This window comes from Zootoca vivipara, chromosome 1, assembly GCF_963506605.1.
Source record: "Zootoca vivipara chromosome 1, rZooViv1.1, whole genome shotgun sequence".
NCBI lineage: Eukaryota > Metazoa > Chordata > Lepidosauria > Squamata > Lacertidae > Zootoca > Zootoca vivipara.
The window spans coordinates 84,715,687-84,837,582 of record NC_083276.1 but is presented as its reverse complement, the minus strand read 5'-3'; the positions used below and the strand labels follow the sequence as shown (position 1 = coordinate 84,837,582).

The 121,896-nt window shown below is 47.3% G+C and overlaps 7 protein-coding genes across 12 annotated transcripts; 3 read left to right on the top strand and 4 right to left on the bottom strand.

The window, feature by feature from the left end:
* Positions 1 to 319: 319 nt before the first annotated feature.
* LOC118090808 (uncharacterized) lies at positions 320 to 8,542 on the top strand. Its single transcript, XM_035127040.2, has 6 exons — positions 320 to 521; positions 1,141 to 1,311; positions 2,251 to 2,382; positions 3,541 to 3,713; positions 5,621 to 5,881; positions 7,742 to 8,542. Exons 1-6 carry the CDS (start codon positions 470 to 472, stop codon positions 7,937 to 7,939), a joined length of 987 nt encoding a protein of 328 aa, XP_034982931.1. The 5' UTR covers positions 320 to 469; the 3' UTR covers positions 7,940 to 8,542.
* A 712-nt stretch (positions 8,543 to 9,254) lies between these two features.
* Positions 9,255 to 37,543, bottom strand: ABCB6 (ATP binding cassette subfamily B member 6 (Langereis blood group)). Of its 2 annotated transcripts, none has more exons than XM_035126995.2 (20): positions 37,420 to 37,543; positions 34,652 to 35,183; positions 32,894 to 33,031; positions 30,167 to 30,356; positions 25,037 to 25,129; positions 24,177 to 24,369; positions 23,893 to 24,014; positions 22,664 to 22,773; positions 22,346 to 22,411; positions 21,948 to 22,073; positions 19,809 to 19,885; positions 16,985 to 17,048; positions 16,390 to 16,475; positions 16,132 to 16,189; positions 15,838 to 15,942; positions 13,279 to 13,453; positions 11,942 to 12,054; positions 10,766 to 10,860; positions 10,438 to 10,506; positions 9,255 to 10,142 (listed from the first exon to the last, which is right to left on the bottom strand). In XM_035126995.2, the coding sequence occupies exons 2-20, from the start codon at positions 35,165 to 35,167 to the stop codon at positions 9,854 to 9,856; spliced, it is 2,685 nt and encodes an 894-aa protein (XP_034982886.1). In that variant the 5' UTR covers positions 35,168 to 35,183; positions 37,420 to 37,543; the 3' UTR covers positions 9,255 to 9,853. The 2 variants fall into 2 exon arrangements, with proteins under 2 accessions (XP_034982886.1, XP_034982896.1); XM_035127005.2 differs by lacking the exon at positions 37,420 to 37,543 and adding an exon at positions 36,318 to 37,293.
* Positions 37,544 to 39,587: 2,044 nt separating this feature from the next.
* On the bottom strand, positions 39,588 to 58,000 carry ATG9A (autophagy related 9A). The gene is made up of 16 exons (XM_035127017.2): positions 57,867 to 58,000; positions 56,971 to 57,070; positions 53,913 to 54,055; positions 53,418 to 53,461; positions 52,924 to 52,988; positions 52,447 to 52,608; positions 51,733 to 51,874; positions 49,545 to 50,293; positions 48,219 to 48,372; positions 47,762 to 47,941; positions 47,168 to 47,413; positions 45,924 to 46,138; positions 45,226 to 45,343; positions 44,133 to 44,358; positions 43,056 to 43,198; positions 39,588 to 42,256 (listed from the first exon to the last, which is right to left on the bottom strand). Exons 3-16 carry the CDS (start codon positions 54,013 to 54,015, stop codon positions 42,251 to 42,253), a joined length of 2,553 nt encoding a protein of 850 aa, XP_034982908.1. The 5' UTR covers positions 54,016 to 54,055; positions 56,971 to 57,070; positions 57,867 to 58,000; the 3' UTR covers positions 39,588 to 42,250.
* Positions 58,001 to 58,130: 130 nt separating this feature from the next.
* ANKZF1 (ankyrin repeat and zinc finger peptidyl tRNA hydrolase 1) lies at positions 58,131 to 72,821 on the top strand. Of its 2 annotated transcripts, none has more exons than XM_035126963.2 (16): positions 58,131 to 58,232; positions 60,007 to 60,124; positions 60,800 to 60,897; positions 62,760 to 62,862; positions 63,453 to 63,646; positions 64,301 to 64,416; positions 65,347 to 65,494; positions 66,103 to 66,325; positions 66,641 to 66,739; positions 67,128 to 67,283; positions 68,425 to 68,523; positions 68,743 to 68,995; positions 69,649 to 69,760; positions 70,464 to 70,631; positions 71,759 to 71,829; positions 71,917 to 72,821. In XM_035126963.2, exons 2-16 carry the CDS (start codon positions 60,010 to 60,012, stop codon positions 72,035 to 72,037), a joined length of 2,076 nt encoding a protein of 691 aa, XP_034982854.1. In that variant the 5' UTR covers positions 58,131 to 58,232; positions 60,007 to 60,009; the 3' UTR covers positions 72,038 to 72,821. The 2 variants fall into 2 exon arrangements, with proteins under 2 accessions (XP_034982854.1, XP_034982843.1); XM_035126952.2 differs by having other exon boundaries at positions 68,422 to 68,523.
* GLB1L (galactosidase beta 1 like) lies at positions 72,812 to 82,571 on the bottom strand. 2 transcript variants are annotated; one of them, XM_035126977.2, is made up of 16 exons: positions 82,489 to 82,571; positions 81,180 to 81,352; positions 80,279 to 80,429; positions 79,829 to 79,889; positions 79,240 to 79,334; positions 78,569 to 78,749; positions 78,418 to 78,476; positions 77,722 to 77,843; positions 77,306 to 77,346; positions 77,074 to 77,192; positions 76,100 to 76,174; positions 75,522 to 75,611; positions 75,297 to 75,410; positions 74,969 to 75,100; positions 74,203 to 74,409; positions 72,812 to 73,334 (listed from the first exon to the last, which is right to left on the bottom strand). In XM_035126977.2, exons 1-16 carry the CDS (start codon positions 82,540 to 82,542, stop codon positions 73,116 to 73,118), a joined length of 1,893 nt encoding a protein of 630 aa, XP_034982868.1. In that variant the 5' UTR covers positions 82,543 to 82,571; the 3' UTR covers positions 72,812 to 73,115. The 2 variants fall into 2 exon arrangements, 1 of the variants encoding a protein (XP_034982868.1); XR_004693320.2 differs by lacking the exon at positions 72,812 to 73,334 and having other exon boundaries at positions 74,277 to 74,409; positions 75,292 to 75,410.
* A 5,652-nt stretch (positions 82,572 to 88,223) lies between these two features.
* STK16 (serine/threonine kinase 16) lies at positions 88,224 to 95,795 on the top strand. Of its 3 annotated transcripts, none has more exons than XM_035126936.2 (8): positions 88,224 to 88,307; positions 90,342 to 90,454; positions 91,652 to 91,871; positions 93,462 to 93,595; positions 93,870 to 93,957; positions 94,719 to 94,814; positions 94,988 to 95,109; positions 95,186 to 95,795. In XM_035126936.2, the coding sequence occupies exons 2-8, from the start codon at positions 90,369 to 90,371 to the stop codon at positions 95,322 to 95,324; spliced, it is 885 nt and encodes a 294-aa protein (XP_034982827.1). In that variant the 5' UTR covers positions 88,224 to 88,307; positions 90,342 to 90,368; the 3' UTR covers positions 95,325 to 95,795. The 3 variants fall into 3 exon arrangements, with proteins under 3 accessions (XP_034982827.1, XP_034982818.1, XP_034982813.1); XM_035126927.2 differs by having other exon boundaries at positions 93,870 to 93,990; XM_035126922.2 differs by having other exon boundaries at positions 88,304 to 88,358; positions 93,870 to 93,990.
* A 2,749-nt stretch (positions 95,796 to 98,544) lies between these two features.
* Positions 98,545 to 107,121, bottom strand: LOC118090764 (tubulin alpha chain). The gene is made up of 4 exons (XM_035126909.1): positions 106,978 to 107,121; positions 101,147 to 101,369; positions 100,214 to 100,362; positions 98,545 to 99,582 (listed from the first exon to the last, which is right to left on the bottom strand). Exons 1-4 carry the CDS (start codon positions 106,978 to 106,980, stop codon positions 98,611 to 98,613), a joined length of 1,347 nt encoding a protein of 448 aa, XP_034982800.1. The 5' UTR covers positions 106,981 to 107,121; the 3' UTR covers positions 98,545 to 98,610.
* Positions 107,122 to 121,896: the final 14,775 nt, after the last annotated feature.

Sequence of the window (121,896 nt, the reverse complement as noted above, 5' to 3'; positions counted from 1 at the left end):
GAGCACAATTCAAAGTGTTGATGCTGACCTTTAAAGCCCTAAATGGCCTCAACCATGTATACCTAAAGGAGCGTCTCCACCCCAGTCGCCCAGCCCAGACACTGGGGTCCAGCTCTGAGGGCCTTCTGGCGGTTCCCTCATTGCAAAAAGTGAAACTAAAGGCAGAGGGCCTTCTCAGTAGTTACGCCCGCCCTGTGGAACGATGTCAAGGAAATAAACAACAATCTGACTTTTAGAAGACACCTGAAGGCAGCCCTGTATAGGGAATTTTCTCAGCAGGTTGTATTCCGGACATGTTTGTTCTTTTCCTTCAGGTGGCTACGAATGCTTGATTCCAGCCCAGAGGAGCCGCTGTGAAAACCAGCTGAAGCGCCGACCGGGCCGTGGCAAAGGAAGGAGCCAGCGGTCTGTGGGACGCATCCGCCGCGAGGAGCCCCCTGTTGGTCTCTGTGAGATCCATTTTCTGCCCATGGTAGTGGGGGCACAGGACCCCAAACACTTGCAAAGGTTGAACTGCGTGGGTAAGTACCAGGATTGGATGGGCAGTGGGGGGCGGGGTTACAGGATCAGGATTGTAAACCACAAAGGAGACTCCCCCACTTTCAGAATTTAGGAAGTCCAAAGGTTGGTACGTGAGCAGTGGAGGAAGAAGGGATGCAGCAGGTAGATGACACAGTCTGACACAGTGGTTAGATTTCCGGGTTAGGACCTGGGAGACCGAGGTTCAAATCCCCACTCAGCCTTGCAGCTCATAGGGTGATCTTGGGCCAGTCACTGCCTGTCAGCCTAACCTACCTGGTTGTGAAGACAAAATGGGAAGGGAAGAACAATGTGCACCATCTATCTATCTATCTATCTATCTATCTATCTCTCTCTCTCTCTCTCTCTCTCTCTCTCTCTCTCTCTCTCTCTCTCTCTCTCTCTATCTATCTATCTATCTATCTATCTATCTATCATCTATCATCTATCATCTATCATCTATCATCTATCATCTATCTATCTATCTATCATCTATCTATCTATCTATCTATCTATCTATCTATCTATCTAATCTATCTACGAAGTTTAAGTTTCTGTGCTCCATGGGCCTGAGATTCTCTCCCCTCCTGCCGTCCTGCTACACTTCCTTTTCTTTCCCAGATCTCCGTGGATACAGCCCCTGCCCAGAGCCCCTGCCCCTTGCGAGCTCCAGCTCCACAGCCGCTTACTGCGAACTCAACAAGAACACGCGGCGATGCCACCGGCAGCAGCTTCCGCTGTACAAGTCTTGCCGCATGTACCAGACATGTGACCACGCTGTGCTGATTGTAGGTGAGAAGTGGTGCCTGGGGGCTGTGAGGAGCTGCTGGTTCTGGGAATCTGAAGCCATCAGCAGTGTGAGGTGAACTTTTTCCTAGGGTAACAGTTAGGGCCAGAGGCAGCAGCTTGTGAGGGCGATTGCGGGAGGGGGCGACATTGTGTGTGAGAGAGCATCGCGCCTCCCTCCCTAAACTGGCAGAAGCTTCCTGGGCTTTGGGAAGGAGGCGCCAGGCTTTAATAATCAAATTTAGCAGGGACATTTAGGGGACTAGCATAGTCCCCCTGTCCACTGACCGCACACCACTGCAAGCCATTGCATTTGGCCAGCGGATGGATGAGGGTGAATCTGACTGGAGGCTCAGCCTTGTGCTGAGTCAGCCCATTGGTCCACTTAGCTGAGTATTGGCCACTCTGATTGGCAGCGGCTCTCCAGGCTTCAGGCAGCGGACATGCCCAACCCTACCTGGGGACGCCAGGGATTGAACCCGGGTCTTTCTGTGTGCAAGTACAGTCATACCTCGGTTTAAGTTTGCTTCTGTTTGAGTACTTTTAGTTTAAGTACTCTGCGGACCCATCTGGAACGGACTAATCCACTTTCCATTACTTTCAATGGGAAAGTTCGCTTCAGGTTAAGTACGCTTCAGTTTTAAGTACTCCACGGACCATCTGGAACGGATTAATCCACTTTACATTACTTTCAATGGGAAAGTTCGCTTCAGGTTAAGTACGCTTCAGGTTAAGTACAGACTTCTGGAACCAATTGTGTACTAAAACTGAGGTACCACTGTACTTGCTCTGCCACTGAGCAACGGCTTTGTTCTAGTGGGCATGAGCTTAAGGGGCCCCCTTTCTCCTTGAAGAACAGTGTTAGTGCTACTATGCCCCTTGCAACCAGCTTCAGCCTCTCCTCCACCATTTTTTCCTGGATTGCTTACTGTGCTTCTCCCCCAGGTGGCTGGCAGGAGCAGGTCACCTACCCCCGCCATGCGCAGAACCTGCTGCTCTTCTACCAGATGCTTCGACGGAACGGCTTCCGCCAAGAGCACATCAAGGCCTTCTTCGCGAGCGAGGGGCAGGCCTCAGGTACCAGCACGATAGAGAGCTAGCTGTCGGCTGCAATGGTGCGACAGGGCTCTTGGTTTCCTTAGGGGGGTCACTTTTCAGTGCCCATAGGTAGGGCTGGGCGATAATCTGGTTTTCAATATTGTGATATATCACCAGCTAAATATTGTGATAGACTGATATATCACAATGTCTAAAATAAGGAATAAGGAGGAGATAAGGAGGGGTTCCTGGTTTTCCAATATCACGATTTTTGCATAATATGTGTGTGTGTGTGTGTGGACACACACACACACACACACACACACACGTGTGATTCACAATATATTGCCGGGTCATTTATTTTGAAACAGTTATCACAATATGGCCAGAAACCGGTTTTGGATGATCTATCAATATATCCCCCCAGCCCTACTCAGGGGTGTCTGTCTGCACTGAGCTGCTCTTCAGAGGCAAGACTCTGTTCCTGGCACTTCCTTCTCCCTGCCACCAAGGTTCTGCAGGGGGGGGGGTGTATTGCATTTCAGAGTGTCATCCTACTTGTCCATCCCTCTTGAGAAAATGCTGGGTGTGAATGCATAAGTAATCTAGCCCTGGTGAAATCTAGCCTTTGGGTTACATGTCCCTGCAAAAATTACATGCCTGCACAGCATGGACCAAACCACCTGTGGGGCATTTTGTAGAGTGGGCTAATGAGGGAGCCTAGCAAATATTCCCATGCTGCTCCCAACTCTGGCCCCTTCCCAAGTGGGCAGGATGTGGTGGCAGGGAGCAAGTGGCGGTAGGAGGAATGAGGATGCCACAGGGAAGGTGTTCCCAAACTGTAGTCAAGCTTCTTTCAGGTGGTTCGCATTAAATACTCAATTGTATTTTCATGCTTCTTCATTTTTCTTTCCTTGCATTTTATTACATTACAATTTGAAACGACAGAACGCAATAAAACGCAACATATAAGAAGGACTTGGAATACAGCTTGAAAAATCAGGCAGCATCTAGCATGGTGTTTTCCAATTGGTACAACAGGCAGAAAAAACATTAAGTGGTGTGCCAAGACCGATCGTTTTTGGGTGGTTTGTGGGGGGAACCGCTGCTTTGGTGTATGAGACTGGAGCGGGTTGGAGACAGACCTTTGGGATATGGGATTAGCAGATCCCTCTCTCCCTCTTCTTTTCCGGACAGTGACTGTGGAGATGGGCGACGTGCACCCAGCCACCGAGAAGCTGGCTATTCGCTCCCACCTGGCCCTGGTCTGCAGGAGCCTCCACTGTGCCGACTCGCTGGTGCTCTACCTCAACAGCCCAGCAGCCAGCGATGGCACCATGCTGCTGTGGGATGCCAACCGTAATGGCATTGTAAGTGGGGGGGGGGTCAGGGCTGGAAGCGAGGGAGAGGCTGTCTAGGAGGAGCAGAGCAGCACTTGCCCATGGAGCCGCCAACATTGGCTGTCCCAGGCACTTGTCTCAATACTCCCTTTACGAAACATCACAAGCCATTTCTGTATTGATTGATTGATTGATTGATTGAATTTATATACCACCCTATACCTGGAGGTCTCAGGGCAGTTCACAGAAAAGATCACAATATATAAAATCAAAATAAGTACAATAACCCAATAACACCTCCCCCAAAAGAGCCACATTTCAAAAGGGTATAGGAGACAAAATGAACCCGCTGTTTTCTTTTTTTGAGGATTTTTTAAAAAATTGCCAAGCCAAGCTGATCTATCATTGTTCAGGTATGATGGGAATGGTCCCTTTTTTTAGCCCTTTAGCTTTAGCTATGATAGGAGGAAGGTTCTATCCCATCCTCTATTGATACCAACCCTCTCCTACTGGAATTTTGCATGTGTAGCCAAAACCCTCCAGAGCTTAAGGGTGGATGGGGTGTGCATTATCGGAGGATGGTGGGGTGGCATGATGGAACCAGGTATGACATCACTGAAGGAGGAGAGGAGAAGGGTATGTCCCTCCCTCCCTCCCTCTCACCCCTCCTCTGGTGCACAATCTCTATATGTGAGTTAACGTGTGGGGGGGCACAAGAAATACAGTACCGCACAAGTTACAAAGTGGTGCTGCTTATTTCACAGCAGGGATATCATCTCTTGGGACACATCTCTTGCCAATTTATTGGGGGGGGGGTAACCCACCAGGTAAGTTAGGCAGAGGAAGAGAGAGATCAGAGGGAGAAATACATCGAGGAAATGGTCTAAATTACTCCCCATGAGCAGTGCTATTAAACATACGTATTATTTTGTCAAGGAGTCTGTGGCTCTGCCCAGGAATTGTCTCCAGGTGAATTGAGACAGCCATAGAAATCCAATAGGAAACCCGTCATGGTGTTCTTCACTGCTCCTCACTTTTTAAAAGTTAGAATTTTAAATCCGTGACAACAGCCACAGGCCACCTGCCCAGTGTTCAGCCAAAGTGCAGATGAATGTTGCTTGTTGGGAAAAGCTACAGGTTGGTTCAGAATAAAGCAAGCAGCAGCAGCAGCAGGTTAACTTACAAGTAAAACCACTTGGAGGTTTTACAGCAGTCAAGTGGTATATATATCTTGTTAAATGAATGAATCCTACTTCATCATGATACATCCAAAAAAGGACCTTGGCTATTGATGCTAATGTAAACTGCCTAGCCGAGCAGGGAATGGGGACGCTAACGATATAAAGGAGACTGTCACTCATGCATTTATCACAATAGGGTAAGCCATGATCAATTGCTGGCAGGGAGCAGTGAAGTAGGGGTGCCAAGTAAACCCAACTGGGGCAGGAAAATGCGGAGCGGCTGCCCAAGATGCTTGTGCACACATACAAAGCGGCACCAGCCCTTCTCAAAGGGCTGCGTTTGGCCATTTGCCACGTTTCCTTTGGGGTTTCCTAGGCTGGAAATGGAAAGTGAAGTGAGCCACTCTTGCAGAGGGGTGGAGGAGGTCATCCCACCTGTCCAGGCATGTCCTGGGAAGCCCGACTGGAGGAAGGAGAGATGCTGACAGAACTGCAGGTGGAGGCTGCAGCCCTCTCCTCTCCTCTGTTCCCTTCAAAGGGCCATCCAGCTCTTTCATGTGTGCCTGCAGGGAGAAAACAACACCGGCCTTTGCAGTGGGTGCTCGCCCTGTCTTGCTCTTTCCCATTTAATCCGCTCCTTTTAACTCCCAGGCAATGGAATCCCCTTGATCTCCCAACTGTAGAGCGGGGAGGGGTGTGCGTGTGTGTCTGTGACCAAGGGGCAGGTGCGGATGAGCTGTCCTTTCCCTGCAACAGGCAGATCCTAAGGAGCGGTACCCCATCTCGGAGCTGCTAGCAGACTTGGAGAGCTGCAACGCTCGCCGGGTTCTCCTCTTCCTTGACCAGAGCTATCCGGGGCCACTGACGAAGAAGCTGCGGGCATCTCGGCGACATCCCAACGTGGTGCTCATACGTAGCACCGCCACTGCCACCACTACCACCAGCGGTGGGTCGGCGTTTGCCGAGTTCTGGGCCGGACTGCAGCCTGACCAGTGCCTCCTCCAGCATTTATTGCCGGTAAGTGCCATGGAAGGAAGGTGGGCCGTGAATGTTCGGAGTCCAAGACTTGGTGTTTGCAGAGCATAGGACAGACATAGGCAACCTTGGCTCTCGCCTGCTGTCAGATCCTTTCAACTGGAGACACCGGGTTTTGAACCTGGTACCTTCTGCATGCATATGCTCTGCCACCAATTGATGGTCCCTCAAGAGATGCCAAGGATGCATTCGTTTGTTCTGGACAGAATACCAGGAGGCTCAAAATAGTGACTAGGAAGCCCAAGTCCTCACATTGCTTTCTGGCAGGTGGCACTAGCAACAGGTGTCTCTCCAGTTCAAAGTGGCCGCTTCTAGTGGCAGCATCACTAACTGGGTGGCAGCACTCCCTGGGCTCTACTCCCAGTTCCAGGGGAGGGGAGCGGGGAGTAGGGACATTGGTGCTTGGAAAATTGACATAGATGAAAACTGGCCTGTGCTGTGCAGCAAGTTCAGGGAACATCACAGCTCCTGGTAAGGCCAAGTAGGGTTGCCAGACTCAATAGAGGACAGGACTTCTGTGCCTTTAATTGCGCTGCTCTCTTTTGAGTCTGGAAACCTTAAAGAGAAACCAGCAGACCCTTTGTTTAATTTCCAAGCAAAGGGTCTGCTGGTTTCTCTTTGTTTCCAGACTCAAAAGAGAGCAGGGCAATTAAAGTCACAGAAGTCCTGTCCTCTATTGAGTCTGGCAACCCTAAGGCCAGGCATCCCCAAACTTTGGCCCTCCAGATGTTTTGGACTACAATTCCCATCATCCCTGACCACTGGTCCTGTTAGCTAGGGATTATGGGAGTTGTAGGCCAAAACATCTGGAGGGCTGCCATTTGGGGATGCCTGCCGAAGGCCAAGCCATCTTATGCACCATCTTGCAACCAATTTGGTTTCTCCTCTGTGTGTAGGGAAAGAGTAGGGAATCAATTGGGCAGCACGACAGACTGAGAACTAAATGCTTAGGTGTAGAGGCAACAATGCTGTAAACTAGAACTTGGCAAATGGCCAGAGCCAACCTTTGCTCATATAACTGACACACAGGCCATCTGTGATGACAATTAGAGAATGACACCTGAAGTTTGTGGAAGCTAGCTTGCACTAAAGGAGTCTTTTGATGTGCAATATGGCACCTTTGGAAAGAAAAACGTGTATTTTGTTACATCCCACCCAATTAGTTTTACTGCTCAAAAGCAGACCGTTGCCATTAAAAGGAAAAGGATAAAAGGTGTGTACATTCAAGGTAGTTTGAACTGATTTTTTTAATCAAGTACAATGGATCCAGACAGGGCCATCTCAAGCAGGTCGGGCGCCCTGGTGCTGAGATCGCTCCGGCGCCCCCGCCCCACGGCTTCCGCATGGCTTTGCCGGCCCGGCGCCCCGCGCCGCCGGGACTACACCTAGAGCCGAGTCTGGATCCAGGCTAAATTGGTTAATTCCAACTGATGGCACAGGGTTGGATGCAACAAACTAAAGGAAGTCACTTGAAACTTATCATTTTTTAGAGCATGTGGAAGCCAGCCAGGCAGCCTTACCGTGTTTCTCCAAAAATAAGACACCGTTTTATATTTATTTTTCCTCAAAAAGACACATGGTGGCTTATTTTCAGGGGATGTCTTTTTTTTATTTATTAAGGATGGTACAGTTTAACCTACAAGGTTAAACTGCCTATCGGAGAAACATGGTAATTCAGTTTGCTTTACCGGCCATCCTTACAGGCCGATTGTATAAGATACTGAGATAATGTACCTGAAACACTGATGCATTGGAAGCGCTATATAAGCATTGATGCTGATGACGGACTGAGTTGTGGCCCAGAGCAACCTTAAGTGAAGCAATTTCTCTCGTTCCTTGCAGGTGGGTCCGTGGTCTGCAGTCTTCGGCTCGGGTACCCCAGCCCAGCTGCTCAATGTCTCATTAGCAGGGGCGCCCTGCCACTCTGTGCCACCCCTGGGGGAAGAGGAGCGCCAGCGCCGCTACCAAGGCTGCCAGAACCTTCCCACCATGTTGTGGTACCAGAGCAGGCACCAGCAGCTGCAACAGGACGATGACTGAGCCTCAGCGGGGTGCTGCCCTGGGACTTTCCTCAAGATTGGAGCCCCATTGACCCTTCCCCCACCCCCCATGAGGTTTTCTTGGCTCCAGAGGACGTGGGTGGCGTTAGCGATAGCTAACAGACAGGTTTGTTGCTGTGCAAACTGCCACACAGGACCCTCAAAAGCCTCTTCTGGGAGCCACAGCTAAAAGGAGAAGCCAGGTACACACACATATAAATATATATAGCCAATCCTATTCTGGCATCTTCAGATATGGCCAAGCATGCGGACGGAAGCAGTAGGGTGACAATCATTGCTAGACTAGTAAGTCAGAGCCCCACAGAAGTATGGGAAGAGCAAGTGGGGAACAGCAGCTGCCCTAATGCAGACACTGTGCTGCACAAACACGCACACACACCCCGGAAATATGGCAGTTTCCTCCCCGCCCCCTTTCACTTGGGAGCTAAAGTTGAAGAACTCTTGCATGCAAACCCTAAAGCACCTTCTGCTGAGAGAGATTGTGGGAATGGGGAATGTGCTGTAAAACAACCAGCCCCTTGAATAAAAGGGCCACTGTTCTTGGCTTCCTCCTTCAGTTGCTGTTTTAACTTGTTGTGGTGCCTTCTTGGGAGTTAGAAGCAGTAAGGCGACGAACTCATGTCTGACGCTGCAAAGATAAAGCTGAAGCTGATCAGAACTAGGGATTGGCTCCTTTTCCCCTGTGTCTGTTACTCTCTCCAGCACCAGGCCCATGGATAGTTCTGTCTAAAGATCGAGGGGCAGAATTCCCAGAGTCTTGGCCAGGGCTACCATCGCTTGCCCACACAACCCAAGACTGCCTGGAGCTGAATAGCTCCACAGTAGGAACCATTTAGGTCCTTCTGAAAGTGGCCTCCATAGAGCCACCAAACAGAAAAGCAGCTACCTGGGCTGGGTAGGAGATGGGAGAGGCGTTTCTTATTATTTTTCTGTGCCCTGCTCCTCCTTTCTACCTTGTCTCCGTGACTCCAGGTCCCCTCTTGTTTTTCCACGTCCTTGTAGTCAAGGGATCCAAGTAAACCGGACGCATTTTGATACTTAACACAGCATGAGAAGCACTTTCTCTCTGTGCTCTCCGTTCTGAGGAAGTGAGAAGGGTCTCCATCCCATCTGCCAGCCAGCCAAAACCCTTTTGAGATAGGGAACCTGTTGTTGTCAGCATGACTCCCAAGTTCCCAGCATGGACCAATAAGGATGGTGGGAGTTGTAGTCTGCCAACATCTGGGGTTCATTACCCTAAGCATTTTCGAATCCTTCTCCCCCGCAGACAAAACTAAAAACGGGATCCATGGATCTGAAAACACTTTTTTGACTTTATGAAAATTAAAACGGGACACCTCAAAATCAGAACTTACAAAAACACACACACAGCCATTCTGCAGGCTTCTCCCTCTGTGGTTGTATACAAAGTGCTGGCAAACGTTCATGCATGCCCCCCACCTCCACACCCCATTCATCTTTGCAAGGGAAGACATTTTGCTGGGGAGAACGGTGGGGCAAGGCAGCCCTGGTCCCTGCCTCCCCCCCCCACCCCTTTCACAATTCCCTGATAATACACCTGGATCACCAAGCAACAGCTTTCCCAGGAACGCTGGCAGTAGCTTGGAGAATATACTCTGAAGTTGCTCTAGCACTATGTGCAGGTCCTGCTCATGAAGAACTGCATGCTGGGAACTGTACGCAGCCTGTAGTCTTCCTCCAGTTTGGTCTCCATGGCCTCACTGCTAACTTAGTGGATCTGCTGTGTGCTCTGGGTGTCTGAGCATTCCCCCCTTTATGCCATACAGAGGAGGTTCACAAATCTAACAGCAGAGGTGGCAGCTGCTGCCTTTTTGGCTTCGAAGCCACATCCTTGTAGGATTTGCTGTTGTCACTGTCAGCTGCTCAGTAGTTCTCATTTCTTGGATGATTCTTCTTCTTCTTCCTCCTCCTCCTCCTCCTCTTCTTCTTCTTCCCCCTCCTCTTCCTCCCCTTCCTCCCCCTCCTCTTCTTCCCCCTCCTCTTCTTCCCCCTCCTCTGTCTCCCCCTCCTCTGTCTTTTCCTTGCTTCCTGCTTTGGTCGAAGCACTGGCCTTGCTTTCTGCAGTTGACTCAACACTGGTCTTGCTCTCCACCTCCGTGTCACTTCCTTGTTGCAGCCACATGTCAGAGTAGAGGCCACCTTTGTCCACTAGCTCTTCGTGCCTGTTAAAGGGGCAGAGAGAGTTAATTTCACAAGGCTCCATGCCAGGTGCACCCCCTTCATCCCTCAGAAGCATCCACACACCCATTATTTGCTCGCCTTCGTAGGGGATCCTTTTGAAGATACACAGCCCAACCCTGTGGCTGTTCTGCTTGTAAAACTCTGATGGCCTTAAAGGGCTTGCAATTTGCATAATTTATACACATTGCAAAAATAAAAATAAAAAAATCCATGGATGGGTTGCCAGTTATAAATCTTATTTATAATTTTTAGCTCTGGGCATGGCTAAGAGCTTACCTTCCTCGCTCCATCACTCGGCCCTCCTTGATAACTAGGATTTGATCAGCCTTGATCACCGTGGAAAGCCTGCAGAGAGCACAACCACCAAAAATGTTATCAAGAGGGCAGAATGCAGTAGTGATCCCTCCCCAGCTCAGGATTCTCAATATAACACACCACATGTTAGAGCTCCCTAGAGAGGGAAGAGGAGTCTGCCAGGAACTATTGATGCAAGTGAGGAACTAGTATTTAGGCTCTCCTCTTCCGAAGGCTGCAGCATCCCTCCTGCTGCTATTATGCTGAAGCCCTGAACAGAAAGCTCCTGTGGCAGGATGCTTCCCCATACCTGTGAGCTACGATGATGGTGGTGCGGTTCGCACACACTTTAGCCAGGGATGCCTGGATAGTCCTCTCAGTCTTGGTGTCCAGCGCTGACGTCGCCTGAAAGTGATCCCAGAGTGCATTACAATAGAATTAGGCAGTACTAAAACTGCTGCAATTATGAAACAGGTTCAAAATGTACCAGAACTTAAGTTGCAACTCAAGGCAAAGCAGTGGGTGGATGAGGGTCAGGGACTCTTGACACTGATTGCCAATGCGAAGCCACTGGCATATCTATGAGCATAATCCCATTCATGCCCACAACAAATATGAGAGCTGGTCTTTGCTTCGTTGCATCAGTGCGGGAGGACAAGAATGGCAGAGAAGATCCCTTGGGTCAGGTGAAATGGTAAAGAAGGCCTCCACGTAGCTGAATAGTATCGTGGCTGTGAATGGAGGTTCCCAGATTCAGGAAGGCTGAGTGCTACCCATTCTCCCAACCATTTCCAGGGTTTCAGCTCCAAGAAAGGAGAGCATATGAGGAAGGGGACAAAGGGCAGATGATGGCTAGCTTTAGGAACAAGGAAACAAGTGTGACCCACAACAAAACGTTGCAGCATGAAATGGGTAGTTCAGTCCATCCCTCCTCACCCAAACAGCCAGCATTTATTGTCACTGAGCATGTTTTGGGGTGCTTTGTTTTTGTTCCCTTACGGTTATCCCCCCCCCCTCCAAAAAAACCCTACTTGGTCTCCTCCAGGCATGCTGATACCTCCCCTCCTGTGCACTGGTGGCACAGTTCTAGCTACATAAGGAGAGCCAAACACCCATGAATTTCAGAAATAGATGGACCAGCAACATTATACTGGGAAGGCTTCTGATCAAGGCTCCTGTCACTTCATTCCAGTTCCCTTCCCCACCCACACCCCATTTTTCCAACCCCCCCAATGGTCAGTTAGCATTTTGTACTCACTTTGCATGCTCAGTCCTTAATTCAGTTATTTCTGGCATGCTCTCTCACCCTTCAGATTTTGTTTGTTTACTCCTAAATGATTTTCGTATTAATGCAAGCGGTGGGTCTCCTGAGCATGCCAAGTCCTCCCCCCTCTTTTGTGTGGGTGATAGCGTTTTGGCAAGGCAAGGACCAGCAATCGGAAAACCCAGATTGCTCTGTGTGAGTTTGATTATTTGCCTTCTTCACCTCATCAAAGAAGAGGATCTGGGGGTTCTTCAAGATGGTGCGGGCAATAGCGACTCGCTGCTTCTCCCCTCCACTCAGCTTCAGACCTCGCTCACCAACCTGTGTATCATAACCTGCCAGGTAGAAGTGGACAAAGAAAAATCAAATGCTGTGGAATAGAGAGTGACTACCTGTGACTTCTGCTGCTCAGGCACTGTGAGTGCCTTGGTTCTTTTGGCCACTTACAGCATCTTGCTACACCTCCCAGGTCTACTGCCAAGGGAGATTTGAAATGGACACTTTTAGCGAACCCAAAGTCTACTGGCTGGGGCACTTTAAAACAGGAAGGGATGGGACAAACTCTGAATGTCTAGTTTCGGAAGCCAATCCTGATTGCTCTCATTGCCCAAAGGTCCTTCCAGGGCCATCTCAGGCAGGTCGGGCGCCCTGGCGCTGAGGCGCGGAAATCGCTCCGGTGCCCCCACCCGCGCAGCGCGCAGCATGGCTTCCGCGTGGCTTTGCCGTGCAGCGCCCCCCTGCCGGCCCCGCGCCCCGCGCCACCGGGACTACACCTAGAGCCAGGCCTGGGTCCTTCTATCAACTGCTCTTACAGGGTTTCTGCTAGGGTGGGAGTCTGGACTGCCACAGACTTTGCTCATGTTAACTGAAGACCTTAAAAAGCTTTTAGAAAACATTGAATAGGATTCCACTAAGTTGTGTGTGTTGGATGACGTCCACTCATGCAACAGAACTTCCTCCCCTCTCCTCATGCTGCCTCCCCCCAAAATCTGCTCTGGAGAGTTGGGGGAATCCCTGTGATGGGTTCAGTGTGTGTATGAAGGACCAGGAGTGTGTGGGGCTGGGGGAGAAGGAAAAGTCCCATTGTGGGAAGTGAGCTCATTCCTTGTGCACATGGCCCACTGAATTCGACCCATTGAGATGAGCAGAGTCTGTAAGGGAGACTCTGAAAGGGAGAGAGTAAGAGCCAGGGACAGGTCCTTTCGGATCAGATAAGAACACAGAAAGTTGCCGAATGAGGAAGTAGATTGTGGGTCCCTCTAGCTCAGCACTTCCCACACCTGCCTTCCCCAGTCTGGTGCCTCTTGCCCTCCCTGGCCATTGGCACTCACTGGCTGCTGGGTCTCAGATCGGAGCCTCTCTGTCTCATCCCTGCCTGGAGAGGCCAAGTGATGAAACCCGGGGCCTTTTGCATGCAAGGCATGTGCTGCACCAGTGAGCTGCAGCAGAAGAGGAGGCATCTCGATAGAAGCATCCTGGGTTTCACAGCATCCTGCAGGGTAGATTACGAGCTTGATGGCACAGCAAGTGTAAGCCAAAGGTGGCAAGCGGCCCCTTACCATCGGGGAAGGTGAGGATGCGTTCATGGATATTAGCCGTGATCGCTGCCTCGATCACCTCGTCGTTGGTGGCATCGATGCGTCCATACCGAATGTTGTTGCGAATGGTATCGTTAAAGAGGACAGTGTCCTGAGGCACCACACCAATGTGGGAGCGCAGAGAAGCCTGCTTGGCCTGTGGGGAAAGGGAAATGGGTGGGTTGAAGTGGGGGCAGAGAGAAGGGAAAGGAAGATGACATCGCCCAGCTAGGAATAGCGTACACCCACACACCCTCCCCAAAGCAGTGTGGTGTTGTCACAGCCTTATGGAGTTTAGCTTGAGGCATCTGCGGGGTGGGTCTTGTCACTATGAACAACCATGATAGCACACCCTGAAGTGGGGGCAATTTCCCAGATTAGACAGCAGCCACCACCCAACCCAATGCCCTCTTTTATGGTCCATTCTTGATGAGATTGCTTCTGCTCATACATGATCTTGCTCTCCACAACACCTGCAAACATTTCAGGGCTTCAGTTCCCATTGGTGCATGCCCTGTAGTTTCCTGCTGAAATCATGTAACTTTTCAAACTCTTCATTATCTGGGTTGTTGTCCTTTGTCCTGCTTTCATTGTGCCGTAGCGCAAGAGTTGCCCGTCCTGACGGCAACGGGGGAAGCATTGCAGAACAATGAATAAATGGTGTGTGTACAGTCCAGTCCGGAGTAAATCTACTGCTAATATGCTATAGCGACATGTTGCAGAATACACCCGTAAAAGGAGACACCAGTCTAGAGGGCCCAGTAACACAAATCCCAGGGTAGAACTTGGAGAAAGATTATTATTTGGGCAGCCTGGCCATTCTCTGGACATTAGAATTGTAAGCCTTTCAATGCAAGACACATTCTGTGATTAATCTCAGTTGAGCTGAGCAACATCTATACCCTACAGAGCTCCATGTCAGTGTCTTTCCTCACTATAGGAGATGCGGAGAAAGGCAGATGGTGGCAAATGAGAGTCATGCTGTCGTATTTTAATCCAAAGAGCTGAAGGCACATTGAATGAGCAAATCACCACTCGCTCTTCTGTTGCTTTTGGTAAACATGTTTTGCTATTTTTGGGAAATTAGGTGGAGGTTTGTGGGGGGAGAATGGTTTGATCAGAGGGAGAAAAGATGTGTGTGCACACACACAACACGGGAAGGGGTGTATCTTTCAAGCTTCCCGCCATACTCTTACACGCTTGTTTGCCGTGCCATCTACCCTGCATCTCAGCTTCCATTGCTTCCTAGAGATATTTTGCTCCAATATCCAGTGAAAATAAGAACCCTGCAGGATAGGTTTTTTTTAAAAAAATTAAAAACCCTAGTGGGGGAGGCTAGGGGAACCACACATTTCAAAAGAGCAGACAGCAAGCAGCTGGAGCACACATGAAAGGAGCAGCTGCCCTTCAATCCCCCCCCCAACCTCAGACCCTCATGAAATCCTGGCACCCAGATGGGGCATCTAGGACTCTTCCCCAGACATCCTATAGCAGTTCCCCCAGTGAGCCTGGGTGGCCAGAGGAGAGGTGGAGGCAGTTTGCAGCTGTGCCTTCCACCGCACAGCTCTTTCATCTGTCCCTAAATGGAATCACACGTCTCTGCTTTGCTGGGGGCAATCAGCATAAACCAGGAATTAAGCATCTGGGCTGGGGCAGGAAAAGTCCTGAGGAGCAGAAGGAGAAATGTATGTGCCTGAGTGAGTTAGTGTGTGTACGCAAGTGGAAGGTGGCAGACCCATTCAAGGGCTACTTTAGCCCTTTCGGCCAATGTGGGGGAACCTTTTAAGCTTGGGGGCCGAATGGCAATGGCGGGCAGGGCCAGAGACACAAGTGGGCCGAGCAACACATTTAAATGTTATCTTTGCACAATACTCTAGTTTTTCCACACACTCCCACACTCCCCTCTGTGTCGTCTATTCAGGCAACCAAGAAATATCTTCTCAGAAGTCGAAGGACATATTCCAGTCAGGCAAAAACACTCATGGAGGGTGCAAAGTGAAAGACAGTGAAGGATATGGCCTGAGGAGAAGGGTTGTTGCCTGGGGAGACTTCTGAGGGCCAAACAGAGAAGTGCACAGGGCTAGATTTCGCCCCCCGGGCCTGAGGTTCCCCTTCCTTGTTTTAAGCGGAATAACATGATTCCAAGGATGCTAGCTGCTTGTTCCTTTGGATGACACCTCCTTCCACCCGTCATGCCAAGAGCCTTGTCTCCATTCCATGCTGGAGGACTCTGGCACCTCACTAATGAAGCCTTTGGGAGGATTTCAACATTGCATTCTTCCACTCATTTCAACTGTGCAAGCATTGCAACTTGCCAGATGGAACTATTCTCCAACCCCTCCCGCCCACTCTAATGGGGGTGCTCCTGACCACCCTCCAAAGCTAATTCCAGGGGGCAGGGTGGGGTGGGGGCGAGGAGAGGAGAGGGGAGGGGAGGGGAGGGGAGGAGAGGGAAAGAAGTCTTTGTGCAGGTCTTCCACTGAGGGGGCTGGTTAGGTGAATCTAACCTCTCCTATCGCCACAACATAATGGCCTCGTTACCTTGGAGATATCCTGCCCATCAATTCGGATGCAGCCTCCCCACACGTCATAGAAGCGGAAGAGCAGGCGAATGATGGTGCTCTTTCCTGAGCCAGAGGGTCCCACCTGGGCAGAGAGAGGGGGGCGAGGAAGGGTCAATATGGGTACAGCCAGTGGGAGGAACGAGTAAGCAGGAAGAAGCGCTGGGGGCCCCCTTCCGTGGGACCTGCCACTGCTCCCGCTGCAGCAGAGGCAAAAGAGGACAAAGGAAACATGAGGGAACGCTGTTAATTCTAGGCAGAACTCTCTCCTTACCAGTGCAAGGGTCTGCCCAGGCATCACTGTGAAGGAAACATCACGCAGGACTTCCCTCCTGTGAGGAAAGTGAACAAAAAGCATCTCCAACATTCTGATGAGGCCCACCACATCTTCCTTCATCCTTTGAGCATCCACTCCTCCCCCACCCCCACCCCCCCGTTACCTACCGTACCACAATCTCTTTACTATCTTCTCCACCCCCTACTTTCCTGACTCACCACCCACCCACCCAACTCTCTGGACCTTCCCCCTTACCCTTCCACATAGCCAAAATAGACATTTTCAAATTCCACGCGTCCTGCCAGAAAACGAAGGTCTGCAGCACCTGGTACGTCCTTCACCTACAGGTAAACAAATCTGTGACATCATGCATGGTCTTGGGCCTAACTAGGCAAGCCATGTGTGCGGAAGCACAGGAGCTCCTGAAGAGGGGGGGGGAGTGTAGGGTCAGTGGGTAGAGGATGTGGTTTGCATGCAGGAGCTTATGCCAAAAATCCCCCTCCCCGCAAATATTACAAGCAGTCAGAGAAACAGACTCCCTGAGAGGACATGGCTATCATAGCAACACTCTGAAGGCATGAGCCCTGTAGATTAATGCCAAGCTATGTGAAGAGCAATTGCCCTTTGTTTTCCAAGCACACAGTGGCCTTTGAATTTCGGTGCTTGAGCACAACAGGGATTCAGCATCACTATTCCCATTTCTGTCTTATCACCCAGTCCAGACAGTGAACAATCAGAGAGAAGTCACTTCCAAAAAAGCCCCTTAAGTTGCTGAAGGGAAAGGAAGAGGTATCTAAGAGAGCATAGGCTAGCAGCTATTCACAGCAGCATAGATGTGGCCTGAACTCACTTCCTCCTCCTCGCTGAAGAGCTCAAACATGTTCTCCATGTCAACAAATGAGCTTTGGATCATTCTGAAAAAGAAAAAGACTCCATTGGACCACCCAGGGCCAGGTAGTGTGGGTGCTGCTTAAGGTACTAAAAAGCACCCGGAGGCACGGGCGCATGGCACAAATGTAAATAACATTTCATATGCTAATATATATTTATTTAAGCTGCCTCTGAGCAAATTTAAATGACTGGGCATTTCACCAGGACTGCACTTTGTAAGTGCCCCCAGTTGTGTTTTTGAAGATCTCACTTTTGTTTAGTTTATTATTTTATGTTAGTTTATTCATATTGTTTTATTCAGTGTTGCTCAGCTCACGTTATTAAATTAGTAAGGTAAAGGTAAAGGGGCCCCTGACCATCAGGTCCAGTCGTGTCTGACTCTGGGGTTGCGGCGCTCATCTCGCTTTATAGGCCGAGGGAGCCAGTGTTTGTCCGCAGACAGCTTCCGGGTCATGTGGCCAGCATGACAAAGCTGCTTCTGGCGAATCACAGCAGTGCACGGAAACGCCGTTTACCTTCCCGCCGGAGCGGTACCTATTTATCTACTTGCACTTTGATGTGCTTTTGAACTGCTAGGTGGGCAGGAGCTGGGACCGAGCAACGGGAGCTCACCCCATTGCAGCGATTCGAACTGCCGACCTTCTGATCAGCAAGCCCTAGACTCTGTGGTTTAACCCACAGCGCCACCTGGGTTAAATTAGGTTTGGTTAACTAATCATTTTTATACAATGTTACATATGGATTGAGGTTTTGTAATTACTGATATAATATTTTAATCTATCATCTGTCTGTCTATCTATCCTAATGCATTTTGAAATGTGTAACATTATTGTTCATTTGATAACGTTCTGAGCTACTTTGGGCGCAGTTTTGTGCGAAAGCAGCATACAAACAAACTGATGATGAGATCTGGGGTGCTTGGGACAAAAGACTTGAGGCTTGGGGCCTTTGGGCACCCCCTGCTACGTGTCACTGAAGTGGGTGTGGGTCTAATTCTCTTCTCTGGTAAGGAAAGAGAAGGGACCAGGGAAGCCATGTATTTGCACTCCAAATATGGCAATCAATTAGACCCCAAGCATGAAAGCAAACCCCATCTGTCACACCTCCCCCACCAGCAAATGTTCCCAAACCTTTAACACATGTTCACACTAAATGATATCACACCTCCTTTGTAACCATCTCTCATACTTCAGAGGACGGGGAGGCTAAGGGGCAATCCAAACTCTTTGGAGGTGGGGGAATGTCTCATGACACAGTTACTAAACACAGGCCTCATTTTCAAGCCTTATTTCAACTTCCTAGGACTGTGTTAGTCTTTATGGTGTTATCTCTTTGTTGCTAGAGCTGTAAAGAGATTATGCAAAAGGGATCACCTTTGCACCAATGAGAGAAACTTTTGAGTTTGGCTCAATATAGTGGTATGAGGGAAATGTGGCTCATTACTGACTTGGCTTTTGAGAAATCAATTTAGTATTGAATTGAATATTCTGTTCATTATTTTGCACTTGGCATAGGCAGAGGGCCTTCTTGATAGTGGCACCCACCCTGTCAGATGTTAAGGAGATGAGTAATTTCGGTATATAACATTTAGGAAACATCTGAAGGCAGCTCTGGTAGGGAAGCTTTTTATGGTTTAATGTTTTACTATGTTTTTATATGCCTGTTGTCTTTGTCCATGGAGTTTTTATATATGGTGGAAGCTGCTCAGAGTGGCTGGGGAAACTCAGTCAGGTGATGGTGATGATGATGGTGATGATTTTAATATACTTAATACATGCTGGATACAGGCCACGTTTGCATGTCACAGCAAGACTTTCTGTGCACAAGCAAAACTGCACCAGATTTTCTCCTCCAAAACAAACCATAATCCTTGGCTTACCATTATGAACAAGCCAGGGACGATTATTTGTTTCATTCCCATGATCTGTAGCCAAAGTTTCTTCTTGGCTTACTGACTGTGGAGCAAAATGAACCAGATTCCCTTATTTGTTCAAAATGCTGAGCCAAGAATCAAGCCAGGATGAGCAACGGAGTCCTCTTAGGTGCATTTACAGTGAACCATTTTACTGTAATGTGCAAACAGCCATACCATATAAATTTCATTTTACATAGCTCTTCTCTTCTGGTATTCAGTTTCTATTCAGAAATATATCTGTCCCACTTAAAAGGGGGGGGGCTCGTTACTCTCATCATATTCAGAAATCCTCCTTATAGTTTTCAAGCAAAATATTAAGGGGCAATGGACATTTGCTTGTTCTCAGCCTATGATGCCCTAACTCAAACAGGGCTCTGCCCTGCATTTGATGCATCTGTAAAGAGTTAATGCATTCCCTGGGAGTTTTCTGTCTTATGGTACAGCAGGCCTGGTTGTTTTAATCTGCTGTTTAAAGTAGTCTCAATTACAGAAACCAGTCTACGTGCTCCTTTTTCCTTCTTGTTAAGGCTTCTCACATCTTTTCTCCATATCTGTTTGCTTCACATTACCTCGTCAGCCTCTGTACAACAATAAATTGACAAGCGGTTTTCTCTATGGATTATGGTTTCCTTCAGACACAGATTTTGTAGCCCTCTATGTAGTGGTACTTTACTGTTGGGCAGACCTCAGTCTGGGAGGTAGCAGCATGGAGACATTGCACCGAACAGGATATCATGTAACACTGTCCAATTTTGCAATCTCTCTGTGTATGGAGAAAGTCCCTCAAATTTCATCAACACACTCCTCTCTGCATTCTCAAAATGCCTAACCAACACGACAGAACAAAATAGCCTGTGGAGTAGGTTACCTGTAATAGGTGCCAAACCAGTTCAGTGGGGTGTATAGTTGGATGATGTATGTGCCAAAGAGAACATAATCTCCCACCTGGAGGGAACAGAGATGCAAGTCAGAGCCAAAATGATGGTGTTTCCCTGCAGCAGGGTGTGGAAGCGCTTTATTGTCTTGTTTTTAGCAGTCCAGCAGCTCTTTGTACAAAACTGCATTAGAGATCCCTCACCCCTTACTAGGGAAAGCAAAATGGTTAACTGTCTTATTGTAACACAGAGCTGGACCTCTACCCGCCACAATCTCTCTCCTCCAGTGCCCAGTTTCCCCTCTCAGAGGGAAATTAGGCCCAGTCAGACGTAACTCTACATGCATCCGAGAGGGAGCTGGTTGTTGGGTGATTCTTTTTGAAGCAGAATGATAAAGGCTGATAAAGGTCAAAGACTTGTGCAGCACATAAATTCTTGCTCCCTGACCAACGAAAGCCTCTTTAAGCCCCTCTTTGGTTTATAAGCCTACTATAAACTCAGACACACACATTCCTCCCACGGCCCAACAAATCATGAAAGCTAGGAACAAACTGGCTAAGGAAGATAGGATGTTTGTTGTTGTGCTGCCAGGGAGATTGCGTTGAACTCGCTCGTGCAAGGCGGGGCCAGTTACAGATCACATTTGAGCTGGCTGTTTGTGGAACCTCTGTGCAATTCAGACCTAAACCTAGTTTTCAGAGCCAACGTGCACCTGACAAGAGTACTGCATCTGCAGGACTTCATGAAACCACAAATACAGTGGGCACACAGGCCAGATTGAAGGCTAAAGCCCAGCACTGTGGCCAAGGCAAAGTCTATTATTAAAATTGATTTCTTTTATACTTAACCAAGCTCTGTTTTCCTGTCATTCATATTCAACTTGCCTTAGATCTAGGAGTGAAAGGGCTCCCTCATCTTATGTGTTAATATTGCATCCCTTCCATTACCTCCTCCCCACTTTAATATACAGTATATACATCCTTGTTCTCTCACCATCATTAGGAGTGCACTCCATGTGGGAATGTGTGTTTTCACATCTGGAGTACAAACCCAAAACATGCTGGTCTCTTTCTTCTGATGTTGGTGGAAACTAGCTCCCATTTGGTGAGGTTCACCCCCACTCCCCCTTCAGATCTCTTAATTGGTGACAAACCTTTTCCAGCCTTGCCTCTCGCTTGTGATTGCTTTTGTTCTCAAAGAGAGGTCTAGCTCTCCAATCTGGTTTCATTTTAAGCTTCTGCACCCTCGGCTGCCCATTTTTCTCAGCATGGGTTGAGCGCTGCGACCCTTCGGTCTCCACACAACTTTGAAATTCAGCAAAGGCTAATTAGCCCTTCACAAAGACTTTTGAGAAACTGCCAAGCTCTTACGTCGTCGTCCCCCGCCTTCCCTTCCCACAACTTAACCAGAACATGTCCTGCAACCTCCACTCGTGGGTTCTGTGGTGGCGCAAGCTTGTCCGCCTCCACAGCTCTCCTTGCAGCCTCTCTCCTGCTCACTTGCCTTTGTTGCATTTCACAGAACCGAAAAACACACTGCAAATATCCCCCCAGAATGTGCTGAGAAGCACGTGCCCCTGCGTGTGTGTGTGTTTCTCTCTGTCTGTCTTTCTGTCTCTGGTTCAAGCTGCGCCAGAACACTCTACAAAGAGATTCAGGGCCTCCGCAGAGGCTTCACCTGCCTCAGGAAGGCCAGTGGACTTTGCCTGGCAGCTGAAACAATGGGGAGAGTGGCTCTCCACTTCTCCAGGCAGAGTGATCCCACTTTGTAGAGGAGGCCCAAGCCACTGCTAGATTTGTGGGGCTGGCTGACAACAGAATGGAAACTCTTCCTGTAGTGGGGGAAGCCCCATGTAGTCAGCTGCTCCACATGCTGTTGCCTCCACATAGAAAGAGTGACATGTGGCCTGGCTCTTAGTTACAGGATCCATGTATTCATAATAGTAATTTTATTTATTACCCACCCTACCCCCTAATGTCCCACGGCAGGTTACAATACAAAGCAATACAATTTAAAACCAAATAGAAAGCACACACATACGATAAAAATCACACAAATATACAGAGATGTGTGTACTCAGAGATGCCCACACCATCTATGCCCCTCTGGCACTGCAGTGGGCAAGGACTTACATGGAGCCTCCTCTTGGTCACATAGTAAGCACACAGTAGGGATCCGGCCAGCAGCCCCGCCCCGATCACTAGATTCTGGGTCTGGTTCAACAGTGCCAGTGATGCATTGACTTTCCATTCGGAGACCTGCCAGGAGGAGAGAATAAAGTGGGCCACCGCAGAACCATCCTGCGGCCCACAGAGAGTACCCAGCAAATCCCGGAACCCTCCTACCACCGCAAAGCATGCCATTGTTGCACCCAGTTGCCTTCCCCTGTTCCACTGCAAGACAGCCAGCCATACAAACACATACACCATGTACATGGAGGAGCAGTAATAGGGAAGAGGAGGAGCAGACAGTGTAGCCCAAAGATAATGGAGGGTGCAAGCCCAGTTGCCACACCCTGGTCCTTCCATACCTGGTACTTGACAATGGCGTCATTGAAGCGGGTAGCCTCATAGTCCTCAGCATTGTAATATTTCACCTACAACAAAATCATGACACGGATGAGGCAGTGTCAGGCCACTCAAAGCTAGTGCCTTCTAGCTTCCCTCCACAAACTAGAGACATTCACCCAACCTGGGGATTCAGCTTCAGATCAGCAGGCAGATGTCCTGCTCTACTCAACTAAAAACTGGAACCTGAGCCGTTTTAGGCTGTAAAGCACCCAGAAAGGCTCACTGCTACACCTCATTCTCCCCTCACACTAGGCTCACTAGGGCAGGGGTTTGAGTACCGTCTCAAAGTTAAGAAGTGAGTCAACAGCTCGGGAACGGGCTTCATTGTCACGAGTATTCATTTCACGGCGGTACTTTGTTCGCCACTCAGTCATTATAATAGTCAAAGCTGTGGAGGAAAAGAGAGGCCTGGAATCACTGAGGCGTACTCAGACAAAAACTATTCCTCAAATACAAGCAAAATTATGATCCATTTCAAGCATTTATTATCACCACAAATGTCAATACAAACTTACAGGATTACACAGAGTATTCCCACACAGAATGAATGGAAACCATTTTTCAGCCACATCCACAGAAACACCATGGTTCCTAAGCCATTGCTTCAAAGGAACTTTATCTGTCAATTTATTTACCTCAGAGATATCCCAAACTAATCATGCCACAATGAGCTTGCCAAGGATGAGTTGGCATGATTTTTAGCAGCACCTAGGCTATTTTGCGGCAAATAATTCGATGGCCCCTTGAAAATAACCTTGAAAATGATTCAAAAGTAAGGTTAAAACATAAAATCTAATCCTTACACCAGTATTTTGTAGATTTTTTTGATGATGACTAGTAAACTGGAGAGCACTAAGGTGACTTCACTATGCAAGACAAAAATCTGCCTGATTGTAACACAACTTTTAACACCCAAAAGTATATGCTTAACCTTGCAGGGGCAATGTACCATCAGCACACTGATTTGTATTTGAGATAAAACTTGTGAATTGTGTTCAGCTGTATGAACTGCTGCTTTTTATGATAAAGCACCAGAGCAGAAACCAATCCTCAGAAGCTATCCTCTTGCTTTTGTGCATGCTGCTATTGTCAAAAGATCTTTTTAATTACATGATCACATCGCTCATAAATGATGATGCAATTCACCTATACTATATCAGTCTTGGGAATATGTTTCTGGGCACAAATGTAACAAATGAAGACCACCCCACCCACACTTACAGTCTCCCCCATCAGATCCCACCTCTCTCTTTCCCACAACCTTACTCACAGCTGCCCAGCACTCCACAAATGCACATCCGACCAGGACCACACTTTAGCCCACCTCAAGACGCCACCAGTCCAAACCACCCTCACCACCCTTATCTTCCTGGCCCGCTCTTTTCCCTACAATCCCAAACACCTGTCAAGTGAAAGGCATGCTAATGGGCTTCTAGAGTAGCTGCAGTGGTAGAAACCTTCTCCCCAGCCACCCTACCTCCTGAGGTCCCCCGCTGCAAGCACTCACCGAGATAAAAGCTCATGCAGAGGAAGATGATAAGGCCGAACCAGGCACTGAAGGTTGTGGTGAAATACACAATCGCAATTATGATGTCGGCTATCGTGGGGAAGATGCTGAAGACAATGTAGCTGCGGGACAGAATGGGGGGGGGGGCAAGTCAGGTCACATGATATGCAAGGTCACACGGCATGCAAGGGCCAGCAACATCACCAGAAGAAAACATGTGAGTGCAGGCCCCCCTGAGCCAGGACTGATGGAGAGCCCTCCACTGTCCAGGCCTGCAAGCATACCTGAGAAGGTTGTTGATGCTGCTAGTGCCTCTGTCGACACTGCGCAGCACCTCGCCCGTCTTGCGACCGAGGTGCCACCGAAGGGAGAGGCTGTGGAGGTGCCTGAGGAGCTGGACCTGGATTTCGCGGCTGGTGAACTGCTGCACGCGGATCCACAGGAAAGTGCGCATGTTGCTAATGAAGCCAGAGGAGCCTAGAGAGAGAGAAGAGCGGGGGTTGGCTCCTGTGGTTGTCTTCTGCTTCAACCTGCCTCCTACCACTGTCACCTTAAACAAGAACTGTAACACAGAAGGATCTGAAAAATGGCTTCTATTGCCTTGGAGCCTTCAGGCATCCAAGAGCGCAGGCAAAGTTCACTCTGAATGTCACTGTTCTAGGGGCTGCTTTTGCTGGAGCCGGGGACAGTTGGTTCTCCACTGCCAACTATACCGCCCTGGGAGCAGATAGGGGGGACTCCTGGGTATGTAGAAGTATATTCGTTTGCAAATTAAAAGAAAACAAAAAACGGCCAAAGGGTCTATGCTTAGGGGCTATGGGATCGACTGAACGCTGAGGGCTCATGAGGGTGTCAACTTTGGGGTAAAGCAGGGCTGGGGGACCTGTAGTCCTTCAGTTGCTGTTGGACCCAGTCAGCATGGCCTGTGACCAGGAACAGTGGGAGTTCTGGTCCAACGTCATCTGAAAGGACACACGTTCCTCACAACGGATTGACAGAACCACCTGCTTTCTCAGTATGCAGGAAGGCTAAAAACGGAGAGAAAGCGCAACCAGCTGGTGATGGTGGACGCAGGTAGGTAATCCCAAAGCAGCCTCAGCCAAAGCGCACATGTGCGGGTGTGTATGCACAACAACTGACTCACCAGCACCTCCTCCCTGGAGGAACTTGAGGGCCGCATAGATGCAGACAGTTTGAACCAGGATACGCCAACTAGCCCCTGTCGTCAGATCGTTCACTGGAGGACAGGAAACAATAGTCACTTTGAAGGCCATAACCAAGGGGGTAGCCCAGAGCCCAAATGCAGTCCCACAAGCCTCTCTACGTGGCTCTCAGACACTCTCGGTATCACACACATACAGGATCCGCTTTGCATTCTCCTTGGGTGTTTTTGCCTGGCTGGAATGTGCCCTTAAGCTCTGATAATGCTTTGGCTGCCCAGATGGAGGACAGAAAGGGGTGTGTGTTTGTAGAAGCTCGACTATTGTACAAAGGTACGATCTCAATGCTCTGCACACTTTTGCCCCTGGCACCACCCACCATCGAGATGTGGCCCTTAGAAGGTTGCCCAGAAGGGAAAGTGGCCCTCGGTCTGGAAAACATTCCCCACCCTTGCCTTAATTCTGCCACAATGTTGGAGACTCTGCTTCATACAAAATAGTCTCGAGACAAGTTACAGAACAAACTGTCTAAACATGATCACTACTAAAATTAACTAGCCAGGGAAAGCCCACAAAAATAGCAGAATGAAATGTCTAGGGAAAGATAAAAACTTTGCCAGGCAATGAAAAGGCACTCATGTGGCCAAGTCTGTTTGGGGAGTGTGTTCCATGAAGGGAGGGAATGAAGGGTTGTGAGAAGAGGAGTCACCACTGAAAAGGCCTTGTCTCTTGTTGACACCCTCGGGACTTGTGCTGGAAGGAACACTCAGAAGAAGAATTCTGAGTCTTAGGCTCTCACCATTGTTTCGAGCAAGATGCTACCCACAGAAACTGATCCCCAAAGGCATCATGGGAGCCCTGTGTTATACACACAGTAAATGCATGGAAGTTCTCACCCTACCTCAAAACTTGGGGTACAGGGAGAAGGCATTATCTGTGGCAGCCCCTAAGTTGTGCGCCTCCCCCCCACACACAGAGGTGAGTCTGGTATCTTCATTACACAGCTTTGGGTGAATGCTGAAGGCACACCTCTTTACACCAGCTTTTGTCTCAAGCCATGCACAGTCATACAATGGGGCACTGACCCCAGGCAATAGGTCCCAAATACTGAGATGCTATTTTTTCGGAAAAAGCATCATGAAACTTGATCTTTGTGCCCAGGCAACAAAGATCTCAAAGCTGGCCTGGATGGAGAAGGACACAGCTACCCCAGCAGATCAAGAAAAAAAAAACGCCTACAATAAGCCCTCCTGCGTTCCTGGCCTGAGAATGATGGCTGTATCGACAAATGCCAAGGAAATGCCCAACACCTACCTGCTGTAGTCTCATCACCTGAATCTCATAGGCTGCCCAGGCCTATAGGGCACTGCTGCCTTAGGGAGGAGGCAGGGCTGCCACAGAACAGGCAGGGGGAGGGAGAGGTATTATTGCGGGCAAAAGCCTGAGCAAAACTGTTTGGCTCAGGCTAGGGTTGGGAGGATTTCATTATCAGTTTCACTGTGATGGACAGGCAGCACACAGCTTGATGAGCGGAGCGTGGCCATCTCCCACTCCTGTATCCTCATGGTTTCAAAGCACCAGCTTTGGGGTTTCCTCACGCCCCCGCCAAACCCCACCAGGATTACAGCCTGAAAGCTTCCCACTTTGGGTCAGATCCTGCTCTCCTGACACAGAGCTCTCCTCTGATAGTCCCCCTCCTTGTTCTGCATACCTGGTACTCATCCTGCCCCATCCTTTGCTGGGAAAGACACCACCGGTGGAGTCTCCTGGCTTCCTTTATTCTCTTTCAAGGCACCACACAGCCCCAAAGATCCCACCCCTCCCACCCCACGGCTGGGCTGCTGGGAGACCAGGCAGAGGACACAAAGGCTCCTTGTTTGCTCCCCGCCAGCGGCACTTTGCTGGGTAATCCTAACTGGCAGGGTGGGTGACCCCATCTGGGAGTGCCCCTCCTTTGCCTTTCATTCTCTCTACATTGGGGGGGGGGAGAGAGGATCCCCTTCCCCCATTCCAACTTGCTTTACCCAGCACATGGTGGAGTGTGTTAATCCACCCTGTTCCCAAGCACAGGTAGAAATGATACTCTCGCACTTGGAGAGAGGTTGGCATCCTTGCGGGGTGGGGGGAAGGCAATGAGGACCGGCAACCTTGAACAGAGACCTCGCTGCTGTTATTACATATCCACCCACAGGGTGCTTTTCATTTTAAAATAACTGTTTTGCAGTATTTTATTCTACGCAACTACCACGAGGTAGGCTGTTCCCATTCTGCAACACAGCGAACCGAGGCCGAACAACAGGGAGGCGGCTAAAGCACAATGGGCCTGTGGCAAAGGTAGGATTTCAACCCAGATCTCCCAGACTTGGAGGTGAGTCATCTCTCCACCCACTTGTGCTTCATCGCACCTCCTTCCATGCTTTGGGGAAAAAACGACAAGAAGGAAAGCGCAGCAAAGCTACCTGGCCACATGTATCAGCCTGACAGAGGCCTGGTTCACCCATGACAGCTAGATGGAGCATTGCTCTGGACCAGCATGGTCTGCCCCTGTTCTTAAGTCCGTGCTGCTGCTGCTGCTGCTGCTGCAGGTAAGAGCATTTGGGCACAGGACTGGCAGAAACAGCAGCTAGATCTGCCAAGGTTGCTGGCAGGTTAGGCGATCTGGCTGAGATCTGGAGGGTGCACCCATCTCTCCCAGGTGGGACGGAGAAGAATATATCTGCTCGGCAGCTGCTTAGCATGTAGGGCAGAGAGCTTCCCCCACTCCCAAATCCATTCCCATCAAGAGATTTGGTATGCAGTTCGCAATTCCATGCCTCCCGCCTGCAATGACTCCTTTGTAAAGTCTAAAAGTCAGGGCTGAAAGGCAGGTCCGGAGTCCATCCTCCCCTATTCAGACACCTCTCAATAGCTGCCCTGAGCTGGCACTTGCACCGCCCACCGGGGCATGGGAACCTGGCACACACCAACGGCTTCTGCTAACAAAGGGAGCGCCCCTCCTCCACGGCCTGCCCACCTCTTCCCCCACCCCCTACCCCAGAAGCTCAATGCAGAGTTAGTCTGGGAGTAAGCAAGATAGGAGGTCACCGCAGGGCTCAGGGCAGAAGCCTCTGGGAGATCCAAGAGGGTCACTAAATTCCCCACGTCTTCCTGTACCAAAGTCTTCTCCCAATCCCCCAAAGTAATGCCATATGACTTTGCAGATTCAGCTGGAAATGCATGTCTCCCTCTACTCTTATTAAACACGTTCCTAAACAGGAAAGTTGTATCAAAATATAAGTTTGATGGAGAAGGTTGTACTGGGAGGGAGGGAGGGAGGCAAGCCACAGGAGGGCAGGGATGAGATCCTGGAGGTGCGTAGGGAGAGTCAAGCTTGGTAGAGGATGGCAAACAAGGCGGCTCTGATGAAGAATGGGGCCGAATGGAGGAATGTGAACACAGGGGCGAAAGCAATTCCTGCTCTACCTAGTTTGCAAAAATGAGATGGCAGCATTCTAGAGACTGCAAGCAAGAGGGGGTGCCAGGTTTTTTTTAACTGGCATATTGGGGAGAGGCAATGCAACTCCCTTCGCCGCCTTCTCTCATCAGATATCTTTATGTGAGAAACCATTCAAAAGTAAGATCAGACAGCAGGCCTTCTTGGTAGTGGCGCCCTCCCTGTGGAACACCCTCCATTCAGATGTCAAGGAGATAAAGAACTACATAACTTTTAGAAGACATCTGAAGGCAACCCCGTATCCTGGAAACCAATGTCCCCACTGTGGAAGGACGTGTGGATCCAGAATTGGCCTCCACAGTCACTTACGGACCCATTGTTAAAACCGTGTTTACGGAATCAAATCTTACTCGGCTACGAGTGATCGAAGAAGAAGGAGGAGGAGGAGGAGGAAGTGAATAGGGAAACCCAGCCAGATGGGTGGGGTATAAATATAACAACAACAACAACAACAACAACAACCTCCACCCCTGCAGTCCCAAGTGGTACAGCAAAGAACTCCTCCCACCCTCAACTTCAGTGCACTGCCTCTTTCTTCTTCACAAGGCTTGAGGTGCCTCTAGGGCCTGAGGGCTGCATTCCCTCCTGGACAACCTTCCGAGGACCACATGCCAGTGTTGGGCGGGGCCAAAGGCAAAAGTGGGCTGGGCAACATATGTAAATTTTAGCTTTGCACAGCAGCCCACTTTCTTCACACACCCTTCTCTGTCCTCCATCCAGGTAAGCAAGAGGCATTCTCAGGGTTCAAGGACACATTCCAGACAGGCAACAACGCTTTGGGATGTGATGCAGGGCCAGTGAGGGGCTCGGCCTGGGGAAAGTTCTGAGGGCCAAATAGCGAGGTCTCTGGGGGGGGGGCACACACTGGCTGGGGTGGGGCACACCCTAGTTCTAAGGGGCAAGAGGAATCGGGAGCAATGTGGTCAGTCAGTGCAACTGACTCAACAGCCCTGTTTACTTCTTACGACTGGCTTCACCTCAAGAGATCATGCTCTGGGCACACTGTCCCAGTATTTTAAACAACAACAATAATAACCAGAGCTTATTCTCATGTGGGTAGTTGGCCTCCAGTGCCAGGCAAGGAATCTATTTAAAAACTGCTTCTCTCTCACCCCTGATAGTGCATGCTTTGGAAGCCCTGAGCCCTCGTGCTGTGCTGGACATGCCAAGCCTGTCCGTTAAACGTGTCAAGGGCTCTGCAGGCCTTAAGGAACTAGGCTGCTTAAGGGCCTCTTCAGACATTACGCATTGAGCGAGTGCCTCCAAAACTAGTGCTTAGAAACAAGTGTTTGATAAGGACCCGCTCCCTGGAGAGCTTCCAGTTGGCTGCAATATCTGTATCCAGCCAAAGACCTCCTGGCTTTTACTGTGAAGTAAGCAGCCCCTAAGGTTGCCCTTGGCCCCTTCTCTTCCCTGTAAGTCCTCTGTTGCCAATACCTATATCAGGGCGCCCTCTCTTGGTCAATTCAGAATACTTGTCCAAACAGAGGTTCTGTCCTCTCCCCCCACCCCATTCTAAGAGAAAGCCCTGGCATTGATGCTAGGCCCTCTCCCATTGCATATCCGCCTCTGCTAAGGGCAGCAGCACCATGCCTCCCTGGGAGCTGCCCTTTCCACTTACCAATGTACTTGTAGTAGAGGGGCACGAAGACGTTGATGCCACGCTCCAGCCCCATCAGCATCAGGCAGACGATCACTAGTCCCTGTAGTGGGTAGCTCCCCTTGGGCCACATGTACTGTATGAGGAGGCTTATCTTCCGGCCCAGATCCCTCCAGGTGGAGCGATGCCGCCTGGCATCTGGAAGCAGGGGCTGAGACACAGAGAGAAGAGTGAGTAGGGGAAGGGGACTCATTTTTGGCAGGGAATATTTGAGGAAGGGGACCACAACAACCTATCCAAATGGCATCTGGGCAAAGGTGAGAGCCAACACCTCGGAGGGGGCAACTGAGCAAGATTGGGGGGGCACCTACAGTCACTTCTCAGCAAAAGGCACAGGGAGTGTTTCAAGTAAACACAACTGGAAAGGGAAACAAAACCTTGAGAGTCACAGAAATTGAAGGTTTGGTGCAGGAAATGTTATGGGAAAAACAGGACTAGAAAGGCGCAGGGTTTCAAAATCTTTTTTAAAATGTTTGAATAGGACTCCTTTACGATGAAGAGCAGGATATAAATTTAAGAAATGAAATGAAATATATATTCAGAGGGTCCACAGTGTCCAGATTTTACTGTATGAAGAAGAACCACCCCAGCCTCCAATCAGTCCCAGTATTCTCAAGCAGTTATAGTGGTATAGGAATGCAGTACTTGAACCACATTATGACACTCACCAGTAAATGCCGCTATTCCAGCAAAAGAAGTGAAATTACAGGTAACTCCAAGGACCATTAAGGTCCTTCTAGTATAACATTCTGTGGTCAACTAGATGTTCCAGGAGACTCACAAGATTCTGTGGTCATGGCAAAGAGCTGTTGGCTTTGCCCTCCTCCATCAATTTATTATGGCAGGAGTGGGGAACCTGTGGTCCTCCAAATGTTGCTGGACTACAACTCCCATAATCCTTGACCATTGGCCATGTTGGCTGGGGCTGAGGGGTGCTGGGGTCTAAGAACACCCAGAGGGCCAAAGGTTCCCCTTCCCTAATTAATCACACTTTCTGCCCAAAGCCAAATACATTGCAGACGCTAATTTTTAATATTGCAGAATACAAGACATTGTGAACATCTTGTTTAAATTGCATAATTGATACAGGTCACAGAGATCAGATTTTCTCGTTGCAGAAACGGCACTGATGGCAGGAGCAGCAAATTCTAATTTTTTATTGATTAGTGCAGAGAACATACAGTATATAAGAAATATCCACAGTGCCACCTGCTGGAGCTTATTCACCTTCAGCTTTTAAAACAACAACAACAACAACAAAAGTGATTCTCCAACGATAAACATTTAAAATATATATTAGATAGAATTTGCACAGTTGCAAAATTTCCTTCATTAGCCACCACTGTAAAAGGGAGCAACGAACATCCAGCTCCATAACTCACTTACCCTGTGGTATTATCTTTGTCTATAATGGGGTGGGGAACCTTTTAGGACCAACAAGAGGGCCAGATCACTATTTGTCTGTACCCCAGAGGCTAACTTGGACACCAGATGATTGGCATTCATTTTGATTTAAAAAGATCAGACCCCACCCTACTTGACTGGCACATCCATATCTAACTTGGCTCTAAGTCAGTGTTTCCCAACCTTGTGCCTCCAGCTGTTTTCGGACTACAATTCCCATCATTCCTGACCACAGGTCTTGCTAGCTAGGGATGATGGGAGTTGTAGTCCCAAAACATCTGGAGGCACAAGGTTGGGAAACACTGCTCTAAGTAACCTTTACAACAGCCCTAAATGTACACAAGTACTCAATCTCTCACTAGCCCAACAGTCCATGCAAAACAGCTACTGGTAAGGTTAGTCAACAGTTTTGCCTCAGGGCACTCTGACTGCCCCACCTCACAGGGAAGTTTCTCATGCCACTGAACTAGCTAGATGCGCTCGTTTCTAAACCTCCTCAAACCACACCTTTGGTGAACTTTTCCCTACAGCCTACAATCTGCTCTGAAGGTGCATTCTAGTGTAGCTAGTTCTCTCCATCCAGAGATTAGCCACTGAGGCTCCTGTGCTTTTAACATCTTTAAAATTCTGATAAATTCAACAGGTGCTGCTTTCCCCCACCACTGCAGCTCCAGGACCACAAAAGCAGCACACACCTGTTGATTTTTCCCACTGTCATATAATTGGTTAAAAGCTCCTGGTCTGTATGCAGGGATTGATTGTAAAACCACTCTGGGAACTGTAGTTCTGGAAAGAGAATAGAGCAGGCACCCCCAAACTCGGCCCTCCAGATGTTTTGGGACTACAATTCCCATCATCCCTGACCACTGGCCCTGCTAGCTAGGGATGGGAGTTGTAGTCCCAAAACATCTGGAGGGCCAAGTTTGGGGATGCCTGGAATAGAGGTCTCCCAACAACTCTCAGAACCCTTAACAAACTACAGCTCCCAGAATTCTTTGGGGGAAGTCATGACTGCTTAGAGTCATAGCATTTTAAATATAGGGTGTGAATGTGGCCCCTGGTGTGGAACTGTAATACTGTTTCAAAATGGCAGCTATTTTAAAGAGAGAAACCGCAGTTACAGGCTCTGTTCTTAAGAGTAGTGCTTCTGGCACCAATAATGTTATTCTAGTTCCCTCCCTGCACATCCTGCAACTGGTTCACGGGGGGGGGGGATTTACGGGATGGACAGTGAAAGGCAGACGTAGAGGAATAATTGGGCTGTTTAGGAGAACAGAAACCTACCTGGCTGTGCTCCACGTCGCGTTCATCTTCATTGATCAGCAGCATGTAGGGTTTTCGGGGCAACCCTGGGGCCTTTATCCCCAGGGCAAAGAGGGCGAAGGTGCAGAAGTAGCGCAGTAACCACAGGCTGAATTGTACCTGGAGGAGGTTGATCTCATGTCAGATGCGTGTCTCGCAGCAACCCACCTACTACCCCGCTTTGCTCCCCACTGAAAGCTACAAACCAAGCAGTGCTTCCTTTCTAAGATCTAAACCAAGAGTCAAATGGCTTGGAGTGGAGCGAGGGAAACACCCATTAAGGGCGGTATTTTAAAACTAGATTTATTATTTAAAATATTTTTAGGCATTTCATTAGCCAAAAGCATGATTTGAGCCAATTGACCAAAGACTTGTACAGTACGTAAAAACATTGGAACTAGAACACAGATCATTAACCTATATCACATAACCAAATTCCTTGCAGAAAACCGCAGGATACAATCCCTCCCAGAAGCTTTAAGGAACATTTGGTGATAGATGGTCCTGACCCCTAGAGAACTGAGAAGATGGCTTGACTGAGTTTGCTTCCTGTTGCTTCCTGAAGCCTGTTCCTGTTTGAAGATGTCTGCAGTTACGGCAGATAGCCAGCAGGGGAAGTTAGGTCATGTGACTGAGGTAGAAAGGGAGAAGAAGGCTGAAGCTGTCTGGAATGGCAAGGCAGGAAGGAGTTATTTGCTCCTAAATGTGAGTTCTTGATTCCTCTGTGGATGGAGAGTGAGGGGCCTTCACGCCCATCACTGCAACGAAGCGAAAAAAGGTAGGCTGCCACTTGCAAAATGGCTTCACATTGTTTGTTGGCTAAAAACAAGCAAACAAACCACCCAAAAAGAACAAATCATGGCAAGTCTGCTACGCTGGATTCACACGTTCAAACAAACCACAGTTAAGCTAGGCTTAACTAGCTTACTGTATATTCCTGCGTATAAGACTACTTTTTAACCCAGGAAAATCTTCTCAAAAGTCGGGGGTTGCCTTATACGCCGGGTCGTATTATACGCCGGGTCGTATTTATATCCCACCCATCTGGAAATCTCCAGGTAGGGCTGGGGGAGAGCTGTTGCCAGCCTTCCCCAACCAGGTGCCCTCCAGATGTGGTTGGACTACAACTTGCATGAACCTCAGCCACATTTTGAAAACCCTGGAATTTGAGGAGTCACATAAGCAGGTGTGTAGACAGTGGGCAATTCAGTTGGACAGTTGAGGTGGGGGAATAGTGGCCAGGCCCTAATCTTTACATGGAATCTGTGGCACGGAGTAAGTTCTCGACTTTCCAGTCTCTTGCTAAAGGGTATTGCCAGAGAGCAAGGATGTTAGTTAACGTTGTAAAGAAATGTGAAATCTCAACTTGTGGCTGGAAAGCTTTTCAGTAGGACTTTGTGCTGAGTCATTGGGCAAAGTCCCCTGCAAATTATTCAGCAATCGCCTCTGTGTATATATGTGTATGTGTATGCATGTGTGGTTGTGGTTGAGTGGAAAGGGGGAGGAGCACACACCACTCATGTCTAAAGCTTTCTGCAGCTCAAACAACAGTGACTCAGCAAAAATAGGTTGGGAAGAAGGCGCCAAGCAGTGGCTGGCACTTAAGAGCAACAACTCAACAACTAGCAAGTGTTGAAATCAGCAGGTTTACTTGGTTCTAATCTTCTCCCATCTCCAAGTATCCCACCACCCTGCCCAAAAAAATCCAGGATACCTGTCGCCAAACCCTTGTTGACCTACCTTCTGGTTGGCGTTTTCCAAGCCCCACCACCAGAGTGGGCTGTTCCAGGAGATGAAGGCCAGGTTCTCTGCTGCGAAAGCCAGAGCCCAAAAAAGGAGGAGGATGGCACCATGGCCTCTGATCCGGTCCTGCGCCAGAACCCTGGTGCGTTCCAGGTGGAGCAGCCCAACTGAGCTGGTCCAGCTCGCAGCAGAGAGGCAGGCGTACAGCACCATGTACCCATAAAGCTGTTGCACGCCCAACACCTGCCACAGAAAAGTGACAAAGGGCAGCAGCGCAAGGAGCAGAGAGAGGAGAACTTGGACGTGGTACAGGCGGGAGCGTGGGATATACTTTGGCTCCATGGTGCGGCTGAACCGGGCATAGCAAGCGTACTGCAGGGCCCCCAAGAGGAGGCAGACACTGAGCTGCACAGAGGGCACCAGTGTGAAGTAGAAACAGGGGTACAGCCCCTGCTGAGCCCATGCCTGCGCCAGGGAATCGTTCCCCTCACAGTAGCTCTGTAGCACCACCATCCTGCCGGCTGGGGAGCTGCAGAAACACAGATGAAAGAAACAAGGAAATTAGAACATATGTTTGGGCTACTATTTTATTGATTTATATCCCACCTTTCCTTCAAGGAGCTCAAGGTGGCATACGTAATTCTCCTCCTCCTCCACAACAAGCCTGTGAGATAGGTTAGGCTAAGAATGAGTGACTGGCCTAAGGTCCCCCAGTGAGCTTCATGGCTAAGTGGGGACTCAAAACCATGGTCTCACAGGTCCTAGTCCAACACACTGCTTTGCCACATTGGCTTTATATTTCAGTGCTGTCTGCAAATATGTTATATATAATATATGCAAACCCACAGGCATATGATGTTCTCACAGGCTTAAATGCAAGTGCAGAAGTAAACATACCACATGGTGCTACACACATACACACACACACAATGCAGGCATGAGAGCAGTCACCAATCTTGGACAATTTTTTTAATCCTTCTTGCTCAATATGCTTCCCCACCAAAAGAGGCAGGGAGAGACACTTCATAGGGAAACGCAAAAGAAACCACACAGTATCTGGGGCAGAGATCTCACCTTAATGTTCAGCCCACCTCCTAGCTTAAGGAATTGCTTAGCACAAGGCATCAAGAAGTGTCACACTTAAAATCAGAGTGACAGCTGCGTGGGGAGGAGCTGAATCTTGGTAACATTTTTCTTTTCAGAATAGTGGATAGATTTTGCTCATATTTAGGGCCTATCTGTTTACTTATGTTTTAGGTCAGGTAGGATTTTTTTTCACGATTTTAGATTTTCCACTAGCCATGGGGAAGGTTGCCCCCCACTCCTCTTTTCCTTCTAACACGGCTTGCTTTCCTAAGTCTTCTGCAGCAATTTTTGTGCAGACACTTTCTGTGGTGCAGATATTCTGTGCTTGTGGCACAGTGCTCTGGAATATTTGGGATGATCTGCCATATGCTGGCAAGTAGATAGCCTTCCTTTATGGGAAGGGTTTACATATGTCAAGGGCTGCTTTGGGGGAAGAGGAATATATTTGAGGCAGTAGGTAGGGCCAAAGGTAGGTGGGATGACCCTTTTCCTCTCCTGCAATCCCAACACCCCCTCCCCCTTGTCACCCACATGAAACTGGGGGCAGGATGTGGCATTAGTGCTGTGGGTTGCCTACCAGAAACATTTGGCCCCTAGGATGGCAGTTCCGTAGATGTTGATAGACTCTTCTAATGAAATTGATCCTTTAAAAACAAAACAGAAGCTCGAAGCCTGCTGTGTGCGTACAATAGCGTGATCCTAGATCATTGAGTTTCACAGGTCAGCTGTTTTAGCAAGTATGCACATTAACTGGGGAATTAACCCCATTGAGCCCAGTGGGGCTTACTTCTGAAAACACGTGCACTGTCTGACTCCTTGTTGCCACACTCCATAACCTTTTGCACCTTACTGCTTTCTCCTCAGTTTGAGTTCCATTAATGTTTAACCTCCTCGTATGACTTCGATAGCTGAGACTTCGATAAAATAATAAAATAAAACATATTTGCATCGATTTGCCGCCTGGCATAATTTACTGTGCCACTGTGCTACTACAGTGGATGCTATGCACTGTAGTTTTTGCTCAGCTATCTTCCCTCTGCCCCACAGCTTTTAATACACAAATAAGCCCTGAGCTACTTTCCCAAATGCTAGAAACCTGTCGTCTTCTTTTTTTTAAGGGCCACTGATACAGCCTTTTCCTCCATGAATATCCTCAGCGGATATTTCTGATGCCTTCCTCCACACCTCTCCGTGGGTTTTGCTTTGCTTTTTAAATTCGTTCTTTCTGATGCACGATATCAAAATAGCACATCATCACCGTGTTGTTATGACTACACTTCGCGCACTCGAGTAGCGCCTTGGATTCCTGCCCTCCCCGGGTCCAGCTGTTGTGTGTTCCCACTTTCCAAGCGGTGAACTTTCCCAGGCAGAAACCGCCAGCTTCCTGATTCAAGGGCACCCCGGGGAGCACAGCGAGGAAGAGACGGTGCTGAGCACCCACCCTCGCTGCCTACGCCTGTTACCCCACACACTTTGGGCAACAGGCCTGGCTGCTTGGCAATGGGCTTGGGGCATATTAGGAGGAGGAGGTGGAGATCAAGCCGTGGGGCTGTGTTGTCCCCCGCCCCCTGCCTCCTCTCTGTGCTGCCAGCCGGCGAGGGCACAGCAAAGGGGCCGCTGCCACCCGCTTCCCCTCAATCCCACCCGCCTGCCCCCTTCTCCCACCAACGTCTACTTGCCTGCTCGGGTCTCGTCAGTCCAGCCCACCCACTCTCCCCACCGCCCGGCTGGCTCGGCCAATGCGCAGCGGCGCGTCCGCAGCCGAGCTTCGCTGCGCCGCGGGAGCCGCGGCAGGCCCGATTGGCGCCCCCGGGGTCCTAGCGCCGCCTTCCCAACACTGTTAGGCAGATTCCTCCTGGGTCCTAGCGCCCACGGGTTACAACACAGGCGCTCAAGCTCCGGGCCGTTGCTCTTATTTATTTCCCGCCAAGCAAGAGCGCACGACACGGGTTGCGAAGGGCAGGTCCTGGGCTGCCCTCAACATTTATAATGGGCCAGCACGTCACCCCGATCCCGCTCCTCCGCATTTGTACCTCCGCAATCTAAAACAAGGATTCCGAACTGGAATGAGTCAGCACGATCCTAATCATGTGTACACGTCGCAAACGAGCGTGCGTCGGAGTGTGGCTTTGAATCCGGGTTCAGTTTGCTAACGCTGCTGTGAAAGGTATTGCGGCAGCAAAAAAAGAAGCCTCGGGGGAAAGTGTGCGAACTTGAGCCTATCACTTTTTCTCTGCCTCACAAGGTTGTTGTGAGAGGATACCATGCAGAGCACCGCTGTGACTATAACTGTCGCACTCCATTCAAAGTTTAATTGAGCCAAGGCTTATAAAGTCTCTGCTCTGAAATATCTAAGAAGTGAAAGGAACAGAGTGCACGTGAAAACCTTAGGAGTACCTTTTGCTGCTGTCACTACCCAGTATGTATCCATCATTACGAATTTCATCTTGGACAAGAGTTAACTGCCTTAGTTTTATGAAACCAATAATTTTAAATTGTCAGCTGCTGAGAGGTGCCCTGGCACCAGTATACAGTAAGATATAAATGTTGTAATAAACAAACAAACAAACCCAATTGTGTCAGTAACTTTCACTGAAATAATAAATAAATTATTATTATTAGTTAAATTTGAGTAGATATTCATAGTATTGAGTTATACCTCTTTTCAGATCCTGACGCAACCCTGATACAAAGATTTCCTAGGACTATTTTTAAGCAGTAAAAATGACTAGTAGTTTGTTTTGTTTTAATTTGCTAGTTATGTATTAAAATCAGCTTGTCTTACAGTTCCATTGTATGCATATACTATGGGATTTTTATTTAACAAAATTTATGTACTGCTTGGAGTGAAAACTCAGCAATTTACAATAAATATTAAAACTATAAATAAAGAAAGTTTAATTAAGATTATCAACAAAAAGGAAATTGTGCCTTCGCATTGGAATGAGACTTAGTCCACATAACTTGCCCCAGCTTCCCAGAACCAGAAACCAGAGCTTTAAATCTTAGTAATGACACAAAGTATATGTACTCCCACACACAGCTCTTTCCCTGTATTGGCAGGCTTTCTTGTGGCTTGCCTCAGAAAAGACGGTCTAATCCTTCAGATTAAAGATGGAGATGGGGATGAGGGAAATTGTCTAGGTCAAGAGCATTGCCACAATTTAGCACAGATGCCCTCTGACCCTCCCTGCTCCCCCACTTCCTGACATTTTTTAAAATTGAAATACAATTTAAAATTGCATTCACATACAAAATATGTATTGCTACATATGAGTTCATAGCAGTATTTGGCTATATAGAATTATAAACCCAAAAGTACCAGAATGCATTTAGCACTCACCTTTAAATGTACTCACTGCAATTACTCTTCCAAAGTGGTGCTATGTTCCCTATACAAAACAAACAAACAAACCAGTCCCTGAGCACATGGTAAATGCTAAATATATTTTTGTTCCTAGACATGACACACTCGTTTCTCAGCATTCAGAGGAGCCAGAAAAGATGTGCCTCTTTGGATATTATAGCAGTCTAGGGCTTTTTTCAGATGGAACTTGTCAGAAATCAATCAGTTCTGGCACCTCTCAGGTGGGTGCCTTTGTCATTGTAAGAGAACACAAGGTGTTCGTGATGAGTTCCTATACCTCTTTTGAAAAATTGCACTGTAGCAGTGCATGTATTGATATGTACAAAAATCCAGTAGATAGTAACTACCCCAGTAGTGCCACAAGCATTTTGATGATGGCCAACTATCCTGTGATCCACCTGGATTCATCTTGTAGGTAGCAGGCTGTTATCCCACCACACACAATGAAAGACAATTCCATAGGCACGGCCACAGCCATCAAAGAATGGAACATCCCTCTTTATTCAGTAGATACAGTACTGTACAGGATGTCAGACATAAGCTCTGTTTTACAAACCACTTGCAGTGCTCCACATAACTCACAGGCCAGCCTCTAGTGTCAGAAACGAAACAGGAGGCCACAGGTGGCTGTACCATGCACAAAAAGATGGGGGCAAAATCAAGACAAGCATAATACATGATAGCTGGAATTCCCATCCACCCCATGTTTTAGCTGAGAACGCTCCCTTTATTCATTGCTAGACCAGGGGTACAGTAACATTTCCACTAGGATGCAGCAGGCTAATCTCTGCCAATGGGACTGCTCTGCAGCTGGTCGCTGTAGTGCAGGGACACTGACCCTGTAGTTTTCCAGATGCTGTTGGACTCCAAATCCCATCAGCTCCAGCCACCACACTCAATGGTCAGGGATGATAGGAGTTGTAATATAGTAAAGTTTCACAAACTACAGGTTCCCCATCCCAACAGTACATAACCAGCACTAATCAAAGTTGCAGTCTATGAAGCTCTTCTTTCTACACTCCAGGGGATGTGTATTTTGCAGGAAAGACAGCAAATTAATATTTTACCATCGGTTGTTTTGAATTCCTTAAAATGCACCAGTAATCTGAAGAACTGGGGGAAATCCCAGCACCAGCCATACATCTAAACTACTGACAGCTTGAAGCTGCTGCTCACCAACTTCCCTCGTAGCATGTACCCCACAACACCAATGACCACCCTTTTGTTAAACTAGGTTAGGGAGTGGGGAAGTACAGTATCCTTTTCAGGCATAATCTTTCTAGAGCAGGTCAACTACCAGCTGTAATCAATTCATTGCTGGGTACAAATAATCTCTTCAATTCTGAAAGAGGGCAAAGAAGAAAAGAAATCCCAAGAGTCCTGGTTCCCAAGACCTGCAATGTCAGTTCCAAGGTCATATAGGGATCTCCATGCAACCAGGCCTGTGCCCACAGAGGAAGGATGCATATTTTATCTGCGACAGTAATGGCAAGCTGCTTTTCCTATGCACAACAGGAGCTTTGACAAGCAGCTACTGGAGGTTGCAGCAGCCACTGAAAAAAAAAAAGACCCCACAGAGAAGAGAAAGGAGTAAAAACCACAGGGTTAACCAAGACATATTGGGACCTGAAGCTCTGATGAGAGTGCTAGCATTACCCTATGCAATGATTGGCTGGATTGTACCACACCCTCTTGGGATGCAATGCTTTCACTGGGCAGTCTGGGAAGTAGTCTTTGTGATGTTTGCTATGCAAACCATAAAAGTATTTTGCTGTTGTGCTAAGACCAGATACCCCATAAGAATTAGAGGAGGACAGTGGAGCCGATGGCATGGTGTTCTTTAGTAATAAAGTGGGGGAACCAGCAGAGCTTCTGCAGACTGTTAAAGAGAACGCCTTGTCTAGCCAGGCGAGAGGTTCAGCCCTTTCAACAAGAACCTGAAGCCCACCCCAATTCTTAAGATTGTGACAGGTAATATATTTGGCATATAGGAACTCTTCTCTTGCTGGCACTTCCACAAGATCTGGATGCTTACCATTAAGGCATCCATAGAAAAGAGACATCACAAGGAGGGCACCACCAGCTTGGAGAAGAACCCAAGCAGTGTATGGGGAATCTGGGAAATATTTAAATAGAATGATGGGGGTGGGGGCAGACAAGTATTGCCTTCCTCCACCCATCCCTGGGGCAGAGCCTCATACTGTACTTGATCCTAAATCCTTGCAGGGTGAACAAGGTGAGAGCAAGGGGCTACCTCAGAATGGAGCCATCGGTCTGGAGCTGGGTGCCATTTGGTAAGGAGACTTTGGTCATTTCAGATATTGCCTCAAGCAAACCCTGGTACTGGCTGTGAAGCAATACCCTGCTAAACCTGTGCTTTGATACTGCAAGAGGGATGCAAAATAAACATGGCCCCAAACAGTAGAATCATTTGTGCCCACAGGAAGACAAAATCCTGCAGCATGAGTGGCGATGGCACTGCAAGCGTGCCTCTTTTGGCTTGGCTTCAAAGTTTGTGAGTGAATGGTAAAGCAGGGAGGAAGATACACACCCTTCTTGTGTGTGAAAAGCTTCTATCCAAGTTAGGCTCTGCTACTGGAGGAAGCCTGTGCCCCATTCCCCTTACAAAAATAATCTCTTGCAGCCCTTCTTTTCCTGAGTCCAAATCTATCGCCTGATTGCATCTTTAATTACACATTGTAGTCTGGACAGTGGTATAGCTCTTCCTGTTTCTGAACGGGGGTCCACACAGCAGGTCCTCCTTCTGCTGCTACAGGACATTTCAGGCAGGGCAAGCGTGGATGCCAGTCTCCTGCACTGCAGTGTGCTCCGTGGCATTCTGTGCAAGTCTCAGATGGTTCTCCAACATGGACGACACGGATGCAGACACGGACAAATATATGTAATCACACACACATCCAGCCCATGCCCAGCTAGCGTGCCACCGGCATGATGCATGTCTGGATAGAGTTCCGCCCACGATGAAGGCACTGCTGTCTTCACACCTTCCTCACTCTGGCACTGATGTCCAGGACATGGAGACTTGAGCCAACCCATACCTCGTAGGGCAGGGTAACCCAATGTCCCAACAGCTGAAGTGGGCCCCCGATGTGGAGCCCACACAGGATCTTCAGCCTTCACAGCTACACCTGGAAGGGATAGGTAAGGCAAAGGAAGTTACGGTATTTGGGAAGGGGACAGTGAGGAGAAAGACTTGGTCAAAGCGAAGCTCTGAATACTCCAGATTTTATGCCAAACAAAGATCCCACCTCCTGAAACTTTCAGTATTTATTTTTAAGCAAGTTGTAGGCCATTTAGCAATATCAGCTGACCACATGCAAAGGAGAATAAGGATCCTTCACCTTCAAAAGCCATGTGGAAGAGAACATTTTGACAGCTACAACTGATGGAGGGGAAGAAATGCTGCATATACTGAAATTCCCCTTTCCAAGGCAGAAAATGCCCCCAGCCTTCTTTTGTGTGTGGCTAGCACACTGAAGCTAGAGATCTTTCACAGCATGCCTGGCATTGCTCTTTGTCCCTCCATAGCTTACTCTCTCAACTTCTCATATTACTCTTTTTCCTCTTACCCTGAGATGACACTTTGGTGGTGGGGGGAGTCTACCCGAACATGGCTTTCTTTCTTTAATTTATAAATTTAAATTTCTCCCTTCATCCAAGAAACACGGGGCAGTTTACAGGATAGGCTTTCCTGATTTATTTGGTCTACTTTGTGTATGAGTTCCTGAAAGCCCGACTAGTTCATATCAGTAGAGCCTTCCCAAACACAAAATCAAATTATTTTTGTACTAACTAGTCTTTGGCCAGGTAGTTCCTGGTGAGGATAGTGCAGTAATACATATAGCTGCATAAAGAAACTGCAGATTCCTCTGGTTTCATGACACAGCCATTGCCATTGCCAGTGCCCAAGTACCAACCAGGCTGTACCTTGTGTATCTGAGGTGGCAACTCATCTTCCAAGCTCTCCTCCGGCACAGGCTCTGGGTGCCGAGCAGTCTGGCCATCTTCAGCCCACCCCCCAAGTGGCAGCCGAGCGAAGTGTGATGGGGCTCTGTGCACAATGCCAGGGTCTGTGGGAAAACAAAGAGGAAAAGAAAACCACCGGATGGGGCAGCCAAAATTAAATGAGATCAGTTTGCTGCAAAATCTGTTTGGGGCTTCTAGTCTGCTCTGCTCCCGATTACCAGCCACCCAACACAGATACAGTAGCTGGGAAGCAGTGGCGTAAGTGGAAGTATAATATTTTGCAAGTACTCTTGGTCTTTTTGCTCCCACCTGCTACTCTAACCAAGTCCATTAAGCAACACCCTATCCTGCCAGCTTCGGCCATGCCCCTTGTTGAAAGAAATAAGTATATTGATAGCTTCAAGACCAGAACAACGAAGAGTCTTGTGGCACCTTAAAGACTAATAAATTTATTATGAACCATAGTCTACTCCATCTGATGAAGTATGAATATGTCATAAATTAGTCTTTAAGGTACCACATGCTTTCATGGACTGACATGGTTACCCTTCTGGAAATTCATAACCAAAGAAAATCGAGCCTTCTGGAAATCGAAACTTAAAAAAAAACGAGAGCCCAAATCACAGAGAAAATGGTGCCTTCTGAAATGGCAGCAATGAAAGAAAAATTGACTTTTGAACTTCCCAAACTCATAATGCCACTCTTGTAGCACTGCTAGCCAGTACTCCAAACCTGACTGCAAGCACTTGCTTATACCTCTGCTGATCAGCAAGGAGTGAAGGCACTGAGGTTGGCCTTGAGGCAATCTGAGGCATAGGTTAAGGCTTGCCTCTTACATATGATGCACTGGCCATGTCATCAAAAGGGTTCACCAAAACTGCCAAGCAGCATGTCAGACTGATATCTAATCTTTGTCTCTAGTTGCCCTGTAGTTAACAAGAATTGCCAGCATGTGTTATGTGCAGGGTTTGGCAGGAAATAAAGCCTTTTCTGGCTAAGGAATATGGAAGCACTGAGTTTGGCATTCCTGAAACATACCTGAGACACCACCATATCGGCGCTGGAAGCCGGCTTGCAGAGCAGCTGTCTCATCTCCAGCCTGGCGAGGCGAGGCGAAAGGATAGCTGGCTGAGCGGGGAATGGCACTGCTTGGGGTCCCCTGATGAGCATCGGGCTCCTCCTGAGCGCTTTCACCACTCTCATCACTCTCTCGCCGGTGCCACAAGTGCCGCTCAGGCTCCAACTGGGCATGTTGCTTGTGTAGCTGTGAGAATGGCATGGAGTATTAATGAGCAGCCAACTAGAACCCTGTGGTGACATTGACATGTGTCCCAAGCAAGCCCAGTTTGGGACCTGATACAATCCAAGTATCGAAGTTTCCTGATACAATCCAAGGGGACCCAGGTGGCGCTGTGGTTAAACCACCGAGCCTAGGGCTTGCTGATCAGAAGGTTGGGGGTTCGAATCCGTGACGGGGTGAGCTCCCGTTGCTTGGTCCCAGCTCCTGCCACCCTAGCAGTTCGAAAGCACGTCAAAATGCAAGTAGATAAATAGGAACCGCTACAGCGGGAAGGTAAACGGCATTTCCATGTGCTGCTCTGGTTTGCCAGAAGCGGCTTTGTCATGCTGGCCACATGCCCTGGAAGCTGTACGCCGGCTCCCTCGGCCAATAATGCGAGATGAGCACGCAACCCCAGAGTCGGTCACGACTGGACCTTATGGTCAGGGGTCCCTTTACCTTTATCTTTACAATCCAAGTATCACAGGCCTCCACATAAATATCACATTTACAGCCTAAATTTCACATGCTTTTACACAGGTAAATGCAAGTCATCACCTGCATCCATGCAAGTCTCACTCACATCCTGCAAGCCTAAGGACTCTCCACTCATGTCCAGTTGTGCACAAATTGTCATAAATCATGGCCCAGTGAAGGGAGCCTTTGCTCCCAGCCTGATTTCTGTATAATGAAGGGCCTATCTCTTAGGTTAGGAGCTATATCACAGTACAGAGGCCTGTTCGATCCTCCTTTGCTGCGCTCATTCAGGTATACATGTCTCAAGATGAAGGTCTACACAGAACCTTCAGGGCCCATTGCAAAGGCCTGCATGATTCTTGATGCTCAGCTCACCTCATGCATGTAGAGCGCATGCAGACTCATCTCAGTAGAGGCATATTCTGAAAGGATCAGGCTTTGAAGCTGGCCCTCCCAGGCACTACTCCCAGAACTAGCTGTCCTGGCATCAACCCTGCAAGTCAGAAGGGAGAGAAGAGTCAAGATGTGTTAGAAAGAGTAATTTGGAGTCCAGAAGGCACCTTCTTGCCACTCCACACCCCAATAGTATGATTGCAGCAGCTTTCCCCCTCCGAGTCTGAGCCTAGAAAGGGTGACATCAACCATACTACTGCTGTAGCCTGCTAACTAAAAGGATTGCAAAGTGTGTGTTTAGAACACACAGCAATCTTTTGGGAAGCCTTGCAGAACTGGATAGCTTTCTGCTATCCCTCATAACCACAGCTCCAAACACAAGGAAACCCTAAGCCAAGGGTGGGGAGCTTGTGACCAGTCTTTGCCACTGGCCATGCTAGTTGGCACTGATGGGAACTGGGAGTCCAATAGGAGGGAGGCAAAAAAAAGGCATAAAAAGCTCTCGCTACTGCTTCAAAGGCACATCTAGGAGGCTGCTTCCTGCTCTAACACACAGTAATGTATACCTGTGCTGGGGAAAGCCTCATGAAATAGTCCTCAGAGCACTCTGGGTAAAGTTCTGGTGAGGTGCTCAATTCTTGGCTTTTTCCTCTAGCCCCTTACAACATGCAGCTTCTTACCCTGAGCCTGCCATTGTGCCAGGACCCCGATGTTGGGAACCTTCTGTGTGGGAACTCCTGTGGGCTGTCTGCATTGACTGAAGAGGAGAGAAAGAACGCAGGGCAGATGCTACCTCAGACACAGCCGAGAGATGCCGCGAGGCCTGCCCATCACGGACTGCCTGGTAGCCCAGGACTGAGGAGCCTGCAATCACATTGGCAATCAGGCTGTGTGGCTGCAGGGAGAGAACAGAGGAGGGAGGTGTGACCCAGGCAGGAAGATCCAAGGCCTGCCCCCATCTATCTACATTCAATGCTTCACCACCACAACTGAACTTTGCAGACCACCCTGTGATTCTTGGATGAAGGGCGGTCTAGAAATTAAATACTGTAATAAAAATAAATATTTTCACTTGTGCCTTTGCAATGGGGATCCTGAATTCTCTCCACATTTTGGAAATTAGCCCACCCATCTCCAGCCCCCAGCAATTCAAATGCTTTCTAAACGGTGACACTTGGAAGAGAAGATGCCACAGGTGTTGGGGGACTTTTTTTATAGGGAAGACAAGTGATTCAGTGAGAAACAGATTGTTAATCACATTAAGATATCCTAAACACAAAAGGACCTTAGGTTTTTGATTGTATGTAGTTGGATAAGTGAAATTGAAATAGTGTAACTACAAGAAACCAAGGACCTTCTGGAGGTGGGTGAGTGGGATGTTGCTTATTTATGTCTAACTTTATTTACACTTGAGTGTTATTTGTGCATCTTACTGAATCATATTGATTCCAATATCAATTCATATCAATAGGAATCTCATTGATTTATTACAATTCCATGTTTGCAACCTTTGAGTCTTCCATAAGCTTAAAACTTTCACAATAAAAATATACAGAAATAAAAGCAATAAAATATCCTAGGGAAAGGAACTGGGAAATAAAGGAGAAGGGAGAGAGGATGGGTAATGCGGAGACTCTGAAGGTGCCAACTTTTAGGGGAGTATGACTAACTTTTGCTGAAGAGATAACTGGACACAGAAGTAGCATGCTGGCAGGAGAAAGGTAGTCTAATTAGGTCACAAGACAGTGGCAGCCATACTACCATGGCACTCAAATGACTCCACACTGAGCCTAGAGGCCCACATAGAGACATTATCCCCATCCCACAAAAAAGAAACAGTTCACTCTGCATCTCTCCCTATGATAAACCAAGATTATGTCCTGATCTACCACACACTAGTTCTCTCCATCCTCAGGGCCAATACCTCTGATTCTGACTGCAGGGACTGAATGGAGGTGAAGAGCGCATTGTCAGGCAGGACAGCCTGCTGGGCCAGAGCCAGGCTGCTGTCACGGTGCACACGTTCCTTAAGCAAGCCAATGAAAGCCGTGCTCTCCCGAGGAGGTTGCCAGTGTGGGTTGGTGATAGCAAAGTGCATGAGGGACAGCTCAGTCTTGCCATCCTCGGCCTGTTGGTAAACGGAAGCCTCCGTCTTCCCGGCTGACATCCACTGCAAAACAAGAGACGGACAGGGTGTTTGAGTGTTTTGTTCACACCATGCAGCTGCCTCATTAAAAAGAGAGAAAATAATGAACAAAGAGACTAATCCATAGCAAATGTCCCTTGTGAAAGTGATCTTTCCAAAACAAACAGCAGATCCGAGAGCTAAACCTCTCTCCAGATGTGCCCATTCTTCTGGGACTAGGAGCAGCCAGCTGACACAAGGGCACTGCAAACCTGGCCTGTGAGCAGCATCACAGCTCCATGCTGGGGCAGGGCAGGGGCACTGCAGGGTGTCTGCGACCAGGACAAAGCAAGGCATGTCGGGCCCATGATGCTGCCCCTCAATGGGACCTACCGCTGGGTGTCCATGCCACCGCACATCCATCTGGGCAAAGGAGCAGGTATCTCCCACGCCCACCACCTCCACAGTGAAGTTGCGGAAGAAATCAATTATCTCCAGAGCTTTGGGCCTCAGGCAGAAGATGAGGATCAAGGGAGTCACAATGGGGCTGAGCAGTTCTTCCAGGATGAATACCTTAAGTAAAGGAGACAAAGGCATTAAGTTCAGCAACTGCCACGGGTCCGTATCACCTGTGAAACCACTGCACAGCCTCAAGACATGACTGTAGGCACTGGGGAGAATAATTGGGGGAAATATCAGTAATTCTTTCCTCCCACATACCCTGGGGTCAGAGAACCTCCCCCATTTTGGGGGGGAACTCAAGGGACAATACATGCTTGGATCTAGTCAGGGTCTATGCAAAGGGCAGCTCTTATACGATTTCCTCCCACCCTACCCTGCCCCACCTCACCGCCTTGTACTGGAAGAGCTGGGCGAACTCATCTCGGGTTTCATAGCGGTGGGCGTTGCCCTGCCAGTGGTCAGGCATGTAGTGGATGTGCGCCAGAATCACCCGAAGCAACTGCTCTGGGCAGAAGACCAGGTGCTGGTCTGGGATGAAGGATCTGCAGGACAGATGGGACAGGTGTCAACGAGAGCTACATTCCTTCATAAAAGCAAGCAGACAGGCACCTTATGTTCTAGGGGTCCCCAGCCCCAGTGTTCCCTCTTCATGGAAAGATGAACACAGAGGAGTGTAATGAGACAAACTATTTATGGGTCAGATATAGCAGGTTCAGCTTTAACGAACTGGTTCACTGTGGAGGAAGATGTTAATTTCACACATTTCTGTATTTATTTATATCCTTATTTGCAGTACAGAACTGTTCAGATTGCAGCCTTTGATCAGAGTAATAAAATGTGTGGTGCCTGTTTGCCTCTAAAGCAGCCTTGCAACAATTCCTCACAGACTCTGTGATCAGCCAAATTCCTAGATTTCTTAGACTCCTGTTCAACCACTAGTCTTCACTGACATTAAGTCAGTGGCAGGTTACAGCAATCTAAAATGTCAATTACAACATAGGAAATGTCAGGTTGATTTTTACTGCACATCAATATACAGCACAGCTAACTCTGTTTAACCAGTAGCTATACACGCTATACCACCCCCACCTTTGTTTCACCTCTCAGATATCAAGCTGAGCTGCTGTTTCCAACTCCTTTATTCCCCATTTCTGTCCGCTTACCCTAGTTTGTGACTCGCCCCAGAGTATTACCTTCAAGCAGTGCCTGTCACATTCTTCATAGACAGCTAGAAGCTCTGTCCTTGCTTGATCCAGGCAAAAACTGAAAGGTAAGTCTAAGGTTGCACTATTCTAGAAAAACCAGGCTTTGCCTCGTACCATCCCAGAGGCCCTCTCATTGCAGGTGTCACAGTCTAAACAACTCCAAGGCACCACCATCACTAAGATCATTAAACCAGGGAAATGACCTGTTTTGCAGAGCTGAAAGACATGGGTTGTTAAGCTTAATCAATTTGCTCAAGTGTCCTAGCTATCATTGCCACAGAAGGAAAAGGCAGCACAGGCAATTCATCTCCCAGCAACTTACTCAGTGGGAGACACAGCAGAACAACTTTTGTAGCTTAATGCAATTTTTGGTCAGCAGAATGCTTTTAATTCCCACCTGTCAATTCTCTGGTTGGGTGCTCCCCATAGTAATGGCAACCACCCCGTTGATGCCAAGGCTCAGAGAACAAAAGCAAAAGCCCTTCTGTTCACAGCCAATCTCAACTCACCTGCAGACAGTGACAGCCACGCCCAGAATGGTGACTGTGGTGAGGACATGCTCCACAGCAAGCACGTCTTCATCATAAATTGTGAGGGCAATGAGGACAGCGAGGATGGAGCCAGCAAAGAAGGCCACATTCTTAGCCACGACAGTGAACAGAGGTGAAATGAAGCAGTTCATGTACTTGGAGGCTGGCTTGTAGCCCTTGCTAAGGCGCGAGTGCAACTCGTGGTCCAGCTCATTGAAGTGCCGCAGGTAGCAGCGGCCGTAGAGGGACCAGCAACGAGCCCCCAAGCTTCCTGGCTCTCGCTTCAGCATCTCTGTGTAGCTGAAGAAGGCGTAGAGGATCTGCCAGATGAGGATGAGTGGACAGAGCAGAAAATTAGCAATGCCAATCCAGAGGATACGGGTGCCCAGCTTTTCAGCCAGCTCCAGGCGGTTGCTGCCTCGCTTGTACTCGGCCTTGAGACTCCACTCATTCTCAAAGAGTGAGCCAGGGCCCCAGAAGAAGATGAGCTCAAAGTTGTACTTGAGGCCACGCGTATAGAAGATTGTATCGCCCAGTAGGGGAAGGTGGAAGCGCATAGGCAATAGCGACTTGTTCACCATGGCCACCATGTAGTTCTTGAAACGCAGGATGCGGTGGTAGATGTCCAGTTCTGTCAGCTCCTTCTTATGGATGCAGATCTGGTGTTCCTTCTGGATTTGGACAATCCGTGCCTGCACCTCCTGCCATGTGTAGTAGGGCAAATTGGACTGCAGGCAAAGAGAGGGATGGTAAGGTTAGTGCTGTGACAAGGCTAATCCTCTTGATGGGGATACACTCCCTTCTGAAGGAGCAGGTACACAACTTGGGGATAATTCTGGATCCATTGCTGTCACTTGAGGCTCAGGTGGCCTCAGGTGGAGTGCCTTCCATCAGCTTCAGCTGGTGGCCCAGCTGTGCCCCTATCTGGACAGGGATAGACTAACTTCTCTTGTCTATGCTCTGGCAACCTCTAAGTTAGATTAGCGCAATGCACATGGGACTGCCTCTGAGACATTTCAGAAACTTCAGCTGTTGTGGAATTCAGTGGCCAGGTTGCTCATCAAGGCAGGACAGTTTGAGCATGTAACACCAATCTTGGCCTGACTGCACTGGTTGACAATTAGTTTCTGGGCCCAATTTTGACACATAAAGCCTCAAACATCTCAGGGCCGCAATACCTTAAGGACCATCTCTTCCCATATGAACTAACCTGGACCCTGCAGTCATCATATAAGGTGCTTCTTCATGTTCCCTCTCCACAAGAGGTCTAGAGGGTAGCAACATGAAGATGAGCCTTTTCTTTGGTGGCTCCCCATTTGTGGAATGCTCTCCACAAATTGGTTCATCTGGCGCCATCATTATATATCTTTATGTGCCAGGCAAAAACTTTCCTCCACATTCAGGCCTTTGGCCTTTAACTATCTGTGGCCTTTTAGAAGTGGGTAGGTTTTTAATGTATTCCCCCCCCCCGGTGGTTTTAATGTATCTGGGGGTGGGGGTTTTTTTTGTCCATTTGGTTGTTTGTTTGTTGATTTGAGTTGTCTTGGGAAAGATAAAGTGACTAACAAATTTAACAAACAAAAACTTTCCCCAATCCTGAAAAAGGGGGAGGGAATTTGTTATGCAGAGACTCAACTTCTAACACTCTTGGGCAAGGACCAAATAACAAACACTGGCAAACCAGACAATGGCAGCTGCAGAACATACTAGCCCTGCCACTCAACCAAGCAAGTCAGATTGAGCATACATGGGATTAGCAGCAGACCAGAAAGAGCAGCAGCAGTGTGTAACTCTGAAGGAAGGTCAATAAGGGACAGAGGAAGATTCGGGAGTGGAAGATTTTTCTCTTAAAGCAGAAGAAGCAACAGGTCTTATCTGCAGGCTTCTGACTGCTTCGAAAAGAGTATAACAACTGAATTGCACGATCAACCCAAATGTTATTCTGGGTCAAACCAAATGTTGTTCCAGCATTCTGTCTCCAGTAACAGTCAGTCAAATGCTTCTGGGAAGGTTGCAGAAAAAAGTGGGGGCAGAATATGGCAGTACTGATTTGCTTGAAATCAGGTAATTAGAACTATATTGCTAAGGTGTCAACATTCCCTATCAATAGCACAGTATGTAGATTTGTGCATGCATGTCTAACAGTTCCCAGACCACAGCAGCTTACCATGGGAATCTTGAGAGCGTTGATGTAAAAAGAGTGGATTTCCCAATAGCAGCAAATGTTGTAGATGAATTTTATCAGCCGATGGATCCAGAAGACCCCCGCGATCACCAGGATGGAGATGAGAAAGCCATTGGCCTGGATCCTGTGAGAAAGATGGACTCACAGAAAGGAAGAAGCAGCTACCTCCCTTCTGGTTGTTACAGTTCTTTCCAAAGCATGTGTGAACCCCTCCTCAGATTGCTAGAATACAGGCACTTCAGGTTTGTGCAAGGCTATGCAGTGCTGAGATGCATTAAACTGTACTAATGGGCAACTGGGCTGGAAAACCTGAGAGAAGATGGGTACAGCTACAAATGTGAACACAAAGCTTTCTCTCACAGTTAATCCACAAGACACTGAGGGTCCAAATATTTTCTAGTACAGTATATTAAAAGACCAGCTAGCTCGTCAAGGGCCCAACTTTATCACTGAGATTAGGTTAACATTGGAGACCCCAGATTTGGCTGATATAGAAGCAAACACCTGAAAGCAGTTTTGACAGCAACGCTCACCTTGCAAGAACTACATTTCCGAGCCTACAGCTATGATTAAGTGTGACTTAAAATGCAAAGTAGAGGATCTTCCACATCCAGGAGGTCTCTTGGATTTTAGACCCCACCAAGATGGGCTAGGATGTGGTCAAATTTAGGAAAGGATAGTCCTTGCTAACTTTACCTGGCACTGCACTCATTGGGAGGCAGGAAGGCATCTGGCAGGGTCACCTTGACGGGGTCACTGGAATGCTGGCTGTGATTCACCAGCTTGTTAGCAAACAGGATATCGTAGTCAACACAGCTGACAAGGAATGTGGTGAAGGCCACAACAAAGATGAACTGCCTGTGAGAAGAGAAGATGTGTCACACTAGGAGGCACTCAGCCTTCCCCGCTCCCATCTTCAAATTATCTGGGCCAGCAAAAGGCACCAGCTGTCTGAATCCTTCATATCAGAGACATCTTGCATAAAGAGAATCAGGAATAGGATTTGTTTTCCTATCAACCTGAATGGCAGGGAATTGGGGCCAGGGAAGGATCACTAGTTCCAGCATGAAACCAGAACTCTTTTTTTCACCTCTTGCAAGGTGCCCATGGAAATACAACAAATGTCCACTTCCAATCCCGTCTTACAGGAAGAGACATGGAGTTCATACTCACATTAATTCAAAGATCTCACTGATGAGCATACAGGTGAAGCCATTCTTCTGGTGCAGGTTATAGACGTGAGGGGTACAGTCAAAGAGAATTGCTCAGAATATTGGTTGCAGACCCACCCTTAGTTTTACCAGAGACTAGTCTCCCATTAGCAGGAAGCATCTCCTTTTCCAGTTCAACCTGCCATGCTATAAGATAAGTCACGATTAGCCACCATCAGGAGGAAAGAGTCAGTAACTTTCGGAGGGGGTGATTGCAAATCTCATTGTATTGCTTTTGTTGCTGTCTGGCCTGTAAACCTGTATGGGTTCCAGAGGCTGGTTCTTGATTATGCTATCTTTTGTTCCTGAATTGATACTGAAAGGTCCCTTGCCTCTTGGAGTGTTTAATGGGCCACAAGGAACCTTGTAAAGGGTTCCCAGCTCTGCTGCTACCGAGCCCCACCCCCAATCCCGACAACTGGGATCCAACCATCCCTGCCCTTCAGGTAAGGATATACGAGAGAAAAAGAGGTCCAGATTCTCAATGTGGTGCCAGGGAGCTGCAAGACAGACAAAGTGAAAAAAGAATCCTAAAATTCAACACAGCAGAAAGAAGCCAGAGGGGAGGGAGCTGTGGCACATCCAAGCCCAATATTTTAAGAACATTAGTTTAAAGCTGAACCCTAAACACAATTTCTAGAGAAAAAGCCTTGCTCAATTTAGTGGGAATGTACTAAGAACTTAAGACCAAAGGCCCGTCTAGTCCCACATGCCTCTGGGAAATCCACAAGCAATACAAGAATGCAGCTGCCTTCTCCTACTACTGCTGCTTCCCAGGAACCGGCATGCTTGAAAACATGCTGCACACCAAATGCAGTTTCTCCAGAAACAGAGCCAGAATCTCACAATTCCACTTCCTGTTCAGATTAGTCTTTCACCAATCCCAGGCACCATCAGCACTGATTTGTGGGGTGCCTGGCCCCAAGGCTGGCCGCTCACAGCTGTACTCACATTTGCTGCCCTCAGCAATGTGAACCATCAGGTCCTCTTCTCCCGGGGGAGAGTCATTGTAGGAGGCCTCCAGCCGCTGATACTCTGTATCAAAATGAGCCATGTTGTCACTGAGCTGGGCGTCATCCAAAGTCACACATGCTCTGAGAGGCGGAAAGACAGGGTAAAAAAAAAAGTAGCACTTAAGACATAACTCGAAGGCATCAGTTGGGTTGGGAGACTCATTTCATTTAAATTTACCCTTAAAGGGAACTGGAAGCTTTTGGTGGGGACCAAATAGCAGGGGGCAAGGAAGGAAAAGAGTGAAAGAGTGGAGAGAGGAAAGTGGCAGGAGAGAAAAGCAGCACAAATTAAGAGATAGGAAATAATGATCGGTAGTGAGAGCATTGCAGGAAACACTGCCTGATCATGAAACATGCTATTCTTGGTTTTGAGACTTTGCTTTACATCATATTTACAAACTGTTGTCTGCAACAAAGTTGTTGTTGTTGTTGTTATTTAAATACATTTAATTTCATTTTCATGAACAGGCAGAGCAGGTACTTGATACATACCCTTGCAAGTATATCAATCTCTCCCCACATACAAAGGAAAGTACAACGTTTCAACTAAAGGAAACCTACTTAGCTGGGGTTTACAAGAACTCTATTCAGCTTCACTTTCATTTTAGCCTACTGTTCTAGCTTTCTTTCTATACTAGAAGTAAAAAATACATTATAATGAAAAAAGAGAAATAAAAAAAACTATCTAGTCTAGTATCCTGTTCCCACAGTGCCACAACCACATGCTCTTTTGTATCTGAGAGCCTGTGTATGCATCTATTCATATGCACATTTTCAAAATAGATTCATAGTACAGCACAACATATATGCAAACTCAAAGGTGCATTTTAAAGCCAATATTCTAACACATTCAAACTTCTAGTCTAGAGAAAAGCAAGAGTTCCTATGCTACAAGGTGTAAAATTAAGTGGTGGAGCTATTGGACCCCGGGAAGATAGAATTTGCCAAAGGTGATCTACTGAGGCTCAGATGAGAAATTCCTGCAGCTCTGTGGATGCAAGTATGCAAAAGACTAAGACCAAGACCATAACTAGGGCCAGGAATTCTATGCCCTTGTGACTTCAACTCTGCTGGGTGACAGAACCCTTACCAGGCTTCTTGATATGGCACCCAGCACTGTGTTACAGGTGTACCTGGAGAGTGACGTGGAGTTGCATGGACAGTTGTTGCAGGGGCAACTGAAAGACACAGACTGATGCTCAAACTACCTTAAAGTAAGGTCTGGGGAATCTCTAGTCTGGCACGTACAAGTAAGGGGTCTAATGATATAATGAGGAGGATTTTAGTGGCATCTTGGTGGAGTGAAAGGCAATCATCAGTGGGGGAATTTACTCACCTTTTTTAAAAAACTAAAAAATTACCCAATGTTTTTGGTTTACCTTTTCCACACTTTTTCGAGCTCTACAGTATCCTATTTTGGGATGTGACAGACAGAATCCTTGGCACATAATTTTCCCTTTTTACATCTGTCATACACACTTTTAATAGTATGTTTTATTGTTGATCTTAATGTTTTTAGCTATATGCTCCTCAAAACTTACTTTCTTTTTTGAATTTGTTTTGCAAGCATGTGTTCCATTTTGTTCTCCTTAATTAAGCAAGACCTCCCATTTTGTGAAAGGAAGGAAGAAGCCTTATTGCCTCTAACAGCTTCCTTGCTTCTATTACACTAGCATCTTCCCTGACTTGCAGTATACATTCTAGCTATGCTTCTATTCTTGTGATTTTGAATAACACCAATATGCTTGGGAGAGATTTGAACCTCTAGTCTTTCCCTTTCAACTTGACTTTCAACCAATCATTTGATTTTTGAGGTTTCATTTTTTGAAGTCAAGTGTGACTGTGTTGGACATCCTTAGCAATTACATAAATGCTGAATTTGTTAACTCTCTGGTCCAGGCATCCCCAACCTTCAGGCCTCCAGATGTTTTGGACTACAATTCCCATCATCCCCGACCCACTGGTCCTGTTAGCTAGGGATCATGGGAGTTGTAGGCCAAAACATCTGGAGGGCCGCAGGTTGGGGATGCCTGCTCTGGTCACTGTTTCCAACTAGTTCAACAACACTTAAATATCACACATAGTTCTGGCACCACTTAGGAGTAAGTTCAGGGTAGCCTCTCCTCAATTAAGTTCCACGATCAAATGTTCTACAGCACAATCATTTAGGATACAGTATTTAGAAATTTTAAGAAGAGTTTGGATTTGATATCCTGCTTTATCACTACCCGAAGGAGTCTCAAAGCAGCTAACAATCTCCTTTCCCCTCCTCCCCCACAACAGACACCCCGTGAGGTGAGTGGGGCTGAGAGACTTCAGAGAAGTGTGACTAGCCCAAGGTCACCCAGCAGCTGCATGTGGAGGAGCGGAGACGCGAACCCAGTTCCCCAGATTACAAGTCTACCGCTCTTAACCACTACACCACACTGGCTCTCTGTCTGTCATGACTAGAACACAGGCAGACTACAGTCATGTGTGACCTCTTCTCTCTTTTTAACTAGTGATCCAACATATCCACTCTTGCCTTAGTAGATAAGACATGCATTGTTGGATAAGACCAGAGTTAGCCTACTCCCATGTTCTTGGCAAGAATTCTACCAACCAGCAGATCAACCAGAAATCAGTGATTCACCCATGGGCTACTACAAAGTTTCAACCCACACTTGAATTAAAGGATCCTTGGGATACTGTAACAGCATGTCAAATGATTTTTCTTCATTCAGAGAATGTACATATATTCTTGCCACTTTTGCAAATAAAAACAACCACACCCATTCTTAAATATTTCTCCTTATTTGCCCTGTACTTTGACTCATGTAGATGCAGTGCCTATAGCTACAGGAAGGACACACCCAGCTTACTTGGTGTGTAAGCTACGGTACCACAATTCAGACAGACCAAAACAAATGGCAAAATAAATCCCTCTTGAAGCAACACCTATGCACGTCACACACACACACACACACACACACAGAGAGAGAGAGAGAGAGACTCACCTGCTCCATCTACCCCTAGTGCTGCAGGAACCCCCTGCTTGTGCTGTGCTCTGGGCATCCGACTGGCATCTCTAGCCTTGGATCCCGAATGTCCCCCCGCCTGAAAAGAGAAGGGCAGGATGTACACTGGAGATGGACTTTTGAGGGGCATGTGGGCATTCGGCTGGCAGAATGACCCTGGGAGGCTGCTGGTTCCACTCAGGGCCGGATTTAGGTTTGCTGAGGCCCTAAGCTACTGAAGGTAAGGGGGCCCTTTATATGTCCAGCTGTCAACAACAAATTGTTGCTGTTTTTGTGTGTTGAATATATGCTATATGGTAATTAATGGACCTAATAGGTCCATACACAGCACAAAGCACTGTTGCTGTATGTAGGTTTCAAATTATTTGTTTAGATTTTGGAAATGTACATCCAGGTTCCACTCAACACTGGTTCCACTCAACACTCTCCAACCGGAAACAGGACCAGCTCCAGGCCCCTTTTGTGGGGTTGATTGGCGTCGGCGGGAGAAAGAGAGCGAAGGAGCTGGTTTTGCTCCCCCGGCGCCCGCGAATGAAAGGAGAGGGAATCAAGGGAGAGGCGGCCCTCTCACCCCCTGGGATTGACTGAGCCGGAGGGGAACCAGCTCACTCGCCAGATCCCTCCTCCCAAGTGGGAAAGGCAGCGCTGCCAGGCACAGCGGAGAGAGAGGTCCTTGGGCGGCCCCAGACAGCTCCTCCGAGGCTGTTTTGTTTTGGCTGAGCCGGGCCGGGAGGGGCCTTCCTCGGAGGTTGTTTACTTGGGAAGCGGGAGGGAGTGAGGGAAGGAGGCGGTGCGGCGGGGATTCCAGGGGGAGGCCCACATCCCTGTTCTCCCCACCCGGTCATCCCTTTCCCGGCGGCGGCTGCGTGGCTCACCTCCAGGACAGTCGCCCCTAGTAACCGGACCCGGGGCTCAGCCTCCTCCGCCGCCGCGACTTCCCAGTCTGTCACTCACTTTCTCTCTCTCTCCCCGCCCCACTCGCCTCCTCCCTTGTCCCGACCGGCGGGCGCTTTCCGCTGCCAATGGGAGGCCGAGAAAGGACGAGGAGTTGGGATCGGGGTGGGCCAATGGGAAAGCTGAAGTGGGGGGGGGAGGAAGAGGAGGAGGCGGGGCGGGGAAAGGATTGTCTCCGACCGAGGGGCGGGGTCCGTGACAAACGGAAGTGACGTGCACCAAAGGGCGAAGGTGGTCCGCGGTGAGAGGAGCGAGGGCGCCTCGTGTGCTTTCCAGCCCGGAGAGTGGTAAGCGCCCCCCTGATCCGACAGCATCCCCGGGGCCTCCTGAAACGCTCGGAGTCGTGCGGCTTATCTCTCGTCATTTTCCCCGCTGCATTTCTCCGCCAGCCCTGCTGAACGTGAGAACTGACGCGGGTTTTTTCTAGCAGAAACGGCGCCTGAACAATGGTTCACCCCGTCATATGAACCCCTGGCAGTGAATGGTGGCTCTGCTCTCAGGACTAATACTTATCTCAAAGAATTCTTGGGATACTTTAATAGCGTGTCAAAGGATGTTGTTGGTTTTTTCCGAGGGGAGAAAATACCCTGACAAATACCCTGGACGTGCTCCACCAGTTAAAGACCAGTAGATTAAGGAGATTGATTTTCTTGACACATGTCGGCCCCCACCCGCACTGGCCTTTTCGTCCATTACTGTAACTTCTTGTGCATGTGTAATCCTTATGACTCAATAGCTAGCCTTAAGTAATTAAAATAATAATAATAGCTAGCCTGTTTTGTCCTGTGGTTTCTGTGTCTCGATTATTACTTGGGAGAAGTTTCCCCCCTGTCTCTTGCTCTGTTGTTAGGTTGCTGCTTGCAGTGTAGACAAATGATGTGATCTTCTTATACTTGACCCTGGGACTCTGTATGTAACCTGCACAACTGGTTTGGTGACCTTTCTGCCCCACCTTCACCTTTGGTGGGCTGAAACAACTGACGTATCCTTCATTTTCTGACCTTCCTTGACCTGGTCATTGTTTTTAATACACAGTTGCACCTCAGTACAGCTGTGAATGAACTACTGCACAATTCTCCAAGTATATAGCTGTGTAGACACACAGCTTTTCAGACTAACTCTTTCCAACTCTTGACTAACCACTAAAGACTTTTAATACTGTAATGATATCTGTTGCAATCACCACTAGGAAATTGAAACATCATAGAGGCGCCAAGAAATTTTGGATCTTTTGGACACTAGTTGGGACACAGAAAGTTTGAGAGCAACTGTGTGCTGGTCATCTGATCCCAGAATTTAATATCTTATGCTGTTGTAGTATAGAACTGATTATTTCCGCCCCAGCAACTGCTTATTTCAGTGTTGTACCAGGGCCAAAATATATTAAAATGTGAAAGGAGTGGGGCCTCAATACAGTAATAGAATAGTCAGCCCTGATTTATAAGAGACTTCAGTGACAGTATCCACAAAATGTTCTTCCCAGGTAACCATGTATGCAGGTGCACTTTCAAGAACCTGAGGGGGAAAGGTGTATCCAAGAATAATTGACTTGACCTAAAATGGGCAGATTTAGGGTTGTGCTTGTTTTGTTTTATTTTATTTATTTCATAAAAAGTATTCATTGCTTGATTGCTAAAACACACACACACATACTCTCAAAGCTGTTTACAAAACAACCCACTTGCTGCCCTACCATGTATTTATAATAAGGAATAGATGCCTTTAGCCTACATGCCATATCTGGTATAGGCTCAGAATCATATGGCTCCCAAGAATTGCTGCCCATGTAAAGGAGAATGAAGGGTACAACTTCATTGTCAATAGGAGAAATAGGAGAAAGCTGCACCTATTGTAGAAATTATACTTTGTGTGTGTTAGACACAGAAACCCAGCCCTGGGGGTGGGGGCTGTTTTTTGTGTTTGTCCCTTGAGGACAAAGGAGATTTTTCATAACTCCTTATTGAATATAGAGATATAACAGCTGGATGTGTTGTTAACCATAGGAGTGGAGGGTCCCTTTCCAAAAAAAGCTTGTTGATTTTCTCTCTCTTTCTCCTTCAGATCATGCAGCCTGCTGAGACCTTGTCTGTGTTTGACGCAGCTCAGAATGCAGCTTTAATCAATGGACTTTGCCTTGTAACTGAATCATCAGGAGACGTCACATCAGTGGCCATTCCAGGTGCTGCTTTTAAAGGGCAATATATCTGGAAAAGGGTTCTGGCCAAGGGTTACTGTTCACCAGGTTTGCGGAGTTCGTGACTCATGAGTTTAGAACTATGGTTGGTGAAAACACGTAAGGCTCTGAAACCACAGTTTGATCTTGGCTTGTTCTTGGTGACCAAGCAACAATTCCCAAAGCTCAAACATCTTTGAAAACTTTTAGTTTAAAATGGGAATCAGATGCTTCTGATTTTATCCTCATGACCACAAAAAGAGGAAGCTGAAGGCCCTCTGTGGCTTATTCATGTAATGAGAAACCATGGTTTCCTCTTGTGTTTGTTAGTGTGTCACTTTATGACATCATCACTGTGCCACTTTAGTAATTTTGCATATTTGTCAATTAGTTAAAACCAGTTATGTTTAAACTAAACACTGGGGCTGTTTGTGTATTCCATCCAGGATTCTTCCTATTGAGGTGTTAGTGATACTCTCTCACACACAATATTTCTCAATTCCTTTTTTTGTTTTCATTCTTTGAGATGTTTGAGATTTGCAGCCTTCAGTATTGGGATTTTCACATTCTTAAGCCCGTCAGAATTTGATGAGGTGTTATACATTTGAGTTGTGTTAAATAAAGATTTACATTCCTTCATACATAACTGTATTATGTTCATTTTCATTCTGTTCACTACAGTGACTAAGGGACCAGATCAACCTAATAGGATCTTAGAGGTGTCAGACAAGATGTTCTGCTCTGCCTGCTCAAAAACCTTTGACAATAGAGAGGAGCAGGTGGGTGTTGTTGAATGCTTTTGAACAATGCTTTCTGTGGGAACAGGATGGTGCAAAAATCCATTTGTCTTGTCCTCAAATGAAATACAGTATCCAGTAGATCAAGGGCAGGAATCTGGATATGGCCAGTGGGCCAGATCCTTATCTCTATTATTATTATTATTACTACTACTACTAATTAAATTTGCATACCGCCCTATACCCGCAGTCTCAGGGTGGTTCACAGGATAAAATCACAATATAAAAACGCAACATATAATGAAAACAACCCAATAACTCCCCCCCCCAAATAACCTACCCTACCCTCTGCACTGGCCAAATTTGACAGGTGGGTAGAGCCACCTCCACTTTCAATCACAATGACTTTGGTGATATGGTGCTTTAAAGTCCCAACAAACAGTTGATCATCAGGGTTTCAAAGTGTTGTGTAGTTTGATCCCATGCACTGCAGTTTGAAGTCCTATTTATCAGCAGGTCTTTGGGACTTCAAAGCTGAAATGTTTACGCTGACGGAAAAATCAGTGTTGAATTCCTCCCACAGTTAATATATAAAATGGAAGCTACCGGTAAAAGTAACAGCTTGCAACTTGTTGATTGCCCTTGTTTATTTAGTACTGAATGAAAAAGTGAGAGATAATTTTGTACGTAAATTGTTTCTCATTGATATAACACATTCTTTCTCCCCTCTCTTCCTTTTGGCATTTTTGCTTTTTTGAATGTCAAAGTATAATAATATAAATTATTAAATAATATTAGAACTCTGAGTCATCTAATAAAGCTGGTTGATGGAAGATTCAGGGCAGACAAAAGGACTTCTTCATATAGTTAAAACGATGCAATTTTTTATCCTGGGATGTAGTGAGGGCCACAAGCTTGGTTGGCCTTAAAGAGGATTAGACAAACTCTGGGGTGGGGAACTGGATCCAGTCTGCAGGCCAGATCCTTAATTCCTCCATCCTCCCCAGGCCAATTTCTTTAACCAAACTGTAACTACTAGGCAGCTAATCTGTGTTTGTGGCAAACTTCTTTGTTGCCTGTTTGCAGGTGCAGTTTGGATTCAAATTGCACCCGCAAAGGACTTCAAAGGGACTTGCTGCAAGGCTTTTTTAAGGTGTGCTGTCAGTCAAAGTATGCCTTCAAAGATGCTCATTAACAGTACTGCTCAGGACTGTCAGCAAGCCTCCCTTGCAAAGGGACAATCAGGCACTCGCTTTAAGCTCCCAATTGTTCTTTTGTAAGCATCTGCTTACCTGCTCTACATCTCATGTCACATATGAAGTAAGGTTTGGAAGTGGGCATGTTGAAGAAAACAGCCTCGTGGATCCAATTAGACCCATGGTTTGAAGAATCCCCACCCCTGTCATAGAGAATAAGGCTATTAGTGGCTGCCAGTCATAATGGCTATGTTCTGCTTCTACTGTCGGAGGCAATATATCTAAATACCAATTGCTGAGAATCACAAGTGGGGAGAGTGGTGTTGTGAGAGTGGTGCTGTGCTCAGGACCTGTTTGCAGGCTTCCCATAGGTATCTAGTTAGCCACTGTGAGAGCAGAATGCTGGATTAAGATGAACCTTATCTATCAGGGCTGCTCTTATGTTTCTAAAACTTCAAGTCTACCAAATCACAACAAAAATAGGATTTTGTATGATGGGAATTGTAGTTCCTATACTCATAGTAATAATAGCTATGCAACTTCCATATTGGACTGACGCAGATACTGTTTTATGTCCTTACCTAAGCACTCGGTATTTCAATATCATTGCAAAGAGGTGCTTTTGCCTGCCCTATGTAGCCCGAGATATAGATGGCAAACAGTTACTTCTGTGGCCTATGTTGGCTGTCCCTTTCTTTTTCTGTTCAGACTGAGCATTATCGACTAGATTGGCATCGTTTCAACCTAAAGCAGCGGCTCCTGGGTCACCGCATGCTCACAGCTGAAGAATTTGAGGCGAAGACTCAAGCAGGTGAGAGGCACATGATTAGGGTTCAATAGCTGAGATTCCTCCATTGAGGCAGGTTGGACTAGATGACCCTTGGTGTCCCTTTGAACTCTACAATTTATGATTCTATCAATACTACTCAAGAGCTCTGTTACCTCTGGTGGTCCTAATGAGCCTCATTTTGCCTTATCTCATGACAAAGATTCCAAGCATCCAGCTTCACAGCCATTCATTAACAGACTGGGTAGAATAAGTCTCAGGTGGGTGCCTTAGACTCAATCTCATCCAGCGTGGGATGCTAGTTCATTTCACAGTTCATTACTATAATAATGCTTTAGCCCCTTTGGTTTGATTCTAGCTATGACAACATACTCCATTAGTCAAATGTATGTCCAAAGGAGCTCAGTCGTCTAGATCCACACATATATTTCTTCCCTGCTCTGGTCCTGAGCTGTCTTAAGTAGAGAATTTTCCAGCTTTACCAGTCCAGAGTATCTTCTTTGCGTGAGAATGCTCTGTCTTTCTGCCTCATGGTCAGGAGTTTCAGATATAAAATTCTCTGCATTTCCCTCTGGCTGTGTGATTTTCTTTTCTGTTACTACCTTGGTCCACAGGTGATGTCTCCAGCATCTCTGGGTCGGATTCCAGTGACTCTGACTTGGACAATGAATCTGAACCACCATTTTACCCCAACAGTGAAGGCAGTCATCGGAGCCCCTCTCCATGTCCACGCTCCCCACGGGTTCTGTTCAGAAATGCCGAAGGCCAGCTCATCTCAGTCTATCGCTGTGTGCTGAACACTATGAAGGCATGTCACAGGATAACAAAGCAAAGAGCCTACTGGACCTCATTCCTTTTCTGGCTTTTGGTCTCTTCCTGCTTTAGTTACCAGCTGTCTCTCACCAAATGATAAATGTGTCTCATGAACACCCACACACACACCCTGAGGATAGTGTTGTGGCCAGGTTTTAAAGGAAGTACTGTAGTATCTGTTGCAATAAGCATAAGAGTGGTTGGTCTTAATTTTCCCACCTACTATCTTGCTTTAATTGCAATCTCTTCCTCCCAAACAGATATTATAATTTTAGCCAGTTGGAATTGTGTTGGCTTGTTGCCATAAATGTGAGGGATTATCTCTTGAGTCCTGCACAGTTCATCTAGTCACCTGACTGACTTTCCCCTGCACGTTAATTTTTAACATCAAGCCAGCCCATTTTGCTTTCCAGATATTATTTCTGCTTTGTAACTGATGCTTTCTTAGAAGAAACCTGAATTTCTGCAGGATGAAAGAAGCATATTCCCCACTTCCGAAACTTTCAAGGGAACAGTCATTGAAATCCTTTTGTTGGTTTGGGACCAGCTAACACCCTGCCAATCCCTATTTAACAGCCAGGCTGAGAGCAGCTCTCATTGCTCAGTCAGTAACCTCTCACTAACTGAAGGGGGGCCTTTGTCCATCCAGGGCAGTGTGGAGGAGCCTGAAGAGCTAGTGGCATCCCTTCAGAGACAGAGTTCAGGAACCTCCTGGGTGATCCTAATGGCTGGCGGGGGACATTTTGCAGGAGCTGTCTTTAAGGGGTAAGAACACAGAGGGGAATGTCTATCATGTGGGCCAACTTGTGAGCTGTAGCAGTATGACTGTGTCAGAAGGCTGATAAACCATGATCCCACATGTGCTTCCAGGCCAGTGTTGATGCTCATCTCATGGTCTCCACTGAGCGCTTTCCTGGAAGTCCACGTAAGAGAGAGATTGGGTGGGTGGGGAATGTTGTTTGCTAGAGTGCTTTACATCTGTAATCTGTCGGACCCCATTCAAGGTGCAAATCAGATGAGGAACCTGTGGCGCTCCCGATGTTGGATTCCAACTCCATCATCCCCAGCCAACATGGCCAATGCTCAGGTGGCTGTTGGAGCTGTAGTCCAACACCATCTGCATGGCCACGGATTCTCCATCTCCTGGATTCAAGGAGTTTATCAGCAGGCAGGAAGGCTAAAGTTGGAGGCAAAGCATAATCATCATGAGGCGAAGCAAATTCAGCCAAAAACAACCACATAATGTGTGTGTGCAAAAACAGCCCCCACCCAATACTGACTCACCAGGACCTCCTCCCTGGAGGAATTTGAGGTCTTCATGGATGCATGCAATATAAAGCAACCCATTTTGTGAACTTGAGGATGTGAGATAAGAGGTCTTCATCCTTTCCGAAGCCACTTCAGCCTAACACGGACAAAGACATCTGATCCATCCATCTCAATATTGCCTACAAAAGAGTGAGGAGCCTGTGGCCTTCTGGATTATGTCAGGCTACAGACCCCCATCATCCCTGACCATTGGCCATGCTAGTTGGGACCAGTGGTGGTTGGGGTCCAGCAACATCTAGAAGGCCTCAGGTTCCACATTCCTGGTATGGATAAAACCCGACTTTGTTCCTAGTGAATACATTCATGCCAAGATGATGATCCTGGGTGTTGGTCTTTGCTGTAGGCTTACCATCACTTTCTTCCCAGAAATGATGTGCTGGAGCATAAGACGTTCCATCGGTATACAGTGCGAGCTCGCCGAGGGACAGCCCAAGGAGTGAGAGATGCTCAAGGGTCTATGGCAAAATCAGCTGGGGCCACACTGCGGCGCTACAATGAGGCTGCCTTGCTCAAGGTGAGTGCGGACCCTAGTAGAACCAAGGCTGAACCCAAAATGGAAAGGTGCCAGCTATTTGAGAGCTTTGCTCTTTGAGTAAGATTGTCCCAGCTGTTCTGCCTTCACAAAGGAAAGATGCCGTTGACTTTTACTGCAAGTCTATGCCAGTTCTTGTCAGTAGTCTATGCAGCAAAACAGTGATAGAAGAGGAGGATAGACCGCTCTAGTCCTAATGATGTAGACCAGGGCAGGCAATGTGGTGTTTTCCAGATGCAGTCCAATAATGAGTCCCAAGATCCTTGACCATTGGCCCTGTTGGCTGGGGCTGATGGGAGTTGGAGTCCAACCACATCTGGAAGGCATTGCACTGGGTATCTCTAAGTAATCCCTTCTTGCTGCAGATTCCATATTGAGAAATGAAGCTCTTCCATATCATTCAGACTGTTTCTGCATTCTCTCATTTGAAATGATGTATTTTATGTATAAATGGCACTGGGGATCTCTTGGAAATAGGTGACCAGTTGTTACGTTCAGACCCTATACAACTCAGACTTCATTGTGGTTACTTCTGCTGCACTAAAGGCAACAACAATGGGCCTACCCGTTATACTTGTCTTTTCCTGCAGGATATTCAGGAGTTGTTGGCCAGCTGGACAGGGCATTTGCAAGGAGCAGAGTGTATCTTCCTTCGTGCCCCTCGCACCAACCGAGCTCGGTTTTTTGGCAGCAAAAATGGCCCTCTTCAGCGAGATGATCCCCGTATCCGGGGCATTCCTTTCAGCACCCGGAGAGCCACCTTCCACGAGGTGCAACGGGTGCATGGGGTTCTGAGCAGTGTGCAAGTATATGGTGAGCACAGCTTTTTGTCCCCGATCCCCACCCAAGTACTTGAATTGATGCTCCAAAGTCTTTGTGTATACTGTTTCTGACTATAATATTGGTTTTTGCCTAGAGATGTGGAGGCCCAGGGATGGGGTAGAGTGTGTCATTTCCCTCCCATATCTCTATTCTGGCCTTGTTTGCTTCTTTTAGCTCCTTTGCTCTTGCTGGAATTGGGCCACTGTGAATTGTCTATTTAGAAATCTGCCATTAGGAGTGGGAGTGGAGAGTATGGAACCAAGAGGATTTCCATCCCAGAAAACGCCATTCTGATTCTTTTGGCAGGCAAAGACACAGCAGTGGCAGATTTGATTGCCTCCCCTCGGAAGAACTGGAAAAAGGTCCTTCCTTTGGATGAAGCATCTTCACAGAGTCAAGACACTAGTGAGTTGGAGAGTCTTGCCATACTTGCCCTTGTAGCAATCCTTTATCCACTGCAGATGCTTTGTTCATTTTTGACCATCATAATCACCTAGGTTATTGGGTGGAAAGACCACTATGAGCTGCTGAAAGCAGTAAAGCAGGGGATTCTGCCTCCACTAGGAATTGGCTTTATGGAGAGTCCTTGAAAGAGGGTTGCGGGCAGGAAAATGTTGAAATCACGATGATGGCTGCTAATGTGTAGGATGTGATCTAACAGTGTTCAGCTGAGGGAGGACTGATAGGCTGATTTGGATCACTTTCCTTACCCCAATCCTCAAGTTCATTGAATGATCCCTACTTTGTTCATCAGAAGCTGAGAAGGCTTAACCACTATCCCATTTTCTTACAGTCTCTGCAGCAAAGTCAGAGGAGGAGGAGGAAGAGGAAAGTCTGCAGCAGCTGGAGTTGGTGGAGCAGACACTGAGTACACTGGAACTCCGAGAATTTGAAGCGGGACCAAAATTAAATCGCAAGAAGAGAAGGAAGAAACCGAAAACTCTGATGGGTAGGTGGCTGAGGTAATGGACCTATTATTAGGTACAGATGCTGGGTGCATTCTCTTTCTAGAATGGCTAAGTTATTTGCCTGCCTTGAGAGACACTGACCAGAGCCCCACAGTTTGGTGTCCTTGGCAGCTGCTTCCTATCAAGATGCAGGCTCCCAGGATAAGAAAGCCATGATGGGCCCTGGGCCATAATCTAGAGGGACCTTAGTTCACAGGAAGTCAGCAGCTACAACCCAGCAGCTACAACCCAGAAACTGAAATACAGTCCCGTTTGAGAAGGAAGTTGTACAAGCACTGGATATTCCCATTAAAGCAAACCCCTGGGACGAACTGCATCCAGCATTTGCAGAAATGGCAACATCTTGCCTGATCAAAGCACCGCTGTCTCTGTTAGGTAATCTGTTCTAGGTTAAAAATGTGCAATAGAAGAATGGCAACCAACATGATAAAATGGAGCACACATGATTCCTGTAGACAGAGGTGGTGGAGGGGGCATTGCATTATGGGGAAATCAGTTTTGTACTTGCTGCAAGAGAGTCCACCCTCTTCTACTTTCTAGGAGGCAGTGCTTTCACATCTTTGTTCTGCTTTCTTTCCTCATGAGGACTGGGGTTTTAAAGCAAAATCTGATAGGTGTGCTGAATTTCATTATGCTACCTGCCTTTCATGGGATGACTTGTGTGGCTGAAGAGGAGCCACCGTAGACCCAGAGAAGTCAGTGTCAGCTGAGATGGTTCCAAAGATTTAAGAGAGAGCAAATGAAGTCTTAAACCACCCTTCTAAATCAGCACTATCTCAATTTTATGGATTGGACTGCATCCATCTCTAGTCTTAAGGTTAAAAGCAGGAGCTGCTGCTGCAGCTTTGGAGTCAGAGCAGTGTTGTTGAGGGATAGAAATGATTGTCTTTACCCCATGATCAGCTGTTCCCAAGCAGAAAAAGGGAACCACAGTTCTCCTATCTTTCTGTTTGTGTGGAACAGTATCCGCATCACAAAACTGTGATGGCTCTCTGGGACTGCTCTCCTCATGCTGCATCCTATTGGCCATGATGTCAGTGGCACTTGGAGCAGGTTGGGAGAGAGGGGTGGGTGAAATGAATTGGACAGGAAACACCTTGCGTGTTCTTTCTTTTGAAGCAGAGTCCTCCACTGAGACTTCAGGAGGTGTGAAAGAGCCCAAGGCTTTGTTGCCCAGAACAGAGGAGTCACCCAAGACCCAGAATTGTCTGAAATATGATGGTGAGTTTGGGGGTGGTTGTGTGAGCACCAGCAAGATCTGCACTTCCCCAGTCCAATTCATAAGAAGGGGTTCTACAGCAACTTGCCATTTGGGCCATTATTGTAGGTTGGAAGCCTGTGTTAAGGGAGTAGCAAAACCAAGACTTGACATTCTATTTCCCCTTATAGGTAACATGGATATTTTATGGTTAATGTGAGACTCTTCCTTCCTTCTTCTAGGTCTTAGCGCATCGTTACAAGATGCCTTGTTCACAGCGTGTAAGATGGGAGACCTGAAGGCACTACAGCATCTTCTGGGGATAGATAATAGCACAGCAGATAAAGCAGATGACTGCAATGGTATCACCCCGCAGCAATTGCTCAACTCACCCCTGGATGAGAGTGGCTGGACCCTTTTGCATGTGGCGGCAGCAGCTGGAAGGAGTACAGTTGTGCGGCTGCTGTTGGAGACGGGGGCTGACCCATCCCTTAGGTAATGCCCAGCTTGAGAAGACTATATTGATGCCCAGGGTCCTAAGACTTGGTTCTTGAGTTGCCTTTCTGCTCTGTGAGTCAGAACTGCTGGCCCCATGAAATTCAAGCTGCTCCTCTTGAGTGTCAGCTGTCCTTGACTCAGTTACACATTAAGTCTGAGCCCGGGTCTTTCAGAGGTATTGAAAATTAGTTGTTCTCAAAGGGCCAGAGCACTTGAGGGCCACTTTGTCCAAGTACCTATGCAAGTATAGGAAGCTGGAGGACATTCCACTCTCTGGGACAAATTTCAAATCTGTTCATAGCCTGGGATGGTTTTGGCTTCTCTCTCACTTCCAGTACCCAGTTGTAGAAGCAACAAAAGTGATGTGGCACATGCTGCTTCCATTTCCAAGCAGTGTCATCTTCTACAGTGGTTAGGGTTGCCATAGTTCCAAAAGTAAAAACCAGAGCACCCCGAAAGCCTCAAAAAAAGTGAATTTTCTATTGACTTGCCTAAGATCCAGGACAAAGCGCTGCCTTCCGGAAATTCCCCCCGGACGTCAATTCCGTCTTTGAAATCCCAGTAATGTCTGGGGAAATCCGGACATATGGCAGCCTGTGGTGTAGGTCACAGATCTGGACTATTAAAGCTACATTGTGTTTCCTCCCCAGAGACAGACAGGAACAGCCTCCATACTGTGTTTCTGCCAATAAACAAACTCGTAATGAATTCCGAAGGTTTAGGGGTGAACAGCCTGAGAAATATGACTACGACCGGGCCCAGGTGGGTGGATGCATGTATGAAGAATGCTCTGGATGCATGTATGATGAATTGGAAAGTGTCCGGTGTGGATGCTTACACTTGTGAATAAATAGAAGGCAAGTGCAAGTTGATCATCCTGGGCCAAGCCAGCTGCCCACAGAAAACTCCTTATCTATTCTTGTATGTTACTGACCTTGGACAGTTTTTGAGTTGCACAGCTTGCAATTTCAGAAGGAGAGGCTTGATAGGAAGAATTCCAGAGTCCTTTTTTTCTTCCTTCCACTAATTCCCACATAACAACTATTTGGGGTAGGGGGCTCTTTAGACCCTGCCACCCATACCTTGTAACTTAGTTGCCCTTCCATACTTTGCATATCTCTCTGGAATCACACACTCAGTGCAAAAGGCATCCTGGATTTCTCTTAATCAAATGCTCACTCAAGCAGGCATTAATTTAAGTGGAAGATACGTTTGAGTATGTGTATGAAGGATTTTTTTGTGTTTTGTTTAAATCTCCCAGCTCTAAATATGCTATTTGAGTGAACAGAGATATGAAGGAAATGAATTTCGATGGTGTCTAGGGATTTTGCATCCAGAGATGTAGTAGGGCAGCAGCATAAACAGAACAAAGGGAGACTTGAGCCCCTTTCAGGATCTCTTCTGGCTACATGCTGCCAGGACTGGGCTCTTTTCTGCTGAATCCACATCTACTGTGTAATTGCAGGTGCCTGGACCCCTAACAGCGGAAATGGAAGCCAGACAGGCAGAACGCCGCCAAGCACAAAAGGCCCAGCGGAAGCAGCGTGAGAAAGAGAAACGGGAGGCACAGCAGCTGCTTGAGCAGGAAGAGGATGAGAAACGGTGTTTTGCCCTGCTGAGTGATCGTGAGAAGGTGAGAGCCTAAGACTCAGGTGATTCAAGGAAGAAAAGGCGGCTTAACAGATGATGGCATCACTTCTGGTGCTACAAGCTTCCTGATATGATACATGGCATCATCTGCTGTGCTGATCACAGAGAGCTCGTTTGACCAATGTTGTCTGAGAGAAACTATGGTTTCATGTAAAGAAAAGATTGTGCTGTTTCCTCTCCTTCTCCTGACAGTTGGTTATATTGGGTCACCCCTGATGGTGTGGATATCCTAGTTCTAGCATCTCCTGAGAAAGACACTTGATAAGACAACTTACACTGTTTTTCCTGAACCAGGCAACATTGTCTACTTTAGTGTGTTTTTGTTGCCATTTCTGAACCCATCTGTGCAAGACAACCAGAATGGGCTTTTTGTTTTAGAATGTAATGAGGATCTTGAAGATCTACTTAATGTTGTCATGCTGGGATATGTCCTGAATCTAGGTAGGCATCTCTCTCTTTTCCATGGACATGACCTATATTTAAGAAAGGCTTCGTGAGATAGAGAATAACTCACAGATCTGTCCTACTTCCTGAGTCTTTGCTATACAGCCAAAGTTGCCTTGAGAAAGGAATTTGGAACCTGCTACTCTGAACCAGTCTGTTCCTGCTCTGTAAACTGTGTGTGTTATTCTGATGGACTTAGATATCATAGGGCATTTCTGCTGCATTTTACTAAAATACTTACACTCTCCCCGTTAGGAATATCTCTGGTGAAATCTGTTTAGTTTTTAGTTTCCATAAGCTCCCGTGAATAAAAGAAATGTGGCTAACTCTGGACTTGGTGACATACAAGCAGATTCCTTTTATAGTTTGACCCAGCTCTGGAACATCCTTGCACATCCTCCTAAGTGAACCGCTTGTTTTACATAGGATTTTGTACAATGGGATGAAGGTACTTATCCATATAGACCAGGCTTCCTCAACCTCAGCCCTCCAGAAGTTTTTGGCCTACAACTCACATCATCCCTAGCTAGCTGGACCAGTGGTCAGGGATGATGGGAATTGTAGTCTCAAAACATCTGGAGGGCCGATGTTGAAGAAGCTTGCTATAGACCCTGGGGAACAGTTCTTTGTTGTTGTTCCTAACAGTATGTGTGCATTGCTTCTTAGCGTGCGCTGGCGGCTGAGAAGAGACTTGCTTCCCAACTAAAAGACTCCAGTACAACTCTTACCAATACTAGGTAAGGTGGGTGAGTGGTGTGTTCCTTTTTGGCATGACCTCCAACTACAATGACTCCATGCTCATGCTGTCTTTTTCGTATCTATAGGCGCTGTTGGCTATGTGGGGAGTCGCTACTGGGCCGCATTCCCTTCCATTACCTTGACTTCTCCTTCTGTTCCACGAACTGTCTGCGAACTCATCGACAAGCAAATGCTGCCCTGTCCTAGCTAGGTTTTTTTATATATATTTGGGCCTTCATTATCTACTTCCCAGAATCTGAATGGAAATAAAAAATCTAATCTATGACTGCTGTCACTTAGATGAGAAAGTGCAGCAAAAACATATTAGCTGCTTCCGTGTACTCCAGAGGAGGCTAACATGGGCAGCTGGTACCTTACTGGCTGAGAAATGACACCTCTAAAAGGTCTTTTTCTCCCTTTTAACACTAGAAGCAGGAGTTTATGTATGGGGTTGGAGGAGGCATTGGAAGATTGCTTTCCATGAGGAAAGGAGTACAGGTTCCCTTTAGAGACTGGAGAGAAGAGGGTGAGACACTGGTTTCTTTGCTAGCTCATGGAGTATACCGAGAGCATTTTTCCAGGAAAAGAGCTATTTGATCAGTTATTTCCTCAAATAAAATAATAGCTACAGTAACATGGACCTGCTGCTATCTCTAGCCCTGACTGTGTCTCTAAAAGTTACTGCAAAACAAGTTATACAAGAACGCTTATGAGTCAAGATACAACAAATGTCCTTTTTAAGGTGGTGCAGAGAATTTCTCCCTTTGCTGCTAATCTTGCATTGAGGTTGGGGTGCCGGGTATTGTGCCATGTCACCAATATCTGCCACCCCTTGGATGGCTGCCACCACTATTTTTATTGCACTGTTTGGGCAGCTTCCAACTGGAGCCATACTTATTTGCCTTTCCCCGTACCTTTCTCTTCCCCCTGCCCCAGCCTCTCAAAGTATTATGAATGAATAAACTACAATGCAGAACTGTGGTAGGTGTATGAATATTTAATCCAAGGTCCAGTACCTAAAACACCATATTAAGGCACTAAGAGTCTGTCCATGGTAATGTGCCCTATACAGCAGCAGCTGTGAAGGAGACGCCCCTGAAGGGTTTTGAATACTTACAATCTATTTCTAGCTTTTTGTTTTGCCTGGGCTACTCTTTAAAAGCACAGAACCTTCATCTGACAGTGCCCTCTATTCATTGCCCTCCTACATTGTGATGGTTTCAGTCTTTCCCTTGGAGTAACACATGCAGATCTCAGCAACTTTGTAGCTGGACAGTAGTTCCTCTCACTTCCTATCTTTGTGGGTGTAGGTGTAGGTAACATTGAGAAGGGGGCGGGAAACAAAAAGCACTTTGGGATTATCCGGGGCTTCCTGCAGTTCGAGAACGACGAGAGTGTTGATGGCTGAGCCACTGAGGAATGAGCCAGGCACAAAGAGAGTTTGCTGCGGTCCACGAACTGGCCAGAACCGGCCCAGGTTGAAACCATTGATCCAGACCTGACCCTGGGTGAAAACGTGAGAGGGGCTTTTATAAGACGACATTTTTGGAGCACCCTGAAACACTACTATTCTTGGTTCCAACAGCCACTTTTATCCACTCTTATTGACACCTAAATCTTTTGAAACAAACACAGCTTGATGGGTGCAGTGGGAAACATGTTTCCTTCAAAACACATTGCACTGATTTTAAGCACAATTTCTTAGGGAGTAGGTGGGCACAGACTGACTTTATGTCCATGGTCTTAACATTTATTATACCACTAGTTTGATACTATTACCCTTTCTCCAGCCACTGTTTTAAGATTATCAATGTGTAAGAGTGGCAACTACCCGGTAGCTGTTTGGGTGGCAGGGGCCCTTTTGCCCATAACTAGACACAGCAGAAAAGCTGAGGGAAAGAACATAGCTGTCTCAATGAAGATTGGTCTACTCATGATGCTGTAGGAGGAAGGGCGGGTATCAGTGTTCGAAACAAAGAAATGAAAGCTAGGAGCTAAATGACCGCATTTAGGTTATGGGCGCAACAACGGAATGTCTAGACACCCTTTTTTATAACAATACAAAGCTGAAAATGAATGAGCTGCAGCTAAATTATTACATTCATTTCACATGGTCTAGTCCTCCTGCTGCTGCTCACCCCCCTAATATTCTTAAGAGGGTTTCTTCTCCAGTCTTCAGAGAATAGCTGGAAGTGGGGAGGCAGAAAATGGTCCTCCTTTCCTTCCACTCTGCAGTTTTAATCTGAAATTTTAGCTTGCGCTAATGAAATTCCCTGTCACAAAATGTGCCTAGAGCAATGAGAGTTTTGAACACTGGCGGTTATCAGTTTAATTAATAAATAAAATTGGAGTTAATCTGAGGATTGCAATACCTTGGTCCAACCTGGGAGCTTCAAGTAGGAGTCCTCACTGATGCCCGGTGTTGTGAATGTTCCTGTATAGAAAGCAGGTCCTGTGTGCCCACTGCTTGATTGGGCACTTGGCGGCCACGCATGGGCTACAGCTGTGTCTATGTCCAGGGGGTAGATGATCCAGTCACTTAGTATGGAGGTACCCAATGTGATATTGTGGATCAGACCCTGGGCACAAATATAAGTTAGAGGCAGGTTATGTGCAGTCGAGAATAAGGTTAGAAAAGCACGCACAGGAGGAGATGGTGTAGTAGATAGCTGGCAAATAACCAGCACAGCAGTGCACCCCAACACCCCTGAGTGTTCATTCTTAGATCTATTTTGCCATTTACATTATTGACTTAAGTCGCATCAGATCTTGCAGTGGCGAAAAAGTGGGACTGCCCCACTTCAGCTCTACTGTAGCCCATTTCCTAAGGCAGCACAATAGAATTTTCCAAAACACAGAGAAGGCTCTCACTTCTTTCATTAGACTCTAGTCCAGTGGTTCCCCACAGACCACTTGGAAATTGCCAAGTGCCTTGGTGGACCACTTAATGACTTAATGTGCTGATTATCACTGTACAGTATTACAGTTTGAATTCCATAGTTACTCCTGTATGCGTATGAGACAGCAGCCTTTAAGTCCATGCCAAACATGCATGCCTCCAATGGACAATAGTGGAAGTGTGATCCTTCAGCCAACTATTATGGCAGTAGTAGCCCCAGGCTCCCTTTTCAAATGCACCTTAAAGTCACTGTCATTGGCCCCAAAGTTGATGCGACCCATGCTCTCCACCACCAAGTCCAGTGTGTCCCCAAGCTGGCCCGATATATTGATTCCATTCACTCTGTCTCTTTCCAGTGTCCCCTGGTACACCTGAAGCAGGAAAGAAATAAGGTTAACTGGTGCTCTGATACAGAGCTGAAGCAAAGCTCCTGTGTGCTCCAGGCTCTGACCCATCCTATGAAAATGCAGTGAACCAGACTGTGGGCCCAGGACTTGTTATACCCTTCGGTTTACTTAAGTAATAATCTTCCCTACCCACTAGGAAGGTCCCCACTCTCCACCTTACTCCATTGAGCAGAACGTAGGCAAGATCATGGACCCCATTCCCAGAGGCACTGAGCAAGGCAGACTCCACGATTTCCTGTGGTAGAAGGGTCCGGTAGAGCATGAAGCCATGGGCCTGGAATGCAGAACAGAATCCGCAAGAGGTGTCAACTGCGATATCACTGGGGACTCTTGAGCAGAAATAGCCATGGGCCTTTGCTGACCCACTCTTAATCTACTTTCTTACCTGCTTCAGAGCTTCAAAGGTGATAGGATAGGAGGAATAGAACGGCAAGGAAGGCGAGAGAATGGCAAGAACATCCAGCAAGGCCACACGCTACAGAAAGGAGGATGGGTTCATTTATTGCCTTTAAATTGTTAAATTATTTAAGTATCCTCCCCTCCCCACACAAATGGCTACTGTTAATTTTCTTATCACCCCAAAGCTAAGTATAAATATAGCAACACTAAAAACAGAAGAAAACAAATAAAGATTGTAGAGTCAATCATAAAATGCTTTCAGAAATAAAAATTTTAAGCACAATCTAAAAATGAGTCTGTTGTGCCACCACCAAGAAGGCCCTGTACCTATCTTTACATGTGCAGTCTCTCATATACCATCATCACAGAGGCTCCTCTGCTTTCCACCAGCTCCCGTTTCACTTCCTTCAGACTTCTCCCCAGTTTGCTTTCCTGCCTTACCAACTTGCACCTCAGCTGAAACACACTGAAAGTTCAGGAATGCGCCCACAAGAGAGCAAAGTCACTCCATCATCCATCCAAAGACATGCACTTGTAAGGGAATGGTTTCTAGCTCTCACTCACCTGGGGTAAGGATACATAGCCATATGCAAACTTCGGGGTAGGGGGTGGCATTGGTCCTGCGGGCAGCTCCTGAAACTGAAGTTTTTAAAAAAACAAAACAAAACCATGTAGTTAGGGAAGCAAGCTAGCTCAAAACATTTTGCTGCAGACCAATCACTCAGGCTAACTCATTTCACCAGTATCTTGTGAGGATAAAGGGGGGTAGGATAACCTTGCAAAGCTACCCAGAGCTTAGAGAAAGGATAGGATAAAAATAATAATGAAAACTAAAAGCACCTTGTATTTCTGTGCCTGTGCTAAAGTACATCATCTACAACTTCCAAACCATGTATGGCATGAGTGCAACAGGGAACAAGCTCCACTGAGTAGGACTTACTTTTGAGTAAAGATGCTATGCTGTTAGAACCTCTTACATGCACACACACAGTCTCTCAAACACTTGTTCCCTCTTTCTCCTCAAATCTGCTGCTTGGCTGGTGGCTGCTTATTTATTTTATTTATTGCATTGATTCATCACTTTCTACAAAAATGTCTCAAAACAATTTACAAAATATTTCAAAATAGCAAACAACTTATCAACCATTTAAAAAACAGGTACACAGAATAAATATAAAATAAAAATGTATGAAGATCTTCTTCCAAAAGCAATAATAAAAATGATTCAACCTCATTAAAAGATTAGCACCAAAAATAGGTCATAAATCATACCCATAGAACTATATAGGTTAAGAACCAAAAATCTGGGCAATCAGAAATGTCTTAGCTCTGCATCTAAAAGCGGACAAGGTTGGCACCAGGCATATGGCAATGAGTTACTGAACTGAGCTTGGTGTAAATCCAACTCTAAGCCATACCCTGTGTATGCATGCATGCACCCACTTCAGTGGTGCTAAAAGCTCAGTGATAAAATAAGTGACTCCTTTTATTTCAGTAACTGCATTCCACCCACTGATAGAAGAGGGCTGGATTGTTACCTTGCTAATGACTGAGCGGATGATATACAGCTTGTCAGTAGGGTCTCCAGCCTCTGAGAGTGGTGCGTCATAGTCATAGCTAGTAGTTATGGGTTTGTAACCATCCTTGTAATCAGCACCTGGATAGAGAAGGTGTGAGAAGAAAGTACCTCTTATGTGCCCCCCCCCAACACCTCCATCATCTGGCCAGAAGCTAAGTCTCCCTAGTTGCCCTAAGGAGCCAGAAACTCACCACTCCAGTAACCAAAGTTGGTGCCACCTTGGAACATATACCTGGAAGAAAGTCAGATATCACAGGAAGAGTTACCCTCCTATTTAAATAAAGGGGCAATGACAGGCAGTGGAAGAGGAAACAAATAGATGTGAACTAATGTGGTGTAGCAGTTGGGGAATGCTTTGGAATAGAAGTGTGCTAGTCTTTGGCCTAGGGCACTGTCTAAGACCATGCACCTTACTCTTGTTCTGCAGAGGAATTTTTGTCCGCTATGGAAATGGCCAAAAAAGACGTGAAAATGTGGTGCACACATAAGGGCAAAACAAGAGGTTCACAGTTAACAAGATGAAGCAAAGAGCCATAGATTGGCATCTAGCTCTTGTTTCTTTGTACCATCCCTTGTGCCCCACTCTCCCCTATGGCCTCACGGTTACATGTTGACGTTGGCTCCCATTTCTAGAATCTTCTGTAGGCTGTAAGCCACTTTCTTAGCACTTTTTGTGGAGTGTGTCTCACCCCAGTAATCCAGCCAGCCAGTGTAGAACTCAGAATTCACCTAGGAGGAAGGCAGAATTAAAACATTTATGGAGCAGTAGCAGTCAGGTCAATTCCATCACTTCTGCTAAAGTACTGGGAATAGGAAATACCAAGTTTGCTCCCTCCCCTGTGTTGGAATCTCATTGTACCAGATGGAGATTTCCTCACACCTATAATGCCCAGGACAGGCTATGTGGTGTGACTAGCTTTCACTGCAACACTGGGCAATATGCAACTTCCAACCAATTTTTGTGTGATAAGGTCCACAGCAGTGGGATTATGGCTCTGGAATAATTTGCTTTCGTGCAAAGACAGGCCAGCTCATAGCCTATCAAGAGGCTCCTGAAAGCACTGGGCTACAAGATCTATAGTCTCATAGCTGGGACAAATGAGGATTTCGCATACATGACTCTCTGGCTGCCTTGGAAACAGAAGGGTCATGGCAGTCAAGTATAAGGGGTGGAAATAAAACAGAAGATGGCTCAGTTAAGATGCAGCCAGATTATTTCTGGAGATGGGTGCCAAGGAAAGAGTAAGCAAAATTTAAGACATGAGATGCCATTATTCTACATGGAAAGGGCAAACCCTCTCACCAGTGGTCCCTTTGGCTCATACAGTCGCTGCAGCATAAATGCTTCTGTCACGTTTTCTTCTGTCAAAGGGCAAAGAAAGGAGCAGAAGTCAAAGCAAAATTCCTTCCTACCTCTTACCAATCACATCAGAGCTCATCCAACATCACTCTACCTGGTCCAAAGTCCACCGTGGCATATAAGCCCTGCATTGCCCCACACTTGAGCTCAGACACTGAGGTGCCATCTGTGGTGAAGAGCACAACTTCCTCGCCAAGGTAGGCACGAAAGACAGCCAGTAGGTGGCGCATGTAGTTATAGTCGCAGGCATAGTAGCTCCCATATTCATTCTCCACCTGCCTGGGGAACAGCTGGCATTAAAGAAAGGTGACTCAGAGCCCACACCCTGCCCAAAGAAAAAGGTGTGTGATAAATCTTTGTATAGGATGGTGCCCAACCCAATTTGCACGGGAGGCTAGTCACCCAAATAGGTGCACCTCCGCTCTTTGTAAAGGAGGAAAAAATACTGTTCTTGAAAGTTCCAAGGGTGCCTGAAGGGCTTTATTGTTTACAAGTCCCTCCTACTGCACAGGGGGAGGCAGGCACAAAGCAGTGGTTTAAAGTAGGGGTGAGCAGTCTTTTGTCTTTGTTTTTAACTGAAATATTGAGATCCACCAAGTAGAGCCTGGTGTAAAAGCTATACACTTGTACTCCAATAGTAAGTTACTTAGGGCTCTGTATGGTACATGTTTCACATCCGGGAACGTCTGAAGGTGCAACCAGAGGCCCAGGGACACACAATGCTTGACAGGAGCCTATGCTGAATAGTGCCTATGCTGCACGCACCTGGACACTGATGATGTTGCCTCCATTGTTGTAGAGATGAGGCTTGATCTTGGGCAGCAGGACTTCCAACCATCTGTCCATAGCTTGCAGGTAATCTAGGAGCATGAATCAGCTTGGTCAGCCAACAACTGGGGCTCCTTTCCCCTATTTCCAACACCTTGCTAAGGCAAGAATTGGTAATTGTGGTACTGTGTACAGAGAAAAGGTCTGGAAGTGCCCTTTGGCTGTTATATACCACTCACACGGGCTGCTTTAATTCTGTGGAAGAGACATGGAAGTTGGAAGGCCCAGGTGACTGGCCCTCTAGCAGCCAGAACCACACAAAGACACCCAACCATTTAGGACTTACAACTCTCCAGATCTTGTGGATTATAATTCCAATCATTCCTGAACAATGATGGCTGGGGTGGATGGGAAATGGAATCCAAAAGCATCTGGAGAGCCACAGGTTCCCCACCCCTGATCTTTTTGCAAACCATTCTGAGGTTTTCTACAGTCAAGCGGTATATAAATTTTATGAAATAAATAAAACTACAGAATTGAACATGAGATCCAGAGGGTCTGCCCCGTCCCTCTAGTTCTATCTTACCTGAGTCAGTTGTGCGCAGGGCAATATCAGGCTTAGTCAACAGCCAGGATGGAAGGCCACCCTAGGAAAGAAGGCCAAGAGGTAAACAGTTCAAATAATGTCAGGGTCTGTAGTTGCTCCTCTCCTGCTCCAAATCAATAAGAAATGGTGGAAAGGTCAGAAGGCAAGATTTGTTATCATAAAAAAGTTGCTGAAGCCATGAGAGCAAGAAAATGTGTAGAGATCAAGAACTGGGAAAGAGAATGAAGAGAAAAAGTAGAAGATTAAAAACCAAGAAAGGTAAGGCAAAGCTGAAAACTCAGAAAGGTAAGGCAAGGTAAGGAGTTAAAGAGGATAAAATTATCCACTCAGGAGAGGGTAGCAACCCTTTGTGTGTGAAAGGTGAACTGTGCAGCATTCAGGTACAGCAAATGAGTCTTAGCCCATCTCAATCTTTTGCCCAGCACTCACCATCTCCCATTCAGCACAGATGTAGGGTCCGGGGCGCAAGATCACAAAAAGGTTGAACTCGGCTACCAAGTTCAGGAATTTTTCCAAGTCTCTGTCACCAGAAAAGTTGTAGACACCAGGCTGTGGCTCATGGTAGTTCCAGGGCACATAGCTGAAGGGTGAAAATACACATTTCAGTTTGAAATAAGAAGTTGAGACAGGGAGGATACACCCCAGGAGATGCTTGAGGATTAACAGGGCAGGAATTTGTTACACTTTTTATATTGTAATTTTATGTTGTGAACTGCCCTGAGATATACAGATGAAGGCTGGTATACAAATTAAATACATTACACACACACACACACACATTATTATGGCCTAGGCTGTCCAGATCCAAAAGAGGACACAGCTCTTGCACCTTTAATAGTTGTGCAGAAGAGGGAATTTCAGTAGGTATAGTTTGCATAATAAGCTACCCCCACTGACATTTCCTCTGCGATGTAATTATTATAGGTGCCAGAAACACCATCCATCTTCAACTGGTTTTCAGTTTATTATGGCCAAACATTTCAATATAACAAGGAGCAGAGGGGGCATGAACAGAAATCTTTCTCCCTCAGCTTTCAGGTTGGGATGAAGAGTGGAGGTGATTCCATTTTAAAAGAAAGCTGTACATACGGGAACAGGCTTATGTATTTGCCATCTTGGCTGCATGTTTTCTGTGCAAATAACCTCCCGTACTTGGGGCAGCTCCACTTTCAGACAGCATAAGCTTCTCTGCTCTAAATGTTGGCCAGAGCCTGCAGTGAGGACTGTACAGTGAGAAAAATGGAGCACCTGTGCATACTCATGAGCCTCTGTCCTTCACTGTGGCACAGAATAAGTCCCAAGAGCCACACTTCCCCTTCTGGTCACTTACATTTGCACAGCATTGAGGCCACTCATATACATCTTGAGGAGCCGATCTTTCCAATAGGCAGGTGGGACCCGGAAGTAATGGATGCTGCCTGAGATATAGCGAAATCTAGCACCATCTTTGAGGAAGCAGTTATTCACATAATCAATGCGGAAGGAACGGTCTGTTGAGGAGGCCTGGCATTCAGGACAGGAGGGAAAAGAGAATATGATTATTTTTTGTATAAAATTGAAACGTCGTCCCTACTCCTGCTGGGAGGATCAAATAGAGAATGTCATACTCTTCCTCTCTGCCATAAAGGTACAGGTAAAGGGACCTGTACCATTAGGTCCAGTCGTGACCGACTCTGGGGTTGCGGCACTCATCTCGTGTTATTGGCTGAGGGAGCCGGCGTACAGCTTCCAGGTCATGTAGCCAGCATGACAGTCGCTTCTGGCAAACCAGAGCAGCACACGGAAACACCGTTTACCTTCCCGCTGTAGCGGTGCCTATTTATCTACTTGCACTTTGACGTGCTTTCAAACTGCTAGGTTGGCAGGAGCCCCTCTGCCAAAGAAAGAGATATTTATGTCATCTCCCTGGCTATGGAACCTGGGTAGTAAGTTTGACATGGACTGTTTTGTGGGTGATTGCTTTGAAAAGAATCCTCCTGGATTTATGAGACATTATCCCTCTCCAGATCCTAGAAGATCAATTCTAAGATCCCAGTCAAGATTTGCACCTGAGGTTCAAGTCTGACCCACTCCCTCCAAGACTCAGACACACACACACACACACACACACACACACACACTTTAATCACTGGTTTCCGTGTGGCCCATTTACTAAATCATAATTTGAAGCCACTCAAATCTCTGCTTCCAATGCTCTGCTTTACCCTCTGCAAATATTCACACACACATAAACAAAGTTTTTGTCATTTAGTTCGCCTTACCTTGTCCTGCCCCTGAAATTGTTTCCACTAGTACAGACTCCTCATTACTGGCCAATTCACCAAGAATCTGACATTTGGGAATGTAGCTAGTTTCTCTCTCTGCCTTGCAGCCATTTTCTTGGCTGAATGGGATTTTTTTTAAAAGCAGGATGGCTTGATTACATATGAACCCATTCCTATACAACAGGCAAAATAATAGATGGGGGAAAGGAACCAGGAGAAGCTTGAGCTCAGTTTGACTGGGGGGAGAGCAAGTGGGGAATCTAAAGCAACAGAAAAGGAAATCCCTAAAATTCCCCTAGGCAGTCTAATATGGTTCCATCTCAGCTGTTTCTTCCAAAGAAACACCCTCCTGCAGCTCTCCTTCTTGTTGCTTACCTGGAGTTGCAGGCCTCCCAACACCACCATCAAAACACACAGCTGCAGCTCCATCTCTTTGGTTACAACTTCAGCCCGGGACAAGAGAGTCACAAGGAGTCGTCACATGACAAGCTAGTGGGCAGGCCTGGTGCTTCCTCCAGATGGTCCCTGTGAGGAGGGAAGTAAGTAAAGACAGGCCTTATTTGAAGAGAGAGGTGGAAAAGAGGAGGCAATGTCCCAGCAACTATATACAAAGTCAGTGACTATAAACTAGAGGAGGAAATTATGAAGCACAAAACTCCCTGCAAATCCAGGGGAGAGAATTATGAAGCAGCACAGAGGAACTGGAACAGAGTTGGTTTCCCATACTCAAATTTACAGAAGTATGAGAAACATAAACTTTTTCAAATCATCAGAAACGGTAGTTTGTGCTGCTCAAAGTTATATACAGTAGTGGATAGAAGTAGAGAGACAGCAGAGTTGGTACTGCACTGCACAGCTGTCTACCACTGGATCAAAAGCATTAATCTTCTTGTTTTGGTAATAGCACAAAGGATTCAGGTTTCTATGGCTCTGTACACACCATGCATTGAAAGTACTGTATGTTACTTTCCCCAAAGAATCTTGGGAACTATAGTTTGTTAAGGTTGCTGGGAATTGTAGCTACACAAGGGACAAACTACAGTTCCCATAATTCTTTGGGGAAAGTCTGATGCTTTTAATGTGTGGTATGTATGCAGCCTCAGGGAACTTTAATTCTCCCTTAGACATATACACAAAATGTGGATATTTTTTGTAAGTTAAATTAATTATCCAAATGAGCTACACCAAATGCAGTGATTAGCCAAAGGTATGCCTATCTAGTCTGCAACAGCAGAATAATCACAGGTAGGTAGCCGTGTTGGTCTGAGTCGAAGCATAATAAAATAATAATAATAATAATAATAATAATAATAATAATAATCTCTTCTGTTTCAAGTGTATCTGAAGAAGTGTGCATGCACACGAAAGCTCATACCAAAATAAAAACTTAGTTGGTCTTTTAGGTGCTAATGAAGGATTTTTTTTATTTAGCAGAATAATCAGTGAGAACATCTAGTCTGACCTCCCTCAGATATTTTAAGGAATGCTCTAATCTATGGTAATACTGGGGGGCTATTACATTACAAATAACCAAATAATCTATTTGGTCTGAAGGCTATGAGTAATGGAAATTTTACATTCTTCCCTCCCACCAGCAGCTTGTTGCAATGATTAATCTGCACAATCTGCTAAATCCTGGGATCTGTCTTCTAATATGGATGTGTCCAGTTTTAACTTCCAGCTGTTCAAATAAATTGCACTTTGACATTTAATCCACTACTGTCATTAATCAGTGCTTATTTTTTCTTTCTGAGAGAAGGTACAAGATGGTTCTCCATTAGTCTCGTTTACTTTTTGGTTTGTTTGTTATAATCATTGCTTCCTTGGTGCCTTCCTGCTCCCACATTTAATACTGTTGCATGCCACCCCAGTTTCTGAGCGGTGCAAGATTCCAGGGGTTCTAGAGGTTCATTTACCCAGGGGATTGAGGCACAGTGAAGACTGCAGTGTCTTTAGGATATATGGCTTATTTACACATATATACAACCTGAGCCTACAATGGAAGGGTTCACAGCATTAACACCCCCAGAAGGCCTTGCTTGTCTCATAGCCACAGCCTTGGATTCTAGCAGAAATCAGGCCAGGTGTGCTCTCTCTCTCTGGCTTTGCAACCCACTGTTTTTGGTGCCAGCTTCAAGTTTACATATCTCAACTCTCAACTCTGTCCTTTTGTCTTTCCAGCCAGGGAAGGCCCACCCATTTGCCCTCTGGCACTGAGCCACCCCTTTGCTCCCTTCAAGGACTTATACTTAACAGGCCATTACCAGGCTGGCCTGGCTATTCCAACAATTGAATCCACACTGGATCTAGGAATTAAGAGGGGCTCAGTCATACATACAGCCTTCCCACTTCCAAACTCATAACAATACTAAAACAGGTTGCATTTTTCCTAACAACAGTGAATGTTAGAGGCCTCTCTTCCTTGCTCTGTGCACCCCACTGGCATAAATTGATCCTTTCTAAAGGAATGAGATGCTCAGCCACATAGTATCTTATAATACAAAGTCAGACCACTGGTCATCCAGCCCAGATATTGTTTACTCTATAGCATCTTTATAGTCTTGGAAAGACAGTAGTCTTTCTCAGCCCTGCTTCTTGAAATCCATTTAAGTGGAGCCACAAGGAACTAAACCAGGGAGATTCTGTGGGCGAAGCTGGCCCTGTCAGTGAACTCCCCAAAACAGAATCCTAAGAGAAACTCAAGTAACCGATGATAACATTATAGAGGTCAAGAGGACTGAAAAGCCTGCCAGTCTGCACCTTGCACCTTGTAGAACTATTCATCCACCAACCCCTCACAGTTCCAGACTATAATTTGCCAAGAAAAAGGGAGCAAGTGCACTGCAGAAAGGTGCATGCAGGGCTAATAATTTGAAAAGACTTACACCAGGGGTCTGCAACCTGTGGCTACGGAGCCGCATGTGGCTCTTTTACACCTTTGCTGCGGCTCCGGAGCGGATACGAGGGGAGGAGGCGTCTGAGCCATGCGCCGCCTGAGCCATGCGGCGGCGCCCGCCACACCCGCCAGGCACTCGCGCGGTGCCCACCGCCGCCGGAGCACACAGCACGGCGCCCGCCGGAGTCCACAACTCCGCTGTGCGCGTGCACTGTGCAAAAAGGACGCAAGGTGACGTTAGCAGCCCGGGGAGCGAGGTCGGCCCCCTCCCTGCATCAACCCCTCCCCGCCGCATTTCTGCAGCCAATAGGCTCACGGGGCGGGGGCGGAGTTATTTATTTTTTTAAACGGGCGCGCTTCTTCCCGCCCAGCAGCAGAAAAGGCTTGCGGGCTCGGAGCGCGTGTTTGCCTGCGGCCTGCCTGTGGCCTCCTGCCGGCCTGGTCAGGAGATTGAGGTAGATGTATTAATCAATGGGTTGATTCAATATGAGGAAATTTTATAAGTTCACTTGATGGGAGCAACACACATGAAACCATACAGGTGTCCTAATAAGGGAGTCAGAGTTTTGCCCATTCCCAGTAATCAAGGCAGCCCAAACTCATAAGGCAGTGGTTGCTGGTGCCCATTCCCAGTAATCAAGGCAGCCCAAACTCAAAGTTATTTTTATAATGACGAGGATGACATTGGGCCCTCATTATTAATTATTATTTACATCAGGCACTGATTATGATTTATGGTACACTGGGGCCCTGATTAATTTTCTATGGCATTTTGGGGCATTGATTATTGGGCATAGCAAATTTTGCTATGGGGCCCTCTGATTTCTAATTACGTCCCTGTTTTGCAGCTCCCAGATTATTTTTTTTCTTCGGAAACGGGTCCAAGTGGCTCTTTTTGTCTTAAAGGTTGCAGACCCCTGACTTACACAAATAGGTTGAGCTACACACTACAAGGGAAATCCCAAATCTCCTAGGGTCCTTACCAACCTGACTGGGGTGAAGGGGATTCTTTCCCAGCCCCAGACATAGGCACAAACAAAACCTTGTCTACTAACTGAATGCTTTTCTTTTCTATCCAACACATCACATATTCAGGCAGCAGACAATGCAGTTAAGGATGCTGTCAAAGGGTTTGACTCTTTATCACTTGACTGGCTAATTTTGGGTTTGTGGCATGTTTGTGGAGAAAACATACAAGAGTAAGTGTCGTCTATGATTTAGTATCATTTTGGATATAGTCTACTGAAAAATAAAAATAGTATTACCTGTTTGTTACACTACTCTATGAACAACTGTGGTACATTTTATATGATTAATATTATAGATTTGTTTTTCCTTCTTGTTGTATGACATTTTAATATGTCTTTTAAACAAAACTAACAACAACTCACCTGTCATCTAAAGAGCCTTTTACTTACTGGGCCTTTGCATTACTATGTCTAGTCAGCAGCAGGAGTCATTTGTATACCCGCAGGATGATGCATATATTTGCCACACTAGAGCTATATCACCTTTGTTGTCATCATGTTCTGTGCCACCTCACAAAGGGATAGGATGTTCTAGGAATATGGGTCTCATCAAGAGTCACAGACTGGTACAAGTTATGAGAAACACATCAGGTTCCAGAAATACCACCTTAGTTTTCTTCTAAGCCAGAGGGAGTACTTGGACATTATATGGAGTGCCGCCCTTCTCATATTCATATTTGAAAACCGAGGAAATTAAATTATTTTTATCATGATTATCATCATCATCCTTAGTGGTAGTAAAATTAATTATCCTTCATGTCTTGTGGGTGGCTGGTGTAGTGAACTTGGTGGGACAAAATATGCATTCAAATCCAAACTGTTACCAGGAAATGGAAGGGGGGGGGGTGAGAGATCTTTCCCACCACCACCACAAGCCTTGCCTCTCCATACTACGGTACAAGACAAAGACAAAGTACCTCTGCTACGAAATGCAGCAATTCACTGATAAATGTATCTACCGTATGTACTGGGTCAATCGAAAAACTTTAGAAATTCATATAAAATCACTGCAGTGGCGGATTTACACCATTCCAACATTGTTCTACTCAGAAGGAAAATGGCTAGCAGGGGAGGAGCTTGGGACATGCGTAGGGGCAACCATAATCCCTGAAGGCTGAGACCCACTACTCAGTGTGTCCCACTGCCTGGGTGATCATCTCTGGCATCCTGGCACCAGAGTACCAGAAAGGATAGTCATTCTAAGAACAATCCCAAACCCAACCTTAGTGGATCGGGGTCTTGGTCAAGACAAAGGGCTGGGAAAACAGGAAAATGTAAATACTTACCTTTGTTTCGCCTAAAGATTGGAAAGTGGAGGTCATGTGAGGGATAGGTTTCTGCCAGAAGATCCCTCCCAATCTATGACATAGTTATGACAAATGTATGATGTTTTACTAAGGGTGTTATGGGTAATTTGGGAAACTTATAAAAACGGGGAGCCATCCTTTGTTTGGGGCTTCTCTCTGCTTCTTCCATGTGGTAGTCTTGTTGCAACAATTAAGATCAGGGCTATTGGCCGCTAATTTCCTTCGATCTCCTGACTGAAGTCTCTTGCTTGTGACCCCCAACCTGAACCTATGGGAGCCAAAAGTTAGGCAATTGTGGGGTGCTCCAGTGACTCCCTTATACACTACTCAAACACCAAGTTAGCTGAACAATCTTGGGCTAGCCACCACCGGCCTACCCTACCTCACAGGCTTGTTGAGGATAAAGGGGGGGAGCATATATGCTTTCGTGAGAAGAGTACTAGGTTAAAAACGTAACAAAAATAAAATGTTGAAGCCTTACATAGGATTCAGAAGGGGTGCTCAGAAGGGGAGGGGTTAAAGAAACAAGAGGTGTGCAAATTTTATGAAAAAAGGAATAAAAAATCTTCACAACAACCCTGTGAGGTAAACCAGTGTTTATGACGGTGTGCATTTATTTGGGAATAAGTCTCACTGAATTCAACACATTTACTCCACTAACCAGAATCCACTAACCACGTACAACCACAACACTCTGTCCCCTAAACTGGGACATTCTGCTTCTGTAACACTTTTTTTTCCTACCCCCTCCCCCTCCCCCCATTTCCTGTTCAGTTTCCTCCCTTCCACGCTGCCTGCTCTCCCGCTCCCGCAGCTCCTGCTCCGCCCCCTTGAACGGTTGCTAGGCTATCTTCTGCGGGCGGCAGTGCGGATGGCGCGAAATAATGACGTCGAGAGGCGGAGTGCACGGCTTCTGTCGCGCTGAAGCTCCCTCGGAAGCGTCCGTGCGCTGGACAGAGACGGGTGAGTCCTTAGCCCACTCCTCTCCGCCCCCGCCCCGCCCCATCTCCGCAGGTAGGCGGGGCCTTGGGAAAAGGGACAGGGTCGTGGGCTTCCACTATTCCTGGCTCCAGGCTGCTGGGGCGAGAAAGAGAGCTTCGCGGCAGTGCTTCAGCTCCCTTCTCCCTCATTTTGAGCCCGGGCTCAACTCCGGGAACCTAGTCCGAATGTCCGAGCTCAGCATTGGAACAAAATGACATAACAACGAAAGCGAACGTGCCTCTAGCCATGTGCAGAGTGTATCCCCACTCCCCTCCTCGCTTCGCAGCGGAGTCACCTTAGGCACCGCACTGCGGAGGGAGGGAGATGTTGATGACAAACCCTTCATCCCAGGTTTTCTCCTGGGTGGTGGGGAAGCTGATTTCTGCTGTTTCTGCCCCTCCTCCACCTACTCCAGAATGCAGCCTCTCGTTCAAATCGGAATGATTCAATTGGAGGTCACTTGAGTAGGAAGCTGGTGTCATGTGTTTGTAAAGTGAGCTGTCGTTGCCAGCTGTCACCTGGAGAGAGAGGAAAAACTAGGTCTCCTCGGACTCCAGATACCAACCAGTGTTAGAAACTATTTAATTTACAAAGGCATGTACTGTGTTGTAGGGAGTTTGCCAAGGGTGCTTCCAGAATGTTTCATTTTCATTTATTACTTGCACTTTATAAACTGTATAAACTAGTAGCCATTCACTGAAACATTTTCACTTCTCCTTGCCTGAGTGGAGTTCTCTGTATATAATTCAGCTGGTGTCACGATTTAGACTGCAATCCTAACTCCATTTACGTTGGACTAAGCCACATTGGATTCAGTAGGACTTACTTGTGCCTAAAGTGATACCAGTTATGGGCCATCATAGGCATGTTGCTGCATGGTATGGTGGAGGGATCTTATTATTTTCCTGCTCAGATGAAAAATTTGATTTTCCCTTTCTCTGGCGATGGAGAGGGGAGAGACTGCTGTAACTAGACACAGAATCCTGAATGAATGAAGTTGTAATCTCATTTCCACATAAACAAGCAGTTTGCTTTTGGAAGATCCAGTGAATATATTTTTCTCAATCTTGAGTTGTGACTGATCATCACATTTGAAGTGGGAAATTAACTAGATATACTCTTCTTCAATCTGCCAGCAGATTCACTGATGACAGGGTGGAGAATTTGTTTCCCCCCAGCACCTGTTTGCTTGAGGCACCTAGGATCATTTGCTTTCTTGGTGCCAGTTTTGTGGATGCTGCCTTTAAATTGCACATGTTGATTAGGGAACAGGAGACGGGTAAGTGAACACTCCTATCTTTAGGCAAGAGAAAGGTCTTAGATTGTCTTGTACTCCCTTTTAACTCTAGAAGTCAGGTTGAAGAATTGTCTGTTCCACTATGAAAGTGCTGATGTATTAAGATCTTTGTGAGAAAGGCTTTTCCACATTCCAGCAATATTTGAGGTGCATTTATTGTGGGACAGGGCCTTCTCAGTGGATGCATCATGCACTCAGTCTCTGGAGTTCCATCCTTAGACCCATCTAGACTTGTCTCTGATGCACTGTCACTGACTGACCCATTTTATTTTATTTTAATTTTTGGCAGGCCTTCAGATGAATGCATTTTTGAGTTTTTACCCTTCTGCACTTTCATACAGTGCAAGTTTTTAGCTTTCAGCTGGCTGCTGGCTTTAATTCCTTTCATGTTTATTCATTGGAGTTTCCACTGTATTTGTTATATTATGAGTTGTATCCAATGAAGCAGTCCCATTCTTGCATTCAGCTTGTGCAATGGAACTTGCCCTGCTTCTGCACCCCCCGCACATGGTTCCCCCCCCTCCTCAGGAGCAGATTGTGAGGTGGAGCATGGGAAGAGGAGGGGGAGTTCTAATGCACAAGCAGAAGTCCTTGCACAAACGCAAATATTTTGTTGGATTCAAATTGTTAATGCTGTTAGCCATCTTGAGCATCATGTATGAAAAGGCAGGAGACAAAATATTATAAATGAATAAATATTGCTTTCTTTCCCTCTCTAGGACCTGGAGGATGTTGGAGCAACCATCATGGGCCAAGCCCTATGTATCTGCTCAAGGGGAACCATCACCATCAATAACAAACGTTACCTTTTGATCCATAGACTTGGGGAGGGGTGAGTATATGACAACTGAGGACTAAGTTTCCACACATCTCATTTACACTTTGAGCACTGTCATTGTTAGCAATAGATAAAGCTGGAAGGTGCATCATCTAGGGTCCGTGTAGTCCAGTGGTGGGGATTCTGTGGCACTCGAGATGCTGTTAGATTTCAGCTTCCATCATCTTTGACCATTGTCCATATTGGTTGTGACTGGAGGACACATCTTCCCCACCCCACCTACCAAATCCACTGCAGAGGCAATATTCACCCTGTACAAATCACCCCTCAAATATTTTATTCATGCTTTGGTGTAAGCTCCTTTGAACTTACTTCTAAGTAAATGTGCTTAGGATTAAGCTGCAAATATTTCTGCAGACGGCTACAACTACTCTGAACAACTTGTTCCGTTGCTTACTCATTCATTACAGTTGGAAAGTTTATTCCTGATATGTAACCAAAGTCTTCCTTGCTGCAATTTGAACCTGTTGGTCTTCCCTCAGTAGTCTTGGTAAACAGACAACCTCCCTCCTCTATGTCATCCTTTAGATAAATAAAACACACTGAACTGCTAGACCGTCAGACCAGCTCAGTGGTGTTGTTGCTGTTTTTTTCTGATGACTGTAAATGTCTGATTTTTCAGATGAAACTACAGGAAGCATCAGGATATAGGGTGATCTATCCTCCAACCTTCATTCCCAATGGGTTAGGGACACTTTCAGTGTATGGTTGAAACCCGCATTGTTATTGATAAGCCTGGTAAATTGCTGTGTATCTTTGCACTGTTTGCCAGCTGTGATGATGGATAGAGAGGAGCACAAATACTTTCCTGTGCCACAGCATGAAAGTAATGCCTTATCCTCAGTTGATCATTGGAGAGGAAGAAGGATGCATAATTTCCTCTTTTAAAAAATCTCCTATTCCAAGTTTCCTTCATACCAGTGACAAAGGAATCCTCAGCTTCCCCCTTCCCCATGCCCTCTCTCATTTGTGCTGTTGTCACCCTTGATCTTGTGTGCACACAAAAGGCTAAGATCACACCAAAGTGATGACAGCCTCAAGCGAAAAAATGTAATGGCACTACTTTGTGAGCTTAGAGGTGGTCAGGAGCAGAGGACTGTGCGTACAGACAGCAGGAGAGGAGAAGAAGAATCCTTTCTTTTCCCTACCAAGCTGCCTGCTCTGTTCTTGACATACCTCCTCCCCACACAGAGGTTTTAGCTACGTGGACCTAGTAGAGGGGCTGCACGATGGGCGCTTCTATGCACTGAAACGCATCATATGCCATGACAAGGATGATCGCCAGGAGGCCATGCATGAGGTAGAGATGCACCTTCTCTTTGAGCATCCCAACATCCTGACCCTGTGTGCACATGCCATGGTGGAGAAGGGATCCAAACACGAGGCCTGGCTCCTGTTGCCTTTCCTCAAGGTGAGTGTGGGTGTAAGGTGCAGGTGGATACAGCAGTGCATGCTGGGAAATGTAGTATTTGTGGCTACATCGTGTAAGGCTGGGAGGTGTTGTATACTGGGACCGTAGTTGCAGAGGTTGGTCTCTTCCAGCAGCCGGCTGGTTCCCACCAAGGATGGATACCTGAGGCCATTTTCAGGATGGAGCAACTTGATGTAACCCCTGCTTCTACACCAGTTGCAATCGGTCCCATAGCATTTATTTATAAAACTGTTTTCATCTTCCCCTTTGGACTCCACCCAGGTGGCCTGCAATCACAAGTTTTAAAAAATAAACCAATAGAGGTTTCCCAGGGTACAGAATGGAAACGGTGTCATCAGCATATAGATGGTACCCAATCCCAAATCCTTGGATAACCTCTCCCAGTAGTTTCATGTTGCTACTAGCCAGCATAAGGGACAAGCTGAACCCTGAGATTCATCTCCTTTTTGGCTGCCAGAGCCTCAGAGCGCATGTTGTTCTCCTTGACTTCTACTGGACCAGATGCCAGAGCTGTCCTCTGTGGTAAAGGGCCTCCGTATGTTTTTACAGACTTTGCTGCTTCAGTTTGAAAGGATTTAGTAGCATTGCAGCACATGAGATTTGGTGGCAGCTGCCACAATATTCAGGGGATCAGATAATCTGATCCATACCTGCCAAGTTGCTGTCGGAGAAATAAGGGACCGGGCGAAAGTAGCAGACCGGAAGTAGCGCTGCCGCCATTTTGGAACTGGGTGGAGCATGCTCGGAAGTGACTTTTGATGCTGCTTTGCCCAGTTCCAAAATGGCCACCGCGCCAGAAGTTGCACTGCAGCCATTTTGGAACTGGGCAGAGCAGCATCAAAAGTCGCTTCTGAGCATGCTCCGCCCAGTTCCAAAATGGCCGCCACGCCAAAATAAACCGGGGAAAAACAAAAACATCCGTTTTTTCAGCTAGGAACAGCTGGGAAAACAGGAATTTCCCGGGGAATACGGGAGACTTGGCAGCTATGATCTGATCTGGTTTTTCTCTACACATCCCTTAATGGGATGGGCATGGCAGCATCCCTGTGAAGTCATCTTGGAACCTCAGGCATCCATTCCTTTCCTAAATTCAGCCCAGATCAGTAAGCTGAGAGCAAAGGTTGTCTTTATTGAAATTTTATTCCACTGTGCTGTGCTCAACTGTGCTCCCACATTTCTGCTATGCTTGCATTTTGGCCCTGGCAGAGAGTTCCACAACAATAGTCACCTAAAAACAGCAGACCCCAGCAGAGTGATAGGGCAAGTTCAGAGCTGGAAGCATGGTGACCCATAGTCAAGCAGGAATAAGTGCCTCTTGGAATGGTTAGGCAATCAGGATGGCTCCAAAGCCGCTGTCCCCCAAAGCTTTTTTTTTTTGCATCTTCTCAGTCATATTGGAGTGGGGATGGTGCCATCCTCTAGGAAATCACTTCTTTCAACCCTGTGCAGATGGAGGGTTTGTGCCTAATACATTAAATGCACTAATAGAGGATCTCTTCCTCATCCGGTATTTTTTGAGGAGAGTATGTGTGATCCCCGTCACCAGCGTGCCTGGGCTTCTCTTTGCAGAGAGGGACCCTTTGGCAGGAAGTTGAAACTCTGAGAGATAAAGACGCCTTCATGCCAGAGGAGAGGATCCTGGCCATCCTTCACGGCATCTGCCGGGGCCTGCAAGCCATTCATAACAAGGGCTATGCACACAGGTGAGAAGTTGGGTCTGGAAAGCATGGGGCATTCACACCATTGGAACAGAGCCCATGTGTGGGGAGGACGGAGGAAGTGGGTGACGTAGGTGTTCAGTTGTAGATCAGTATTGACGGCACCGACAGAAGAGTTTGCAAAGGTAAAGGACCACATTTTGACATGGAGCAGTATTTGCAATAGGGGAAGCCAGAGCCTGGGGATGTAAGAGGTTCAAAGCCGACTTCAAAGCTCTGATTGTTCTGTGGCTGGACAAATCAATGATCTTTTTTTCAGAGACCTGAAGCCTACCAATGTGCTCCTGGATGATGAGGACCAACCGCTGCTGATGGACCTGGGCTCTATGAATCAGGCCCGCATTGAGGTGCAAAGCTTGCGGGAGGCCATGACTATTCAGGTAGGAGGGTAGCCTGGTGAAAAGGAAATGGGAGAATAGCTGCTTCCAACAAAGGTGATGAAGAACCCTCTAAATTAGAGTACGGTAATTGTAAAAGGAGCTCAGGCAGGCACCAGTCCCCTCAACACCTGCAATTAAACAGAGGAGTGGAAGGGAATGTTATCAAGTGGTGATCTCGTTTGCCCATGCAAAACGATCAATGTGATACTATGCAATCTTTGCTTCTGTAACGTGGAAAATTTCCACAGAGGAAGTCACCATAAGTTGTGTCTCCAAAGATTAACAGCATTCCCCCTTCCATCCCACATAGCGTAGTTAGGGCTTCAACAAGAGGCAAATAAACTAGCAAATAAACTGTGATGGGTCATTAGTTTAGAAAGTTGTTATCATCTTCCTCATAATTAGATCATAATGACCATCACTTCAAAGTATATGTAGAATTGAGAGGCCTGTGGGGAGGCAGAGCCTGAGGTTTCCTTCTTTTCTCTGGTAAGCTGCAATCATTCACTTTAATGCTACTGTCACTACATTAAATTATAGGCATTGCAGGAATGTTCCTGAAGGGAAAAGTTGAGACAAAGGCCTTCTGTTTACTTTCTCTTTCCCTCTCCCTCTCTCACACACTGCATTTGAGATTAAGTTCTCTTATTTATTATTTATTAAATTTGTTGAGTCGCTTTATATTGCCCAAAGCAACGCAAATTTATTCCCTCTAATTTATTTTGCAGGACTGGGCTGCCCAACGTTGCACCATCTCATACAGAGCACCAGAGCTGTTCACTGTGGAGCGTGAATGTGTCATCGATGAACGTACTGACATCTGGGTAAGGATCCTCCATTTCCGTTTAGGGGGGGGAAACCCTCTTTAGTCACCTAAGTCAAAGGATGCAATACCCCAATTTGTCCCTGTGCAAGGGGGGGGGAGAGATTCTGTCCTTGAGGTGCCTTCCCAATCAAGAGCCTGCTTTCTTCCTACTCTCCCCTTGCCTCTGCTTAGTCCTTAGGCTGCGTTCTGTACTGTATGATGTTCGGAGAAGGGCCTTACGACATGATCTTCCAAAAGGGGGACAGTGTGGCCTTGGCGGTGCAGAACCAACTCACCGTGCCCCAGAATACCAGGTAAGGAATGGCTGTGTGGAAGGAAGTCTGTCCTTGATCCAAGACAGACCAGGTACAAAGTGCCTCTGAATTTCAGGTACTCGCCTGCTTTGGAACGCCTCCTCTCCTCGACGATGGTGGTGAATCCCCAGGAGCGTCCATACATTGCTGACATCATAGGCCAGCTTGAAGCAATACAGCCACCTCCCACTGGGCAGGACATGACACGCATCTGAGCCCACAGTGTGTGGGGTAAGCATGGAGGCAGCAAAGGAACTACTCAAGCCCACGTGAGGAACCTCCAGTGGTTCAAAGTTTACAGGAAAGACTGGACAAGGCTTCATTGCATTCCAATTCCGTGCCTGCCTCCTTCCTTCGGAAACTCATCCGCAGTGGGGCCATCACCTGCCTCAGAACTTGCTTGAAGGTCCTCCTGCCATTCTCACTGGTGGCCTAGCATGCACCTTACTGGGCTTCACCTGCGCTGTAGGCTGTTGTCAACCACCTCCCCAAAGCAGCAGGATGCTGCTCTTACAAGGGACCAAGATACCTCATGACTGGCTGGGAAAGAGAACCCAGCATTCTGTACTCAAGTACAGCTTCTAGCTGAATGATTAAGAAGCTGGTGTCCTATTTTTTTGTTGTTGTACAGGCATGTCTTCCGGGCCTGTCTTGTCAAATAAAGTCTTCATACTCGGCTGTATCAACATATTTAGTATGTGATTTGCAAATATATAAACTTGGGGGGGGGCAAAGAAGGAGGTGGAGCGACCATGTAGTTCTCTTACTCCTTATACTTTTGGCTACTTCTTGTACTCCTCATAGCTTTACCATCTTTTCTGCCTAAAAAAACTGCATTGTGTAAACATTTGTGTGTTTTATATACTTTATGGTACAGCTGCTAATTATTCAGAGCCAAAAAGATCTGTGTAAGGTAGGAAATCATGTATACCTTGAGCAAGGTGTAAGTCAATTTTCAGAGCCAGAATTGTGTTAATTTTTTTGGAGCAAACTTAAACACCTTATCTTAGAACACCTTGAAAGCTCATGTTTATTACTGCATCAGCCTTCATGGAGGCAGGCAGGGGGATACACCCACACATCCACACCCAAGTCTAGAAACGTTTCTCATTGATGAAAGTCAAATACAGTATGATGTATTTGGTCTCAGTATAGGGGTACCTCGGGTTACAGACGCTTCAGGTTACAAACTCCACTAACCCAGAAATAGTACCTTGGGTTAAGAACTTTGCTTCAGGATGAGAACAGAAATTGCATGGCGGCGGCGCGGTGGCAGCAGGAGGCCCCATTAGCTAAAGTGGTACCTCAGGTTAAGAAGAGTTTCAGGTTAAGAACAGACTTCCAGAATGAATTAAGTTCTTAACCCGAGGTAAAGGCAAAGGAACCCCTGACCATTAGGTCCAGTCGTTACCGACTCTGGGGTTGCGGCGCTCATCTCGCGTTATTGGCTGAGGGGGCCGACGTACAGCTTCCAGGTTATGTGGCCAGCATGACAAAGCCACTTCTGGCGAACCAGAGCCGCACATGGAAACGCCATTTACCTTCCCGCTGTAGCGGTACCCATTTATCTACTTGCACTGCTAAGTTGGCAGGAGCTGGGACCGAACAACGGGAGTTCACCCTGCCGCAGGGATTCAAACCGCCAACCTTCTGATCGGCAAGCCCTAGGCTCTGTGGTTTAACCCACAGTGCCACCTGCATCCCTTAACCTGAGGTACCACTGTACTAAACTTCTGTGTATGTGAAACAGAACACACATCAGGCACTTTAGCAGTGTGTTAAACAGCAAGGATGGCAACTGCTCTTAGTGCAGTGAAGGCATTCAGACTGAAGACAGTGTCAGCAATGTGAGATTCTTTGGCAATGTGAGATTCTTAAAGTAGGGGTTGTACAGAAAGGGGTTCACCCATCCTCCACCACCCATTGGAAGAGTAGGTAAAGAGGGGAGCTGATAATTTGAGATTCCTATGCTATATAGCCCATGTATAGTCAAAGCAGCCACAGGGGCAGGCAAGGAGAGAGAGGACTGGCTGTCTGCCTGGTATGGAGGGCAAAGCAGTTTACAGAGGCCTTGCCAAACCTGACTTGCAGCCAGCACATTTTCAGGTTGGGTGTAACCACTCCTCTTCCACTCAATGCCCCCCTCCTGCTCCTAGGAAAATGAATAAGTGCTTTGTCCAGAGAAGCAGCAGCCAATAGAGGAAAAGCAAACATTTTTCATCTGGAGTACATAAATCCTACCCCTAATTTCACAGTTAAGGTGAGGCCCACTCCCATCTGTCTCGCTGATCTCACAGGTCTTTATCGTTAAAACTTTGTATGACTCCTTGTCTAGGAACTGGAGCCTAAAGTGTTCTAGGCAAGGCATGCCTACAAGCAGCTTAACATTTGAAAGTGGGGCTAGGAGAGGGTACAAGAGCAACATCTTCAGCAGAACATGCACCAGTCTTTGATTTTATGGTTGAGAAGCCTAGAAAAGCACAATTCAGCATTTCTCCAAACTCTTCAGGGAATGTGTCTACGCAGTGTAGTATGCAGAGGGGTCAGTGGTGGCAGACTGGAACACAGGGAAGAATATATCCCCGTTCAAGGCAGAGGCAACTTTAATGAGATCTCAGCCTGGATAGGAGATTGCAGGGGATCTTCCTGCAGTGGACATCCAAAGGAAGTATTGTGATAAGAAATGCGAAATTAAATCCCTACCTGTGCATAAAGTTTTACCCTTGTTTGGGGCAAAGTCACATCCAATCCACTTTGCAAGGTCGTTGTGCAATTAAAACGTTTTAGGGAAAGGGTGGGAGAGAGATGTTTTGTAATAGCTTGATATCCTACATCTGTAATCTTCAGGACTTTTATTTTTTCCATTGGGGAAAAAGCTAGTTATTGTCAGAATATATGAAGCAAAACCATCTCCAGTGCCAAGAAAGGAGGTGCATAGAGCTGCCTACAGTCAGTGAGATTCCTCACTTTTATTTGTCCCGTTCTTGTTTGTTAATCTCATTTCACTTTCCTAATTCTGGTTTAAAGTTTCGTACCAAATCAGGGTTTGGTGGTGGTGGTGCTTGGAGAAAAGAATATGCTAGTATGCATGATTTGACTACATCACTTTTATTGGGCACATAATTTGTTTTAACTTGATGGTGAATAGGTATAAGACCGTCTAAAGATTATAGGGAAGGGGCAAGATATAAATTTAATAAAAAATAAATCAAGGCTCATGCCCCCTTTGCCCATGTAGTCTCCATGGTGCAATGTTGTGCCACCAATTTGCTCAGCTTTAGTTGCTATGGCATGCACCTTCTCTACATCCTTCAAGGTTCAGGGGTTGTGGAAGGAAATGGCTATTACGGTATGTGGCAATGAACAGCACTTGAAGCTGTTCCACCAGCAAGGTGAAGTTGCAACCCTACTCAAGAAAGAGGCATACCACAGAAATTCAGATAAAACCAAACATACTTTATTGAAAATGAAGGTCCATCAGACAATGTGCAGCATCTAGAGCTACTCTTCTCCCTCCTCTTCATCCTCATATGAATCAATGCCCACTTCTTCATAATCCTTCTCCAGGGCGGCCATGTCTTCTCGTGCCTCGGAGAACTCCCCTTCTTCCATGCCTTCCCCTACGTACCAGTGGACAAAAGCCCTCTTGGCATACATCAGGTCAAACTTGTGGTCCAGGCGGGCCCAGGCCTCAGCAATGGCGGTGGTGTTGCTCAGCATGCACACTGCCCGCTGCACCTTGGCTAGGTCTCCGCCTGGGACTGCAGTGGGAGGCTGGTAGTTGATGCCCACCTTGAAGCCTGTGGGGCACCAGTCCACAAACTGGATGCTGCGCTTGGTCTTTATGGCGGCAATAGCAGCGTTGACATCCTTGGGCACCACATCACCTCGATACAACAGGCAGCAGGCCATGTATTTGCCATGGCGGGGATCACATTTCACCATCTGGTTAGCTGGCTCAAAGCAAGAATTGGTGATCTCTGAAACAGAGAGCTGCTCATGATAGGCCTTCTCTGCAGAGATGACCGGGGCGTAAGTGGCCAGAGGGAAGTGGATGCGAGGGTAGGGCACCAGGTTGGTCTGGAACTCCGTCAGGTCCACATTGAGCGCCCCATCAAAGCGAAGCGAGGCTGTGATGGAGGACACAATCTGGCTGATAAGGCGGTTGAGGTTTGTGTAAGTTGGGCGCTCGATGTCCAGGTTCCTGCGGCAGATATCATAGATGGCTTCATTGTCCACCATGAAGGCACAGTCTGAGTGCTCAAGGGTGGTGTGTGTGGTGAGGATGGAGTTGTAGGGCTCAACCACAGCTGTTGATATCTGAGGAGCTGGGTAAATAGCAAATTCTAGCTTGGACTTCTTGCCGTAGTCAACCGAGAGCCGTTCCATCAGCAGGGAGGTGAATCCTGAGCCAGTGCCTCCCCCAAAGCTGTGGAAGACTAGGAATCCCTGGAGTCCTGTGCATTGGTCAGCCTGTTGGGAGAACGCAAAAGAAATTGTTGCTAAGTATTAGCTTCTCTCAGACTACAGTGCACTGTACTATTATGACCTGAGATACAGCAGAGATATCTATTCCTAGATCCATAAAGTTCAGACTCCATTAACCTGAAGCTTGCAATTAACCACTTAATTGCCTAATGATAGTATTTCCTTGCCTCTGGAAACTCACAACTCTGTGTGGAGCAACCCATGCCCGGTAACCTCCCTCTCTCTCACATGCACAATCTAGAAGAGCAGGTAGGTCTTAAATATTAGGAGGTGCTGTTATTACACTTGTAGCAATGAGCAGTGTACTCACTGCCTCTTTTGGTTGGGGAAGGGATGGAAGTATCATCCTAGCAGCACAAATGTGATCCTTTCAGTTCATGCAAAGTGCCCAAGAAGTGGAAAAACTCCCCTGTATGAGTGAAAGGCAGTGAGCAGCGGAGGCAAAGAGAAAGTAGAACACAGATAGTGTCCAAAGCAGGGTGAGGAAAATTTCCAGCTCAAGGGTGTCATTCCCTCAGAGGGAATCTTCCTTGGGCCACATGCTAGTGGTGCATTGAACCAAGAGACAAAAGTGAGTGGACCTGATTTCTATTCCCATCCCAAACCATGACTATACCAGTTTCCGGATCCTGTCCAACACCAAGTCAATAATCTCTTTGCCAATGGTGTAGTGCCCACGGGCATAGTTGTTGGCGGCATCTTCCTTGCCAGTGATCATCTGCTCTGGGTGGAAGAGCTGACGGTAAGTGCCAGTACGAATTTCATCTGCATTTAAAAAAAGGTTGGAATGCAAGAGAATATCAGTATGGCGGATATTTCAGACTCTTAAATTGGGCAAGCAAATTGAGGAACCGTGACACACCTACCAAAATGGAAAGAGTGATCACCTGCAGCCCAAATTCCTCAAAAACTTACAGGACCCAGAATAATCCTTGCCCAAATCACTTTACTAGCAGGTTAAGTTAATACAGTCGGCCTCTTATTAGTTTTGATGGAATCCCATTATGAGAATTGAGTGGGAGTTGGGAAGCTGAACTCCTTCTCCATTGCATGCTGCCAGATCCCATTGTCACAGTTGCCATCCACCCAGAGTCCTATAGATGGGGAACTGCAGACCTACGGTAGTTTACACCTCTCAGACTCAAATTTGGCCTAAAGGCTGCCAGCTACTGACCTAGTGCCAGAATCAACTTACAAGTTGTGCAAGCAGCAGCCACAGCAATTAGTCTCACTGCTGCAACTGGGGCTTGTACCCCCCCCCAAATGACTTGGGGACTCAGGTAGACCCCCAGAATAGTGTTTGGAGCATGATCTTCCATCTGACAAACAGAAAGGCTTGCACTGTCAGGATGGCTGTAATAGTGTGGCATGGAATTCCACCCTCACTGTTCAAAAATTCCTTAGCCGCTAAATGGATCAAATATTTGCCCTGACCTTCCAGAAGTGGGCGCAGATCCCTGCCCAAGCCAGACCCAGGGCCAATGAGAGGATTAACCGCTGGTGCCCACCAGAGAGCTTTTGAGGCTCAGATTCCTGCACATGCACTCACCAATCACGGTGGGTTCCAAGTCCACAAAGATAGCCCGCGGCACATGCTTCCCAGCTCCAGTTTCACAGAAGAAGGTAGTGAAGGAGTCATCTCCACCGCCAATGGTCTTCTCACTTGGCATCTGTCCATCTGGCTGAATCCCATGTTCCAAGCAATACAGCTCCCAGCAGGTGTTGCCCATCTGCACGCCAGCCTGGCCAACATGGACTGAGATACACTCACGCTGTGGAGAGAGAAAGAGTGGTGAGCTTATGGCAGAAAGAAGGAAGGGGGTAGAACCACCAAGACGACTCCTTGCCAGAAGCCCCAGTGGCAGCTTGTGCACACTTGTTGGAAAACGCTGCTGTTTTAGCTGAATGCCCTTGCTCAAGCCAACATTTTTGGTCCACTAGGCACATTCTGAATTCTGAGCCAGTGCTGTGTGAGCATGGGATAACAAAAAATTAGAAGTGTTATTTTTGCTGCCCTCCAGACAACCACATGGTTGACATGGGAAGTAGTCTATGTCCTGCTGGTCCTGATTGGGGAGATCTCACAATATTTATTCCACACACATACACTGACACTGTTGCTGGCTAACCACAGGGAACATTCTCCAATACAGGCGTACCTTGGAAGTCGAACAGAATCCGTTCCGGAAGTCCATTCGACTTCCAAAACGTTTGAAAATCAAATTGTGGCTCCTGCAGCCAATCAGAAGCCACGGAAGTCCCGTTGGATATTCGGGTTCCAAAAGAACGTTCGCAAACTGGAACAATCACTTCTGGGTCTGTGGCATTTGGGAGCCAAAATGTCTGAGTTCCAGGACATTCAACAACCAAGGTACAACTGTACCAGTAAAAATATAAAAGGGGGCCCCATCATCTCTCTCTTTCTCACTGCCCAAGTACATTTCTCTCAACCACACATATACAAAGCAAAATACTTGAGTGTGTGTGTGCGTGAAGGAACTGCTTGCCATTAAAATAATAATCCATAAATACATGGTGGCCTATGAGTGCCCATGGGCACCACAGCATTTGCAGACCCCAGGTTGGCAATTTCTGCCCCTGCAATTCACCTGTTAGGAGTAGCCACCCCTTGGAGCGAGTGATCTAGAGAATTTCAGAGTGGCAGTTTAAATGAACGCTAGATGCAAAATAACTCCATGTCTTGGTGTGGTTTTGTCTCTAGTCAACCAAACCAGGCAGCAGCAACGTTGCAGCACAAGTCAGGCATGCAGCTATCCAGAGGCCGCCAGAGGATTAAAACTCCCATTAACCCGGACCACTAGTCATGCTGGTTCGGTCCAAATCTCTAGCATCCAAACTGCTAGAGGCTCCCCACCCCTGAGTTACAGGACATGGGGCAGAACCACAATCCACTTCCAAAAATGTAGTGCCAATCTATCCCTAATTTAGTCACATTGTGGTGCTTTTAAAATTCAGTGCAGCAGTGACTGGAGTGAACAAAACATTTAACAGCTTTGCTAAGCTGTCTATTGCACACAGAAGCCACAGAGGAATGAGTAGAAGCAGTCACTCGGTGCACTTCCAGCCTCTTACGCCCACACTCCAGAGTTTATTAAAAATGCATAGCGGTTTCTTCAGCACTCTCCTCTCTCCTGCTTCACACGGCACACATATTTATTCTATGCATTTCATAAACCGCATTCTAGCACCACCCAACCTAGGGAACCACACCAGGGCAAAACATGAACATTCATTCTCATCCCCTCTCCCTGTCCCCAGGGCAAAGACGCCTAGATCCCCACACAGGTGACATCTAGTCACCTCCCACCTGGCAGCCAAGACAGTGAGGATGGGACTGCGTAGGGCTCACTTATTCAAAATTAGATCTGAATGCTCAGAATGACTTTTCTGTCAGGCTTTCCCAGAGGGATGAATAGGCCATTTGTATCTGTTTTGTATCATTTGTAAAGCTCCTCTGTTATTTTTGTAACTAGCTTTTAGTTATATTTTGTACATCATCTTGGGATGCATGTGGAAGGCAATTCATAATGATTGCTGACTCAAGGCAGCCCTGACCCTAACTGCAAGTCACCATCATGTCATATTGCAGTGTCCAAGCAGGCAACAACCCAGGGAAAAATACCTGAGGAACTCCTGTTGCTGGTGCAGTGTGGGTCATGGCATCATAATTTAGGTCAGGGTCAGCGAGGGTAGCTGTTTATCGAGCCACCCAGCCTGTTGGGCAACCCAGCCCATGGAGTTAGCAATCTTATTGCTGTAACAGTTTTGGACCATTGCCAGCACTCTGCTTTCAGTCACCTCCCACTTCCGCCATTGAGAGACAGTCCATATGCATTCGAGGGAGGAAGAACCCGTTGGCCGCTCAGAGCAAATAATATTGGTAGAGCTAGAGGAGCCAGATAGACAGGAATTGAAATGGGAAAGCTACATACCAGGAATGGTGGGGGGAGGAAAATCCACACTTGGGAGTGGGGTTCCCTGCCTACAATAACCAGCTACAGTTGTAACTTTGCTGCCATGGTAAACCCGTTTTCAGATTGCATTACGTTAGACCAGGCATCCCCAAACTCGGCCCTCCAGCTGTTTTGGGACTACAATTGCCATCATCCCTGACCACTGGTCCTGTTAACTAGGGATGATGGGAGTTGTAGTCCAAAAAAGCTGGAGGTCCGAGTTTGGGGGTGCCTGCTTTAGACTATGGATGGGGGAATCATAAGGTCAAATGCTACTCCACAAGCATGCTCTCCACCTATAAAACTAGATAATGGGGAGAAAGGATAGTGGGCTAGTTCCAAGCGAGTTTTAGGCTCTCTTTAAGACCATTAAGATCTATTAAGTTATACCAAAACATAAGAATTTAGCACAGATTCCCTTTTGTCAGGTCTTCACCAGTTTATGGTGGGAAGAGTCTGGCTTCACTTGCTGTGGGGGTTGCTACCAGGGTGAATAAAGAAAAGGGGCACATTTCCCCTCAAAGAGCATAGGTATGTAGCCCATGGCTTCATTTCAGAAGGGGCACAAGTGGAATCAGATCAGCACACACATTAGAAGGACAAACCATCCAACCACTGCCAAAGCGGAACATCCAGCTGGGACAAAAATAACCTGCCACCATACCACAGAGGTGGCATTCCATCCTATAAAATCATGCCTGTTTTGCTGCTCCTTTTACATGCCTTTTCCCCACATGTCTCACCAGTGAACCAACTCATTCAAGGTACGCTTGAACTCCCAAGAGTGTGTTTTTGTCAGACATCTGCACTGTATTTACACACGTTTAGGGAAAGTGGTGCATTGCAGGGAGTATCATCACCAGAGGCAATGCCATTCGCACTGCACACAGCTAAGGTCTGACCACATTCCCAATTATGCTCCACAATGGAAAAGATTCCAGGCACAAAGTTTTGAATTCCATAGAGATTCCCTTTTGAGCAGATATGAACAAGATGAAGCTGAACATCTTAAGTATCTCTCCCCCCCTAAGAGTAACAGCAGTTGACTACCCTGTTTCTCATATTTTAAGACATACCCATAAAATAAGCCATAGCATGATTTTTAAGCATTCAAGGAATATAAGCAATACCCCGAAAATAAGACATAGTGATAGGCGCAGCAGCAATGCCGGCCGCGGCAGCAGGAGGAAAAAAATAAATATAAGACGTGTCTTGTAATATGAGAAACACGGTAACACTTTGCTTGGGTTTCTTTTGAGGCTATTTTGCTTCAGGATATGTTTCTATAAGAAGAATGAAGGTGTAATTTGTGTACTTTTATGTGTAAAAAGTGTGCCTTTCTGTGCAAGTTCTTACACTTCAAGAATAGGCATCTATTGGAGTTCACCAGACACAACAGCTTTTAATTCCTTTTTTTAAAAAATAACCCCAACAGCATCCATAAGTGACAGCACTTAAAAAAGCAAAAACCTTAAATATCAATAACATTTTTTTTAAAAAAAAGATGCAACTCCAAATTTCCTCAGGCAAACTGAGAACAATGCAATAGCTATCTTTTGTAATGGCCAGAGGCTTGACAAAAACTGACTGAGCATAATGACTAAGACCAATCTGGGAGCCACTGAGCCCCAGGTTCAAGTTTTCCTATGCACTTAGTGGCCTTCAGCAAGCTTTTATCTCATCCTCAATTCCAGAAATAGGAATTCTGACCTTCCTTACAGGGTTGGTAAGAGGATTAAGGAGAAAGCTCTCTAACCATTTTCAAGTGCTAGGTTGACAAAAATAAAAATCGACTAGTGAACTAAGCCCCCCCCCTTTAAAGGGTTCCCTGGCTTTACAACAGACAGAGGTGAACCCCAGTCCCCTACTGCCGGGTCTCTTCGGCTACCATAGCTGCCAAGTTTTCCCTTTTCTCACGAGGAAGCCTATTCAGCATAAGGGAATTTCCCTTAAAAAAAGGGATAACTTGGCAGCTATGGCTACTGCTCTGCTATAGGCTTCCCAGTTAGTGGGGAGAGGAACTGTCTGGCTGAGAGAGCAGCGTTTTGTGGTCACAGAGGGCGAACAGTTTTCAGCCCCTCCCAAGGGAGGGGGATTCTCAGAACCCACACTTATACATCGGCTTCTTGCACTTCCCGTTTCGAAATTCGAATTGAACCCTCCGACTATTGGCTAACTAGAATTAACATCGGATTTTTAAAATGGCTCTCTTCCGCTTTCCGCTCAAACGCATTTTTTAAAAACGTACATTCAAAAGTGACGCAGTCCAAAGTCTTTTTTTTTTAAGACATTGCGTCACTTGTGAAAACGCCCCGACGGCCTCCAGGGAAGCGGCTCCCAGAGGTGGGAGAACGAGTCTAGCCGCTAGGAAGCGCCGGGGCCCCGCCAGGCAAAGCTCCTCGCCCGGGTGGGATCGGGGCTGGCGGCAGAAGGCGGCTTCCTTCCTCGCTCATTCGCGCGTCTAGCCCGGGACGGCTAAATATAGGAGCCTCTCCCGCAAAGTGCGATGATTCCCTCGAGATGAGACGGGAGATGCGATTACCTACTTTGGACGGGAGCCCAGCCGCCTGCCCAGCTATTTGCAGCCCTGGGATTTAGCTGGAAGCGGGGCGCCCTGGCCCAACTCTCCCTTCCTGCGCAACCTGCCTATTAATAACTTTCACAGCCCCCGCAGTCTGTGGGCGGCGATCGGTAACTGGGAGGGAGCGAGAGGCACGGGAACATTTGCCGCACGACTCTCCAGAGCGCGGCGCCCCGCGCCATCGGGGGCTGACCCCAACTTCCTTAGCCCTCTCCTCGACCTCCGCACGATTTAGCCGCCCATGCGCCTCCAAGACAGCTGTCCCTGCTCATTACACCAACGTGGCTGAAAGCGAGGCGCCCAGGCACCGAGCGCGCAAGGAAGTCTTTCCGGGCACGCGGCCAACTGCGATCAAGAAGCTAAGGCCGGGCCTGCCGGATCCTGTTCTGCGGCTGCTCCGCGCGCACCACCACCACCCCGCCGCCATTTGCACGTGCGTCGAGGGTAGCTTCCGCGCTTTGCAGTGCGCACTTCGAGGGCAGCCCCCAACTAGCTCCCCTGACTATTGCCCATGGGCCCGGAGACACCCTCGCCATCTTTGTGGGCGATGGGGCGCACCTAATTCCCGCCCTAAGATCAGGCGGCAACCTGGCACCATCCTTGCCCCGTAGGAAGGGGAAAGCGTTTCCCACCCGGCCCGACGGGCCCCTCCAGGCCTCTGCCGCGGAACGTGCCAAGAGCTTGCGCAGATGCGCAGCTTGGAGACCGCAAGCCGAGAGGTGGGCGCCGCGCTCCCATAACCAGGGGGAGACGCCAAGGCTCGCTAAGGAAGCACCCCCAAAAGCGCTCGGTGCGCTTCCCCCTCGCAGCCCCCTCCCCGCTCACCATGATGAGGAACGGCGGGGCTGAGAGCTCACGCTGAGTCGTTGCGACGAAGTCTCTGTGAGAAGCAGCTACGCCTGCTCTAGCCCGTCCTGCCGCAGTGGGTTTATAAAGGAGGGGGCGGGCCTAGAAGGTGGCCCCGCCCCAGCTCCTCGTTGGTGTTTACCGGGAGGCAAGACGTCTAGAGAGGAGAATTAATCATTTCCAAGGTGGCTGCTTTGTCTCCAACTGGCAAGTCACCGTGCTAACTCTTTCATCACCAGACGCAGCAGGAGTAAGCGAAGAGAAACGGCTAAATGGGGTGGGACTCCTTTCGTAGAGGCAGAAGAGGGTGTAGAAGAGGGGATTTAAGAGAAATGCAGCTTTAGAGAAAAGCTGCTGCAAAAATATATTCAAAAAGGATGGGGCCTGCTGCACCCAGGGGGTTGCCCCTCCTCCTTTGCACGTTGGTCACCTTAGTAGTAGGAGACACGGAAGTCTAATGTTTTAGCAGCTGCTTCACAGGCAGAAATTAAAAACTGGATTTATTTATTTTTAAACTGTGGCATCCCCGTGTTTGCAAAACCTTCCTATACCACATAGTTGTAAAAGGTGCAATACCAATGCTGATTTCAAACTGGTGTGGGAAAATGTTGCTGAACTACACCTCCCAGCAGCCCCAGCAAGCATAGCCGGTGGCCATGTTCAGCAACATCTGGCAGGCCATAGATTCCCTGCAGATAGCAATCCAAGGTGTGGCCTCACCAATTTCTTAGTGTATTCTAATAGGTCTGGCCCTGTCTTCCGTATCTGTCTGGAAAATTAACAAGGCAGCCACGGAAACACACACACCCCATGGGAAACTGTTGCACCATGTAGCCATTTTTCATAAGAGAGCCGTATGCACCACATGATTACAGTATTTCTCTAAGGGTTAGAAATGTCATTGTTAAACTATGCTAAACCCCCGGTTTCTTTGGGAGGGTTTGTCAATGGTCCACAGTATTGATTTACGGCAGGAATATCCAATGTGATGCTCTCCAGGTGGTTTGGACTGTAATCCACATCAACTCCAGCCAGCATGGCTAATGGTCAGGAATGATGGGAGTTGTAGTCCACAACATCTTGCGGGCACCTGTTGGCTGCACTGGGTTGGGAAATGTGTCATGTGGCTGCCCCCACATTGATGGGAAGACAGGCAGGTGCAAATTCACATTTAGATCCAGTGTGGAGAAGCCTAGTGGGACTCGCTTCTGAATAAGCTACTTGTTTGCTTATTTAAAACATCCATGCCCTTTCCTCAACAAGCCCAAGTTGGCTCACAATATATGGAAGGTGACTCCAGCAGGTGTAGCTTGTCATGCAGGCTATACCTGCTGAAATTCCATCTTCTGCAAAACTGTCAAAAGATGAAGAAGCCCTGCCCTCTTTTTTAGCAGGTCACCCTAAGTTGAAACAATAACTACCGGTATGGCTGCTGTAATCACATACCCATTTAGCTGAGAGTGGACCCCACTGGAATCATTGGGGCATACTTCTGAATAGACACAGATAGGAGAATGCTGTTAACCATTTTGGCATTAACAATATATAAAAGGTAAAGGTAAAGGGGCCCCTGACCATCAGGTCCAGTCGTGTCCGACTCTGGGGTTGCGGCGCTCATCTCGCTCTATAGGCCGAGGGAGCCGGCGTTTGTCCGCAGACAGCTTCCAGGTCATGTGGCCAACATGACAAAGCTGCTTCTGGCGAACCAGAGCAGCGCACGGAAACGCCGTTTACCTTCCCGCCGGAGCGGTCCCTATTTATCTACTTGCACTTTGATGTGCTTTTGAACTGCTAGGTGGGCAGGAGCTGGGACCAAGCAACGGGAGCTCACCCCGTTGCAGGGATTCGAACCGCCGACCTTCTGATCAGCAAGCCCTAGACTCTGTGATTTAACCCACAGAGCCACCTGGGTCCCCTAACAATATATAAAGTGATCATAAAAAACTAAAACAGTAACAACAGTGAGAAAGGATTTAAAATATCAGTAAACAACCAAAAACAATTTAACCACAGCAATCTGATCCATCTCAAAAAAAAGGGAGTAACCATTTTACGGCCCAAAAGCCTTCCTTAAAAAAGGAAGGCTTTGATCTTTCTAGAGGATGCCATTAGAGAGGGGCCAAGGTGAGATTTGGGGTGGCTGGAAAGTTCCAGAGCCTGGGTGCAGCTACTGAAAGACTGCCTGCCTGCTTTCAACTAAGCATATTTCTGGGACAAACAAGGGCTGCTGATAGTGATCTCACTAGTTTCATGTCGGAGACAGGGCAGTCTTGAGCAGGTCGCGCGCCCTGGCGCTGAGGGGCGGAGATCGCTCCGGCGCCCCCACCCTCACAGGGCGCAGCATGGCTTCCGCGCGGCTTTGCCGCGCAGTGCCCTGCCTACCAACCCGGCGCCCTGGCACCCCGCGCCACCGGGACTCTACCTACAGCTGGCCCAGGTCGGAGAAGGCAGAAGTCTTTCAGATATCCAAGTCCCAAACCTATAGGATTTTGAAGGTCACCACCACCAGTATTTGAATATGGGCTCAGAAATAAGTGAAGCCAGTGACAGTGGTTTCAGTAAGGGAGTTGTGCACTCCTTACACGCAGCCACTGTTAACAGACTGGTTGCGGTATTCTGGGCCCAATATTGCTGAGCACCCTTCAAAGGCAGCCCTATGCAGAGTGCATTGCAGCGATCAAGCTGTGAAGTAAGTATATGCTACCTGGGCCAAGTCAGCAGTTTCTCCAGAAGCAGACGCAGTTGTACGACAGCCCAAGTTGCAAACCTTTTAGGAGTTTCCTTACAATCAAGCGCTACATCCATTTTGTTAAATAAACAAAACAAAACAAAAGCTGGGCATAGGCACTCCTGGCCACATCCAAGGTCCTCAGCTGCTAAGGACTGGGCTGCTTAAACTGGGTTATGCCTAGAGTCGTGTTTGTCAATTGTGCCCAGAAGGCAGCCAATCCCCTGAGGTGGGATCAGGATGTAGGAAGTCCTGGCTCAGTGCCAGCAACACGACACTAGCTGGAAGCAGCAGCGGAGCATATTCCCGCGCTGCCCAGGGTGGGCGCGCTCCCGAGGGCCACGGGGCGCGGAGGGTGCCCTCCCAGGTGCGGGATAGCCGCTCGGGTGCATGGAGCGGAGTGCACACCCTGCCACTGGGGGCGGAGCAAGCTGCCCACGGGGGCGGAGTGAGCCGCCAATGGCAGACATTCGGTGCACCGCCTGCCCACGACTCCCAAGCCTCCCCCGAGCATTCAAAACAAAGGGGGAAGGGGGGGAATGCCGCCGGCAAAGCAGCACAGCTCCCCCCCTTCCCCTTATGGCTCAGGGTAGGCTTGGGAGTCGCGGGTGGGCAGCGCACCAAATGTCATCCCCCTCAGCGAAGACACCCAGGGCGTTCTGCCCCTGGCTGGAAGGTCAGGAAAGATGCAAATAAATGAGAACTGCACAAGGTGCAGATTCCCGTCGCTCCCCCCCCCCACCAAGACAGAGCTGCAATAATGGTAAAAGCCACATCTGGGATACTGTATTATCATCATTATTATGGTTATTATTCTCCTCCTCTGCACAAAATGCAAGAGCTGTCCAAAATACAGGAGATGCTATCATCATCACCACTCCCCTGTACTGCCTCTGTACAAAATATAGGAGATGACCTGAAAACCCTAAAAGCCAGGATGGGGGCAGGTGTCTTCTGCCCATGATGCCTTGTTCCCTGAGGTTAGCCCTTGCCCCCAGGGCTGTAGAGGCCTCTCCCTTCCCTCTGCTCAGGAACGCTGCCTGTAGAGATGACAGGCCTAGGCACGTAAGGCACCTCTCTTGTGCATTTCCAGCTGTGCCTGCCTGGACAGGCAACCCTTCTTCAGGGCTCTGTCTCTGCGGGAAATACTCCCTGCCAAAAGCAGGAAGACTCTGACTTGGGAACTGATTTCACTTCTCACAAGAAAGTCAGGTTGGTGGTAGTTGTCAGAAATTCTACTCTGTCATTTATTTATTGAAGAACTCATCGCACTGGCATTGGGAGCCTGCTTTTCACAGACTCTGAAATCATTGCTTGGGGGCAGTATATGGATTTTGATGGCAGGTAAAAGGAACATGATTTGGGGGGTGGTCTGTAGGAACCTGGGAAAATTTTTTTTGTCCCTGGCCTCAGGAAACTGTTAATCCACACATCCCCTATCATACATGCTAAGAGGGGTAGTCTTACTCAGAGTAGACCCATTTAAATTAATGGTGCTAATCTGGTCATGTTTATTCTCAGTAAAACCTAGTTGCATAATACCACCCTCACGCAGTTCTACAACTATCATGCCACTTCCACTTTCTGTTGGCATTGCACCATGTAGGCTCAGGAACTTGCCCTGTCGCCACTCTTTCTGAAATATTTCACTTTAACGAATTGCAAACAGATCATGGAGAGAAGAAGGAACAAGTTTATTTAATGGGTTGGTTTCCCCTTTTCTCCAGCAGGTCAGTCCTTATGGCAGGAGTTGCCAACACAGTGCCCTCCAGGTGTTGTGAACTGCAACTCCAGTTAGCCCCAGCCAGAGTAGACAACAGCCAGGGATGCTGGGAGTTGTAGTCCAAGACATTTGGAGGGAACCATGTAGCTATTCTTGCTTTATGAGGTTCTGTGGGACTTCGTTACACCCAGGTAACCATGCACATGATTGCATGCAGCCCCCTAAACAGTTGCCCTTAAGGCAACAAAAGAGAACAGGCTCCCTTCCTCTGCTCCATGTGAACATTTATTAGGAATTATATGTGTGCGGCCCGCATAACCCTAAGTCTAAAATCCCCCTCTTGGAAGGATGCAGTTTATGTCCCAATGCCACGTACTTCATTACTCAGAAGAGAGTCCCACAGAGTACAAGCATGCACATTTAAACCACAGGGTCCCTGCTGTACAACTGAAGCGCAAGAATGTTCTGTAAGTCCTTTAAATAAACAAACAAACTGATGAAAACCAGCAGGGCTGCCTCCTCCCTCTTGCAACAATGACACACCATTTTGTGTGCCCTCCCTCTTGCAACAATGACACACCATTTTGTGTGCCCTTCCTCTGGTTCCCCCCCCCCCCTTTTAAAAGGTTGTCTACATCCAACTCTGCAGTGCAGCAGTGCACATTTCTTCTATGGCTGCAATTCTATGCACATTTTCCTGGGAGAAAGTCCCATTGAACACTTAAGAGTAGATAGCCATTAGGATTGGGCTAGAATTTATTTCTTTTTTTAAAGGCAAGGAGCACAAGTACATATAGCTATTCTACTGAAGCCAGAGGGTAGCTGGCACCCCCAATATATCTGGGAACCCCCCCCAACACACACACTGCTGCAGTTTAGTTACAACACATTTTAAAACACATCATGAAAGCAAAATAACAGCTGCAGTAGAATTAATAATTGTGTTAGAAACCATTAAAAGTGATGAAAGACATTAAACACAAGGGGAAAGAAAACTGCTTCCATCTGGCACCCCAAATCCCACAAAGTCAGCACCAGCCAAACAGGTTGGGGGGGAGGGAGTTCTACAAATGAGGCACCACCAGAGATGAGGCTCTATCTGTGCTAGACACCCACCGCATTTCTGAAGGTTGGGCTCTGATGCGGATGTCAACAGGCAGGCAAGTTCTATGGATGCTATTGATACAGTAGGACCAATGAGGAAGGGCAAGTTTAAAATGCTATGAAATATCCCCCTAATGTTACTTGTAACCAAGGCTGCAATTTTATGCAGTCGGGTGTGCCTAAATCTCTTGGCCCTGCTATGAAGTGGAGCAATGAAGAAAGAGGAGGGGAGGCTGATGAAGGAAGGCAGGACCAGGTGTCATGGAGGGAGGAGGAGCAATTTTTGCTTTACTTCAGGCAGTGCAGCCTAACTCTAAGGTGCAGGTGTGGGGAATCTGTGGCCCCCTGTTGAACCCCTTCTTCCCTGACCATTGGCCATGCTGGCTGGAGCCGATGGGAGCTGGAGTCCATGTATATTGGAGGGCACCGAGTTCCCCAGCCCTGCTGCAAAGGGTCAGCTTGCACATCCCATCAACACCAAAGTTAGCTGTGACTCACTGCCATTGGTTTCAGCAGAACATGTTGCTTACTATGCATCCTATGCATGCTTACTCAGAAGCCAGTACCACTGACTTTCATAGGGACTAGTCCCAGGTAAGCATCTGTAGTGTTGCAGCCATGGAGGTTGATCTTATCCTAGTTAGGTCTGCGTAGGAATGGATGGCTAGCAATGGTGGCTGGTGCCCATTGGAACTGGTGGGACAGACCAGTGGTAGGGGGAGTCAGAGGCAATGACAGGGGGAGCAAACACATCTGAGTTTTGTCATCACCACCCTCCCTGCTGAAATCTACAAGGGGCAACACTGAAGCTATGGAGGAGGAAGATGACAGGCAGGCAGTGTTGTCTCCTGGACTGGTTGCAAGTAAGATGAGGAACAGTTGGTGGTTGTGGTTTAAGGCACTGGTCTTCAAGGTGGGTTGCAACAGGAGCACTCCCATCATGCAAAGGTCCCCTAATGCATGTTTGGGTTAAAAGTGAGGTTGAAGATGTCTGGTTTAAGGCAGACTGAGGTTGGTGAGGCAGTGCCCCATTTGACCCAATAGACCAGCCTCCACTGATAGCTACTCACCCTTAACTGTAGCTGGGTTGTGGCCAAGGTGTGAATTTTTTTGTTTGGGAAGGACCTCTGACTGCTGTTAGCAATTTACTGAGTCGCAATTCAAGGACAATGTCAGCCTGCAGTGATGGAAAGCATGGGGGGGCAGTTATGTGCCACATTGCCTAACAGTGGAATCCAAACCATACCTTCTCAGAAGTAAGTTCAGCCTAAATTCCCATATTGTGATGCAGCCAAACAGGTCACTTTTCCCAAGAGCAGCATGTTTTTATAGGGCAGACATAGGAAGGGAAAATATTCCCAAGAGTTGCCAATTTCATGCTTCTGGAATCACAGTGGCACTGAACCAAATTTTACTCAGAGTAGACCCAATGAAATTAATGGACCTGACTTAGTTGTCTTCATTAATTTCAGTGAGTCTACTCAGAGTAAGATTAGCTGAATGCCACCCGCTGAATTTTAATGGCTAATTTACTGCAGTACTAGGCTGTGGGCACTCAGACTGTCTGTGTGATTCTGTTCTTATTACTGATATTTCCAGAAAAGAAGAACAGCTCATCTGCTTGAGCTTTTTAAAAAAATGCCCAGATCTGATCCTTAAGATGTGCAGCTGTGCTACAGGGAAGGTGAATCTAGGTTATATAATGTGTACAGTATTAACAAAAAAATCCAGTGAATAAATAAATAGCAGTTTATTTCATAATCTCTCCCCTTCTGTTTCCACATTATAAATAACGGTCTTGGCTCAGCTCAAGCACTGCTTTTGGCTAGACACTGTCATTTCTTCCCTGACTTTCCTGCTACCCTGATATGTACCAGAACTGACAGCTTATGCAACTTGTGATTACCAGTACAGTACGTACTTTGCATCCAAACTACAACTCCCAGCATGCCCTCTTAAAAGCTGTCAGTTTTCTGCCACTACTATTTAAAGGGAAAGCATGATGCTTGCAGGATACTCTGGTGCTACAATTGAAAGAGGAGGCCATAATTGGCTGAGAAGAAGAAACAGTGGCGGAGGAAGCTGCTTTGTCACCCGGGGCGGCAAATTGCCGTGCCCGGGGGATCGGGTCAGGTCAGGGCTACGTAATGATGCATGCGTCGCTACATAATGAAGCTGAGCATGCGTACAACGTAGAGGGGGATTGCAACCCCCCCACGACTTCAAAATGGAGCCTAAACGTAGCGTCCAGGCTCCAGGTAGATAGCCTGCTGGCACCGCGGTCTATCTACCTGGAGCCTGGACGCTACGTTTAGGCTCCATTTTGAAGTCGCAGGGGGGTGCGATCCCCTCTATGTTGTACGCATGCGCAGCATCCTGCTGCACGTGTGCTACGTAGAGGGGGATCGCGCCCCCCGTGACTTCAAAATGGAGCCTAAACGGAGCCTCCAGTCTAGAAAGCCTCACTTGGCGCAGCGGTCGGGTGTCACCCTGGAGCTGGATGGGGGTGGCAGTCGGCGCCCCCGACTCCCGAGCCTCCAGCCTCCCGGTAAAAAGCTCACTCGGCGCAGCGCGCAGTGCCATGCCGAGCAGGCTTTTTACCGGGAGGCTGGAGGGGCTCGTCCTGGGAGTCGCTGGGTGGGGCGCCGACTGTCACCCCCCCCAGAGTGGAACCTGGGGCGGACCGCCCCTATTGCCCCTCCTTGCTACGCCACTGAGAAGAAAGCATAAACTACTACACTTTCTTTATCAAAGAAGTCAACTAAAATTTACCAAAGATCTATAAAATTATACATGGCTTGAAGAATAGCACAAAGTAGGGTACAAATATTTTACCTTTTCACAAAGTAGCACAATGAACCAAACAAATTAGACACAGCAAGCAAGGAAACAAGCAAGAGAAATGCTCCCCTAACAATTAATACTATTGCTCTGTGGAACTCTCTGACACAGTACATGACTAACTATACTGTATTATTTTTAAAATTATTATTATTTTTAACAAACAAAATAAACCAAAGATAAAGAGCATAAAGAAACACAGATACAGTTTGAAAGCAGCAAACATTGGACATTATAACTGAACTTGTTGTTCCAAAACATTACAAAAAATACCACTTTTTCCATAAACCTGTTAGGCTGGTTGATATGTATTCTTTTTTTTAATAAGTTAGCTTAATCATAGTTACTATGGATGAAACTTTCTCAGTCCATTCAGATATAGTAGGAGATACGTGTTCTCTCAATTTTTTTAGCTATAAGGTTGAACACTATTTCGTAGAATCGTAGGAAGGGAGAACCACGGTGCTAAACCTGTTAATTGCCATTAACTAGGATAGCCAAGGTACTCACCACCAATGCCCAGAGACTGCTAGAAGCTGCTAATGGGGAAGGAAATATGCTATGCATCTGTTCTACATGATGCTTGAAGTCTCAAGAAAGGATTCCTTGGTCGTCACAACCAATCTTTTCCTGCAATGCTCTGGCTGTGTTCTGGGGTGTATCTTCAGAGAAGTGGGGGGACCCAACACCACCTGACCAAAACTTTCATGAATTTAGCGTGTGCTCTGGTACGCTCCTCTGCAAAATGCAAGAGCTCCTTGATACCATTAATACAGAAAAGGCCTCCCTAGAAGAAGGCCCAGATGTGAGCAGGTCTTTCTCCTCTTGAGACAAGCCGCACATGGAACTAGCTAGGTATCTGCTGGTGAGGAAATGTGCTGGGTTTGCTATCTCCTTAATGCTCCTGTGTGGGTGACTAAGGGGCATATCTGAAAGACAACCAGGGACCACCCGGGGACTGGTGTGGGGACCCCCCAGTCCTGCAGCAGGGATGCCCAGATCCAGTTGGAAAGTCTTGCTCCTCTTGCTCAGCTTTGCGGACTGGGGAGGGCTGAACATGACAGAGAGGTCTAAACCTTTGGCCCTGCGCCACAGCCCCGATCCAAAGCTTTCCGCGCCCAGGTGGGGAGAGGAAAACCTACAGGCGCAAAAATCGTTAAGTGGACGCCCTCTTGTAAGCAGCAGCAGCGCTCCCTGGCAAGTGGCCAAGAGAAGTTGTCAGGCAAGGCAATTAGCTGAGAGTTTAGGGCTGCAAAGCGTGGATTGTTGCCCTTTGATCACTGGTTTTGAGCACCGAGCACCTCGCCCAGACAGCAGGCGAGCGGGACTACACAGCGCATAACTGCCCCTCCCTAAGGCAGCCGGTGAACTCCCGTAACTCGCAAAAGCTACTTTCCAGGTGACCACCCACTCAAAGCCTGCTTGGCAAAGCTTTTAGGCCCGCTTGATTTTTGCACAGAACCCGGGATCCGTTCTGTATTGCGGATTAGCAGATTAGGCGAAAAGAACCAGCAGGACGGGGCCTTCGCCCCGGCACCTCCTCCTTGATCTCTGATGATGGGTGCCTGTTTACGCGCAGTGCGCGCTTCAGCTGACAGATGGGCGAAACCCCCGTGTTGTGTAAGCAGCTCGTCAACAGCCCCCAGCAGAGCTGGAAAGGAAATGCTCCAGTTTAGCGACAGCCAGCCAACCACACGGGGGCCTGGCTGTGCCAGAAACCGTTGGGAGAACAGAGGCCTGGAGGCAGCCGAGCGCAAAAGGGGAGGGCTTGCGGGAGGAAATGATTGGTTCGCGAAAGAATTTTGTTGAGTTAACAAGCAAGCAGAAGCAGCCAGATCTTGTTGCCTGCGCCCATTAGATGCATGCTGTAATAATACAAACGGGCGGGGGGAGTGGGGGAATCTGTGGTTGAACAGCAGAGCAAGTAATCCGCCTAAATTGTGCAGGGAGAGGCTGGAAGAGAGATTAGCCCGCGCGCTCGGGGAGGGGCCTGTAACGTTTATTGATTCGCTCCACGTATAGCCAGAACCATAAGAGAGGAGAGTCCAAAGTCATAACCCGTTCCAGAGACGTCCATGCCAGGTTTTGCACTAGGCCAAGTGACAAATAGAGGGAAATAAATGGGAGTTAGCTGGGCTGTGTTATTCTGTAAACTGCGAGATTAACATTGCTCTGGTCTGTTTTGTCCTGTTAAGTCTTATCAGCAGCATCGTTCATTTCTAAGGTTGCCCAGGACAGTGGAATGTAAATAGAGCATTCCCAAGTAAGCAGGTCTCCCTGAAGTGTAAAATGGGCTGCGGAAGGATAAGATTAGGCCAACTGAAACTTTGCACAGGGGAAGTTTTAAGTCTCTGCACGCTTCTGCTGCCTGGGACTGGAATGGGGTGGCTTTGTTCTTTCACGTGGTTGCTGACAGGCATGGCCAGGGACAAGCTGTTCCCTCATTAACATGCGCATTCCAGGACCTCCGGGTTGCTTCTAGGCCTCTGTTAACGGGGAAAGATTGCTATGAAGAGGTCAAGGGCACAGTGCCTAATTTCTGGCTTGCTATACTTTGACACTGAGATCCACAGCAAGGGATCCATCGGATCCATGCAGAGGAGAGTGCATGAGGAACCCTGTAGGGGACTTGCATCCATTCTGGCAACAACACCCGTATTTCTGTGTGAGCTTTAGAGCAAATGCATGTGGGGCAGCAGAAGCTGGAGGTGGGGGCTTGCTCAAGCTGAAGAGGTGTGGTTATTATTGTTTTTGTTGGCATTCGCCTGACTCAAGAGACAACGGAATGTGCCTCCAGGGTGGTGAAGTCAAACTGATGCATTAGCAGCACCAAAGTGACCTCTCTGGGGTACAAACCTGGGCACTGTGCGTTTGTGTGTGTGTGTGTGGGGGGGGTCCTGAGCTGCCCAGATGATGATACCCCTCTCTCAGCCTCGCTGTTGTGGTCCAAGGGAAAGCAGAGCAATATATTTGGCACTAGCCTGGCTACAGGAGATACCCTACACTCCAGATCTGTGTAGGTTTTACTCCTTAGCCTTTTCTTCTTCTGAAGAAATCCTGCAAGGCATCGGAGGTTTCGGATCAGAATTATTCTTCTCCTACATGGACTGCCTTATTCTGAATATTTGAATCTGTTAAAAGATACATTGTGTGTGTGGGGGGGGGGTTAAGAAATGTAATAAACCAAAATGCTGATTCCTTCCTTCCCACTACTCCCCTTCCCCCATATTTTAAAATTTTGATTCCATTCTTCCTCCAAGGGTTATTGTTTGAGATAGTATACATGGGTTCAGGCCCAAAGAGAATAGAAAGGGACTGAGGACAATTTCCCACCAAACCCAGGAAATCCCAGCTCCCACTGCCTGGCAGTCAGACTTGGTTTTAGGGCCTTGTTGTTGTTTAGTCATTTAGTCGTGTCCGACTCTTCGTGACCCCATGGACCAGAGCACGCCAGGCATTCCTGTCTTCCACTGCCTACTGCAGTTTGGCCAGACTCATGTTCGTAGCTTTGAGAACACTGTCCAACCATCTCGTCCTCTGTTGTCCCCTTCTCCTAGTGCCCTCCATCTTTCCCGACATCAGGGTCTTTTCCAGGGAATCTTCTCTTCTCATGAGGTGGCCAAAGTATTGGAGCCTCAGCTTCACGATCTGTCCTTCCAGTGAGCCCTCAGGGCTGATTTACTTAAGAATGGATAGGTTTGATCTTCTTGCAGTCCATGGGACTCTCAAGAGTCTCCTCCAGCACCATAATTCAAAAGCATCAATTCTTTGGCGATCAGCCTTCTTTATGGTTCAGCTCTCACTTCCATACATCACTACTAGGGCCTTACCCATTATTTACCAGCACACGTTGCCTTCATGCTGCGGAATGAGCATGTCAGTTCCTAGCTAGCAAAGAGCCCCAGAATTGCAGGCTGTGTCTGCGGGTAGAAACCCAAAGCTTCTCATTTGTATGTACTTGTTGATGCATAAACATTTAACACAGCCCATTGTTTAACTTTGAATTAATGAAATGATGCATGTGTCAAGCATATTAGGCTTGCACCACAGAGCTGCATCCTCGATAGGGTGATGCTCTTATCTTTATCTACAGAGCAGAACAGCCAGCGGTGGCTGTCAATTTAGTATTGGAAGTTCAGGCTGGGGGTGTCATTCTGCTCCTTTTCTTAACTCTTTGGCTATGATCAGAGCAACCTCCTTGCTGAAGTCCTAACAGGTGCTCTCTATCCACCAGGTCACTCTCAGCAGTACAGGCTTGAAAAAGATGCAAGAGGCCAGGACACGAGTCTTAATGGGGATCAAACAGTCCCAGGTCATCTCTTACCATGCACATGGAAAATAAATGTGGACTGCAAGCTGCAAAACAGCAGATCTCTCCTGCTCCCAATATCTGACACAAATACATGCCATACTGCCTTCCTTGCAGATGCATGAGTGCACTGGTGGAAAAGAAAACACTATGTTCACTGAAAGTACTGGGGGTTCCACTTTCCCCCTGACAACAGTTCTTTCCTTTCACAACTATCTGTCACCTGCTCTGCTCGGCAAGAGATTCTGATAAGCCAGTGTCTTCTCTCTCCCACATAATCCTCACACTGTACATCAGTTTGAGACTACAATTCCCATCATCCCTGACCACTGGTCCTGTTAGCTAGGGATGATGGGAGTTGTAGTCGCAAAACATGCAACAAACATGTATTACTACTATTTGCCGCTAGAGGGTACTACCAACCCAACGTTCAGACTACTTTTGTCCTGGAGAAGTGGGGTTTGTCCACAACAACTCCTTATCGTGTGGAATCAAGAGACCTGCAAAAATGACAGACATACCGGTATCTCTTGCTTCCCCTTGCTACTGTTATAAGAAAAAACTGCTCCTTTCCCCTAATGGGGTATCCGAGAGTCCTTAAGTGGGTTCCCTATCGGTAGGAGAAAATAACAGAGGCCAACCAGAGAATATTGAGAAGCAAAGCAGCTAGTAAGCCTGATCTTTATTAAACTGTTGCAACAGGGGCCCCCACTCACCCCATTCAGGGAGGGAGAAGAGGAACCCAGAATAATGGTGTGCAAGCCCTTATATAGACTTTTGAAATTGCCCATCCTGTAGGTCAAGGACCCCCCCCCCCAAAAAAACCCCACCATCATACATACATCACAGAAGGAGGCGGTCTCCAACAGAAATACATCACAGGGGGCAGTCTACAACAGAAATCCTGTCTGTCAGGATACCTGACAATGGTCACTAATTGCTTTACCTGGGCAGCCTGGCCATTCTTTTGTGATGGTTAATAGTTTAGTTCCTGAATCCAGGTCACAGGCTCACCCTTCTCATACACAAATATGCCCTTAAGATAGGATTTGTAAGCAAAAAACAATGGGGAAGCTTTCCCCATTTCCTCCCTTACTGCAGAGGAATATTTGAGGTCACTGGGAGAGTCAAAATGGCTTCAGGATTGCTCTCCTGTACTATTTCGGACACATGGTTTATATGCACACATGGTTTATATGCACACAAAAGCTCATACCAACGACAAACTTAGTTGGTCTCTAAGGTGCTACCGGAAGGAATTTTTTTATTTTGTTTCGACTACGTCAGACCAACACGGCTACCTACCTGTAACTAGAACTATGGTTTATATAGTTATGTATGTGTTTGCCTTGTACATTTATGAACACTTATTTGAGACCTTAGAATTCTTATAACACTACCTTCTCCACTTTTTATTGTTTCCTTGGATATATTTATTTCAACAAAAAGTTCTCAAAGCATATGTAGAGAACTAGCATGCTTGGGTAGCTAGAAAGGATTGGGTAACTGCTGTTTGAAAACTTGATCTGTGTCGGCCTTGCTCCAAAATGCAGCTGTAAGAAGCCAGCAGCTTCTGGATGGGCTGACAGGCATGGACAGATTCTATCCACCTTCCAGCTGCATGTAGGTGGGTGGTTATTTGCAAAAGATCCACCAGCTTGGAACTAAGGGGAGGCATTAATCTGTCACTCCCCAAAGATGCTGCCAGAGATAGCATATTCTATCTAACCATATGAGCACAACTAAGACGATGTATGTGTAATAACGTACAGTAAAGAAACAATGACTATGTTCTACCTCTAGCAATGGAGACAGGATACTTCTGAATGCTCCTTGCTGGGAATGGGAGTGGGCAGGTCCTGCTTACAGGCTCCCCATAGGCATCTGGTGAGAACAGGATGCAGGAGTTAGAGGGACCATTCGTATAAAGATGCCCCTAAACCATGGATGGAGAACTCTGCACCTGGGGGCTGGATATGGCCTCTGGGACCTCCAGATCCAGGCTATGCCTCCCCTGTCCTCCTCATGCTCAGCAAATAGTTTTTTTTTGGGGGGGGGAGGAAATCTCCCCCATGGTCTCCAATTGCCATGCAGGGGGCATTGGGGGGGGGGTTGCAATTGATAAAGGAATGGTTCACCCCATACCCTGCAACCCCCTTACTGAAAATCCATATGGACACAACAATTGGGCTT

Excerpts from the sequence above, each read along its gene's own strand:
- LOC118090764 (XM_035126909.1), bottom strand. Across the intron at positions 100,363-101,146 it reads CTTGGAACCCACCGTGATTG|ATGAAATTCGTACTGGCACT; the intron begins GTGAGTGCATGT and ends TTTTAAATGCAG. Across the intron at positions 99,583-100,213 it reads TGGACAGGATCCGGAAACTG|GCTGACCAATGCACAGGACT; the intron begins GTATAGTCATGG and ends TTCTCCCAACAG.
- STK16 (XM_035126927.2), top strand. The coding sequence starts at position 90,369 with ATGGGCCAAGCCCTATGTATCTGCTCAAGGGGAACCATCACCATCAAT. Across the intron at positions 90,455-91,651 it reads ATCCATAGACTTGGGGAGGG|AGGTTTTAGCTACGTGGACC; the intron begins GTGAGTATATGA and ends CTCCCCACACAG. Across the intron at positions 95,110-95,185 it reads ACCGTGCCCCAGAATACCAG|GTACTCGCCTGCTTTGGAAC; the intron begins GTAAGGAATGGC and ends TCTGAATTTCAG.
- GLB1L (XM_035126977.2), bottom strand. The coding sequence starts at position 82,542 with ATGGAGCTGCAGCTGTGTGTTTTGATGGTGGTGTTGGGAGGCCTGCAA. Across the intron at positions 80,430-81,179 it reads GGCCTCAATGCTGTGCAAAT|CTATGTGCCCTGGAACTACC; the intron begins GTAAGTGACCAG and ends TTCACCCTTCAG. Across the intron at positions 75,101-75,296 it reads CCTACGTTCTGCTCAATGGA|GTGTACCAGGGGACACTGGA; the intron begins GTAAGGTGGAGA and ends TTCCTGCTTCAG.
- ATG9A (XM_035127017.2), bottom strand. The coding sequence starts at position 54,015 with ATGGCTCATTTTGATACAGAGTATCAGCGGCTGGAGGCCTCCTACAAT. Across the intron at positions 53,462-53,912 it reads CATTGCTGAGGGCAGCAAAT|CTCCCTGGCACCACATTGAG; the intron begins GTGAGTACAGCT and ends TCTGTCTTGCAG. Across the intron at positions 52,609-52,923 it reads AGTGAGATCTTTGAATTAAT|GCAGTTCATCTTTGTTGTGG; the intron begins GTGAGTATGAAC and ends CTCTTCTCACAG.
- ANKZF1 (XM_035126952.2), top strand. The coding sequence starts at position 60,010 with ATGCAGCCTGCTGAGACCTTGTCTGTGTTTGACGCAGCTCAGAATGCA. Across the intron at positions 64,417-65,346 it reads GCAGGAGCTGTCTTTAAGGG|AAATGATGTGCTGGAGCATA; the intron begins GTAAGAACACAG and ends CTTTCTTCCCAG. Across the intron at positions 68,524-68,742 it reads GAATTGTCTGAAATATGATG|GTCTTAGCGCATCGTTACAA; the intron begins GTGAGTTTGGGG and ends TCCTTCTTCTAG.
- LOC118090808 (XM_035127040.2), top strand. The coding sequence starts at position 470 with ATGGTAGTGGGGGCACAGGACCCCAAACACTTGCAAAGGTTGAACTGC. Across the intron at positions 1,312-2,250 it reads CCACGCTGTGCTGATTGTAG|GTGGCTGGCAGGAGCAGGTC; the intron begins GTGAGAAGTGGT and ends CTTCTCCCCCAG. Across the intron at positions 5,882-7,741 it reads TCCTCCAGCATTTATTGCCG|GTGGGTCCGTGGTCTGCAGT; the intron begins GTAAGTGCCATG and ends CGTTCCTTGCAG.
- ABCB6 (XM_035126995.2), bottom strand. The coding sequence starts at position 35,167 with ATGGTGGTGCTACAGAGCTACTGTGAGGGGAACGATTCCCTGGCGCAG. Across the intron at positions 25,130-30,166 it reads CCTCTACTACAAGTACATTG|TGAACGATCTGACGACAGGG; the intron begins GTAAGTGGAAAG and ends CCTGTCCTCCAG. Across the intron at positions 16,190-16,389 it reads TATTTTGGCTATGTGGAAGG|GAGGGAAGTCCTGCGTGATG; the intron begins GTAAGGGGGAAG and ends CTTTCCTCACAG.